This window comes from Ursus americanus, chromosome 29 (assembly GCF_024610735.1).
Source record: "Ursus americanus isolate L20-20 chromosome 29, mUrsAme1.1.p, whole genome shotgun sequence".
Lineage (NCBI taxonomy): Eukaryota > Metazoa > Chordata > Mammalia > Carnivora > Ursidae > Ursus > Ursus americanus.
Genome location: NC_142155.1, coordinates 21,790,343 through 21,934,521, shown reverse-complemented (window position 1 = coordinate 21,934,521; position 144,179 = coordinate 21,790,343). Strand labels below are relative to the sequence as shown.

The 144,179-nt window shown below is 36.2% G+C and overlaps 1 protein-coding gene across 2 annotated transcripts; it reads right to left on the bottom strand.

The window, feature by feature from the left end:
• Positions 1-24,004: 24,004 nt before the first annotated feature.
• BMP5 (bone morphogenetic protein 5) lies at positions 24,005-137,785 on the bottom strand. 2 transcript variants are annotated; one of them, XM_045802747.2, is made up of 8 exons: positions 136,590-137,785; positions 79,647-79,839; positions 61,244-61,392; positions 40,688-40,882; positions 30,750-30,826; positions 29,306-29,416; positions 27,078-27,131; positions 24,005-25,939 (listed from the first exon to the last, which is right to left on the bottom strand). In XM_045802747.2, exons 1-8 carry the CDS (start codon positions 137,077-137,079, stop codon positions 25,790-25,792), a joined length of 1,419 nt encoding a protein of 472 aa, XP_045658703.2. In that variant the 5' UTR covers positions 137,080-137,785; the 3' UTR covers positions 24,005-25,789. The 2 variants fall into 2 exon arrangements, with proteins under 2 accessions (XP_045658703.2, XP_045658713.2); XM_045802757.2 differs by lacking the exon at positions 27,078-27,131 and having other exon boundaries at positions 24,008-25,939.
• Between the last annotated feature and the right edge of the window lie 6,394 nt (positions 137,786-144,179).

The window sequence follows — 144,179 nt, the reverse complement described above, 5'->3', positions numbered from 1 at the left end:
TAGATCTATAATGTTTTAGAATCTTGTGCTCCTGATTGGGACTGAGTCCAAATATGTTAACATAAATTCTGCAAACTCTTAACCCTTTACCCCCATTCAATATTATGGAGGAAGGAAGTAATTTTTATTTTTTGTATATCTTATTTTGTTCCTTGAAAGACGAGATCAAAGGAAGAAATCTACTTCCATTCAAAGAAGCATCACCACCAAGGAGGATATCTCTAATAATGGGCAATTACATTTTCCACCCCTTCAATGTGATTAAATTACATGAAATCAATACAAGTGTGACATATGAATGACTATGAAATCACTAAGGGTGAGGAAGAAGTACCAGGCACTCTTTCACCCTTGAACTATCTCTGTGGAACTCTGTAATATAAGAAAAAGGAAAATGGGGAAAAGAGATGGGACAAGAAAGTAAAATAACTCTGATTGTACAGATTTTTTTCACCATACACTTTTGCTTTTGAAAACTGCTTTCCACACAGCCTTCTTTCCTGAGCATGTGTTATTAATAATACATTTATGTTATTAATATAATATATACTGGGACTAGAGTAGGATATTTAGCAAAGTGAAGAATATGAGTGAGGAAAGGGAAAGTTAAAGTTATTTCTAAAAACTAGGAGATGCAATGTTCTTTTCAAACAGCGGAGTCACACACATTTATTTTCATGCTTAGTTTGTTCACTTTTTTAAATTATTTATTAATGGCATTTACTCTAGTTTTTAATAAAATCCATAACTACTTCCTATTTCTATATACACAGCATCATCATTGTGAAAATTTCAATAATTTATTGATTTTGGCTTAAGTCAAATTAGTTTTACATTTTTAAATTTAGAAGACTGATGTCTTGAAATCACACACAAAGTCATTGTTACACATTTATACACAGTCACAGTACTAAAATGTAGACATGCCTATATGTCTGCCAAAATAGAATGCCCTGAGGTGTATACTGCAGTGTCTGTGACCTATACAGTATGACCTATTTAAAAAATGCCAGTTGCACAAAGGAAAACATAACCTGCCTGAGAAATATTCTATTGACTTAAAATCTCATTCTATCTTCTAACCTTTCCTGATTTTAATAATGTTGGCTATAATTATAGAAGTGAAGCTTTAATCAAACTTGGTGCATTGACCAAATATTCAGACTTGGGTGAGGCGTGGGGTAGTTTATCGGATCCCAGAAGACAGGCAGAGAGAGTAAATATTTACCAAAAGTTGTGGGAGATACTGATATAAGAGAAGCTTAGAGACTCAAGAATTGAGCTGGAAGCCGAGTTTTGTTATCTTTAGAAGTCAGTTAACATCAGAGGACTAGAAGACACATTAGTATGTAGAAGCGTAGAAACCAGAGTGGAAATAGAAGAAGCAAGGCAGAGAGAGGTTGTGAATGGTCATCTAAAGTAGGTATTATTGTCCAAGGCTGGTTATAAGGAACTTATTGAGGGGGTAACCTAGAGAAAGTCTGGCATCTAAAGGACTGTTTCTTTCAGCTACCTTATTTGACACTTTTTTTTTTCAGATGTACAGATGGTTTCTTTCCAGCAAACTAAGTTGTAAACAATTTGAGTGACAAGACTGTTCTAATTTTTGTCCATTTCAAGGAGAACAAAAGGCGGTATCAGAAGAACTTGACTCCAGTTTTAGTTTTTTATTTCCTATTATTGCCAGAACAAATTACCACAAAGTTAGACACAGTACACATTTATTTATGATCTTCGAGTTCCGTAAGTCAGAAGTCTCAATTTACTCACCTGGTTTCTCTGAGTTTCCTAGGCTGTTCTTTGTAGTGTGGTAGGACTGATTTCCTTGCTGGCTATCAGTTGGTGACTATGCTAAGCTTCTAGAGGCCACCCATATTCTCTGCCTCGTGCCCGCTTGTTCCGTCTTCAAAGTCAGCAACATTGGGCACGGCCTTCTCACACTTTATCTCCCCTCCTGCCTCATCTCTCCAAGCTATCCCTATCTGCTACATCCTTCTGTCTGGTTATTCTGTCTTCTTTTTCTGCCTTTGAGAGTTTCTGTAATTAGACGGGACCCACCAAGATGGTTCAGGATGATCTCCCTATTTTAAAGTAACCTGACTAGCAACCTTAATTCCATCTGCAAAGTCCCTCAACAGTAGTGCCTTAGGGTTTCATTAAAATAAATAAATAAATAAAAATAAATAAAAAGTCCCTCAACAGTAGTGGATTAGGGTTTCATTAAATAACCCAGGGAAAAGAAGCTGGAATGGACACCTTGAGAGTTCTGCCCATAACAGTTTTACTACCAAAAAACTGTAGTTCCTGGACATAATAGGCATCTTTCCTTAGATATAGTTTCCCGTTATAAAAATTAAGAAACCAGACCAAATAAATGTTAACTTTCTTTTCAGCTTTTTGTCAATACCTAGAATCTCCTGATCTTAGCACATGAGAAGCCAGTAGTGCCCAATGAATATTTATTGTTAGAGATGAAATAAATGGCCATAATTGTTGAATACTGACCTTATTTCAATTTTTTGTTTCATTTTATAAAACTGTTATAAAAGTTTATAAAATGTATTATATTCTATTATATATCTAAATTAAAAATTGATATAATTTTAAAATTATATTTTTTTATTTAGTAAATAAATAATACTGTAGACTGGCAGTTTAAAAAAAAAAAACAAAACCCTATGCCCCATTCCCTACTCCCAGATACTCTCCCAGAACTAGCAAATCCTGCTGTTTACATCATCTTGCTACAGTTATGATTTTAAATAATATACTCTTCTATTTTGATGTGAAATGTAACTATTGCTTAGCCACTATAAAAGATGAAGAATTTATCAAAACTGCACTCCATTACCCTCTTCCGTTACATCCCAAGGGCATTGGGAATCATGGCAGATTGTATTTTCCAAGGTAAGATCTCCCACCCCTCATCTTATAATGTGATGTTGACTCTCCTATCACTAACATGTGGGATACTTGTTCTCTCCCCTTGAATCATCACATGCTTGGGAAAAGAGCAGAAATAATGCTACTTGATCTCAAAGAGTAGGTCATGAAAGACAACATAGCTTTTTCATTGTTCTCTTGGTATATTCGTTCTTGGATACCAGCCACCATGCTCTGAAGAAATCCAGATTGCAAGGCTATCTGTGGGTGTTCCAGCCAAAAGGGCCAGCTGAGGTACTAGTTGGCAGTCAGGACGAACCACCAGACATGGGAGGAAGTCTTGGAAATGATGCTAGTCCTAGCCACCATCTGACTGTAGTCACAGAGTAGTTGAGCCAAGTCAGTCTTCCAAATCATTAAGAGATAACATGATTATTATTGTTTTAAGCTGCTAGGTTTCAGGTCAGCAATGGGTAACTCAAACAGTTACATCTAAACTTTATTGTCTTGGCATTCTGGTCAAAACACAACAGTTTTGTCTCTGATTTGATAAATGGCTCATTTTAACACCTAAAGAATAAAAACAACATGTGAAGATGTGAGGATACCAATGTAAATTAATGCAGAATTAAGAAATGAGATTAAACTCCTAGAGAAGAATATGCATTCCTACCTTACTAAGTCAGGAGAATGTGTCAACCACCATGGTCCAATATATTTCCTACTAAGGTTTTCGCCTTTTGTTTTCACGGCCATAATCAGCTCTCACTCTTACCTAAAGATATCCTTTTCACATAGTTCTCTTTTTTAATTTTCTTGAGTCATTTTATCTTCATTAGGGGCACATGAGCAGGAAATATTCTGAGTTATTATAAATTTTTGAATGTATTTTGCTCTTCTACTTTCTTTATAATGTAGCTTGGTATAGAATTCTAAGTTGGAAATATTTTTTGAAAGTAATTGAAGGCATTGCTCTATTGTTTCCTAGTGTCCAATGTTATCTTTGAGTCACTGAAACATCTTTAACTCATTTGTATGTAATCTATTTCTTGTGTTTCATCTATTTATCTAAAAGATTTCAGAATTTTTTTCCCTCTTCATTGGTATTTTGATCTTTCACCAGGAGGCATTCATATATAGGCCTTTCTTAGTTCATCCCTTTGGACCATTATAGGTCCTTGCAGTTTGAAAAACTGTCTTGCTGTAGCTTGGGAAAATTTTAATATTTTTTTGATCAGTTTCTTCCATCTTTTCATTCTTTCCCTCTCTTCTGTACATGTTTTTAAGTATCTTCTAGATATGCCTCCCATGACTCTCACGTTGTTTTCACATTTGTCTTTAGCTCTGCATTATGGGAGAGCTCCTTGTTATATTATAAATCCTTAATTTGTTTTTTTCCCTTGAGCCATTTTATTCTTTGTCCCATTCATTTGTTTCCATTTTTGGAAAAAAATACTTGTTTATTATAATTTGTTTTGATTTCTAATTGTTCATTCTTTAGAAACAATCTATTCTTTATTTATATAGTGGTCTCTCAAATCTCTCTGAATAAACCTAGTGTTTCTCAAGTGAATTAGCCTTCAAAAGGACATTTTGCAACAGCTAGAGATAATTTGCTTATCACAGTTATGACAGTTGCTACTGAGACCTAGTGGGTGTAGGTCAGGGATGTTGCTAAATATCCTACAATTCACAGGAAAGCACCCTAGAAAAATTATCTGGTTCAAAGTGTCAGTAGTACCAAACTTGAGAAACCTGGAAATATACCTGTTAGAAATTTTTAAATTCTCTTTGTTCCATATATCACTTTTGATTCCTCAGGAGTTAGTGAATATGTTTCCTTCTATTTATTGTGTGTGTGTTCCAAAGATGTGTTGATCTTAGTTCCGAACTCACATTTACACAAAAAGTACAGAGTTGTTTCATGGATGTTCTCTTTGATTGTGTGTCTATTTTCTCAAGAGTTTCACCTTTGAATTGGTTTCCGTTAGACAGTGTGGTCTTGTCAACAGATCAATACCATTGTAGAGTGCTTGGAAATAGAGCAGTGCTAGGAAATAGGTAGAGATTCCCTTAATTATTGAATTAAAGAGACTTATACCCTGGGGATAAAGTCATTTACTGTAATTCACTACCAGATGAAAATTTCTTTTTCTTCTTCTCTCTCTCTTTTCTCTGTGTCTGATATAAAGGTCTGGAGCTATTTCAAATCCTTCTCTACTTCTCTCAGAGGCCAAACTCATTCTAGAATACCTCCCTAGATAGGTGTTAGGTTCTAGCCCGGAGGCAAATGCTATCACTGTCAGTCATATCATCTGTGTATATAGCAGAGGAGGAGGGAGAGAGATAGCTCTCCAGGCCTAGCTATTACTAAAGCATTTTAATTAATTAATTTCCCTGATGATTCCCATAACCATCTCCTAGTCTTTGTATTGTCACTGATCTTAGAGTTTCTCATGGGCTCCATTAGGATTGATTGCTCTCACTTCTGGAATCTTGGCTTGGATTCTTCTGCTCTGTTTTCTCCATTAATTCCACCCCACCTGTTTTTTAGCTTCCAGGGTTTGTTTAAACTTTCTGGTCCACTGGTAGCTCTATTTCCTGTTTTCCAACACTATTATGTTTTGATTCTTTATTTAAAATGTTGGTCCCAATCATTTCAATGAAACCATGGGTAGAAAGAAAGGTAAACATGTAAACCAGAAGCTTTCCCGAATCAATTACAGACCTTAGTTTTAATAGATATTTGTCAATTCTTAAATTGTCAAATGCTCTGTAATTTGCTCATGTTTCCCAGAAACATATCCTTAGACAAGGATTCCTGTGTAAGTGATTTATTGAGGAAATACTTCTAGGGGAAACTACTATAGTAGGCGGTGGAGAGCAAGGGAGAATGCTAAGTGTGATAGGCAGAATAATGCTTCCCCCCCCCCCAACAACCACAACAAAACCCAAACATGTCACATTCTAAACTCTGGAACCTATGAATCTGTTATCTTTATAGCAGAAGTAACCTTACTGCTGTGATTATGTTAAGGATCTTGAGATATATTATCCTGGATTATCCAGGTAGGCCTAATCATAAGAACCCTTGAAAATGAAGAGGGAGGAAGGAATGTCAGAGACTGAGATTTGAAAATGCTACCCCACTGTCTTTAAAGATGAAAGAAGAGCCTACAAGTCAAGAAATGAAGACAGCTTTTAGAATCTAGAAAAGACAAAGTAATAATTCTCCCTTAGAGCCTTCAGAAGGACTCAGCACTATCAACACTTCATTAGCCCAAAGGAAACAATTTTGGACTTCTGAATTTTCAGTTTGTGTACTTTTAAGCCACTGAGTTTGTGGTAATTTGTTTCAGCTGGGGAAACTAATACATCAAGCACGAGTGAAATCTCAGGCAAAATCTGTCTAAGAGCCTCTTTGGCCTGACCCCACAGGAGCACTATCAAGTGAAGAACTAACCCCAAGTTGCCCCACATGAGGCAAGGGGCCTGAAGCTTGGATACTACCATACCCGTTCCTCTTCATTGTTACGGTGAAGTTCCTAGAAACGATTCTCTGTGCCTTGACAATTCTAGTTTTTTTGGTTTGGTTTGGTTTGATTGATTGATTTTTATTGATTGATTGATTGATTTTTTATTATTTTTTAATCTAGAGAAGTCCTTTTTTGACTAAATATAGTTATTCCACTTCTTGCAACATAAGGTTTGAACACCATAGCAAATGGGTTACAGGAAAGAACTTTCAGGAAAAATCTGAGGAATTTAGTATTGGTCATCTGACTAAAATAGGGTAGAAGGCAGGGAAAGTCTCAATATTCCAAGATAGGAATCGAACAGCTCTTAACATGAAGTGATAGCACCTGATAAAATGTATTATCTAAGGTCATTAATAATCAAGTGCCCTTTGGAGGCAAAGACCTAGAGTACTGTGAGTGTGGTACTAAGGAACAGTATAAATGGTATAAAGAAATCCAAGACTCAGAGATGAGTAGTTCTGGATTTGGAAAATTCATAGAAAAAAAAAAAACACAAAAGTCTAAGTAAGTACTGAATAATAAGCTCAAGAAATAATTCCATAACACACATCTGCCCTTTACCTGGTAAGTGATAAAACCTAAATGGTATTGTTTAATTCTTTCATCTACTCATTTATATATTTTTTTAAGATTTTACTTATTTATTTGTCAGAGAGAGAGCACGCAGGCACAAGCAGGGGAAGCAACAGGCAGAGGGAGAAGCAGGCTCCCCACTGAGCAAGAAGCCTGATGCGGGACTTGATTCCAGGACCCCGGGATCATGACTTGAGCTGAAGGCAGACGCCTAACCAACTGAGCCATCCAGGCACCCCTACTCATTGTATTTGAGCAATGTCTATAATATATTGGCACTTGGATAGTTGCTAGAAATAACAAAGATAAGCTACACACATATACAAACAACTTTTGCCTTCAGGAAGCTTACAGTCTCATACCATAGGACAGATATAGACTCCTAAATTTAAGATACACATCCATTTAATAATATAAAATATTTAATACATTAAATATATTAATTAAATTCCTTGACCCTCATTAGGCAAAACCTGACAAAAACACAATTCTGGCAATTAGATCATTAAGGATTAACTGGCTCTAGAGATACTGTGTTTGGTTAAATAATTACCTTGATAATATGGCACAGTCAAAATATCCAGTGTAGATAAGTAATTCCTTTCCACCAACACTCTCTTCCTGATTCCACAAAAAAAAGTTTCCATCAGCTTTTGTGGAAAAAATATATTATATATCTTCTTCACCATGTGAAAAAGTAATTGCCTATTTCATCAGATCAATGTGGTAGTTAAACCTGTAAAGATTTAACCAGCTGTTTATAATTTCACCTATCCTTTATTTAACTCATATTAACTTAATATGGAACTTGGGTAATTGCATGATGGGAATTCAAAACTCTTATTATTACAGGAGATGAGTTTAAAATTGATATTTCATGTTGACATTTTATACAATCTTAGAATTATTGATTCTAAAATGAAGATCCCATTGATAAAATACAACTATTTCTCTACCCTATAACTATACTCACTTATACTCCAACTAAAAAACAACCTCAAGTTCTATCTATTAAGTATGACTGAGTAATTTAAAGTTACACTTCTTTGACTGCAAAAATATCCCTTAAATATATCCAAAGTGAAACCTTTAATCCAAAGCACTTATATTTAATTTTCCTGGAACTAAAATTGTATTCAAAGATTTTAGGGTAAAGTTGAGTTTTATATGTGCTAACAAAATGTTTATAAATCATTTCTAGAGCTCTGGCTTGTTAATTCAGTTAGATATGCTGAAATCCAGGTGAGAGAAATTGTGGTTACATTAGATTGATCCCTTTTATAAGCCACAACTACTCCATTCAAAATTCTAAAATCTTAATATATTATTTGTAAAAGATACTTATCTAAATTAAACTACTGACTGAGATGCTTGATAAAGTAGATATGGACTAATTATCAATATCTTACTACTCTTCTTGTATTGCTTTTAATACTCTTTAGAATATACAGTATTTTCTGCTAATATAAAGGCTGCTAAGACATTTTTTTATTGAACTCCCTTTTCATTAGTTTAACCTGTCATACAGAATTTTCAAAAAGATCTTATTTATTTATTTACTTGGAAGAGAGAGAGAGTAGTGGGGATGGGCAGGGAGAAGGACAAACAGACTCTGGTGAGCACAAGGCCGAATACAGGGCTCCATCACAGTACCCTGAGATCATGACCTGAGCCAAATCAAGAATCAGACACCTAACCGACTGAGCCACCCAGGTGCCCCTGACATACAGAATTTTTAACCAAGTTTCAATAGTTTGTCATTGCTGCTGCTATGTGAGGGGTTATTGTTATTGTTGCCACTAATGTTGTTCCTATCATAGAAAGTGCCATTAAAAATGTCATTTCTTTTCTAAATTTTTTTATGTTGTTAGCCAACATTTAGTAAGTAAGTAAATAAATAAATAAAATTATAAACAAATAAATAAAAATGCCATTTCTTGGACTCCTGTGACGGACAATGTAGCCAGGGGGTCCAAGGCCAATGTTACAGAGAATTAAGTTCTTGAAAGTTGAGCTCTGGACAAGGAAACCACCAAATGACCCACTTATACAAAAGTATCTTTCTCACCAAGTTGTTTAATCCCTGTTGTCCAACTATTCCCTTTCAGATTATAATTACAGTTTGTACCTACAAATTTAATCTTTAATCTACTGAACCTGAAATATATTACTTGAGCTAGGGTGGGACATTAATCTAGTGATACCACCATTTGACTTCCCAAGCATAAATATAATAAGAGTAGAACCAAACAAAAATGGTACCCAGTAGTATATGGCATTTGGTTGCTTAAGTAGAGCAGGTAGGAGGCAAAAGGAGTTTCTGGCATTAGGGACCCATACAGACATGTCTATGCTGGACTCGAAGTATATGAGCCTTCCAGATAGCTTGGAGAGAAGTAACCAGAATTGGAATGATATTCTAAGAAGGAAATATTCAGGAAGAGGGATGGGGACAGGTAAAGAGTAATGTAGTTTTTCTACTCTATCATATTTTCCAAGATAGGCCCTTGAAGAACATACACAGCAAATTCTTTTCTAACATAATTCATTCACCAGAGTATGCTCCTTTGGAAAAGTTTCCAGTTATGATTTGTAAAATGATTTTTTTTATCCTATCTTCCACTAGAAAATAAATAATTAACTATTTTGTCAAAAAATAACCTCATGTTAATTAGGGCACAGAAGGAATGATGGCCAACAGCTATATAGAAACTATATCAGCTGATAGGTGGCAATATGTAAGTATCAGGATCCTCCTACAATGTAATTAAACTATAAACTTTCTTTTTAAAAGAATGTCACTAAGTAATTATTCTCTGGACACAAAATAAGGGGGAAATTTTTTATTATTCTTGGTAAATAACTTGACCTTCCCAGAGTGACAATTTGGGAACTTCCAACTGAAATGCACCAGTAGTTCTTAGGTGCCATGAGAAATAATGGGGAATAAAGTAGGTGATACCGTATTTTATATTCACTGTCTGCAAAATTAAAGGAAAAAAATTGTAAAATAATTCCAACTATTGGGGCGCCTGGGTGGCACAGCGGTTAAGCGTCTGCCTTCGGCTCAGGGCGTGATCCCGGCATTATGGGATCGAGCCCCACATCAGGCTCCTCTGCTAGGAGCCTGCTTCTTCCTCTCCCACTCCCCCTGCTTGTGTTCCCTCTCTCGCTGGCTGTCTCTATCTCTGTCAAATAAATAAATAAAATCTTTAAAAAATAATAATAATAATTCCAACTATAAGTGAGTGCTATTTGTTTAAAGAATATAATATTACCTTTATTATCTGATAACCAAATTGAAAATTTTTTGATATGTACAGCAAAAACTGACTTTGATTTCATTCTCTTTTATCATAATGTAAGATGGGATGTGATACAAAGAGTGAATCTTGAGTTTAATTCCCATGAAAAAATAATAAACAAATGAGAGATATTGTACATTGCTATGCATTTTAGATAAGCTGTAAAAATCAAATCTATGCACTTGCCAAAAACTAACATTTTGAGAAACCAGAGAGAGCATAATGATACCCACATTCAGGGCTTTTGTTATATAAATGAAGCATCTTTCACCACTGAAAATAAGAGAGCCCTTGGAACAAAATTCGATTTTATGTTTGTATCTATGTATCAGCCAGCTAAGTCCACAACAATGCTATGTAACGCTAAGGTAACAACCAATCACAAAAATCTCAACAGCATACAGGAATAAGCATTTATTTACTCAGGTTATCTCTGGGTCATCTAATCTAAGTGGGGCCAGGCTTGGAAGCCCTGTTGAGCTTGACTGGGTTCTTGCATGTGTTTATGGGTCTTTACCTCCAAGACTTTCTCATCCTTCTCCTGAAATAACAGGATAACCTAAACATATCCTCATAGTGTTGCTAGTGATGCAATAGAGAAAGCCCAATCATGCAAGTGCTTTTCCACACTTTTTTCATTTCACACCCACCAATCTTCCATTAGACATAGTAAGTTATGTTGTCAAATTCAAAGGCAAGGAATGGAGATACACAATTCACCTTTTTAGTGAAAGGAACTTTAAGTCCAACAACAAAGGACATGGATACAGGAAAGGCTGAATAACTGGGTCTATTAATAGAGTCTACCGTAACTCTGTCTATAGCACATAAGATTCTACTCCAGCTTCTCTGATGGCTCCCTTCTCTAACTCCATGGGTCCCAAGAGCTACCAACATTTGTAATTGGTAGTTTTCATTTGCTTTTAAACATATATAGTAAACCTCTCTTGATCCATAAAGATACAATTCAGAAAATACCTCTTCCAAACCACCTGTTTAGGGAAGTCATTTAGAGGAATGTGTCTAAGGTTCACTCTTTCGAGAAAGTTTGGTGCCACAGGCCACATAGGCCAGTACTTGAGCTCCTCTTTTAGGGAGGGGCTCTAGAAGACACTAATGCACAACAGCGTAAATGTGCTAACCAAATAGCAAAGAATAACAAAGAGTGTGGAGAATGGACATTCTGCCCCCCATCCCACCCCCCAGCTTCCATACTGCCTCCCAACCATTCTCTAAATTGCAGCTAAGGTAATCCTGTTTAATCTTTTCTTGCTAAATTGTTCTTTTTATTGCATCACCCCATTTGTTTTTAAATTCTTTGTTACGAGCCATATATACATCTGATGTGACAGAAGGTAAACAATGAAGATGAACAAATCTCAACAGTTTTAGCAATTACTTTTAGTTTGAAAAATTGTGGATATTTATCCACAATTATCTAAATAACAAGTCCTTCTTCCTGAAATTTAGATTCCAATATCAGAGTTTTTATAGTCCATTTATAACTTTCACAAGGATCCTAATAATCACCATGAATAAAATTACAGTATCAGGCTTTTCTGATTTCCTACCATTTCATATATCATTGTGAGCAATGTTTGGCGAAGCACATATTCTGTGTCTTTAAACAATGTTTATTTCTCAAAGATCAGGTAGGTTCATTTTAAGGAAATAAAGAACCATATTCACGTTCTTTTGACTGGCCTGTTTAACATGTATGTGGGCTCTTAGGAACCCAGGAAGAAAGTTCTAAGGACATGTTCAGGATACAGGAGAAAGACTTAAGAGTATCATTGTATCCTGACAAATGCAGAAACTCAGAAAACCTGATCAGATTCTTAATTCAGAAATCATCTTAAAGATACTGTGCTATTTAAAATAGGTTTTATTTTATTGTCTGTGATGACAATAGCTCTCTAGAAAGCCAGCTTGTATGCAGAAAACTGTGAGCTAATCTGTTTACCTTTCTAACTTACTTCCTACAGTCATACCCCATGGTAATTTTTGATGGAGTTTGCTCAGGACGCTCTTGCCACAAGAATTACAGCAACCACTTACTAATTTTTCTCTTTGTGCCAAGAACTATACTATGTGAGTTGAAAATATTATTACCAATATTCATAAGAACAATTAGAGAGTTATTGTTATTATTCCCAATTAAACATGAGGAAACGTTTTGTATGCATGTTACAGACCTAGGATATTATTCTACAGGAGATGGAGAGTAATTGAATGGTTTTAAGCAAGGGAAAGACATGATCAGAGTTATATTTTGGAGAATTTACCTAATCCTTAGCTGATTTGCCACAGACAAGAGTGGAAAGAGGCTTGCTAGGAGGTAATCATAGTGGGACTGCTGAGAAATAAGGGCCAGAACTAAGGCAGTGGCAGTGTTAATGAACTTCAGCCCCATCCTTTCTTTTTTTTAAACCATGTATAAACTCAACCTAAGACCTTTCTCGACAAATAATCTTCCAGGCAGCCTTTACCAATATATGAGAAACAATAGGAATATAAAATCCTTTTTGGTATTCTTTCTTGCCAAATTTTTGTATTAACCTTCTAGGCCACCATACTTTCTTTCATACTGCTGTCTTTTAGCTTATATTAATTATAACAATGGCTGACTTCTGTAAGTGAGAGAACTCAAAATAAAGTCTCCCCTCTCTATGGAATCTGGTGTAAAAATCCCACATTCCAACATTCCAGTTCAAGGGTAGGGAAGAAGAGAGAGTCCAGACCAATCAATTTCCTTGATTCAAGTGAGGAAAATGTTGCACCCATCACTTCCCCTCCTATTTCTTGGTGAGAACTTTGTTATGAGGATAAAACTAGTCTCACGTTGGTCTGGGAAATATGGTTTCCAGTTGGACAGTCAGTTATGTGTCTATGATGAATAGGAAGGGGGACTGGGAGGAGAGACAAAATTCTTCCTTAAGTTTTTTGTTTTTTTAAATGTCATTCCCTCAATTATTTTTTCACACAACATGTAAGTTTCACACCCTTCGTCCTACAATTCAAGTCCCTGTGTCACCTAATGCCTTCCTATAGGTAGAGTTTTATATTTCCAACTACTGTAATTTAAACCTATTGTTTCAATAAAAACTAAACAATAAACAAATCCCCCTTCAGCCATTCCTTTTCTTGCTTCAACGTTATTGTTAGACTGTAACACATTCTCACTACCCCAAACCCTACACCTGTGTATTTATCAAGTCTCATATCAAATGCTGCTTCTACTATTGAGCCTGACTTGAATGCTTCAACCACAATAACCCTTCCTCCATTAAGCATCCTGAACTCTTTACCTATATCCCTCTCTAGGTGCTAGTCATTTTCTTTTTTTTTTATTTAAGACTTTTATGATACAATATTGAATATATGCAAAGTAATATGAAATGTGAAAATGAATGTGATAGATTGTTACAGTAATAACAGTAATTACAGTAATAACCCCCCATTTGTTCATGCCTATCCATATTCATGATCTTATGTAATTTCCTCCCACATGGACTCTGGGCTTGGTTCACATGACTTGCTTTGGCTTACAGGATAATAGAAAATGTAACACAAGACCCTGAATGGACTTGCACATCAGACTGTGCTTTCTACCTTCTTCTAGGAATTCTGTAATGACTAGCATGGAAATAAGCCTCCTGGAGACATGTGGCCTAGCCACCCCTATCACTCCTAGCTGAAACAGCACCAACCAACAGCCTACACCAACTGCCAGACATGAATAATGCTATCCTAAGGCCATCCAGCCCCAGCAAATGCAAAAACTGACTACAGCTTCAGAAGTGAGTCCAGATAAGATCAGTAGAACAAGGATAGCTGAGTCTAGTCCAAGTTGCTGATCCACCGAATTGTGAGCTAGTAAATCATTGCTGTAACTCAAGATGTAAAGGTATTATTTTATATGCAAAAGCTGAGACATAACATATATATACATTTTTAAAAATACTAATAAACTCACCTATTTATACTACCATTTGTACTAAGAAATAGCATTACACTAATGAATCATCGAGCCTTACATCGGAAACCGGGGATGTACTGTATGGTGACTAACATAATATAATAAAAAATCATTTAAAAAAAAAAAAAAAGAAATAGCATTACAAATAGCTCCATCCTCGATTAAAATTACTTTCCCATCTCTTTGGGCCAACTATTATCTTAAATTTTGATTTTTTTTTATCATTCCCTTGCTATTTTTTAATGTATACTTACATATATATGCCTACAGATGTATTATTTAGTTTTGCTTTATTTTGAGATTTATAAAAATTACATCATACCATATATAATCTTCTATGATGTACTTAATTTTTCTAATATTATGCTTGTAAGATTTACCCACAGAGTTGTGGTTTACTCATTTCACCGCTGTATTATATGACATATTTGTCCATTTTTTGCAGATGAACATCTGTGTCATGTCTGGCTTTTTATTTGTAACATACATGTATTTGTTGTTGTTTTTTATTGTTTCCTCAGATGAACACTTTTGTCATTAACCTTCTTGTATAATTTTCCAGTTCAGATCTTCAGAAGTATTTCCATTGGTGAATATTTAGAAGAGGAATCATTAGGTGGCAAAGTCTGCGAATATTCTTTATAGGATTACAGTAAATTGTTTTTAAAATTATTTTACCAATTTATACTCCCATTAGCAGCATAATCATTCAAATTCTCTCCAAGGGTCAATATTAAAACTTTTTAAATAGAATACAATTTACCATTCTAGTGTGAAATGCTATCTCGGTGTGGTCTTGACTTGCCTTTTTATAAATGTTAGTGACGCTGAACATTGTTCATGTATTACTTGGCCATTATTTCCTTCTTTGGGAAATGCCTGCTCAAATTTTTACTCATTTTTCTACTGGATTGTTCCCATACCTTTCCTCATTCATTGTTTTAATTTTTTTTGTCTTCTCATCTTAAAGTATGCCTCGTGTATATTTAGCTAATAAGTAGGAATTCAAACTCTTCACCAAGGAAAGCTAGACAACAGAGATTTACATGCGTGTCAATTTACACAGCTTTTTTTCTGACAAGCCTTTTTCTTATTTTACTTTCTTTTTCACAGATAATATTACAGTAAACTGGTTTAGTACACTTATTTTGAAACAGATTAAGCATCTGTCTTCCTGATTTGATTGTTTGGCACTCTCTACATCCTTGTGAGGAGATGCTTGAAAAGAAAAGTAAGAAAACAGACTTCTTCAAAATGTTCATCGTGGTTAAACATGCAACAGACTTGGCTAAGCCCTTCTAAATCAACTCCCAGAACACCATCTAGCAAACAGCACTCCCTCAGAGAGCTGTTAGAAGCCTTGAATAATAAAACAAATAAAATACAGAGCATACTTTAAAAGACTTCTTCAGGCTCTAGAGACAAAATTTGAGGCACTGATCTTTAAAGCTAGTAAAATTAAAATAAGATCAAGCAGCACAGATTAAAGAAAGGTATCGGCAAAAAATTAACCTCATATTCAATTTTTGTAATTAGCATGAACTCATGACACGTGATTATGTCTAACGGCAAGTAAAATATCTTAACCCCTTAATAATATTGTGCATCTATAAAACAGTGACACTGATACTACACATCTAGAAAATTTTGGACTCATATTCATATTGTTTCCTTGTGATATAAATTCTTCTGTATCAGTAGACACAGTTCTCCTGAAAACAAACTTTCTTACTCACTAGCTCCTAATGCAAAAAAAAAAAAAAAAGTTTCAGTTTTACAAACAGAAAATAGCTCTAATTTTAACTCAAAATAAAGCTGTGTACATGAAAGCAGTTTTAATAATATGCCAGGGAACTTGCAATTAAAAGTTTCAAGATGGGGGTGCCTCCGTGGCTCAGTTGGTTAAGCGACCGCCTTCAGCTCAGGTCATGATCCAGGAGTCCCAGGATCGCGTCCATGGCATCAGGCTCCCTGCAAAGCAGGGAGTCTGCTTCTCCCTCTGATCCTCCCCTTCTTGTGCTCTCATTCTCTGTCTCTCAAATAAATAAATAAAAATCTTTTAAAAAAAATAAAATTTAAAAAAAAGTTTCAAGGTGGAATTGGCCCTTGTCAATGCTGAGAGATAGGCATTACCAACAAGCTACATATCGATGAAGGGGTTTACAGTCTCTGCTTGAAGAGCCATTTTAATGTTCAGTAAAATTTCGAAATAGAGACACCTTCATTATGTCTCTCCTGAGCCTTTATATGCTACCTTTAAATTTCTTTGTCCCCCTTATTACATGTATAGAATTGATGGAAAATAATGTATTACTTTTTATTATGTTTTTCATTAAGAACCATATGCATATAACATTTATGTCAATGACATTTTCCAAAAGTTCCCAGATATTTAGCGTCATTCTTTTTCCTGCCACCTTCACTCTCCCAAAACTCCTTCAACTCACTTAAATGTGCAGCAAGCATTATTATTACAAAATGATAGAAAGTTATTTAGTAAACTAATACCTCAATTTTATTTTCTACGATACCTATAGGAAGTTCCAATTGAGCTTTCTCAATAAACAGAGACAACCAGATTCACAAAGCCCTGTGGCAGACAGGAGACAACTAAGTTGATTTTCGTCATGTCAATGTCTGTTTCCCAGAGGTAGTCCCTGGATATGATCAAGCAGTGGGTAATAAAAGCCGGAGAAGTGTTCTCACTTAACGGCTGTACTACTTGCAGCAGTGATCTCATTGGTTGTTTGGCTTTATGTATCACCTATATACTAATAATTTACAGATTTATATCTTTGCCCAGGACCTCTCCTGTAATCTTCGGTCTCATATTTCTAACCACTTTTTGGAACTTTTACTCAGAAGTGAACATACCCCAAATCAAACTCTCAACTCCTTGGGGCAATCCCTCCCTCTTCAATGCTGGAACTCAGTAAATGATTCTTCCTCCATTTACTTAGGCCATATTAATGGGAGTCACCTTTAACTCACTCTTCTGTCACATCCATTAGCAAATCCTATCTACTCTACCTGTGAAATATTTCTGGATTCTAATGACTTCTCACCACTTCTACAGTTTACCACACTGGTCCAAGTCACCATACTCTCTAAAACTGGATGATTTCGAAATCCCCTAAAGTATCTTTCTGCATCTGTTTTTACTGTCTTGCCCAGGGCTCTCCTCACAACAGCCAACGTTCCTTTTAAAACACAAGTCATGACCTCTTCTACTCAAATACTCTGAACATCTTTTGATTTCAGTGTAAAAATTCAAAGTCCTGGTGGTGGGCTTTAAGACTACACCATCTGACTCCCTTCCATCTCCCTGAATTCATGTCTTTCCTCTAGCCTGAACACTCACTCCACTCTACCACGGCCACACTAGCTTCCTTGCTTCTCAGAAGTGCCAAGCACACTTGTTGCTACCTCAGCCTGGAATGTTCTTCCCACAGATGACTACATAAATAACTCTTTTCCTCTCTATGTTCAGTTCGGTGTCACCACTACATGAATGACGTCGCACTTTCTACTTTCTGGAGGCCTTTTTTTTCCGTTTGTAATTTAGAAGTACTAAATCATCTTGTGGGCTCCATATTTGTGCTCCTTGTTTTAGGTCGATTAGAATACCCTCGAGGATCCGGTTTGGCAACATTAGGAAGATGGCAACATAGGAAGATCCTGAATTTACCTCCTCCCATGGGCATATGGAATCTACAGCTATAAATGGGACAATTTTCTCTTTAAAAAACTGGCAAAGCAACCCCTTCAAATTGGGCAAACAAGACGGAAAGCACAATGAAGCGAGGAGGAAAGTTCCAGACACAATCTCGTCGTAAACCCCACCCCCCAGCAGAGACCCACCATCAGGAAGCAGCGGAGCAAAGGGTTTGTTCCTCACATTAGGCACGCCACGTTTTAAGACCAGTGATGAGCCCACGAAACACCTGACTTTGAAGACCAGCTGTGCTTGTGCCTGTGAGAGCTGCGGGACTGGGGTGACCCGAGAAAAACCACATAAAGTGCTCACTTGCAAACTCACCCGTCCCGGGGTCCGGTGCAGAACAGCCCTTTGAAAAGCGCCCAAATTTTACGTGGAGGAGACTCATTTGCTAATTTCGAAGCATTGGTCTGAGGAGCTGGAGCCTGCTGCGATACGCTCCGCGGTTGGAGACTGGTGGGCGCCATCTTGATAAAACCTCTCCCCCTGCCTTTTTAAAGCCAGCGGGCACCGTCTCTCTTTTCTCCCTCCCCTGGTTCCTCCGTAGCTCGGTCCTTCTCTCCCTCCCTCCCTCCCTCCTTCCTTCCCTCCTTCCCTTCATCCCTCCCTTTTTTCCTCTTTCTTTTCTCATTTTTTTCTTTCTTTTTTCTTTTTTTTTTTCTCTTAAGCAGGTGCAATCTTTTCACCTCTCCCTGCCTTGCTCCAGCCAGTGGGAGCAGTCTTTGCACTCTCCAGAATGCAAGTATCTCCTAGAGGGGAGCTTCTACATATGTCTGGTGCCCTGATTTTTATGTCTGACGACCCAGTTTTTGCAGCTGCCACCCAGGGGACACCCCCTTGGTTTCCTGACTCTGGAGGCCAGGGATACTTGGGTTCCTAGGTCCCATAGGATTGTAACAATCAAGAGACGGTGCTTGGCAGGCTACCATACACAGTGCACTGCACAGATAAGAGATTGAAACGCCCACAGCTTTTCTGTGAAAGAGGCCTCCTTTGGAGATTTGGAGCTTTGGCCTTAGAAGTAGGCTTCAGGTTTGGCATACATCTAGAAGCTACAGAGATGCTCTCAGGGAGCATAGAGGAGGATGCCATTTTTGCACTCTCCCTCTATCTTGCTCCAGGTCATGGGTATCTCCTGAAAGAGAGCTTATACACTCATCTGGAGCCCTGATTTTTGCTACTGCCTCTCAGGAAAGACCTCCCGATTACCTCATGGTGATGACCAGCAGGGCTTCAGCTGTGGTCCCAAAGGACTGGATATATTTGCATATTTTAAAAGCTGCTTCCTGAGGGTGTGGCTTCCATTCACCCTGAATCTAGAGGTTGACTGAGATCTTCCCTTGGTCAGTCAGTCACTGACTGGTCTTGGCACACCCTCAACTACTGGGAGCTATTAAAAATAGCTAGGCTGTTTGTCTCACAGAGATTTGAAAGCAACCAAGATCTAGGGAAAGGTGAAATGCTAAGGTTCAGCAACTACACAAGGCTACTCCTTCGATACTGGGAGAGGTGGCTGTTTCATCTTATGCATAGAAACCAACTCTGAGCCAAGCAAAATGAAGAAGCAGAAGAATATGTTCCAAGCAAAAGAACAAGATAAAACCTGAGAGAAAAAGAAAAAAGAAACCTAATGAAATGCAGATTAGAATGCCCTAAAAGTGAAAGATACGTTGCTAGGGGATGTTTGTTTTAAAATCAAGACTTGAGATCCCTCATTCAGCTTTGACGGTATTCCTTTTATGTTTGCTCTTTATTTTCCATTAAAATAATAAACTAAGCCACCTTCCAATCATTTCCAAATTATTTATAGAGCATCAACTATGAGAATATCTTTATGACAATATTTAGGGAATTAATAAATGAGTGAATACTGTAGGACTTCTTCATCTTACCATGTAGAAGAAATATAAGATTTTCCAAATAACTGTAATAGCCGGCATAATGTGATGCGTGTCTGAGAAGCAGGAGGGCTGCAGTGGTTTATTAGAGGGATTAAAGACATCTGGTTTGGTGTATTAGGTCTTTTTGAAGGGAATAGCAAATGAGAAGTCACTCCAGGAATCAGTAGAATATCAGCAGGCAGAATTTAGGGAGGGCATTCCTGGTGAACGGAAAAATGTTATCAAGGCCCAGAAGCTGTATTAGTGTATTGGGGATACAGGAAATACTTCACTTCCATTTAATAATAGCCCTAGGAGGTTGGTGTGAAAGGAGATTCATTGGACCCATTATGTTCGATAGCCAAGATTTTTTCAAATATTCTTTCTTCTCATCATAACATCTTTGGAGAAGTGCTTGTTCTCTCATTTAGGCTTTATTTCATTTTCTAAGTGGAATCACCTTAGAGAGTCTCACTGACATCAACATGCATTACTGACTACAATACCGTGAACTTTCGTCATAAAGACAAGTAATTTTCATTCTTTTCTTTTTAAGATTTTATTTATTTATTTGAGAGAGTCAGAGATAGTGAAAGAGAACATGAGCGGGAAAGAGGGGGAGAAGCAGACTCCCCACTGAGCAGGGAGCCTGATGCAGGGCTCGATCCTAAGACCCCGGGATCATGACCCTAGCCAAAGGCAGATGCTTAACCAACTGAGCCACCCAGACGCCCCAAGACAAGTAATTTTCAAATCACCAGAGTCTTGGAGCACCTGGGTGGCTCGGTTAGTTGAGCATCTGACTCCCGATTTCAGCTCAGGTCCTGATTTCAGGGTTGTGAGATCGAGTTCCATCCTGGGCTCCATGCTGAGCATGGAGCCTGCTTAAGATTCTCTCTCTCTCTCCCTCTGCCCCTTTCCCACCCCACCCTCCATCACATGGACTTGCACTCGCTCTCTCTCGCGCTCTCTCTCGCTCTCTCTCTCATAAATAAGTAAATAAATAAGTTCAAATCACCAGTCTTAATAACCTTAAGAGAATAACATTGTATGCCAAAATAAGATCCTTTTTTAATTTTAAACATGTAATTTAAAAAACTACTCTAGAAACAATTTTATGAGAAGATATGCTGAAAGTCAATAGGCAACTGTATGTCCTTATATTCTAAACAGTAATGGCTGGTTTAATACTAAAGTGTAAATATACTTTACTAACATAATTAACCCAGTTTTCCTGTGGTGGGTATTGTCCAGGTATGTATTTCACCTTCCTTTTACCTTCAACCTTCCTGTGTTTTAAAGTTTTAGGTGTACTTCTTTTGAACAGAACGTTACTAGCTGCTGAAGTTATCTCAAATCCAATCCAGCAGTAGTGATCTTTTCAGTCCGTTTACATGTAATATTATGTGACTGTGTATGGATTTACTTCTATCATTTTATTATATGCAATATTTCCCCTTTGCTATGTTTTTTAAAATCCTTTTCTTCTTTCTTATCTTTTTGAATTGATTGTATGTTACCACATTGCAATTATCCCTTCTACTGGTTTAGAACAAGGGCCAGCAAAGTACCAACTGTGAGCCAAACCTCACCCACCATGTTTTTTTTAAGTAAAATCTTATTGGAATACTTGCTCTCACAGCAGAGTTGAGTAGTTGGAACAGAAAAAAACATATTTATCATATCGTTTATAGAAAAATGCTGTCAGTCCTGATTTAAAATATACACACTACGTTGTGTTCTGAAGTTAATGAGTTTAATCGTCGTTAAGTAAAATGCAAAGCCTATTATTTCCAACCATCCACCTTCCATTATATGTTCTATAGCTGTACTATAGTTTGCTCTATTCAACCTAATTTGATACTGTTAATTCTCTTGATTTTTAAAACCACAATGTGAGACATTATTATTTATTTTAGGCTAGCCCTGTGTCTCTCATCTTCTTGCTCATCATTATTGTATATATTTCCTTTGGGGGTTGTCTTTCTTCCTGAGGTAAAACCTTTAGCAGTGCCTTTGTTGTTGATGATAAATTCTCTCAGTTTTACTTGCCTAAGAATGTTTTTATTTTGCCCTAATGTTTAAAATAGTTTTTGTTAGGTATGGAATTCCATGTGACAGTTATTTTTCCTTAGCAGTCTGAAGATAGCCATTACCTGTTGACTGACTTCCAAGCTGAGGAACCAGCTCTGATAAAGAGGTCAGCTGTTAGCCCAAAAGTTGTCTCCCATTTTCTGGAATACTGATTAAATGCAAGTTAGAACTCCCTTTGATCCTCACATACTTTAAGTTTTCTCAGATTTCCCATTGTATTATATTTGTCTTTCCCCAAAGTCCTATTGGTGCACTTAAAATATTTTGTATTCGTGTTTTTATTCTCTCTTCTTTAAAACATATAAAAATACACTTATTTATAAGTGTGTATATGTATGTGGGTGTATGTGAATTATTGAAGAAAGTATAAACATACATAATTTAAGACATCTTACTGGCCTTGTGGCTCAAGGTAGAAAATTATTTCCCTAGTTCGATAGGCATCTGCAAGAAAATAAACACAGTCCAGCTTTTTGAGTATGTTCTATTATATTTCACCGCCTAGTAGTAGCCACATGAATTGGGGAAAAAATATTGCTCACCTCACTAACCCCTCAGCTTAGGTTCTGTTTCCAAACTGGCTGGGTCCAGGGGTTATTTATGCAGTATTTTGTCTCTCACCCTTCTATATATAACCTCCAGAATTTGAAGTCGTGGCGCATCTACCCATTCTCTCTCCACCGTGTAGATACGTTGACGTTTGAGGAATGATGGGAGACTAGCTGCCTCTGCAAAGTTGAAACTGAGATGCAAAGGTTAAGATGGATGTTTTAAAATTTCTGAAATTTCTTTGTTATTTTTAAAGGCTATATCTGTTCCAGGTTCTTCTGTCTTTGAAAGGCCCATGTTTCAAACAGGCTTTAACAAATATTACAACAGACGCTGAGGTAATTTTGCAGAACCAACAAATATTACAACAGACGTTGAGATAATTTTGCAGAACTTTTGCTCTTTTTAAATTGCTAACTTGGATATAGTGTCACTTTTCCGTCTAAACAAGAATAAATACTGGCATTGTTACTTTTCCTACTTTCTCCTCAATTATGATCTTAACCAAACTTGATAAAATACAGATGTATATATGTATACTTAGCAATGTATATGTTTTATCAGCAAAGGCATCTTCACTTCTAACTTTAAGAAGTTCCAGGCTGAAAAAATTAAATACAAATACAAATAAAATAAAATGCAAAAGAGAAAACCTAGAACTGCAGGTAATCTGGAATGGAAATTGGATGATAGATTGAGCACTTGACTGAGTAGTTATGAGACAGTGACTTGTGTTTGGGAAAGAGGATTTCTTCTGTCTTGAATGGAACCGCATCAAAAACATTACTCATTGTAAATTTCTTGGGAGATGATATTTGCCAGACTCTATAGTAGCCAGTAGACTCTGGCTCAGAGTCGATGATGGTGATATAGGGATTATAAAATAACAGTTCTTGAGGAAAAAGTAATTTTGGATTTTCTTTCTTGTGTTTTTCTTATTTCTTTAGTTCACTGTAGACGATTTATTTTTGCCTTAGTTTTAAAGAACTTGAATATTTGTGATATATGCCCTCTACTTTCAAAAAGAATTAGGGCCACTTTACAAAGCAAACTCCATATAAAGGAGGAAATTTAAAAACAAACACACACAAAAAAGCCAATACCTAACCAGCTAAAAAGCCCTGAGCTGTTTGGATCCTATTAAAATAGGCTAAATTATTCTGGTTTCTGATAGTAGCTTAAGTATTACCAAGGTAATACTACAAATTTACTATAATAGCTATTTGGGAATAACTTAACTGAGCATATGTGCATTTATGTATATATATTCATATATCTAATCTGAAAAATTATGAAAATACTGATGCCAATTATCTCCTCTCGTGAAAAAGAACAAGTGAGGTATTTTTCCATCCCTATCATTTTTGCTATTTTAAAAATTTCTTTGTTGTTTGAGCAGATTGAGAAGATATTTAATTCATGGATTCTTGCTTTGTCCATTTAAGAGTGAATTATTTATTAAAAATACAAAAACTAGTTTTGGCAATTAAAAACAACATAAGGAATCATGTACTCCACCATTTTACATCTGATGTTCTTAGAGTCTCAGCTCATGACATACTTACATTTTTGTATCCCTCTTAAATAAAGAACCACATCAGTAGAAACTAGCATCACCAGTTTAATATATTTTAAAACATAGAAATATATTTAAACAGCACATTTAAAGAATAATAGAATAGACTTCCGTTTCTTATTCTTACAATGGTACACTATTTAAAAATATATTACTTAATGCATCCCCCAATAGAGTTATTATCAATTTTTACTTAAGATAAACTGTGTTTTAAAACAACATTGTAATATACCTGAATTACAAACGAACCCATAGCATTTTGGAAGCTATTTCTGATAGAAGTTTTATTTGAAAGGTCCAAAAAGGCAATTAATAAATGGTGCTTTATGAATATTTTAGATGAGCTGTAAATGAGCCTAACCACGGAGTCACCATAAATAGCAAGTAATCCATTTAAATGTCATTCTTCCGAAAGTTAGTGTGTGTTAAAGAAAAGCCTTAGAAGGCAAAGAAAGAAAATAAATTAATTTCAAGGGGAAGAATACACATGCACATACACACAACAGAACCTTCCCATTTGGAATTATTTGTGCTTGGAGGAAGGTTTACAAAATCCCCTTACAAAATAAGGTTTTCATTGAGCTCATTCTCAAAGATATGAAAAATGGATTTCAGCTGTTCTTTAGAAACGGCAATTCTGTCAAAGCCATTCTGGGATTTTTGGTAATTTCCTTCAGTTTAGTTTCAGTGCTTTTACCCTAAATAAAATCCCTTGCATCACATCAATCAGCAAACTCAGTTATAAAGGAGAGTTAAGGAAAATGGCTCTGTCGGCATCTTTGCTCCAGTATGTTTTATGTATGCAGTGACTCTTGTCTGTGGGGAAGGAAGTGGAGCACATGTAACTGTTTCTTTATTTTGGACTGTTTTTAAATCTGAAAAAAATCTGCAGCAGTAGTGTTCTAGATAATAGGCAGACATGATTTATTTGAGGTAAGAAGGTTGTACTACAATTTTTTAGTGTTAACTTGGAAAGTTATGGACACAGGCTCAAGCCTGTCTCCACAGAATTCCTGAAGCTTTGAGCGCTTTGCAAAATCTACAATCCACAAGCCAAGAAGGAGTGTGCTCCTCCAGTTACACCAATTCTGTTAAAGCAAACAGTTACAACAATTATGTGTAATCTTTCAGCTTCTATGTTCTGCCTACCGCTTATTTATTCAAATCCAGTTCAACATTTCACTTTATCTAATGAAGCAGAAACTCTGAAAGTAAAATTGTGTTTGTCCAAGCATTTTTGCTTGGGTTGTTTTTGTTTTTAGTTTTATTTCTAAATAAATATCCTATCCATTTTCACTGGCACAACACAACCAAAGGCATTCAATTTCCTTTAGCAGTGGTTAACATGCAAAGGAGTTCGGTCTAATTTCAGAAAATTACATAAAAACCGTATTAGAAAAAAAATGTTGAAATGGAATTGAATTGGACTTAGCATATCCCATTGAAAGTTACACTGGGCTATCTATTGTGTAATAGACCTATAAAATAGATTTTATTGATAAGGCATCCACAAAGGAGAATATATACCTTTAAATAAATAAAAGTGACTATATACACAATATCGTACAAAGGTACAGAGATGAAGTGAGCCGGACTAATTTCATGAAATTCCCTTCTCGTCTGAAAGCATACTTTTTATTATAGTCATGAACCTTAATACAGATCTTTTTCTTATTACCATTATTATTTAAAACTAGTGGCAGCCGCATGAGCGCACTACCATATTTCTGTATTTTTTCAAAATGACATTGGAACTGTCATCAAAGTATAGCACAGAAATGGCATTTAATTTGGTTGGAGCACAACAAGGCTTTGGTACGTGGTCAGGAAACATCAGATGAACCTGGAAAAGAAAAACATGTTTTGTTTTTTTAAAAAACAAGATAGACATTTTGTCTACACCTTTCAAATAATATTCTCGTTTTGTCACACAATCGGGCACACCCTTAAGCTATCAGTCTTCTATTCACATTCAATGGCTGGAGTGGGGGTTGGGGACTGGTAGTGAAGGATGTATTTTTAAGCATTAACACCTAGAGCAACTCACCAGTTCTAATTATGTGTTGGGGCCTTGAAAAATATTCTACCAAGTAAAGAAAACTCCTTCTATGTAATATTCAGCGGAAATTTTCCTGGGGGAAAGAACACGGCAACTAGCACTGAGTTGCTTTTGGTTAGAACGACTACTTCTATCTACTTCATGAGAAATACAGAAGTTATAAATGCAAGTCAATGAAGGGACCCAATTAGACTGCAGAAAGATTTGAATCTAAGAATTCTTTTTCAAAGGACAGTTAAACAACAAATCGTAAAAGTTATGCCAACTCTTCATTTTCCACAGTAGAGGAAGCATAAAAATCACAGCAAAGTGAACTCCAGGTATAATCCAAAACTTGTTTTAAAGTAATGATTTCAACTCTTGTCTACAGAATTTTTTACCAGACTGGCTGGAGTTTAATATCCTTTTACTTTCCTTCTCTCCTAGACAAGTGCCAAAAAGCACGTTCAGCTAAATCAGAAACAAGGAGCCTAGATATTTTAAAAATTGAATATCGCTCTTCTCCAAAAGCCTCCAAAGGTAGCTGTACACCGAAAGTGAAATACTTAAGCAAAGGGTTTATCCTCATTTTGGTAAGACTGGCAGTCTGCCTATGATTTGCAGTCATTGAGCAAGGAGCCCCCTTTCCCACCCACCTACTCTGGCCCTTCCCCCAAAGGAGTTTATGGGAAGTCCCACTGATGAGTCCTAAAGGATCCACAAAAAAGCAAATACAGCCTCTTAGAGTTTTGGCTGCACAATGTCCTGGCTGAAATGATATAGGAGCCCTGCATGTGGACAGAAACAGCAGGAAAAATGAAGTGATCTGACATGAACTTGAAATTTCCTAAGACCTCACAAAACTGAAAGTTGGATAGTTTCTACGAATTTCAGATGCAGCTTGTGTCCCTCATCAGCTTGATCTTCCATAACCCACACATACATGATTGATAAGCCCTTGTTTCAATGGCCTTGGCAGCTTCGCAAAGCAATCGTTCTGAAAAAAAAAATGGATTGTTCTTGAATGGTTTCTCAAACATATTAGTCACAAATATGCTTTCCTTTAGCAACAAACATGCCTGTCTTCTTGTTTCATGTCCTTCACCGAACAAACATACAGAGTGCACAATGCCAGGAAAAAAAAAAAAATCAAACTTCCCATGTACGCTGCAAGTTTTGCAATGACTTATGTCCCATATCCCAGGACAGTGAGGCAGAGCAGGGTCTTGTTCCAAGTCCATGTCAGATTTTTTTTTAATGTTTGTTTTTTGACACTGCCTTCTAGACTACAGCCCCAAAAGCTGACAGTACATAGTTATATATTCATAAGAAAAAAGAAAAAGAAAAACGAGAGAGTATTTTGACAGAGTTTTTTCAATAATTAAGCATTGCTTAGCCTGAGGCAGCCTTTGATATATTAGATACATATTTAATGAAACAGAACTCTGCTTTCTGAGTTCTTGAGATGACAGTATAAAGAGGCAAAGAATTTTCTGAGACGTTATCATTCCTCTATAAGCTAATAGTGGCTGTTGCTTTGAGCCTACAGAAAGACAGTGATCATGGCTATTCTTCCAAGGCTTGAAACAGCAGCATTTCTCTCTGTGTGACTGGCTATTGGGTCATCATGAATTCTCATAGGCAAGGATAGAAGGCTAGGGTTCACAGAGATTCTTTTTACCGGAGGAAGTTGGAATACAACACACCCATCCTTGAAGAGCTCCCCATACCCCAGAAATGATATCCAGTATCAAGAAGTACTTCTATTTATAGATACAGCAAAGATGAAATCATAACATATCTTCAAATTTCCCCAGGAATTTACTCTGTACTTTGCATATGGCACAGAAGTAGGCAATCTCATTGGTCAAGAATAAAAAGAAGAACATTTATAAATGACTGCCTTCCAAAATATGTATTTATTTTATCTCTCTGGTTCTCTTTACTCCAAGGTTATTTCCAAAGTTTTTGACAATACCCATGCTCTAGTTGCCATAGACGTGCATCTTTGGTGTCTAACTCTTCTCCAGTACCTATGATGTCCAGACCAGAAAACATCAAGTCATTCAAGGATTTAATATAATGTATATAAACCATTCCTTATTCAAAAGAAAACTGGGATAGTCTTTCCATCAGCTTTAAATTTTAAATTAATTCTGAAAAAAAAAAATAACCTCAAGAGTCAACTCGCAAATTCTAATAGTTCCGTTTTTTTGTTGATCATAAACAAGACTCACCACAAAGACAGATTATTTTTTCCTTATGGCTACTGCTCTCTTACTGTCATCCACTAAAGAGTCACTTCCGTCACTAAGTCTTGAATCTAAAGCAATTTGTCCTCTTCCTCCTATCTTGATGATACATAGTTAAAATGTTCTTATTAACCCAAACATTAATTCAGAATTTTATCACATAGTCTATCGTACCTTCTAGGAGCCTCGCACTTAGTCTTCCAGAGATTGTCCCTCTGCCAAATCAGTAAGTCACACACCATAAGGCAGGTATGTCAGACTCTCAAGAGGTTTCGTGAGCTCATTAGATACGGTACGACCATTTAGAGACCACAAAATCAACATTTCATTATTGTTTTCACAAAAATAAGCCCAGGTTACTAGAGATTAAACCACTGCTAAATTCCTGAGTGAGGAAGGAAAAAATGAAGCTGAAATTCCACCCTAAAGATTATTAAAAAAAATCAGGATCATGAAATAGAAATGAATCTTCTACTTATATTCTACTTAAAGCAGTTTCATAATACCAAAATATGTTGTGGCACATTCTTAAATAATTAGAGTAAAAGCCCTCAGATGAAATTCAGTAAGGCTATTATTCAATGTTTTTGCAATGATTACTAATGAATTGCTAGGTTAGAAGCAGCCCCTGGGAACCTGTGTGGTTCGTCATATTGCATAGTGAAGAAATCAGTGCAGAATGACCACTTCATGTGGTTACTCCAATTTTCCTAGCTGAATCCTTCCCCATTCTGGAATCAGGACCTCTGAAATTCCTGACTATATCCACAATTGTTACTTTGGCTCTAAAAAAGTACCAAGGAAGTTTTAAAGAAAAAATAATGCACTTATAGCTATACACGGGTGCTTTCCTTTAAAATAGCGTTTATATGATCCTTGCATCTTAAACCATTTTCAATTCTACGAAAACAAAGCATACCAGAGTCTGAACTATGGCATGGTTGGTGGCATTCATGTGGGCATTGAGTGGAAAGGAACATTCTCCATCACAATAAAATGCAGCATATCCTTCTGGTGCTATAATCCAATCCTAGAATGCACACACACAAAAAGAAAATGAAAAAAGAGGAAGAAAAAGAATAAAAGAAATCACCAAAATAAAAATAAAGTAATTCTTAAATAATACCCATATTTAGTCTGGCTAGGTTTCTCTTCTTCATCCAACAATTACTCTAACAAGATAGCCACCCTCAAGCCCTTAATTTATTTTTAAGTTGAAGTTTACAACATGAGTATAAATATTTTCACAAGAAATTGCCCTCTGTAATTTCTCCCAAGAGGTTGCTATGTAGGATATTCATAGTATGTATTAATTCATGTATTCATGAATAAAACCATAATCATTAAATAGCATTGTAAATATTGTTTAAACAGGAAATGATGAACTCTCGAAAGTTCAAGTGAACCAGAAAGGAAAAGAAGAATAAACTTAATTGAGATAATTCCCATTACTTCTTAATAACTCATTCCTGGTTTTAGAAGCCTGACAACCCCCGAAAGCTTTAATATTTGTTCCTTTTGCTGTTTTTCTTTCCATTCGTGTGTTAACTTTATAGTCGCTTTAGAAGAAACGAATTGAAGCAAATTCTTGAGAACTACACATGAAATTTTGGGGGAAGCCAAAAAATTGGCATATGGAATGGTTGTCCTGATTTTTTTTTTCCCCAAGAAGTAAAACTTAGTCCAAGTGTAAACTTATTGAATGAATCGTGTTGAAGGTTCAGCATAAACTTGTTAAATGCTTACATTTTAATATTACTTTTCAATGAGATAGCCCAAATTCAATTCTGCGAATCCATTGTAATGGGATATTGTAATCTAAAGACTTCAATTTAAACTACCAATACACAGAGACATTAAAAACTATTTTGGTTAAATCTTCCTCCTCACCCTGTTTGGGAAGCATATGGAAAAGACAGTAATAAAACTTTTAGGTTCAAGGAAAAAAATGTTTTTTCTGTAGCTTTACTTTATGACAGACATTATAGTCAATGATTCTATCTCTTAGCCCTAGAGTTTGAGACCTTGGGGGCAAATCGTGTTGCTCAAGTTAATCTGAAAAATTGGTGTTAAAATTAGAACTTTGGGATATTTAAACAACATCCCTCTTCCCACTTTCTAAATATCGTAAGGTTATGTTTCTTCTTCAGCATAGTTGTTTCTTACTGTAAACCCTAATAATGATGTTTCAATGGTAGAAGGATAGTGGGGAAATAAAAATTATGTGGATAACGCATATACTGAACAGTCATATCAAAAATAATTGGTTAGTGTATTGGAAAAATAACTAACAAAGATTATGAGCAACTCTGGATTTATAATAAAACAGAAAAGAAGCACCTAAGTTGACTGACCATTCTTACCTGCCATCCCAGATCCCGGAAACTCACATAGAGTTCATGCTTCTTACAGGCTTGTTTTTGTTCACTTGTATTATAATCTGAAGATGAAAATTAGATTTTAAACAAATGACAGCTTAACAGGTATCCTAGTATTTCTTTTGTGAGATCAGTGATAAAATTAAAAAGAGGCTGTATTTGATGTTATAAAATATGAGTTTGAATCTTAAAGCTAGAGCCACTTAACTAACCATGTGACCTGTAGGCAAATCACTTGCCCTGAGTTTCTTCTTCTGTAAAATGTAGTCAATTCCATTTACCTTGTGAGGTTCTAATAAGAATTTGGTTAGACTCCCTGTTTCATGGTGCACAATCTGATGCTTGCCATTCATTGAGTACTAGCTGCTCAATGAATGATCATTTATTAATTAATTCACACTATAGTGTGAATACTTAATATACTAATATAGTAATACTTAATATATTAATATACTTGGTATATTAATATACTTAATATATTAATATGTATTAAAAATTCATACAATATTTTTTAACATCTTCCATGAGGCAGACATTGGGAAAGTACCAACTGGGATCTTACAGAGTTGATTATTTTAATAAACATATTAAACTCAGAATACTCAAAGTTGAACTTTGATTTTTTTCCCCCCAAACCTGTCCAACATGTAGACCCTTCCATTTTTGACTGATGGCAGCTTTCCCAGCAAAGACAGAGAAAGAGAGAGAGAGAGTCAAAATACTCTGTTTTTTCCTCTTACTCTCATATCCAATCTGTCAAGAAATCCTACACATTCTACCTTGAAATAGGTCCAAAATCCACCTACTCTTGCCACCTCCATGACTAGGCAAGGTCAAAGCCACCATGATCTTTCATCTGAATCACTGCAATAGTCTCATTGCCCATTCCCCTTGTTTCTGCCCTTGCTCATCTACAACAAAGCAATCAGGTAGATCTTCTAACAAGTAGTCCAAATTATAGCACTCCCCAGCAAGAAGTCCCACTGGATTTCCCTGTATCACTAAGAGTAAAATATCCTCTGTGGTTTACAAGGCCCAGGCTGATTTGACCCCATTACCTCTTTGACTCATTTCCTACTACTCTTCCTCTCCTTCACTCCATTCTGGCCATTCCACCTCCTTGCTGTTTTCCACCCAGGTAGCTTCCTCCCTCCTTAGGGCCTTCACCCTCACTCTTCCCTCTCCCTTGGTCATATACATAGCTAATGCCTATAGCTTCTTCAATTTTTCACTTAAGCATCATCTTGTCAATGAAGCCTTCACTAACTACCCCATTTAAGATTGCACCTCCCACTATGGTATTCCGGATCTCCCTCACCTTGCTTTTATTTTTCTTTTCCCATTTCACTTTCTTTTTAATATGCTATGCCTTTTACTCATTTATGTGCATTGCTTCTTGTCTGTTTCCTCCCCATAAAGGGTCAGCACTACAAGGTCAACACTCTTGTTTGGTTCTGTTTGATTTACTGATATATCCCAAGTTTCAGAAACAGTCCTTGACACACAGTAGGTACTCAATAAGTACTTGAGGAATTAATAAACGAATTCCTCAATGTGTTCCACAAATGACTTGAAGGAAAGGAAATACATTATTTCCTTTAAATATTTTAGAATATAATCTGAAAAACCCATAACCTTTTATAATTGTTTAAAAGAATTAAGGATGGGGTGCCTGGGTGGGACAATGGTTAAGTGCCCAACTCTTGTCTCAGCTCAGGTGGTGATCTCAGGGTCATGAAATTGAGGCCTGCATCAGGTTCTGTGCTGAGTGTGCAGACTGCTTACAATTCTCTCTCTCCCTTTCCCTCTGCCCCTCCCCCACCCACTCATGCTCTTGCTCGCTCTAAAAAAAAAAAAAAAAAAAAAGGATTAATGGAGAGCCTCAATATTGCATCTGGACTAAAGTAATACCAAAGAGACACAGAGCTTTATAGAAAATCTCTGCTGTCTTCTTTGGCATTTGTTCACACTTTATACAAATAGCATTCTAGAAGCTAACCCATTTTTATTATTTCCAATGTGAAATATGAAAGAGGAAAAAATACAGGGTAAGGGAGCCAGCAAAGTAACTTATTTTCAAAGAAGACAGCTAATTTTTTCCTCTAGGAATAACTGCTATGTTCACTCTGACAATCATCTCTATCAAATCAATGTAGTAGTTTACTAGGCAGAGTAGTGTGTCCTAAGATGTCACCTTCCAGTTTAATTATCCTCAACCTCTAATGAAAATGTAGGCACATCAAAAATCCATGAAGCCCATCTTCGCGGGTCTTGTCCTCTACCTTTCACAGTTACTTCAAGTAATTCTTTAATTTCTGCCTAAAAAACAAAATAATGATTAAATATTGAACTCACACTTTTTTACTTCTAGGTCAGAGTTTTTCCTGCCCTGCAACTAGCTTCATTAAAACAAATTAAATATGTAGATAATGACAGAAAATGGAGAAAAGAGAATTTATTTGGAATGCGGCACTCTTATTCTTTGGGTAAACTCTTTCCCTGACCAGAATAGCACAAAGAGTTAATTTTGTCCAGGCAATGAATAAGCATACTGTAACACTGACTACAATAACATGAAATGGATAAGTTCCCTGTATCATTTTTAGGGAAAAGAAATAATTAATCGTCCCTTGCAGTGACTCAACTTTGCCACTGTAGCATGAAAGGAGTTACAGACTTTGTAAGTGGATGGATATGGCTAAATTCCCATAAAACTTTACTTCTGGATGCTAAAATTTGAGTTTCGTATGATTTCTATGGGAAACAAAAAGTTATCCTTCCTCTGAGTCTTTTTCAAACATGTAAAAATCTAAAGACCATTTTTAGCAACTGGGGCATACAAGAACAGGCCACAGGGCCTTGCCTCACGAGCCCCCGCATTAGACAATGATGGGAATATTTATTCATTCATCCTTGTCTTAATTAAAAACACTGAATATGAATAAAGACATTGTAGCCAATAACACATACAAGTATATACGAAAAGCCATAAACTACGTATATGGTTATATGAATTCCATGTTTATAAAAAAAAAAAAGAAAGTAAAACTTAAAAGTCAAAATAGATCTGTTCCATCTATGCAGCTTTTCATACAGGCTAAGTGATGCATATAATGTAACATCACATGAAGGTAACGAGCAATGAAATTTATAACAGAATCTGATTCCAAGAGTCTGATTTCATAGAGCGTTAGGACCATATGCTTATTCTGCCAGAAATAAAAATTACTGGATGAGTGAAGTGAATGTTGTACCCAAACCAGCACAGTCTGCAGTTAGGTCTACTATAAGTGGTTGGCAGAATAAACTAAAGGAGGAAGGGCAAGGAAATTATATCTCTAAAAAATAGTGATCGATCGCCCCTCGAAAATTAAAATGAAATGGACATAATGCTACCTACCATAGATTAACTTGCCTACAAATGAAGAATTCTAACAGAAATTACTAAAATGTTCTGGTGCCACGAGCACACTAGAAAAGCATGCTGTTATTCCTCAACTAAAATGCAGATGTTCCAAATGCAGCATTTCTTTGTTTTGTCTTGTAATGGTAACACTACTGGGAAACCAGGGCCAAAATATTGATAGTATTGCTAAATACTTTATGCGAACTTCTCTATGATCAATTCCTGCAAACAGTGCAAATTTAATCTTTTTCTTAAACTTGTTTAAGAACTTATTTTGTCTTAGAAAAAAAATGTAAAAAAAAATACATAGAGGTTAAAAGTGATTAAAAAAAAAAAAAAAAACAAAAACCCTGAACTCTACATAGGAGTTCAAAGGTCTGTCCACCAGTCTCTGAAAAACAAACAAACAACCAACCAAATAAATGGACATGGGGTAGCTTAGCAATGAAGTGGGGGAAAAAAAGAATTTAAATCCAGACAACTCCATATACCAGTATGGGTTTCATTTTTTACTTTTTAAATCTAGTATTGGCTTCTTTAAGGGATGAAATGTAGATATATCTAGAAAACAAAACAAAACAAAAAATCCAAAATAGAATCTAACATTTAACCATGTCAAAAGCTTAAACAAGCCAACTATGATGAGAGACTGTGTTTCAAAACAAAAGAAGTGCTAGCATTCTCGTGCTCAGTTCCCAGCAGAAAAAGGGGACGAAGGAAGTCAGCACCTAAGCATTGGAATTTTCGCTAATTTACAGAAAATGGAAATGACAAATGAATGAAGGTATAAGAGGTAAAGAAGCAGGAATAATGCTACAATAGACCATTTAATAATGTAAATTGATATGACCCGGGAGGTAGAAAAATTCATGACAAACCCCAAACACATAACAATCCCTTCAAAGATGAGGGATTTAAAAAAATGCTACTACTATTCTATCTTAATCATCATCTTCCATGTCCAGTGAATTCCTTGATTGATTTGTGCACAACCCACTAGGAATTACTATTACTGATTTGTGTAGGAATAACTGTGTTTGTCTCTGTGTAGAAATGTCTGACACAGAACAGAAAACACAAAACAATGACTATCCGGTATGTTCGCTTAACTCTGCTAAGCAAAGGGTCTGCGTGGATGATGCAGCTAATATCTTCACCTTTGAGCTCACTGACAAAAACTGTCCACAAACCTGAGTTTCCAACGGCCCACCAGACATCTCTAAATAAAAGCTTCCTGGATGCCTCCTACTCACTATTTTTACTTTTGGCCTCACACTCTAAAGATGCTCATTACTTTGGCTAACAGGATCACCTGTCATCTGGTGGCCCAAGTAAGAACATTTGGGAAGTTTCTTGACTTTCTTTCTTTCTCCCTCATGTCCTACATTAAATTGGTCCACATAGCCCACTGACTGACCCATTTCTAGTCTAGATAACCGGTTGGAAGCCCTTTGCTCTCTTGGTTACCTCATCCTTCCTCAACATCCTCTCCTGGTAACTTTGTTCACCCCTGCTCTCCCTCCTCCATCTCTGACCATAAGTCTTGGTCTCTTTCATGGAATTGCTTTTTCTCCTTGCCTATACTTAGAGGACTAATACTTCCATGGGAGGCTCCATTCCTGACTTTTTTTATTTTCTATGGCACTGTCAAGTCCTATGCTTCATCGAAGCTCATATCCGTATCTTTTTCCTATACCTTCCACTTATTCTTGACATTCCCAGTCCAGAGTCCTGTCTCAACCCTCCCTGCTCGTCCCATCCCACATGTTTTGGTTTCCATTTCCCCTTTTCCCAATTTATAATTTTCAGTGCTTGGAGTGTTGGATTAGATTCCTAATCACTATTTGGGCTTTCGATTTCCTCCCTTGGCATCCCATCCTTCACTCTGATGCCAAATCTAACTTTTTAAAATGCATATCTGATTACGGCACTCCTTTTTCCAATTGCCTATGTGAAGACACCATAGTTCCTTACTACTGCATACTCTAGCCTTTATAATTTGGTTCCTGCATACTTTTCTAGCTTCTTCCATACCTCATAAAAAGATTATAGATAAATAAATGTACAGATACATAATATAGACACCAAAATTGTTACTTTAGGAGGGATTTCCAAAGTTTTTGTGTGATTCAGGGCACAAATAACAGTTTTTAGTGTTAATTATTATAGAAATCAAGTGGATCAGAAACATTCTCACACGTGCAGCCTTATAAGATTTTCACTGCAGCCTTGATCTTGAGAGCCCCAGTTTGGAAACAACCAAGATGTCTTTTAAGAGTGACAGGACCAAATAAACTCTGATACAAGCACTGTTGACTATATTGTAACCGTTAAAAAGAATGAGGTCACTCAATTTGAAAGATGACTGAGACATACTGTTTTTTGAAAAAATCCATAAAACCAACTCTATTACATTCTGGAAAAGTCAAAACTATGAGGACAATAAAAAGATCAGTGGTTGCTAAGGGGAGGGAGGGATGAATAGCCAGAGGAAGGAAGATTTTGAGGGCGGTGAAAGTACTCTGTATGATACCACAATGATGGATACATGTCATTATACATTTGTCCAAACCCACAGAATGTACAATACCAAAAGTGAATCCTAATGTAAACTATGAACTTTGGACAATTATAGATTCATCCTTGTGATTCATCCTTGGGAAGAAAGGCACCATTCTGATGAGTAATGTTGATAATGGGGGAGGTTAAGCATTGTGGGGCAGGGATATATGGGAAATCTTTGTACCTTCCTCTCAATTTTGTTGTGAACCTAAAATTATTCTAAAAAATAGTCTTTAGAAATACATAAGATATATCATTTATGTAATTAAACACACATAATAAAAATATATTCTCCCAAAGAGATGAATATATAGATGAAAAGATTTGCAAGTATAGGTACCATGTTGATATAAGTGTATCAGAGTAACCTCTCTCAAAAGGATTTAGGTGATCAAGAGAGAACTTTAGTTTTATTGATGATTTGATTATCTTTAAATAATGAACATATATATTAATTATATGATATAGAACATTCTAAAGAAATCATTGTAATCAATTGTTCTTTCTGATTTTGATTAACATCTGTTTGTCCAAGAGGCATGAGTTTACATTGCATATATTAGACAAAAGACACTGCCTATCAGAGTTGAGAATAAGTATAGAATGTTTCCATTTTAATGATTCTGAAAGACTTGGCCCAAGAAATCACCATGGTTTCAGGTAGAGCCACTATGGATTGGATTCACTTTCAACAATCCCTAGTACCCAGGACACAATAAGCAATCTTTGCAAGCAGTTCTGCAGTGAAGCAGGACTTGCCATTTGTCTTATTAATTCTTCCAAATTCTTAATACTCTATTCTTTTCAGCACTCATATAGTTCTTAGAAGACCACCTTGCTCTCAGTAGTTCCTTCAGACCTTATCAACCTAGTACCAAAAGCCTTTTTAAGCTAACTAAAAAATTAGCTATTACCTCCATTTACTTTCCTCCACACCCAAATTCAAATAAACACCCATTATGCTTCCTCCTCGTGAAAGAGGCAATATCTCACACAAAACAAATGTGTTTGCTCAACCTCCTTGCCAAAAATCTGAAGAAGGACAAAGAGGGACAATTTCTGCAGAAAATCTGGGGGCAGTGTTTCTGCATATATTCACCTGAAAGAGGAATTAAGTTTTTTTCCGTTCAGTGTACACATTAATTTAACAAGTTCCTATTCTGTGCCAAGCATTGTTCTAGGCTTCTCCATAGGAGTATAGAAGAACAAAGGATCATTGAGAAGTTGGAAGGCAAGAATCTTTGAAATAGGAAAAGAAGTTGGGTAAAGAAAGCAAGAATGACCTGGGTTTTAATTCTCCTGCACTAACCGAGATTTTTGACATTTGACACATGCTTTGCAGAAAAAAATGCAATCAGGCAAACATCTAATACAACTCTCTTCACCCCCATTGGCTTCTCTCTTAGCCGTGTAGTCTTCAAACAGTATTTTATTGTAAAAGCTTAGTACTATTACAGCATTTATTATTTATATTTGAATAATTTTAAAATTTCACTGGCATTTCAAGTTTCCTAAGTATCAAATTTTGTGTTTATATTAGCATTCCCTTTCCTTAAATCCCTGTCTGTTAGGCCAAATCCTATGAGACTTTTCCCCGTCTGCTTGATTACTACCTATTGAAAGGTTACGTCTCCTAGACACAAACCAGCTACTTTCTTTCTTATTACCAAAATATGAACATGCTCCAAAACTATCTACCACATATTTCACAGACATGCCTGCCAATGACAAACTTTTTAAAAAGAAAATATTGGTCTATATTAGAATAATTTTGTACTCTAAATGGTGTTAGGAAACTGGTGAAAAGTTACATGATTTCTGCTCCATGTGTTTTATTCATCTCTAGTTATAGAAGTACATTTGTTACTTGTGGTCAGAAAGAGAAGATAAATAGAGTTCACGAATAGGGAAAAGGACTTTGATGATTTCAGTCTCTGGAACGCCTCTGCCACAGTCCTTATGAGCTCCAATAATAAGTTTGCGACTTACATTTTTCCCTTTGTAATTTCCTCAGAAATTATTCACTATTCTATTCACGGTTTAACAAACCTTTCCTTAATGCAGTCTGCTACATCAAATTAAAAACATTTCAACCAATTTCAGAACCATTCTACATGAAAAGAAAAATATACAACTTTGACAGGCTAGTATTTACAAGGAAGAAAAGGTCTTAGAAAGTTATTTTTCCCCATCTTTCATATTAAGCAATTATAATTTTTGCCAAACTAAATATCTTGCGAAGATCTTTATAAAATAGCTTTGTAACAAGGCACTAATATCACGTTTTACTTTCAAGTGAAAAATATGGTTAAACTTATTTGTTGGGGAAAATTATTGTAAAACATTACTCTATAGCATGTAATTCAGTATAATGTAATTTCATATAGAAATCTTTCCCATTTCTGTTACTAAATACATCAAATAGACATCTATCTAACACGATTGTCCTGATGCCCATATTTTAGGAAGATTCCAACGAATTCCAGTTTAGTATTTTTGTTGAAAGTCCCAGGCGCAAAAAAAAAAAAAAAAAAAAAAAAGACTATTTTTTCTGGTTTTGTTTATAATAATTCTTACCTAACACTCATACACATTTGAGCAATAAAAAATTTCAGTAGGATTTGTCAGTTTCAAGTGACTGGGGGGAAAAATGAAGATTTCAGGAATAATGGCAAATACTGTCTGAATGTGTCTTTTTGGAAGAGTACAGCATTCTAATTTGCTTGAATCCCATATGCAGGAATCATGTCTGTTTTGTTCACCAGCTCATCCACTGGGCCTGGCAAGTACACTGCATATGGTGGCCATTAACATAGAACACATATTTTTCAAATGAACAAACATATTGTACTAAGTTGGGATGTTCTAGGATAAATTTTCCCCTTCAAGCAGATTTATTTTTTATAGATAAAATTTCTTGGAATAAAATAGCCATCATTTTCATCTAAGAACAGCTTATGAAAATCTGTTTGCAGCCTGGACTAAACAAGACACTTATTGGTATAAATAAAATGATTAAATAACTTCAGATTTTGGCAGATTCATTCAGATCCCCTGTACTTTTATCTCCTTTTCTATCAATTGATAGATCAAATTGCAAGCACATTGGGATCATTTGTGCATCTGTAATATTTTGATACCGGATTTTATACATATGTGTATACATACACACACATAAAGCAGGTTATCTAGATAACAGTCTTCCAAATAATTAATGGAAATGTAAATATTACCTCAGTTTCCATATAATCTTTTTTTTAAAAGATTTTATTTATTTATTCGACAGAGATAGAGACAGCCAGCGAGAGAGGGAACACAAGCAGGGGGAGTGGGAGAGGAAGAAGCAGGCTCCCAGCAGAGGAGCCTGATGTGGGGCTCAATCCCATAACGCCGGGATCACGCCCTGAGCCGAAGGCAGACGCTTAACCGCTGTGCCACCCAGGCGCCCCTCAATTTCCATATAATCTATGCTGCTTTTATTGTCAGAGAAAATGGAAACTGCATGATTCACAGGTATTGCCTTAAGTACTGAAGAAATCTTTTTATGTTGAATTTACCTGGTTGCCCATCCACATCTGAGAGGCCCCGTGGAAGTCAACTCAGCAAGTTGTGTAGATGAGTTTTGGCTAGACTTTGTTGACGTAGCCATTTCATAATCTTATTACTGCCAGCTTGATTTTAATTTGAACCGAGTCTTTCAACATACAAAGGCAAGTCGTACTTATTTTGAAATGTATTACCGAGTGATTCACTGATGAAACATTCTGAGGACGTGTGAAACATTGCTGGGTGATTTAATAGACCAAACAAAGGTATACGCAGAGGGTAAATCTATCGTGGCTACTGGATTTGCGACGTATGACCCCCATAACTCTCTGGGCACAACTCTCTGACCCCATAACTCTCTGGGCACAACTCTCTGACCCCCATAACTCTCTGGGCACAACCATCTTACCTCCAACACTGGACATTCTGGAGGAGTCCTGATGAGAGCCCGGTTTATTGCGGTTATGATTTTTCCGTTTGTTAGCTGCTCTCACAGATCGAAGAAGTACCTCGCTTGCCTTGAAGAAGGCCACCATGAACGGTTGTTTTGACTGAGGCCCATGTCTTCCCACAAGACCGGCGGATTTTACATTGATACTGCGTCCTAAAACAGAAAGCACAAGCACTTGGTTTATAAGAAAGAAAGTTTACCTGACGTGAATGAATTCTGAGGGTGCTTTGAACAAGTAACATCACTTTTAAAAACATTATCAGAATGTTTTCCTTGCAGGCCAAAGATTTTTATAAACATTGAAAGTTTGCCGTTACAATTATCCATGCTTGGTTTTATATTTTGCATCATTCTTCACCACAGAACGCCCTCCGGCTGCCTTCACTAACTGATCCTTCTCAGACCTGGAAGTCAGCAATATTTTAAATGGAAAGGCTTGACTACCATCAGCCTGGAAATGTCCATATTAAATAACAATTTCAAAAATATTAGCTATGGGCCCTTCTGCATTAAATGCCCTATAATTTTCCTCTAAGTGATAAAAGCTGAATGGCTGCCTGGGTGTTTCTACTTTCTCCAGCTTTTTCAAACCTTTCAAGTGTTAATTAGTGCTGATAGCCTTCCCCCTTCACCTCTGGCCTGTGCCCAGCAAACTGCACAAAGCTATGCTCTCCTTAAAGCTCTTCACAGGTCATTCTAGAAGCCCCTGCTGGAGATGGAGTTTTGCTTTAAATTCCAGTTCTTTCTCAACGCAAAGTATTTTGAAGTAATCGTGGCACTTGCGGAGTTCCTCCCGCTCTGAGTTTGGACACACCTGGATGTTTACTGAAAGGATTTCCAAACTTGTTACCCAAGCCTGGAGACTCTAAGAAAGAAAAGTTCAGGGGAGTTTGGAGACTCACTCTTGTCTCTAAACCAGTCTGCATCCCAGACCCTTTGGAGCCTGTTGGTGTGGTTGTGTATCAGGGAATGATAGCAACCAGAGCTTGTGTAGGAATGCGTTAGAGGTCAAAGTGTCCTAGAGACTAGAAGTAGATGTTGATAAAGAGCCTCCCCACTGGGTAGTAATAATAATACTTAAAGGTATTTGGAGCACCTGCTATGTATGTGCTAGGTATTTTTCTAAGTGTTTTCCATGCAATATTTAATGTGATTCTACAAATACTCTAGGAGTTAGGCATTACTATATCTCCCTTTCTACAGTTCACTCTTGTTATGCTCTTGTAATTAAAAAAAAAATCACTGAAAATTATATATATAGACTATATATTTATTGTTTTATATATATAATATATATAATCATTGGCTGATATCTAGTTTGATGAAAATCACCCAAGGAGGATGAACTATTTAACCTTAGCTTGTAAATTTAGTTGAGAATTACTAAAAACTCAAGCAAAGTTTCTACTCTAGATACAGAAGTTACCGATCTTTTAAGAGTAATATATAATGTGGCTTGAAATATGTGCATGATTGACTCTGCCTTGCCCCCTGAGAGATGTGCATGTTTTCTTAAAATATTTATTCAGTAAAGACTGTGGAGTAACCTTAGTCCATTATAAGACCTGACCCATCTTAGAAGAAAGAACAGGAAAACAAGTCCTTGAAACGGCATCAATGGCATTTTAGCAAATAAACTCTTGCTCTTAACAAAATTTATTTTGGCAGCATAAACACTTTTGTGTATACTTGTATTGTGCAGAGACCTTCTACCGTCAGAAAACGAGACTGTGTCATGTGAGGCTCTGCAGCTGTTGGGAGGGACACAGAGGTCCTTTAAATGTGGAGGTATTGGTTAAAAAAAGAAGAAAAAAAAAAAAGCGTGTGCGCTAATCCACGCAGCGTCCGTGGCCTCATCAATTGTTCTACAACGTATCGGGAAAATCCGTTCCGTTCCCACAATTATTAAAACGGTATCTGGCTCACAAACACCACTACGCTCAGTCCTACCGAAGAAAGAACTTACAAATAATCAAGGCAGTAAACCTTAAACAAATAAGCATATAGGTTTCTCTTTTAAATGCAAACTTACAGTGGCTCTCTGCCAGAGTCTATATTTCTTAGAAAAACTCTATCACTGGCACAAATGAAAGAGGCAGTTTGATTTGTGGTCAGAGCAGTTTCCATTCTACTTCCACTGTAACAAATGTATTAATTCAGCTCAGACTTCCTCCTTCTGGCAGCCCTTTTGCTGTAAAAAGAGAAATTAGAAGTTCCAGCCAAATACCATACCTTGAACTGACCCACTTCAATACATAAACACTTTTACAACATGTTTATTCAGGTGTACCACTTGAAATTGGTTTAAGATGTTTCCAGTGACAGAGCTCAGCGAAAGAAAAAAAAAAAAAGAACTGAGAAACTTGACTGTTATAGAATAGAATAACTGGCGATCTGTTCTTCAAAAAAATTTTTTTCTCTCTTAGAGTACAACATAAAATGTATTTGTTGAGCTTTTATTTTGATTTTTTAATGAAGTGTTAATTTAACAGGAACTAAATTTTTACTTGTATACATCGATGACTGCAGGAATCATTTCTAATATATGATCTCTCTAATACTAAAATAGGTTGCCACAAGATGCTCACAAATGGAATGGAGGTAAAATCGGTTTTCCATTCATTACAACACACACTGCCCCTTTTATGGTGAAATAAGCACTTAACACAAAATTCCAAGTTTCCTTGGGTTTGCAAGAGAGTCTCTTTTATTATCATTCTAAAGACTTTCTATATTGTAATTTTTATCTGTGGAGAAATAATACTGCTCTAAAGATTTATGTTCTGAAAACTGTAAAGATGTGTGTATGTTACAAATATGGGTTACTTGGGCTTTACAAAGGTGGATATTGTGTGTGAAGCAAAGTAGTCTTCAAACCAACGTGAACTCCCTTTAAAATAACTTTTGATATTATTAAGTTTCCTCTTGGTTTCCTTTTTACTTCAGCAACGAGGTGACTATTAAGATTCCATAAGTTAATGCTTGCTGAGTTACTCTTGGTCTCGAGCTCCACCAATAGAACATTAACTATGTGACCTGTTCAGATACAATATACCTGTACTGACTATGTGGACCAAACCTTTTGAATGGCTGAGCAGTCGTTTTTGCTAAAAGTGTTAATAGGAACCCAGACTATATGGCATGTATTGAAAATAGTGTGTCTTCTAGAAAATTGATTCGAATATGTTGAATTTTATTATTAGATGTACAGTATGCTTTAGATATTGCAAATGTATAAAAAAGCCTTACCTCAACCATTTCGATATAGGAAAATGATAGGTAGGTGTGTATCACCATGGTTTTATTTTTCAAAGGTGATTCTTATATTTGATTTCTAGTTAAAATCTATAGATATATAAGGATTAAGGATTGAATATACGGTGAAAGTGGAAATGGGGTCGAGTAATGAAAAGAACATTAAATAGAAGGGTGATGAGCTTGAGTCCAGGCTTCACCCCCTTAGGATTTAGACATGCCTAGGTATAGCTAGGACACTGCTATGTTTAATGCACCAAGCACAGAGTACAGAACAGCATCATGGGATGGGGCCCCTGGGTGGCTCAGTCCTTAAGCGTCTGCCTTTGGCTCAGGGCGTGATCCCAGGTCCTGGGATCGAGCCCCGCTGGGAACCTGCTTCTTCCTCTCCCACTCCCCCTGCTTGTGTTCCCTCTCTCGCTGGCTGTCTCTCTCTCTGTCAAATAAATAAATAAAATCTAAAAAAAAAAAAAAAGAAAGAAAGAAAAAGAACAGCATCATGGGAAAGAACTCATCCTAAGAAAAAGGTGAACCCCGAAAGTATAAATGCAGAATAATGACCCAGGGTGTATCGTGAAAAGAAACAATTTGAGCAGCAAATATATGGGTATATTATTTCTCAGTTTGTTTAACTACAGAGTGAGTAAAGATTGGCTTAGGATGATACCTTCTGAAGAAATGATTACTCTTTTCACACAAAAATCAAAAGGGAAATACCTGAGGCTCTAACCTGCTCAATTTTGCCATAAATGAAGCTGGAGATTCGAGATTCTCGAGACTTCCAGGCCTGCCACTCTGACCCTCATTCATGCCTTTGTATAAACACGTGGGGGGGCGGGGGGAGTCAGGATATTGTATTCACATGTGCCTAAGGGCACAACTAACTGAAATTTACAGTCACGAGAAGGTAGAGTGGCAAACAAAAGATTTATCCCAAACCTACTACTTGTGTATTTCAAACCATTCTTTTAGGAAAATGTGACTTTCAAAATGTTTATTTCTTTAGAAAGAGGGTTATTAAAGGAGGCTCTGACATAAAACAGCTCTTCAGAGGCATGTTGATATTATAAGGATAAGTGGTTCCAAATATGAGCATTTAGTTTCCCTGCAGAATACACAGTTTGAAAAACATTCATTTGAGGATTTATCAGTCTAAACGTTGATATTGCTGTAAGATGTTTGCATAAATTCCAGTTTGTTTTTTTCTCCTATAAACCCACAGTAATTGACTGCTTAACCCAAACACCTGGGATGGAACTTGTGCCTAAATTACCTTTCCCTCATTTTGAAAAAGGCTTTCGCAGCACCCTTTACAGACTATTTCATAGAAGACAAACCAGCGCATTGTTTCTCATCCACATATCTTCCTGATCTGCATTTATTTTCAATCTGTGATTAAATTTGATTCTGGTGCTCCTAAATTATAGTTTCTGTGACTCTAAATTATACTGGAATTTTACCCTTTTTAGAAACAGATGATTTAAAATGTGCAGAATTCTCTACCCAGTATACAGGCTAAATCATCTTTATATCAGATTTTAAGGAATGTGGGGAAGACAGAATTTTGTCTATTTAAATTCCATATACATTTTAACTCAAATCAACTTAAATTAAGCATGTTGTAATCTAGCTATAAATTTCAACTGTCACAATTTGATAACATTTCCATAGTTTCTAGTTTTATAGTAAAAACACTGGCCTATTGCCAAATAGAAGCACATGGATTTGAAGTATCACAAACGGAATTTTACGTTTGTGTTCAAAACTTTCTTATTTTCAAGATGGTTTACATTGCCTTAAAATCTCAAACAAAAGCAAGGAAAAGCTGGGAATTTAAACTATTTCAGTGATACTGGAAATTCACAGTTAAGAGGTTTCTGGAAAAGCTTTTGAACTTTAGAATGCAAGTAGTAAGATCTTTGATTCTTCAAAGTAATTTTGGGACTGTATTTAACAAGCTGGGATCTTCATGCAATGCCTTTGTTAGATGTCTCCATTCTCTTCTCTATACTGACATTTAAAAGAGTAAATTAGAAATAACCACTTTATTTTATATTAAATATTATACATTTATAATTATATATTCATTATGAGAAGGTGTGAAAAACAAAAGAAAGGACAAATGTCATAATATATGTGAATAGGATAGGAGTCTGTGGCTGATAGTAAAAAAGAAAAGACACATCAGAGGTCTGAAATCCACAGAGGGCAATTGGGAACCGTGGCCTGACACAGTGACATAAACTAGGAGTTGAGAATTACCTTCAGACAAGAAATGCGGTTACAATTCCTGGTAACCCAGCTAGAAGAGTTCCATTTTCCTTTATGACTGGGGTGTGTAAAGGAGGAAGATATTTTTTAAAAAGTTGAAATTTGGGGGGCGCCTAGGTGGCTCAGTCAGTTAAGCCTCCAACTTGTTTCAGCTCAGGTCACGATCTTAGGGTCATGAGATCAAGCCCTACATCAGGCTCCACGCTGGGCATGGAGTCTGCTTGATTCTCCGTCTCCCTCTGCCCCACCCCCCTACCCTGCTCCCTTTCTTAAAAAAAAAATAATAATCTTTTAAAGACTTGAAATTTTTTCTAAAAATTTGGTTGATGGCACTGTAATGCCCCATAGTTTGAGAAAGTGGTGGGGATTGGAAGAAAAAAAATAGAGTGTTTGGTCAGAAGCATTGGCACAATGAGTCAAGGAGTAATGGGTGGGGGTGGGGATGCAAAAAGTTGAGAACTGCAGCTCATGAGACTCCAGGAAGGAGAGCCTGGGGAAAGAAAGGCTGAGAACCATAAAGGATCAGGGCCAGGTTTGTGCCTAGTTGTGGAAGCTGTCCAGAACACTCAAGTGTTTTATTGCACCAAGGGTGGGACTGAGGTGATGGAAACGATCGGTCTCCTTCCATGGGACATCACTCTGAGATGAGGAGGCTTACTGTCTCAGGCTTGACAAGCCCAACGTATGTCTTTGACTCGGGCCTTCTTTTCAGCTGATGGAAATATGAATCTCAAACTAGGAACTGCAGTTTACCTTCACATAAGCACTTACTTTTTAATAGCTCTTTGCTTTATATATAGCGCCTTTCCCCTGAGACCCTACAAGCTTTACAGACATCATCTGTCACATGCTCCCAAAAGATTGGTTAGCAGTTGGTCTTACAGTCCTCATTTATTTTAAGAAAGCAGAAACATTCTTTTCACAAAACCATGAAAAGAGTGAATTATTTTTAGCCCTTTTTCCAGTTATTATGTGACTTTTTAAAATAAAAAAGTGCACACACACATTTCTCTCCTTTAAAATCATAGATTTAAGTAAAACTATAACAAAGCAGAGTTTCAGCAGAAATCAACCCAAAAGTCTTTAAAAACTTTTTTGATGTGTTAAGATATCAGTGAAAAAAGCTTTTCAGATTCAAGCTCATTTTAGTTTGTTTAATAGCAGTGAAATTAATTTAATTTCACACTTCATTTTATCTCTAGTAGGTGAAAGTGGTCTTTGAAATGAACTTAATGCATTTACTTGGGAAACTGATGAGTGTCTAAAGGAAACATTCTTTTTTACCAGCTTATATGATATATGATTCAAAAGAATTGTTATCATACAGAAAAGCATGGCTCGTTAAATGTTTGATCTTTCTTTTCAGTTTGATAAATGAACATGTGAAATGATCACAGGCCACTTCCAGAATCTTTAGACTAGTCCTTACCACTAAAATGAAAGAGAACTTTATTTTGACACCTAATAAAAGAGAGCAAAGAGTGTAAAAGGTATTTTCCAAAATCTGCAATGAAGAGCTGATACTGAGATTCCTAATGCATATACCATGATCAGTGTCTACTTTTGGGGGGAAAAGAGTTAAGACATTTGGGATTTAATTCTTTCCTTCACATATGAAGGTTGGATCACAAAACAAACGTTTGAGTGAAAAAAAAAGCAGAACTTTTCTTTACCAGTTTCTCATTTCTCTGGCTCTGGCAAGAATATAAACTGGCTTACCTCAAAGAAAGGACCAGTCAGCCCACCATGATGCCATGATGTTTCCCAGAGCAAAAGCATCCTTCTGAGCTGTCTGGCCATACAAAATAATAGCTGGGTCCCAACAGTGGTAACTTTTGGTCATCCTCAGAAGCAGTATCTGATTTCATAGTCTAAGTGGCATTTTCATATTTCTATCAGCTATATTACTTCAGAGAGAAATCATGTGAGCACCTCCACATATCAATATAACTGGTACCCAAAAGTAGTAATAAGCATGCCCTCCCAAAGGATCAAGAAAATTGGGAATTGAGAAGCTTAGCTCAGTCAATACTTTTAACGACAAAACAGCTTCCATCTATTGAAGTAGATTCATATGCCTCATATTTACTCCGTACAATAAGACAAGAGTTCCATTTTTTAAATGAATAAAATAAAACTCAGAGAAGGATCAGATTTTTAACTCAGCCCTGTGAACCCTAACGTAGTATGCGATTCCTTTAAGTACACAGTGTTCCCCTTTGTTAAGGATTGGTTGGGGCTGTTGCTTTGTCTTGAGTCTCTGCTTTTCACCTTGAGAAGACGGGAGGAAAACCATCCGTCTCAGATCTGTCAGTGACACACACATGGTGTCTGGAAGAACAGTGTTATAGCTGCTGCTTTTGTTAAGTTCAAGGTCAGACTTTCCTTAGTAAGCAGGAAAATAAGGATTCAACACTCCTTGCCAGCCATGAAAGGGCAGGTGGTTTCCTCAGTTTCTATTCCACTCAGATTGAAACTTATTACACTACAGAGAAATTAGCATGCCTTTTTAAGGAGCTGGGATATGCAACTTCCCTATCGAAGTATTTTCTCTCAACTTACAAATTTTGATCACCTCTGGTGACACAATTATGTGTTCTGGTTGTCATGTTGTCATACGCTTTTGTTTCTCTTTTGGTTTTCCTTTCTCGCACCTGAGCTCACACCACGTGCCAAAGTTGAATTCTCAGCACACAGAACATGGTGACTGCTCATATGCCTTATAGAGACTAAAGCTTCTCTTTTCTTCCCATTGTGTTCTCTGCTCATGATGCAAAACCAACCCTGCTGTTATTTTTGTATATGTCTTTAAGAAATACGGATCAGCGATAAGTTAAACTCACAATGGAAAGAACAATGGGAAAGACAGAGTTAACGCTCGTGTATGGTGAGAGTAAGGAGAATCTCATATTCTTCATGGCCCTAAATCAATATCACCATGAAAACATTTACCCCTCAGATCATTAGTTAAACCAGAGTTAGAGTCTAGAATCGGGACTATAACAAACAACAAAAACTGTCATATGTCCCTGACATTGGCATTTGTTTGGCAAGATTGGTGATCCATGGTTACTGTTCTGAATTAGGGAAAATCAAAAACAGAAGTACAGACGTAGCCAAACACTTCCATATCCCTTTTCATTAAGGGAAATCTAAAAAATGGTAAAATACATCTTTCACCAGATAATGAAACAAGACTAACTAACTCCTATTTGTCTCTGCTTACTTTAAATTATTGATTTCAAAACTTTTTCACGTACGTTTTTGAGTTATGATGCTAAAATTTGGATAAGCAAACTATGTTTACCACGTGTCTCTCATTGAAATATATACATACAGTAAATTAAAACAAAGAAAACTGTTATTAAAACCTAGTTTTAAAACATTATGTATATATATACATATAATGAACATGGTAAAATAGCATATTCAAGGTTTTCCATTTATTACTGAATATATTCCATAATCAACATCTATTTATAAAGGAAAATTATTTTCTCCTTACGAATCATAATACAAGACTAAATTAAGCTATGAGAGGCCCATTCAGGGTACTGATCAGAGAAAAAAATATAATATAGATATCAAAAAAAGATGTAGCTATTTTAAAAGATAACAGAATCGTGATTCTTCATTTCCGGCAGAATGAAAAGATCTATAAATTACATTCTAATCATTTTGTTCAAAATACAAGGTTTTTAGAAAAGCAGTTCACCCAATTAAACTCTGCTTATAGGGAAAAAAACAAAAGCAACCCAACGAACAATTAAAAACATGTTTCATTGCCAGGGGATTTTTTTTTTTTTCAAATTTTTTAGGAAAGAATTACCCTACTGTGTTGCTCCCAAAACAAAATTCAGGTAGTCCAAGATCTCTTGAGGGTTGAAACAATACCAACTCACCATCAGCTTTGATGCTGGAAGGTGGGAAGCTGGGAAGGTGAGGTGGGAGAAAGGATTAACTTCACACTGACTTCTTATAAAATAATAAATTAATAAAATTTGGAAACGGCATGCTTGACTGGCCTCAGGACGAGTCTGCTGTACCCCGGCTTCAACCACAAACCTGAACACCAGTTGACACTTAAAAGGGCAGTGAGGGAGGCAGATATGAGGATTCCATGATGGGGAATATGGATTAAGGGAGAGAAAACGGGAGGAGAACCTATCAAAATACATTAGTGAGAGACATAGTACGCAAGGGAAAGCGATGTTCATTATTAAATTCAAAATAAAGAAATTAAATTTAGCTAAATTTAATTACATGTTGAAGTGAATCACTGGCAGAGGGAAAGTTACCTTCTTCTCAATTTATGAATTTATCAAATTAGCTATAATCGTGTAAGGGGCTGAAAGAAATGCTGAAGTAGTTAGATTTAGAAAACAAAAAATATGGTTAAAATGCTGTTAGCTTTTGTAGGCCAGGTCACAGTTCAATTCCAGACAGAAAATACAAAAAGCCAAAGGTAATTCCCAACAGATCCAACATAAAGTTCAATTTTGTCCCATAACAATCATTATTAATAGCATTTTTCATTTGGAAATTCTAAAAATACATTTATTTTTCTACAAAAATTCATATAATTTGTGAGAGTCATAGTATATTAGAGCTGGCTCTGAAAATAAATCATCATTAGATTCATGGGCAAAATTCTTGAGCTTTCTAAGGCTGAGCTTCCTCATGTACAAAATAGGATAATCATGAAATAAAGTAGACATTCCATTTAAAGAGCTAGCAAAATGCCTAGCATTTAGTAAGCTCTCAGTAAATGTTAGTTTCCGTTAGTTATTAATATTATTGCAATTGACCATCACAGCAAACGCATGGTTTGAATATTTATTTAGAGTGAACTAAAGATGTATCTAGGAAGTGAAACTTGGACTAATCATAAAGAACTAAAAAAATATGAAATATTAGCATGGAAGAATAATTGATGTTGGTAAAAAACGCTGTGAAAATCAGGGTATCAAAAAAGCAGATCTTTATAAAGACAGAAAGTAAATTTTGATAAATAGAGTGAGTTGGAAAATACATGAAGTATAGTTTATGAAAACTGTATGTGACTAATAAGAGAATTAATAACTTCTTGGGTTGAACGAAGTACAAATTACCAGTGCTCCAATATTTGTGTTTAGTTATTCTAGCCATGAAAGGCATATTGATGATTTTGCTCATTTTTATGCAGTGGGAAAATAGCAAAAATCTAAAGCATACAGGAAAGATTTATGTGCTCTGATGTGCTTTAAGACATTACACAAGTTAGAAAACCCATGGGTCACAGCTTACATGGGTTTGGAAAATTAGCAATACTGATTTTAAACCCCAAGGGAACTCTTTGTCATATTTATTTTCAGTAGCCATCTAGTCATTTTTACCATAAAGATACAGGAATTCTTCTCAATGGAAACTTTTCTGAATCATTCGCATAAAATGACCAATGCGGTTGTTTCTTTTAGCCATCTTATAAATATCTGTCCATGGCTTGATTCATACAAAGAATGATTTTTAAAAACTAATACATTGCCATAGATTGATTTATGGTTAATGTTTTTGAAATTCTATAGAAATATGGTAGAAACGGAAGCCACTTTAAAGAAAACATTCTAGAAAAATTTAGATTAAGTTTTATGTTTTGTTACAATACTGAAAATGTTGCTGTGGCCCTTATAGTAAAAGAAGGCGAAATTCTTCTAAATGCTGTCACGAGAACACTCTAGAAACTAATAATTCTAGATTATCAACTATGAACTTATATCTGATTCCTCCCATCACTCCTTGAGAATGTGTGTATGACTGAATATTTTCCCTACACACACATGCACACACGCGCGCACCTTCACACATATGTGCACACATGCACTTACCCCAAAAGAAAGTCCATGAGATGGCTAACATGGCTTGCTTCTCTTACCAGTTTTTCCATCTCTGATTTTATATATCTTGAGTTTTGGTTTGAATGTAACTATATAATACCACAAGCTCCTTTAAGATGGTATATTTCTGTTCACTGCACCCTCTCTGAATAAATATTTATGTACGTATAAGGCTTAAAGTATAAATTTATGCCCATAAATTACAATTACCTGATAAATCATCTCATGCAATATAATGGGGCCTGGAGAAAATGTCAAATAAATGGTGAATTCTTCCAGTCACATGTAACTCATTCCCTCACAGTACAAACAATTCCATAACCATTAACTTCCATTTATCAGGCACTTTTTTCCTTGTACCTAAATCTTTTTTTTCCTTTCCACATTGATTTAATTTCTGGACTGTGGGGCAAAAGTTCAATTTTACTTATTTATTTATTTAAGTATTTGAAGTTAACTATTCTTCAACTATCTTCCTCATTTATTCTTAAATATTCATCTAAAAGTCAAGCAAGTATGCTCTAATTATCCTTAACATTAAACAGTACATAAAGAACTGCTTCATTTATACTAATATTTACCTAGAACAAATCATAGGGGTATATGTTCCTCCTTATTTTCAGAACATTTAGCAAGATATGTGATTCTTACAGTTTCTTGGATGTGAAGACTCTCTCATTTATTTATTTGAAACCAATTGTCATCATCATAAATTCAGCAAAAGGGAGCCATATGGTTTTATGAACAAAAATGACTTAATTGCTTTATAAGATAAAGTTCAGATAAGGGAAGAGAATATTATCAAATCTCAAAATGTTTAAAAGATCCTCTGATAAGTGGACATAATTCAACTTTTTGAACTTAGATAAATAATGGGAAACTGTAGTCAAAACAGCAGGACAAAAAGAAAAATATCACCCTTGATCTCTGAATTTCTTCTGCTACTTATTAGCACTATGTCAGCTGATATGCAGATTAACTAGCCACATAGATCATCTGACCCTTGACACAGACAAATAGTCATCTGACAACACAGGGGCTTAATTTGGAGATTTTTCCCCTGAGGTAAAAATGACTGTCTTAGGAATCCTAAGGGTAACACAACAAACTTATTTAACCAAATACTTCCATTTAAAAATAGCAGATTCCAGGACATTAAATTTAAGCAGATATTACATTAAGAACTCTTCATCTGTCTCACATAAACATACTCGCATTCAATAAAGGTAAGCGGGTCTCAAGTTAGTACCTTGTACGTTTGTTTAATATATAGTGACATGAGGACTGGGATATATTTTTCTAATGAGGAATATATATTCTGGATGGAACTAGAAGGTATTATGCTAAGTGAAGTAAGTCAATCAGAGAAAGACAATTATCATATGATCTCACTCATGTGGTAATTAAGAAACAAAACAGAGGATCAAAAATAAAACAAAACGAAATCAGAGAGGGAAACAAACCATAAGAGACTCTTAACTATAGGAAACAAACTGAGGGTTGCTGGGGGAGAGGGAGGTGGGAGAGGATGGAGTAACTGGGTGATGGACATTAAGGAGGGCATGTGATGTGATGAGCACTGGGTGTTATATAAGACTGATGAATCACTGATCTCTACCTTGGAAACCAATAATACATTATATGTTAATTAATTGAATTTAAATTTAAAAAATTACAAAATTAAAAGTTTGAACAGCAAAAAAAAAAGGAATATATATTCTGTAATTCAAAAGATGCCATGGAATTTTTGAAAAATCCAATTTTTTAACACGGCATATTTAAAAGAAATTGCAGGATACTGCAATTTTGAAGACAATTTTTATCAGTATGTTAAATTACTCTGCACCTACTAAGGAAAATTAGCAATTAACACACACCTCGAGGCTACAAAAAAAAAATTACTAATTCCATTCCTTATTTTTAATGTAGATGGAACAGCTGTCAGTTTCCAGCAGTGAACAACAACAAAAAACCTACCAGTTAGAACCTGGGTAATAAAAGCTCAAAAATACCCACTTTCAATCTAATAGTGCTGATAACTACAGTCGATGTGTTTTCTTAAGTTTGCACAATAACGTTGGTGAAAATAATACAAAATTAAATTGTGCATTTAGAAAAGCTCTGGTATGTGTAATTTCTAAAAATAGAACAGAGAAAACACTTGTGTACTAACAAGCAGAAAAAATGCTCTAACTTTGCCCCTTTACAATGTCTGGGAAATACAGCTGCTGACCAGGATGGGTTGTAATCTGAGAAGAGGCAACAGTTACAATGGTTTCTTTCCTTGACATTTCGGGAAGATCTTCTCTGATGTTCTTCCAATGAATTCATAAGATATGTTCCATCTTCCGATTATTTTATAGAAAATGGCATTTATATAGTGGGGATTTTATGCAATGTGCTATAAATACCAGCATAATATATTTAGGAAGGACTCTTTAGCAAAGACTACCAATATTTCTTTAGCCACGTGTTCTACAAACATTAAGATACTGCTTATAATTCTACATTCTTTGTAAGAACCCATCTTGATGCTAATAGGTTTATGAAACTAAATAATAGTAATTTATACTGAAGCATCTTTGGGTTGGAAATTTTTCTTTTTTTTTTTTTTAAAGATTTATTTATTTATTAGACAGAGAGAGACAGCCAGCAAGAGAGGAAGAGGGGGAGTGGGAGAGGAAGAAGCAGGCTCCCAGTGGAGGAGCCTGATGCGGGGCTCGATCCTGGAACGCCAGGATCACGCCCTGAGCCGAAGGCAGACACTTAAGGACTGCGCCACCCAGGCGCCCCGTCTTTTTCTTTTTTTAAAGATTTTTTTTTTAGAGAGAGAGAGTGAGTGCATGAGCCAGGGGGAGGGGCAAGGGGGGAGGGAGAGAGAGAATCTCAAGCATACTCAGCACCAAGTGCAGAGCCGGAGGCAGGACTCAATCTCAGGACCCTGAGATCATGACCTGAGCTGAAATCAAGAGTCGGACCCTCAACCTACTGAGTCACCCAGGCGCCCGTGGAAATGTTTTCTTATGGTCATATAGGCCAGCCTTTAATCAGTTATCCCTCTATGTAAAAGCCTATCAAATGACAAATAGCTTGTTTCCCTTATTTTCACTGATGCAATTAGTTATCCCCCAAATATCTATATTTTCTATGAATAAGATGATTGGGACTCAAGAAAGCTATCATGTTAAGTACTAATAATTTGATAATCTCTGGCACCTACAAATATCTAACCAATACAAGCAATCAATCAGTCATGATGCATATCTCTGAGTGTGTACTTCTATTGACTTCATACCCCAGACTGGAATATATGTAAAAGTTTCCTCCAATAATCACTTTATCAGCCAGTCATTAGACATGAGCATAATAACATAGCTATCTATACACTGTGCTGCCAACTCAAAGTTTAAGAACATATCAATAATCTTGCCTTTTTCCAGTGGACTATCATTTGCAAATTTATCTAAAACTCCCTTAAATCATCTAATCATCTGTACAACCTCCTTAACAAAAACAAAAACAAAAAAGAAAGAGAAAAGAAAAGAAAAGAAAAGAAAAGAAAAGAAAAGAAAAGAAAAAAAAAATCAATCCTAAATTGAATGAGTGCCCCCTGGAGTAAGTGCAAAGTCTCTGTGCATTCTCTTGTCCTGATACTCAGCATAAAGACCTTCTATTCCTATCTTACCACGTTCCAGGTACTATCACGTAATACAGCCTCACACTGTGCTTGGAAGTAATTACTATTACACTCATTTTATTAATGCTATAGCTAAAATATGAGCTACTTTGTCAGAGCCAAGATTTGAATCTAGTTTTCCTAATGATTTCTTCTTAGAATGTATATTTCCAGAATGGAGCTATTTATTCTCTTTATTTATCCTCCTTATTTAAATTAAATATCAAAAAAATAAGAATCAAAACTTCAAATTCTGTTATCTATAGCAATAACTATAAATTTATCTTATATTTAAGCATCAATTACAATGGAATTTAAATGAGCATTTAATAACTCTGAAATCTGTTTTCTTGATTTTTCACTACAAAATTTAGTGAAACTTTGAAATCTCTATTTATAAATCTGACTTTTTACCTTGATACACTTGGAGATTATGCCACAACTTCATTTGAAGAAAAATGGATATTAGAGTATTATTTTTAAAACTTTATAATGTTTCTTGGTCATTAAACAATACTCTGACAAAACAACATTTTGATGACTTGAATACAAATGAATCAGAAACATACGGATTGAATTTTCTTTGACGTATAAGTGGGTTTGAATAGAAAGGAAAAAAAGTCATTGGCAAAATTCATTCTGAGTATTGCCAAACCTAAAATGTCTGAAAACATAGGATTTTTTAAAAGACATTCTAATGAACCCAAAAATACTCTCTTTGTTTTTCCATCTCTAAATTATTCTATAAACCCAAGTTTGAAAAAAGAATTAATTTACTTGGAAGGTTTAAACTATATAAAGCATCAAGCAGTGGGAAATTATAGTGTTTGGAGGGAAATTCTAAGTCTTAAAAGCTCAGTTAAATTGCTATCTGTGTAATAAACTGTGTATGTATATATGTATAAAGGACAATGATACCATAGACTCTACAATCTTAACAAAGACCTAATAAGTCAAATAATTAATGTATCTTTTTATAATTTGGTGGGCTGAAAATCTTACAATAAATTATAAAACAGATCTAAGCCTACTCATTTGCTATTATAAAAAGAGTACCTATCTTATCACAGAGATTTATTAACCACTGTGAGAGAATGCTTGAGAACTTTGAAACTGATTTTGCACAAGTGGGTCCAACCACTTCTTTGGAGTCTCTAGATTTGCCCATTGAGAAGCAGCAATGTTTCTTTTTTGTTAGCCTGCTCATACGTTTGCTTTATTTTGCTGAAACAAACATGTGGAGTTCGGATAATTGTTTTGTATGAAAAAAAATATCAGTAGAATATCCTTAAACTCTCCTGCCAAATCCACAGCAGTTCATTTGTCAAATTTCTAAAAAGAGTATTTCATAAACTGACATATTTTTCACACTTCCTCTGAGGAGTCATAATACTACTTTTGATTTCAGCAATCTTTGGATTTCCAAAATATATACTTCAGCCTCTTTATTTTTTTTTTTTTTTGCAGGAGCAGGATAATCAAAATTTAATAATATACATCATTGATTTTCTCACCTTATGACTGAAACCATTTTAACTACTGTACTGTGAGCTGGGTACAAAATTCTGCCCCTGTGTTACACCAAACTGATTTGGTTAATAATCACCCAAAAATTACAGTTTGGAATGTCTTCTTAGGAGTAATGTGCTCAGTGGCAGGTGGCGTATAAAAGTCTTTTAAATCGAAAACGCATTCAGTGATCAGTCAAGACATGTTTTTAATACCTACCCACAACCTTCATTGTACCAAGCACAGAGGGCGCAACTGTGAAGGAGCAATACACATCCTATGAGCTCATGAAACTGACATTCATTCAAACATGTAATCACGATGGTGTTGCTGTGATTGATTAAAGCAGCAGGCCTGGTTCTTTTATGACGTGTGATCAAGCAACAAGAATATATTATACATAAGTGAGATTTCATTTTCCCTCCATGATTGGCCTCCAAATCACTTTCCTAATAGCATCTGCAGTCATATTTTAGACATGAATGTTGTTCTAGCCGACTGTGAACTATTGACTTTTTCCAGACTATACCATGCCATTTTGCCATTCTGTACATTTACCTACATTGTTTCGTCATCTAGGAATGAATTCTCTCTCCCTGTTCTTACCACCACTCCACATGCTCCCACAGCTCCCTCTCTTCTCATCTCCATTTCTTGAAATCTTTTTTTTTTTTTTTTCATTTCTTGAAATCTTATTCAACTGACCTGGCTTAAAAGTTACTGGAACCACAGACCTTTTGGCTCTGTCCTATTTGGAATTAACCCTCTCTCTTCCATTTTCCTGGAGGGTCTTCATGGTACCACTATTTTTAGCATTTAGGGCACTTTACTTTTTCTAAAATTAGCTCTCTGTGTCTGTCTCCCAGATTATATTGCCCTTTAACATGTTGTCTTCCCTGTCTAGGTACTCAATAATTTTATGTCAAACAAATGGGTAAGTGGATAATCAACAAATGAATTTGAAAGCAAACTTTCCTGAGTATCATCCAGTCATGACTACCAATTACTTTTGCGGAGAAGTAAATGTATGCAGAATCCATTATTGCAAATTAAAGATGGACTGTCTGCTCTGTTTGAAGCAATATTGCAATATCATGTTGCGAACAACAGCAGTAGTAATGAAGGAAGCAACAATAAGCTGAAGCATCTGGTTATCCATATTTATAGAGAAATGTCACAAGTAGATTCTCCATGAGGTTGCAGTTAATAAAACTAAGGTGCCGGGGGGTCACATTATTTCTCAAGGCCAAATATGCTCCAGCTCTGGTGAAAATCTGTTTTAAGTATTTCTTAAATACACAAAGCCAACTTGCCTAGCACATTTAACCATTTTAATATTTTCATATTAGACAATATTAAAGACATAAAAGCAACAAGGGCTATAGATAATCTAACTCTTAAATAAAGGATTGGGAAGGCTTTGAAAAAAGTGAAATATTTATTTTAGGTTCAAAAGCAAACACAATGCCCCCCCTAAATAACACTACAATAATTTAAAGTCAAATTAATATGTAAGAGAAATATATCAAGGAGAGGGGGGAAAACTCCAAAATATAAAATATTCTTGGGAAGAGATTTTCTGTTCCCAAGAACTAGTCAACTATAAATTGAAAGCAAGACAGAAGCCAAATTACATAGATAGTAAAGCAAAGAGAACCAGTACAGAAGAAGGAGTGGAAAAAAACAAAAGAGAGAAATTTCAGAATTTTCAAGTGGGGTGTGAGTGGGTAGGGAATGAAAAGGCTGATCATATTTCACAGATCTCTTGAGTTGTTTAGTTAGACATTTCAAGCATCTCCCCAAGGAGAAGACTGGGAGAAGCACATACCACTAATTTAATTTTTCTTATTTGGGCCACATACCAGGGAAGAAACAACTGCTCACCCCCACAGTGCTGATGTCCCAGTCACATTTCTGACCATAAATGTACAGTAGTTTAACATTGTAAGAATTTTTACAAGATTATTTAAGTATGTGTTTTTCTCTGCCTACATTTATAATGCTTGTACTCTGAAAATCCTTAATGGTAATCTCAAAGCCATAATTGGAAAATAGCCCATAATTCAAATTATTTGAATTGTTCATAAAGAAAATCTAAAATTCAGCATTGTAATTAAAATCTATGGAAAAATCTAGATTTAGTGGGAAAATGTCTGAAACTCATCAATAACACTAAGAACTCTTTTTCTAGATCAGTATCTGAAGCATGAAACCTTCACTAGATGAACTCTGTGATAATTACAATTTGATTTGTATCTGTCAACCTCATTTCATATATGCAATCCTTGGAGTGCCAACGTTAGTTTTAGTATTATTCTTGAGCTGTAAATCTGGTTATATAGGTAAAACAATGCCCCTGTGAGTCCTATCGCTTATAGCAATGAACCCCCTTGCAGGAGACCCAAGTCAGACCCAACTTCTACTTAACTGTGTATTTTTTAAGCAAGGCTTTAGTGCAATATAGCGCTGAGGACTGAGGAAGGCAAACTGTAGGGCTAATGTGTCTATCGCCTGAGCCCGCAAAATACTAAAGGCAGTAAAGCTTTAAAAAGGCACAGCCTCTAATAATCATCCCTTTATAAATGACCCTCCCTGGGCGTGGCCTCACATTTGCATGGTGTGGGACAAGAGCGCAACGTAAGGCCGCTTGGTCTACTTCTAAGTACGTAAAAAGTACTAACAAATCATTAAATTAATTATGTTTTATCCTCTTATCATGACAATTATAATTTTAAATGACTTGAACGTCCAGATTTGAATTTAAAATTTTTGGACACTTTGAGTGATCAAAGGATGACAAGGTTCTGAATAAATTGGCCTTGGCTTCCCTGGTCTCCTGCTGGAATGTGCAAAGACCCCTTTCACCACAGTCTTTGTCAATTCTGTTCCATCTGTCTGAAATACCTGCCCCTGACTTTTCCCCCTAATCATGTCTTCCTGATCTTTAAGGCTAGTTCGGACTCACTCACTGTTCTGTACTTGTAAATCCACTGGGCTCTTCTCAGCGTGCAGTATCACACATTCACTAATATTACTATGTGATCACTACCTGAGCCTTACTCACCTGCAAGCCTCACGAGGCCAGTTCTTGCTTACCAATTTCTCTCCAGCATCTAGCCAAGCACACCACTCACAGGTGCTCAATGAATACTTGTGAGCGTTAAGAATAATTTCCGGAGTTTCTTCAAAATGAAGATTTCCTAGAGATCCTCCCACCCAACAGGTGATTCTGGAGCTGTTGTCTTTGACCAAATATTGGAATATGTTAAGACTTAACAGTGTTATTTTCTGCAGTACTTTGTGCCTCTTTGGTTCTATCACCATCTTCCCTTCTCCCCTTGTATTATTAGGAGCTCCTTTGCCTGTTTCCCTAGCACCACTGTGTGTGTGTGTGTGTGTGTGTGTGTGTGTGTGTATATATATATATATATATATATATATATATATATATATATATATTTGTTATTTTTCATCATTTTGAGATATCTTTTACATATAATATTTATTTCAATGTACAGTATATACATTCTTACAATCTATATAGTTGTATAACTACCATCATAATCAAGACATAGATTCAAAACACTTCGTATATAGCTTTCTTTTGGAGTTATTATATTACAGTAGAGCTACTTGTTTGCATACAGGTCTTTAATACTAGATTAAAAACTCCTTGAGAGCCAGAAACAATATCTAATTCTTCTTTATCCCTCCATCCCCACTACAGAGCCTTAAGAGAAATGTGTGTTGGGAAAATACATTTATAAATAGATGACCTAATTAATATATTGCACTATCCAATGGCAGGTGCTACCTAGCACATGGTAAGTATAAAACAGTCTATTCTATCTTGGTTTAATTGTATAGAAAGCTGTAACTTCCAATGTGCAAAACTAGCGCCACAAAAAATATTTGAAATTCATTGCTTACCATCTCCTGTTTCTGCACAGAGTTGTAAACCCAAATTATTCTGTGGATTAATTACCCAATGATTGCTGGTCACAGTGATATCAAAGACAAGCCAACCCACATCTAAAGCTTGGGCCTTTCTTGTGTCTAACAGGAACAGATCTGCATCCCTAAGGAGAAAAAGAACAACAACAAAAAAGTTAAAAGTGTGAGTGAAGAGCATCATTTCCCATACTTAAGTGAAAACATTCCAAAGGCACTCTTTAAAATAACAAAAGTTAAAAAAAAAATAACAAAAGTTAATTAAAGAACTAGGGGAACAAGTGACTCAAGTGATGGGTAATAAGATACAGAACCTTTCATTGTTGGGCCCCAACCCAAATCTGGTGCAGATTAGTAATATCTGAAAGTAATTTCCATTTTCCTGCTCTTCACTGGCCTTTACAAACTGACTTAGTGGTCTAGATTTGGGCTCTGATAATCAGCTTTCCCTAAACCCCTGTCTGTAAGTAGCCTTCACTGGCAAGTTCACCAGCAAGGGGTAAACTGGGTAGAAATGGAAGGGAAAGTAGCTACTCTAATTTGGATGAATGTGGGTTGTCAAAGCGACAACGGAACAGGCATGGGCAGGATGTGATGCAAGCATCTGCTTTAGAGATTGTTCTCCCTTATTTTTCATGTTCATTATACTTCTTTTCCCATTATATAATACACATTTTTATTTTTTATTTCATTTTCCATTTTGATTATATGATTATTTTATGGATACCAAAGGCCAAGAGAGGCTCTCAGACGGCACCATTGCATTAAAGGATGAATCCCACCAATGGCGCAGCAGACGACCCCCGACTTCCTCTAACACCCTCCGCGTGCGTAAGACCCCCGGAGACAGTAACAGCTATGATTATGAACGTGTACGTTTTAGAATAGTCTCCACCGTGTCACCGTGATTCACATTTATCAATCTTCACTTTAGCATTAAATTTCCAAATGAATGAACATTTGTTGAATTATAGTGAACTGCTTTATTTATTATTTCCTTACTACAGGCAGCCTCGGCTCTAGAAGTTACACGTGTCCAACATTTCATCCTTACCACAGCTCTTCAAAGCAGCATAGAAATATACTTGACCTTTGATCAAAATGACCTTTGATCCTGTGCTGAATCTGTTTAAGGACATATTATTTAGATGAGGAAAGGCAAAGCTATGTCATAATCAGCTATGTTAAATACTGTTCTGCATTTGCCATCAAGCCGCATCACACAAGTCACTTCAAAGGTGGCTTACAAACTATAAAAAGCAAATTTTGAGTAAAACCAAATGGTGTGTGTGTGTGTGTGTGTGTGTGTGTGTGTGTATGCTTTCTTAAGAAAAATACTCTGTTATCATTGAAAATTTAACTGTTTTTAAGAGAAGTGGATTCTCAATGTTTTAGGAGCTGCATCTCCATTTCTTTATTTCAACTTGATTTATTTCGTTCTTTCACTAACCTAGAGAAGTTACAATAAAGGCATAAAGCATTATGATTATTTAAATCATCCAGCTACCCCTAGTCCCAATGATGCAACTGTCATTCTCCTTCACAATTGTAATCATAATGTTTACCAAAGGAGGGGTGCAGACACCTTTTCATATCTAATCCCGGACTCAGTTTGAGATACCAAAGACATATATGGCAAGCATATGCTATAATGCAATGAAAACATTCCATTAGTTTTCACTTGAATTTTAAGGACCCATTATATTCACAGTGTGATGGGGTATTAATCAAATTCTCCCTCTTCTTCCTAACTCGGAAAACTCATCAAGTAAACAAAACCTGAGAAAATACAAATTATCCTTAAATTCTTGAGATAATTGGTAAGTACCTTTGAAACTATAATATTGGAATAATTTAGTCACATTATCGGCTTGTGAAACAGAAGGAGTCATCCTGTAGCTTGCAAAATACTCAAGTGCTACCCTGCTGTCAAGCCTGCTTTCAATTTGAAATATGGCATAAATGTACTACTAAACTCCACAGAGTTTATGATGCCACCCCTTGGCATGAAATAAACAAACACTTGGGGGCGCCTGGGTGGCGCAGTCGTTAAGTGTCTGCCTGCGGCTCAGGGCGTGATCCCGGCGTTCTGGGATCGAGCCCCACATTGGGCTCCTCCACTATGAGCCTGCTTCTTCCTCTCCCACTCCCCCTGCTTGTGTTCCCTCTCTCGCTGGCTGTATCCAACTCCGTCAAATAATAAATAAAATCTTCATTTAAAAAAAAATAATAAACACTTGAACGAAAAAGAACAAAGAGGTAAAATTTGAGAACAATTTCCACTAAGTAATAAATATCTTTAGGTAGTTATCCAGGTAATATTTTCTATTATTTTTAAATTATGCTGTTTTTCCAGAAAAAAAAAAAAAGTCCCCAAACTATCCACATCCAAGTACCCAAACTTTCAAGCATGCCTGTGAAGAAAATGATTTCAGTTTTAATGGCTATATTTAGAAAAAGCATCAGCCAGAGGAGTCAAGCAAACCCTAAATATATGAATTTCAGAGATGCAACTTGCAATTCATCGGAAGGTACATCTAGGCAGATAGTATGGTTTGAAAAATCCAAACATTCTAACCCCCCCTCTGAAAGGTTGTGAAGTTTTGGCTGCTTTCATAAGCTCATGGTTCATGATTTCTGAGCAAAGCTATTTTATTTTTTGACTGATAAATTCTGTTCTTTAATTTTTCCTCTCTCCTTTTCTAGAAGCTCTTCTGTATTACCTACAGACAACAGAGTACACTTTGGAAGGATCAAGTCTGTTATTAATCAACACAATAGTAACAGTTCTGTAATTTTCACTCATGTAGTACCTTTCATAGCAGTCTCTTAAAAATCAATCCCTACCCTAATTTTCTGTAGAAAATTAGATGTGATTTCTTTTGAAGTACAAAATTACTCCACTAAAAATGGAACTTACATCACTGGAAATAGTAGAAATACTGTGTCCTATGAACAGTATAAAATAAACCTGTTAAAGTTGCCTCATCTTATTGTTTTTACCTGATGTCTTTATAGAAATTCTTGAAATATCTAATAAAAGATATTTTAAAATATTAACTCATTTAAGAGGAATGAAGTAGGAAATATATACATAGCAAAATATATTTATTTGTAGCAGAAAAATATCCATAATATAATTTCTATATATTGTTTACAATCATAATAATGAAACTAAAATTAAAATCTGCCTTCTAGCAAAGGCAATAAAGTCCATTTACATGGAAGCGTATAAGCAAATATTTCACAGTGGTATTGTGTTCATTTTCTAAGGCCGCCATAACAAAGTACCATGGACTGAGTGGCTTAAACAACAGAAATGTTTGTCTCACAGTTCTGGGGCCTGGAAGTCCAAATCAAGGTGTCAGAAGGGCTGGTTCCTTTGAGAGCTGTGAGGCAAGTATCTGTTCCAGGCCTGTCTCCTCTTGTAGTTGGTCATCTTTCCTTGTGTCTTCATATCATCTTCCCTCTGTGTGTGTCTCTGTGCCCAAATTTCCCGTTTTATAAGGACACCCTAATTGCCTCATTTTAATTAATTCTCTCTTTAGAGACCCCATATCCAAATAAGGTCACATGCTGAGGTCCTGGAGGCTCTGACTTCAGTATATGAATTGGGGGAGAGAGGGGAGTACAATTCAACCCATAACACTATTTTAAAATATTTTTTTACAGGCAGAAATTATCCTGGGTGTGAATGTTCTGTGCTGGTTTACATTATAGCAATTACCAACATTGAAATGTTTTCAAAAACAGCTATGTGAAAGTAAACTTATATGGATCAAAATAATTCATAATCACTAAAATTTGTATTTTGTTTTTCAGAAAGAATTTGAGTATTTGTCTAGACTATGATATAAATCAGCATAATTTTTATACAGCTTAATGAAGTCATCATGCTGTTGTTAAATACAGAGTTATATTTAACAGATAAAGGATTCATAGCATGCATATAGACTTCTTGCATGTGAAATACATAAATATATGAAAAATAGTTACTCGAAAGTGAATAATACGTATATATGTAGATACATTTACAGTTTGGTACAAACATATTTGCGCAGATCTTACTTTAATCATGACCAGGGGCTTAAACATGTCCAGTCATAGGAAACTGGTGGGCTGTAGATACTGATTTGCAAGGTTACTTTTCCTTTTACTGAGAAAGGCAAGAGTTTTGCATATGTGTCTTAGGAGTCTCAAAATACTAGAACGGTAGGAAGCATAGGTACTTCACTAAGGACTAAACAGCAGGAGCCAACATTCAGCAAACTTTGAATTGTCATCATACTTACAACCCATCCAAAAATATAGATTGATGGAATGAGAAAACTGAGGTTATATATTTAAGAATATGACAACAGAAGAGCTAAAATTTATCTTACTATCATCATGTAAATATCAGTGACTGTAATGATAAAAAGGATTTGGGGATCAGACAGAGCTTGAACATTTAAGGGATTCCTCAGTCTATTTCCACAATGTTTAAAATATAGTACGGTAACCCGTGCCTTAAAAGATTTGTAAAGGCCAAATGCAATATAATCTGAATATCTATCTAAATGAGAGGCAAATTATAAGTGAATTTTTACATGGTGTGTCACAACACAGGTGGCTTTAAATTGCTTAATTTTGGCCTGTGAAGTTTGGGAAAGTATTATTTGGGGAGGCACATTACCGTCAAATGACCTGAGTCAAGGTTATTTGGGGATGCTTAGAGATGTTAGCAATAGAATTGGTTACAACTTGGGGCGCCTGGGTGGCACAGCGGTTAGGCGTCTGCCTTCGGCTTAGGGTGTGATCCCGGCGTTATGGGATCGAGCCCCACATCAGGCTCCTCCACTATGAGCCTGCTTCTTCCTCTCCCACTCCCCCTGCTTGTGTTCCCTCTCTCGCTGGCTGTCTCTGTCTCTGTCGAATAAATAAATAAAATCTTTAAAAAAAAAAAAAAAGAATTGGTTACAACTAAAGGATCAGGAGGAAGAGAAAAAGAAGACACTCAAGGAAATTCAGTAACTCTTCCTGGGGGTGTTGTCTTGAAAAATACAATAATTGGCAGTCTTTGTAAGTCGCTGTCTTAAAAATCACTTATAGAGTCAGAAGTTGCACTGTGGCTATAACATTTATCCATCTAGAAAAGCCTAAAAACAAACAATAACAAAAAAATGTGTACGTACTGGTGCTTTTGATAATGTAATATTTCCAATGACAGCATCATACACAGATTGAAAAAATACTATTTTTCAGACAACATAGATGGACCTAAAGATGATGGGGTTTGTAGTATTGTGATATATGACTCAAAATACAGTGACAGACATGATGTCACACACGCATGTAAAGTTTGTAAGCTTTCACGTATTTTGAGAATATAAAATATAAACATTTTATATGACATGATTAAAATATATACACATAATTATATGAGTAAACTTTTTTGTATTATTTAACTGCATTCATTATACAGCTGTGTTTACAAACAAATACATTACATAAATACTCAATTTCTCCCTCTAATTTCTTGGATCTTTTACTTAGGTAAAACAGACATCATTTTTATATGATCATATCATGATTACATGTTCTCTGTATAATCAGGAATATACGGTATGCAAACATGCCCAATATGCATTGGAAATGTTAACATTCTCTACTGTCTAAATAGCTGACCAAAGGGAGTATTCTCATTTTAAAACTACGTAAAAACTATGACGAAAAATATCTGATATGAAATTAGCTAGTCTGGGATTCTACCTCTGAAAATGACTAAAATTGATCAAAGAATACTAAAACTAAGTGGGATATAAATTACTTAGTCAAACTGTTATTTTATTGATGAGAAAATTTAAAGAGAGATCAAATTATGTCTTACGGTTACTCAGCCAATTGGGAGACCAGTCCCAGTTCCCCATATTTCATTTTCAGAACATTTTCTCTTTTATCATGGCAACTCCCTTTAGTCCCAAACTATATTTTGACTTTTCTCCTTATACCAAAAGATCACTCATTTTTGGATTGGAATACCAAAATGTCAAGCTGAGCCACCAGCCTAAAACAAAATGGTAGAATTGGAGCCAAGGAGTGACCTGAGACATTTTGTAAATCCATTCATCCATCCATTCATTTATTCACTCTTTTGATTTAACATTTGTTGACTCCCAGTGTGGGTTTTATATTATATCAATTTAAGTAAACTGGAACTACCCTGTAAGGTTCTGGAGCAGGGTTGGCCACAAAAGAAATTTGGGTAAGATTTGGAAAGTGAAAGTGAAGCGGTAGCCATATTTGTATATTTGTGCTTAGAAGACTTCCATATATTCAAGCGTTATTACAGTTTAGGCATACCGTTGAGATCTGCTGGTTCACCTATTTAGTGTGGGGCAGCAGCTGAGCCTGCAGCTCCTTCAGATCCCACTAAATCTCCTGCTCACTTTCTCTGAATCCAGGGTCAGGCATGTGGACACATCTATGAGGAAAGATTCGGTAGCAAGTAAATCATCTGCATCATTGAAATTGGAGGCTTGGAGATAGGTTCCAGTTTATCCTCATGGCTTCCAGATCATCCTCGCAGGTTCTACGTTGTCCTTCTTTTCCCCAACTCACCCCTTTTCTTCCAGTCTTCTCTGAACACCTTAAGCCCAGCATCAAAGGCAGAGCAAAGCCTTACACGGACTGTTTAACTACCTTCCACCATCGCGTAGTGTCAAATCCCTATAATGAATCTTTATGATATCATTCCCCAGAGGGATTAGACAGCTCCTTTGTATTTGGTCAATTATTCCGAGCCACTTACATCATAGAAGGGCAGTACTTGTTCTCACTGGAATAGGTACTATATGGATATGAATTTTCCTTCTCTGCCCCTAAGGTTTCTGCCAAAATCACTATCCATGAAATTATAGGATGCCTTATTTCTATCATGGAATTTTAATGCTGCTTCTGATCAAAAAGCTCATTTAACAGCAAATGAAATGCAGAATGGACTCGTGCTCATGGAAATTCTTCTGTCTCACCATGTTACCCATCACCCTGCAGCAGATGGCCTGATAGGACAGGGGAAAGGCCTCTTTCAGGACTCAGTTATGCCACCAGTTGGTTGTCAGTATCTTGTGCAAATGGACTAATATCCTCAGGAAGCTTTATATGCTCTATATCAGCAACCAGTATAGGACTCTCTCTCTCTCGTCCTCTCTCATGAGTCTAGGAATCAAGGGGTGGAAACAGGACTGGCTCCTCTACTCACTCTTCCTGATCCAACTAACAAAATTTGTGCTGCTTGGCCCCAAAATGTTGGGCTCTGTTGGTCCAGAGCTCTTAGTTCCCAATAGTAGAATGGTACCATTAGTACCATTAGTACCATTACCATTACTACCCTTAGCAGTGATTCCATGTAGTTAGAAATGGAGACATCCACACGGTCACTTTGGGCTCCTCAGGCTAGTGAATCAACAAGCTGATAAAGGGCTGCTATAGTATACGGGTTGATCAATCCTAAGTATCAAGAGGAAACTAGGTTGATTCTACCACAGTATGGGAAAGGAGGTTATCTGAAATGTAAGATACCACCTGGAACACACCTTAGAACTCCCATGTCCTATGATAAAAGTCAGGGGGAAACCACAGCTCAAAGCAGTCATTACTGCTAATGGCCCAGACGCTTCAAGAATTAATATTTCATTTACCTCACCAGGTAAAGACCAATGACTGGCAGTAGTGCTTGGTGAAAACAAAAAGGATATGGACTGCATAGCAGAAGAAGGAAGCTATAAATACCAGCTACAACCATGTGACCAGTTACAGAAGTGAGGGTTATAAGTTATGAGTGTTACTTTCTTATTTTGATATTAATGTATTTGTACCCCTATGAACCAATTCTTTTTTTCACTTCCCCATCTGCCTACCACCTCGTATAAGTAGTTTTGATGGAAGCTAATCTCATATTTCATATTGAAGGGACAGGATATCAAAGGAGCAATATGACCCAGCTAGAAAAGGAATGAACAACATCCAAAGATGGATAAAAAATCGGAGAATGGTTTTCCTACTATATTTTTTGGAAAGTATGAATGGTAATAAAATGTATGTGCTAGTGTCAGTTTGACAAAGATGGACTGCTGTGGCTTTATACTTTGTCAAATCAGCTAAACTGAAACCCAAACTCCCAGAATTCTCTTCCCTGCTTGGTTCTGTGTTAAGGTTAGCCATACAAGAAATTTGTGCAGGAGCTGAAGTGAAGCAGCAGCCAAGTTTATGCTTGGAAGATCGGTAAAGTGCCAGGTTTTCCTTCTGCTCACACGCATTCCTGCTGATCTCCCTGCCCACCTTATTGTGGGGGAACAGCTGGGTCAGCTGCTCTTCCAGCTTCTACTGGATCTCCATAACATCAGTTTCTCCAAATCCTGGCCCACAGTTCCTCCTGCCAGGTCTTCGCCTTCCCCTTCTCCACACCCTAAGCAAGGGGCATGTGGAGCTCATGGGGAAGTTCACCAGCTTACCCCGTCGGTCATTCACATCATTGAAGTTGGGACTTGCTGAGAAGTAGAATGGTTTCCAATATGTCCTTGAAGTTCCAGCCTATCCTCCCAGGTGTTAGTTCTCCTCATGCTCTCCTACTCCACACCCATTTCCCTTCCCAGTCGCCTGTGCTCCAAACTTCAGACCCATCACCAGAAGCAGAAGCAACGGTCTTACATGAACTCTTTAACCAGGTCCCGCAATGGCAGACAGACAAATCACTGTAATAAGTCCTTTATTCCTTATCACTCATATGCTTCTATTTCTCTTATCTAACACTAACTGACATACTCCCTGGTATGCATTGAATTGTGTCCTTCAAAATGATATGTTGAAATCATAATCCCGGGCACCTATAAATGTGATCTTATTTGAAAATAGGGTCTTTTACAGTGTAATCAAGTTGAGATTTGGTCATTAGGGTGGGGCCAATCCAGTATGGATGCTCTCCTTATAAGAGACATAGACAGACACATTCGGAAGGAAGATAGCTGTATGAAGGCAAAAGCAGAGATGAAAATTATGTTGACACAAGCCAGGGAATATCTGGGGCTTCCAGGAAAGGATATTCTCTTAGAGGTTTTGGAAGGAATGTGGCCCTAGCAGAAGCTTGACTTTGGACTTCTGGCCTCCAAAACTGTTAGAAAACAAATTTCTGTTGTATTAAGCCGTTCAAATTTTGGTAAATTACAGCAGCTTTTGCAAACTAATACAGTTCTCTAGTTGGACTATTTCGCATATTAAGTAGGAGGTGGGAGGCAGTATCAAAGAATGAAAAAGTGTCCATAAGATTTGGTAACAAGGAGGCTGTTGGTGGATGACATTGGTGGACGATCAGTAGAATGGAATTATGAGAATCAAATTGCAGGAGTTGAGGGGTGAATAAATATAAGAAAGTGAGAGGATTTAAAGCAAAATTATAATGATCTTCATTATAAGTCTACCTTTATAAAGCAAAAAGTCACTGTTGTAGGTGGAATTGGTATCTGCTTAATTTCAACAATGACTTGCTACACATTGGCTTTGCTTAGAATAATTATGCCCTTTAAGTTATCTTTCTGAACTTGTTTTTTCTTAAGATTAAAATAATATCTACCTCAAAAATATATTGCAGGGATGAAAGGATACATAAATGAAAAAAAATGTTATGCAAACTACATTGTTATTTTCTTTTTTTTCTTCTGCATTTTCTATTTTATTAAACTTATAGTTCCGCCCCATCATCTATCTTTTAACTAAGAAATACTCCTTCACAATGCATGACAACCACATAGATTTTCCCAGCTTTGAAAGTCATGTAACCTATGCTTAGAGATTTGTCCAAATTTGCAAATGTGCCGGTGTTGACATCCCAATGTATTCCTCTGTGTGGTGACTGGCAAGGTGGTTGTTATTTTCAGCACTGGTTATAAAATGCATTCCTATTACTTTTTTTTAAAGTTTTTTATTTTAATTCCAGTATAGTTAATGTACAGTAGTTACGTTGCTATTTTTCTTTTTACAATTGCTATTTTCTTACCAAAACACATTTATTGCATGTAAGTACGTATATAAGAAGTTGTAGGGGCGCCTGGGTGGCACAGCGGTTAAGCATCTGCCTTTGGCTCAGGGCGTGATCCCGGCGTTATGGGATCGAGCCCCACATCAGGCTCTTCCGCTATGAGCCTGCTTCTTCCTCTCCCACTCCCCCTGCTTGTGTTCCCTCTCTCGCTGGCTGTCTCTATCTCTGTCGAATAAATAAATAAAAAATCTTTAAAAAAAAAAGTTGTATGTATTATGCTTGATGGCATAATTAGGATCAGAAGTTATATATGCAATTATTACAGCAGAAGTTCTTTAATAACCTGTACTTATAAATTTTGGATATAGGTATTCATTCATTCTCTTTAACTTTAGTAACACTTATTGATACATCTGTAATCCGTAAATGAATCTTTGTCCCTAAGTCAGTTAGAGGGAAAAAATTAAGTTGAAAACTTTATCAAAAAGAAGTAAAATTATTTATATAATCAACAATAAGAGATAATGAAAGAGAAATCTTCTTCAGATCGTTATGGTTTCAGTTATATTTATTTATGCCTGTGTGTGTGTGTATATACATACATTATATGTTATATAATAGGGAGCAGGAAAAAATAGTTAACCAAGAGTGTAATCATTCTATAATCTAACCACCAAGCACTAAACCTGGTCACGAAAAGCATTCAGAAATTGTCTGGAAGATACACCAATAAACTTTGGAGGAAAAGTGGCATTACTCTATTTCCATAAGACATGTACTTTACAGACCACAGGACTTCTCCAGTCTTTCCAATTTCTACTATTATAAGTATTTTACCTCCTTCCATCACCCTCTGCCTTTGAATAGCTTATCGAGTCTAATAAAATGGTAATGATGGCCACCCAAGGAATGAGCATATATCTTTCTCTGGGCATTTGACATTAATACCACAACACAATTTATGGAACCTAATGTTCAACTCTAGTATGGAACACATTAACAAGGGACAACAAATTAATAAATTATATTCTCTGGAATTTTTGTCAAAAATTTCTCTCAGGAGCAGCATTAGCTTGAAAGTGTTAGAATTTGACTGTTAGCTGACTGATATTTTCAACTGATTTTTTTCAACCAAAACAAATGTAAAATAATAAAATTCTATGAACTCACGGAGCATCAATTTTCAGAATACCTAATTCAATGCTGTATTTACATATCAAGGGTAAAGATGCAAATTGGTAAAATAATAATACTAGACGAAATTGAATGACAAGCATGCGAAAATAGAAAAACAAGTTGAATTCTCACTATGAAAATTCAGTTTTCTCTCTGCAGAGTTTTTTTTTTAATTGCCAAGATATTGTTATGTTTTACAGGTTTCCTGGCATTACATCATCCCCCATTTTTCCCCTGCAGAGAGTCTAAACATGTGCTACTGGATATAAATACACACAGGAGGCCCCCTCATTCAACGAGAAACAAAGAAGTAAGACTATTACACAGATAGTCCAACCACTTTTAATCCTTCCTAATCAATGAGCCATGCACCCAGAGCTCTTAGGAGTTGAAAAGCTCTTCTGTGCTATGACTCTTAGGACCCAAAATAGGAAATCAGTCAAAGAAAAATTGACTGACCGGCACTTTATACCCATTTTTAAATTTATAACTTAAACGTTAAATGGACCAGGATTTCTCAACCTCAGCATTATGTACATGAAGGTCATTCTTTATTGCGTGGAGGAGCTGTCCTGTCCATTGTACAAGGTTTGATCGCATCTCCCACTACCCCAGCATTTCTACCCCCTAGACTCCACTAGCACTCCATCCTCCCACCCTCACCAACTGCGACAGTCAAAAATGTCTCCAGACATTGCGAAATGTTCCCTGGGGCCCAAATGCCCTAGTTGAGAACCACAGAAAGGGAGCACGAATCCCTGAACTCTGAAGAGACCCAAGCTAGGCTCGCGTGCTATCCTGCACAGAGAAAACGGAGTCCACCACGAGCGCCCTGCTCTGCTATACTGCTCTCAAGAGCCCAGGAAATCTTCCTGAGTGGAAGTTGTCAATGTACATTCTGAAGTATGTCCGCAGAAGAATCACAAATCTTAGCAAAGCAGGACGGGGGAGATGATGTAAATATGAAGCTGACTGTGAACTGGAATGATGACAGCTTAACTAAATATATCTAAGTAGTGAAGGTGGCTAATGACATCGAGCAGGCTAGCTTCAAATGTTTTTACAATGGAGTACAAAAATTTATATTCATTGCAGAATGTTAGGAAAAGGTTGAATTCTGCATAGCACATTTATACATATATTTGTACATACATGTACATGTGCGTGTACATGTGCACATACATGCATATACATGTGCATATGTGTGTGTATATATGTGGAAAATTAATTCAAGTACAGCACTCAGCACAGTGCCAGACACATGGTGAGCGCCCATTAAATGGGTAAGTGCTGGCTGCTATTCTTAGTAATAGTAATATTGGCATTGATAGTTTTACCTATAATATTTAATTCTTTGTACATTTAAACATTTTAATACCCAGGAATATTTCTTCTAAGACACACCCCTCTCTCTGTTTCTCTCTCTCTCTCTCTCTCCTCTCTCTCTCCTCTCCTCCCTCTCAGTATCTCTCTGCCTCTGGCTGTAGGAAATTCCTCATCTTGAAAGGCCCAGCTCAAGGGTGCACACCTCTCGGTGGCTTCCCTGAAGGTCCCTCACCTTCCCACATGAAGAATTAATTTCCCCTGCATTTGTGTTTCCACAACACTTAGTGCATACTTACATCATAGTGCTTAGCACATTGTATTATAGTTATTAAAGTCTGTGTGCGGCAGGCCCACCACAGCCCCTAGCCCTCGGGCTATGAGCTTTTGAGATTTTATTTACTCGGCCTTATGTCCCTTGTGCTTGCTACATGGTAGGCGCTCAGCAAAAGCATGCCGACCTCAGCTGAATTATCTGGAAAATTCAATCATGTGGAAACCTCATTTCCCAATAATGCCAGATATACGAGGTGTGACTGAAGAGCAATGCCTTCTATATAGAATTTGGGGCTGTCAGCCTTATATGAAAAGATTAAATAAGTGAAATGATGCAAAGTGTGTTAACTTTTTACCAAGAAAAATAAAAATCTGGATAAATATCAGAACACTCCTTTAAATTGCACACATTTAAATATGAGTAGGAATAAACGGGGGAGGAGGGAGATGGTGGAACTAGAACATATTATTTTAAGACTTTTAAGTCTTGCGAAGATAAATATGTGTGATAGACATGACATAATGGGTCTTTTAAAAATTTTTCATTGCCTAACACTGTCAAAAAATTCATATACTAGATGGTTAATAGATTAGACAATGTCTTGAATATAAAACATATCTATAAAACACCAGTCTGAGTTAGAATCCCCACCACAGCTCTCCTCAATAATAACGTTAGGGAAAGTGAGCTTTATGTATTGAAATATGTATATACATATACACACACATTGTTGAATGCACTGTATTAAAGCACACAGTCTGCACTGACATTTCAATTGTTTCTGAGTTTAATTCAAAACACTCAGTAAAATAAGACCCACAAGTCTGAAGACAGAGTTTTACAAAGAAATTTCAAGAGGTGATCCTAGCTTTGAAAATGGCCAGAAGTGCTAGTTTCTTTTCCTACTTCCACTTTAGTTCTTGATTTGAGAAATACATGAAGCCATAGATAATCAATACTAAACAAAATATAATCATAATTGGATTTCAAAAGCACCTTTTTTTTTTAGTTTTTATTTAGATTGTAGCTAGTTAACATATAGTGTAATATTGGTTTCAGGAGTAGAATTTAGTGATTCATCATTTACCTATAACACCCAATTCAAAAGTACTTTTTAAAATTGAAATTCTTTTTGTTTTAACTGTGGTTACATGATATATAAATGAAGTATTTTTAATCTCTTCCTCCTCACTTTCAGAGAATTAAAGTGAAGGCTCCCAGTTGGCAGAATAACTTCTCATAGTATAAAAGGAAAGAGATATATTTATTTATCTATCTTCATTTTCTGTGGGGGAAAAATGCCTTCTATGTCTTAATTAAAAATAAGAGCCACTTATTCTAAATGCTAGTGTTTTGTTTAGTTTCTTGCCCGCCTCTACCTCGAGAAGTTGGGAAGGCTATTTTGTAAACATGTAGCATGAAGTTGTTTCATTATTGTCTCTGTCTCAACTATAATTACACTTGTTTCTGATTATAAAAATAATGTTGGCTACAAAAATTTAGGAAGTACACAAAGGGGTAAGAATTAAAATTTCAGACCCACAAGCCTGCAATAAACACTTAGTGCTTCCTTCCGATCTGTTTTCCACATGAATTTATTTAAAATTAGTATAATTATGCCTCATACTTCAGTCAATTAATGTTATAGTCTGAGAACCTTCAGGTGTTATCAAATATTTTTAAAACACAATTTCTACTTGTTATATATAGTATCTCCATTTTCCATAAAATAAAGTGTGATTTTTTATCTTCTGTTTAACACTGAAATGTCCTCAATTTATGTGATTGCAAATAATAATACTGTAATAAACATTTATATGTGAATCTTTGTCCAATTTGTCTGCATCTCTGATGTTTCTGTATAATTCATAAAACACTAGCCTCCCATCTCCATCACTCTTCAACTGTATTTCAAGGAAGGGTTTGATTATTTATTTGACATTTGCTTTCAGGGACAAGTTCAGAGACAGCTTCCATGGTGTTGCTATTAAGTTGGGTGATACTCATTTCATTACTAAACTTAAAGATGTACCAATTCCTTTTTTATGAATCAAAGATCAGGTGATTTTTTATTAAGTAAAGGCATCTGGCCTCATATTACTTACTTTATCTTTACATAAAAATAGGTATCAGTAAATGGTAGCTATTGTTACTATAACAACCACCTACTTTTGGTTCCCCTATGCATACAATCCTCTAAACCCTAGCAAAATAGATGCCCCTACTGAGCTATATGAGTATATTTTAACCAATATATTTATAAAGTATCAACTATGGTCTTTGTACAGTGATAAGCACCAGGTCTTCCCAAATCATCTGAAATACTTTTATTGTTCTGAAATACTTATTATTCCTTTCATTCGTTTCATATTTGTAAACTGAAATCCTAAGATATACAGCAATTTCCCCATAGGGAAATTCCAAGTCCATGCTGTTATGGCTATACATCACTATTTTCTATGGTGGCTGAAATCCTACAAAGAAACCTGAAATATTCTAAGAGGCACATGTACTGTTTCTATGTTGTCCATCCCTTAAGTATATTTATATACTTCTTTGGAACAAAAAGTGGAGTGCAAAAAGTGAATCCTGGATGTATAGACAAAGACAGGGCTGCTTCTTACACTACAGATTAACGAACCTCTAGTAATGGATGAATGCCTATTTCGAAGACAAGGAAAGCATTCTGCCAGAGATTCTCTCAGCTGATCAATAGTATATAAAATTGAAATGTAGGGTATAGATGCATGAGAGTGCATGTTTCAGAGATTGAAAAACTGGGAAAAAAGCCTATACACATTAGCAAAAACAAAACCCACAGAAAGGAATAAGTATAGCATAAACCTACAGGATGAGTCAGCAACAATACGTGATAGATTTCAAGAATGTCAATTTAAGAGAATTGAATTGATATGGAATTTACTGAATTGAACTTTTATAAATACTATTCATAAATTGGATAGCAACTTATGCAATCTATACCATCCTAGAGTTCAGAATGGCAAGCCAACAGAGTATCAATCAAATATGTACATGTATTTTTGATTTTAGAAATCATTTCTCAAAGATTTAGGGAAAATATTAAGGATATTAGGAAATCTTGGATCTTAGAATAGATCTAAACCCATGTTAAAATAAGCAAAGACTTAGCCAAATTATACTCAGGAGTACTGAAAAAACATGCAGATGTAGTTGTAGAAACACTGAGAGTAATATTTTTCAAATCGGGTATAATTAGAGAAATAGCAAAGCTTCAAGAGACACAAATGTCCCATTTTCTGAAGAAACTGAAATTCTCAAAACTGTGAAATCTGATAAGCTAAGCGTCAACACCCATAAATATCCCAAGTGTATTATTCATAAAAATCAGCATGGGTTCACCAGGAATGAGTCTATAAATTATTATCAATAGTCTTTTCTAGCAGTCCTTTATTTTCATCATGTTTATTATGTCTTAAATTATGCAGTTCCCATACTTAGAGAATAGAGGTGAAAGAAAGTGAAACGGATGGCTAGTTTAGTGGATAACATTTAAAAATGTCCGGAGCATATACAACAATAGACTTAAATAAAAGTTAGGATTTTAAATTGTGATCAATGTAAAGTCTGTATTTAGACTCAAACAATCAGTAAGTATAGCCCAGAGGATAAAGACCTGGTGTACCAATGGTTCCTGTAAAAAACACTTGGGATATGAAATAACCAACTACAAATTCTGTATGAAAAATATTGTGAATGACTAAAAATGGAGATAATTCAAGTATTTTAAGATATATTAATGGAGTATTACTCCAATCTTGGGTAATAATAATTTCAAAATTTTAATTTCTATCAAGCAAATTAGTGCTGAGGATTAAAAAAAATTATTTAAGACACTATCCTTTCTTTAAGGAACTCACAGTCCAAGTGTGGAAACAAACAAAAAATTATAATTAAAATATTGGTTAGTTATGGCAATATAATTAACTAATATTTGGAGTATAATTTTTAATTCTCATCACATAATCTTATTTTTTTAAATTTTATCTATTTATTTGAGAGAGCACGAGCAGGGGGAGGGGCAGAAGGAGAGGGAGTAGCAGACTCCTTGCTCAGAACCTGACTACCTAGGGCTCGATCCCAGGACCTGCAGGCAGACGCTCAACAGACTGAGCTACCCAGGCACCCCCCTCATCACTTAATTTTAAAAGACACCATCATTATTTAGTATTAAAAAAATAATGTAGTATGCCAGGCTCTGTCTCTGACAAAAACAAACAAACAAAACCCAAAAACTTAGTATGAATGAAACCACTGGATTGAGATTTAAACAAACAAACAAAAATCCACCCATAGACAAATAGCTGGGAAATGTTTGAGCTGAGAAAGGAACACAGACTTTTCTGCCTTGGAATTACTGCTCTTAAAATAAGACGAGCACTTATTAAAGTACGTCCGGCTGAAACAGTATTTCACGGGTATTAAGTATTACACACCCAAAGGAAAAGATTTCATAGTCAAATAATTTTGAGGAAGACTAGGTTTCTTTTCTCTAAAGCCTTTCTAAGACTTTAATATTCTGATGTGCATTGTGACTCTCCTAGAGAATGGTCTAACAGTTGGGATTTTCACATGCATTTGACCTCAGAAGATTTTTATTCTTTTTTCTTCATTGAGTATTATGAGGGGCTATTGTCCTGTTGAGCACCCACTGGGAACTCTGATACTCTTGAGAACCAAGACAAATCTAAATGTCAAAGACTGGAAATAGTCGGCAAGGTGAGGGAGGAGCCTTGGAGGGGACAAGATAGCTGTCTTTAAATATCTGTCTCATCAAAGAAAGACATACCATTTCACCAAAGGGAAGATCTAGATCTAATGAATGGAAGCTACTGGAGACAGATTTCATCTCAACATGACATATCAACTAAGAGTTTAAAAAAACAACAACAGAAGAGCTGTCCAACAAAGGTGGCATATCACCTATAGAGGTGTTACCCAAGAGACTTCACTGGGGGAAAGGTCAGAGAATTCCACCAAGTTTTCTTTTCAACTCTTCTATTTGAAGGTTCATTGCAGTAATTATCAACTGATAATATATTTAGTATTTCAGGTTATCTGTCCATTTTTGCACCATTTTGAATTAACCATTTTACAGACAGAAGACATACAGGTTAATAGTCAGAACCTGTTGCAAATGTAATGCCTTATATCAAAATACACATAACAGCACACATGCAATTTACGTTTATGCCAGGGAGAAATAAAGCTGCTCTTCTCTAACTTACAAAACTCTAACTTACAAAACACTAAGTTATTTAAATCATTTTAATTATTGATTTTATGCATGTGTACTAAAATGGAAGTTTTCTCATTTACAAAACGAGACAAGTGGCCTGGGAGCATGAGACCATCTAGTATACAGATTGGTGTCAGGAGGGAGGGAAAGCTAGGAAGGCACTTTTCAGATCAATTACTCTTACTTTCAATGGGTCTATACCTGGCTTTCAATGTCATTACATCCAAAGAAAACATGATTTGATCACACGAGTTAGCAATGGATTTTACCACAATTAACCTTTGTTTGCATCGTAAGTTAGATATAAAGTCATTACCTATTTGTGTATTCCTTGATGATCTGATATATGCTAATCTTAATTGTTTCATTTTCAAATCGGCTATTGCTCTGGTCCTTGTATATTCGGAATTCAGCTGCTGTCACTGCTTCCCCATGAGGAATTTGAGTCAGATCAAACCGGAATTCTTTGTAATGCCTTCGCTGGTGAGAAAAATCCTTGTCTCTTTCAACTGAAGAAGAAAAAAAAAAAAGGAAGGAAGGAAAAAAGTTAGTCCTTTATAAAATATGGAAATTAATGGTAAATTCTCCAGCTTTGAAAATGAAAACAAACAAGTAGGATATTATAAAACTGGGAAAACACTAGAACCACAGACCCATACACGTTTCCAGTGGAAGGAAATTCCACAAACCAGCAACCTTTAGTTCAAAAGCAATATAACCTCTGTGGTTTCATACAAATTCCTGGATCTTAAATAGAAGGGCTATCCAAAAATGTTTTAAAAAGCAAAGGTTGTAAAATGATTACTAGTATGTATCAGGTACCAGAACACAGAAGTGTCCATACAGGAATAGGAATACGTTATGGAAACCCCCAGCGTTCCAGGTGAAGCCAATGATGAGATTTAGTGCACCTGAGGGAGGAAAATAGGAAGGACTGAGAAATTGCAGGCACATAAGAACGATAATGTTTATGACATTATAAAGGTCAAGTAAATAAAACAAATTCATGTTCACAAGAAAGATTACTTCAAAAATGCCCTCCCCAAAAGAATTTTTTCTCCTTTTAGAAATGAAATGTTCTTTTATTAAAAAAAAATAATAACACTTTTATTACTTCATACAGATTGTTTAGTACAATCTCCCTACCCATGGTGCAGCATAAAGCCTTCCAAAGACCTCTGTCTGTTCTTACTCAAAATAGAGAGGGAAACATATTTTCCCCCTTCAACAACCTTCCTGCTAAATGAAGTCAGAAAACTTTTCCTCTTGGGAACATTATGGAATGTTAAAGAATTCAGGACAGTAAGTGTCAGGCATATTATTATATAACTTGGCTTTGTAAAATAGAATTTTATTTCATACAGTCTTTATCCACTGGACACCAAACACCTTCTTAAGGAATTACCTATTCAAAGGACTCGTTTCTAGTAATGCACTATCATTTGATGGAGTTATGTTTCTCAGTAATGGTAGCTTTCTTAAATTCTCAGTTATCTAGGATACTGTAGGACAGGATCTCACTGCAAAGCACTGTGCACAAGGCATCTCATAATTGCATCCTATAATAACACTTGTGCATGTTTCCAGTGATGTGTTTCATTGCCAAAATTTTGTTACAAGAAGATAAAAAATGTATAAATTGTATAAATGAATTCACAAGTTGAAAGAGTTGCATGAAGATATGAAAATATCTTGAGGTGGTTCATTGAAATCATGTCAACTCTGCTATAAATATCTGAAACTTGGGGTCCTAAACTAGAGGAAGAAGCAAGATAGGAGGAGAGAAGAGGGTCATGACCATCCAGGAATGACTGTGGAAGCCAAGGTTACCAGAACTCTGTGTTCCATGGCCAGATGGGTTCCATGTCTGTGACGAAGCTCAGGACAGAGGAATGCATAATTCCCTGCCTTCATCCTTCAAAACAATCTTTGGTTTGTTTTCCCCAGAAGTAGGAGGTGGTTTAGGAGAGCGAGGAGCTCATCTCCACTTCTATCTCCCATACCTAAGCCAGCAAAGAAGAATATAAGCTACACCTGGGGGCATTTCTGTCCTGTGGAGCTTGGCAAGGATGGTGCTCTTGGACTGCCTGGCTCACGCTGACACCACCTCATCTGACACATATATATATATATATATATATATATATATATATATATATATATATATATATATATATATATTTTTAAATATCACTATCTTGGTCCTAAGAGAGGTCTACTCCTGGGGAGATCATTCATCAACTTTTCCCTAAATAATAAGGTAATTTCATTTTTAGGATGCTATTGTGGTCAATAATTTAAACCACTTTTCTGACTACACTTCTACTGGCAATAGCATAGACTGGTATGAACACATTTCCTGTGACTCTGTTTGCCCGTTCTCCCCACTCAGCCATGTGAGAGGGAAAGCATAAAGGTAGAAAATGCCTACAAACTGGATATCTAATAATGAAAAGGCCTTAAAACTTGCCATGTTAAAACTTGCCATAACTTTTGTTTACAGGGAACTAAACTTAATTCACTGCAAACCTGTTCTTTTCTGATCCCAATTTAAATGAAGTAGATGATATTATAAAACAGTATGTAAATAGCACTCATCATATCCTGGTACTATTCTAAGCACTGTATTAATATTAACATATTATACTTTGTAACAACCAGTGAGGTAGGTTCCACTATTATCCTCACATTGAAGATGAAATAACTGAGGAGGCAGAGAGAATAAATACCCAAGAATTTGAATCAAGCATTTGAGGCCACCAAGCTATGAAATCTGAAATCTCAGATACACAAGTCCAAAATCGACAAAGCTCTGAAAACTGAATGTTTGGCTTCAAGTTAATTTGGCAGAAGAACTGGAAATTAGTAGATTTGAGGCAACTTAAAGTCTCTATTTATCCCACTTTATATAAATATTTATTGCTTTGCTGCAGAAACGTTCATGTGTTTGACTAGGTTGTACTGTTCCAGACTCTGCTTGAAGAGCTCCGTATTTTATGATAAATGCACCAACCAGCCATTCACGCCAGTTAGAATGGCAAAAATTAACAAAACAGGAAACAACAAATGTTGGCGAGGATGTGGAGAAAGGGAAACCCTCTTACACTGCTGGTGGGAATGCAAGCTGGTACAGCCATTCTGGAAACAGTATGGAGGTTCCTCAAGATGTTAAAAATAGAGCTACCCTATGACCCAGCAACTGCACTACTAGGTATTTACCCCAAAGATACAGATGTAGTGAAAAGAAGGGCCACATGAACCCCAATGTTCATAGCAGCAATGTCCACAATAGCCAAACTGCAAGAGCCAAGATACCCTTCAACAGACGAATGGATAAAGAAGATGTGGTCCATATATATAATGGAATATTATTCAGCCATCGGAAAGGATGAATACCCACCATTTGCATCCACATGGATGGAACTGGAAGGGATTATGCTAAGTGAAGTAAGTCAAGCAGAGAATGACAATTATCATATGGCTTCACTCATATGTGGAACAAAAGGAATAGCACAGAGGACCATAGGGGAAGGAAGGGTAATCTGAAGGGGAGAAATCAGAGACAGAGATGAACCATGAGAGACTATAGACCCCAGGAAATAGACTGGGGGTTTCAAAGGAGGTGGGGGAGGGGGTAACAGGGTGATGGGTATTAAGGAGGACACGTATTGTGATGAGCACTGGGTGTTATATGCAACTAATGAATCATTGAACACTACATCAAAAACTAATGATGCACTATACAGTGGCTAACTGAACATAATAAAAAAAACCCAAAAAACAAAAATGTATTTTTCTATTCTGAAAGTCCATATGTAAAATTCTAAATAACAAGCATCATACAATTTTTCATTAACAATCCATTTTATATTTGAAACTTAGACCAAAAAAAGAAAACCTATAGTCCTCAAAATAAGGCCTGAGACATGAGTTTGTTAGGAGCCAATCTAAAGCATGCACCTGCGTGATGCAAATAAGTATTGAATTCATATTATGTAAAGTCATCTACTGTTCTGGAATCCCCTGTGAGATGTTAGTATAATAAAGTGGAAAGCTAGAATTTCAGCTGTTATTATAAAATTTCAGTTTTCTAATCCAGGCTATTTAACCTAACCCCTTAAGGGGGCAAATTTTCAAAGAGTTTAATAAAATTTTATATTAAATATACCACACAAAATAAAGTTGCAGTGCAGATTTGTCTAGTTACTCAAATTCCTATATCCTACTGCTTTGAATTATACTTGCACTAGAAAATTCCATGGGACATGTTGGAGTGAATAATGGAATGAAATTTATATTTATACAACCTTGCACTCCTAACGACGCTCACAAATATTCACAAGGTAATCTCAGTTACCTCCAAGAGCAAGGTTAGGGAGGTGTCAAATACTAATACCCCTCATTTAAGAATAAGAAATTGGGTGATGACAGCTAGGCGGTAACAGATGTCTGTCTTCTAAAGCTCATTATAAATCTTTGCTCAATGTCCATACCACCTACGTAAATACATCCTACAGTTCTGTACTTAGAAACTAGTTCATAGCTAGTATATTTATACGATGTTTCTCCGAAGTACGCAAAAAGGTGGAGAATAGGCTAGAGAATCAAGGGCTTGATCAACAATGGTCAGTTAGCATCTAACACAAACAATGCTTGATCCAAAGAAGTCTTCTAATAAATACTGAACGAAAGACTGTATGAATGGATGAAAATCTCACTCTTATCTCTTCACTAAGTATCATCCTGCTGCATTACCTGTTGAGGAAAGGCATGATAATTTCTTTAACTCTCATTTGTTTGGCACATAATTCGTTTAATCCTCATACCTTATTTATTTCTCTAAGTTTCTATAACTTGCCCAAAACCCACTACGAATAATCGGGAGAGAACAAATTTCATTCCACGGTCAAGAATTCAATTCCTGGGGTGCCCGGGTGGTTCAGTCACTTAAGCATCTGCCTTGGGCTCAGGTCATGATCCCAGGGTCCTGGGAAGGAGCCCTGCATCAGGCTCCCTGCTCAGCGGGAAGCCTGCTTCTCCCTCTGCCTCTGCTGCTCCCCCTGCTTGTGTGTGTGCCCTCTCTCTCTGTCAAATAAATGAAATCTTAAAAAAAAAAAAAATTCAATTCCCAAGCCCTCAACAACACAACACTGTGTTTGTTTGTTTTTCCTGGATGTGGTTTTGTTTTATCTCATTATCACTCAGCAAAGCTGATCTTTCCATGCTTTCATTCTCCTCTCTGATGCTGCTACCCTGTAGACGATGCCATGCTTTCTGGACTCTGCTCATTCTTCTAGAATTCAGTCCCTCCAATCTTTATCTTAGCAAATGTCATGTTATAGTCACTTATTTAATATTGATGCCATTTCTTATCCAAGGAAATTTTTATGAATAAACAAGTGATTATATTCATAATATGAATTAATATTATGTAACATCTGTATTAGTATGCAAGGTCATCCTTTTACTACAACCATATTTTAAAATAATTGTAACTGACCAGCTGGATCTTTCCATATTCCAACCTTTTCTCCACCAGCCCACCAAAACTACCCTCCCAAAACCTATGAAAAAGAACGTATGGACATGCTTTATATTCTTTAAATGTAAGATTTTTTACAGGAGATATCCCTGCCGTGTTTACATTCAACGATTTAGGTACATATTAAGCCTTGTTTCACCACGTATGACAGTGTACTATAACCCACTGCAGCTATAAATGGCTTGGAAAGCTTAAAAGATAAACAAATAAGAAAATAATCCGAAAAATATGCACGATTTTTGTTTTTTAATTCATATTGCATTAAATATTTGGTCCTTTCAATTCACTCTTTAATTAGAATGTTAAATCAACTAAATACCATGAGATTCTTCAATCATCTTTATTATCATTTCTAATAAAATCTGTATTGACAGATTAAAATATGTAAGACTCCATAAAATCATAATTACATTCCTACTGGGTGGAAGAAAAGACTCTCTTAATCACTGGGTAAACAAAAAGCAAACAAAGAAACAAAAATGAAGGCAGGAGGCATAGCTCATTGAAAGCAGATCCAGATTTGTCAAGGGGATAGAATGACACATGTTAAAACATACTGAGGTCAGGAGGTTGACACTTTTCTCCATTGAAGACCATCCTTTATCCCATACCACAGACGTCATTTCTGTGCTATGAAGTGGAAAAGAGAGTTTGGGAACACACATACCTAGATTTAAAACACACATCTGTATCAATCAATTCACCTATGAAAATTGCATTTAAAAAGAGAACACAGTGGCCTGCCCAGACTCTTATTTTCATATCTGCTTGCATATCTAACAAGGTTCATAGACTATATTTTGCCAACGACCATATATACAGTAATACACGAATGCCACACACTCTTCTCCCACTGTCATTAGGAGACAGGATTGTTTTGAAGATCGATAGGTGTAAGCCAATGAATATCACCATAAAGTTTAAATAAATCCATCAACATAGGATTGTTTACTTATCTGAGATGACGGTTGCCAATAGCGCTCTCTGCAAAAATTAAAAACAGTTGCTTTCCTGCATATATATATATATATATTTATATTTATATTTATATTTATACACACACAAACTCAGAGAAAATAAACCACCAAAAATTCAGCAAAATGTATACAGTTTACCACTCAAAACACAATCATAATGATGGTGGTGAATATTCGCTTCCAGGAAGCCGGTTTTTTGTCTATTCCAAACATTTGCATCTATGTGAACTACCTGGAGCTAAAGAAAGCTCACGTGTGCCGGCAGAACCAGAGAACTTATTAATTATTATTATTTGGTTTTAAAAAGGCGCAACATCAAAGCATCCAAGAGGTAAAACACCAATCAAAAGATTCACATTCCACGATTAACGGGCTGACAGTTAAAAGAAACAGAAGCAGCCAACTACATTCTAAATGCTCTAAATTGCCAACGTTTCGCAAAGATTAAGCTTCTCGTGTTTAAAGTCAGACACTGGAACCTTTTATTGCCGAGGTATAACTTAACAGAAGTTAATGACTGATTGCAGTCCCTCTCTCTCCCAAACAGACACCTCTCTGAATGTCTTTATCATTAATAGAAATGGGATAGAAATGTCCCGATTAAAGATTTTCACGTCTACCATATCTGAAGAGTAGGATTAATTGACAGAAGATTGCGGTTTTATCTACGTAGTGATTTATCCACAGTCTTCAGGAGATGCTTTCAAGGGCAATCAGTCTTAATCTCCCACACAAGGGCTATAACTCGGAAGACACAAATAGAATCAGTAGCTGCGAGGCGAAGATAGCGTTCTCCCAGGAGCCCAGCCAGCTGTTGAAAGAGTACAGATCATTGTTTGCTGCTGAGTGCAAAAAATCATTAAGCGATTACTCATAGAATTATTACTTATCTGTGTTGCATTTTAAAGAAGAAGAGGGGAAAAAAGCAAAGATAACATGTGACTACCAAGATGTATCACTTCACAAGACATCCTTCACAGACTGGTCCTGGGAGAAACATAAACTGGTCCTATAAAGGCCTATTCATTGATTGGTGAGCGCACACGCAATGCTCCTTTGAATGGATAACCATTCCAGGGAGTGTGGTAAACTCCAGATTCCAGAAACCCTAAGAGCCTCTTAACACCACAGTAATGTTTGACCTGAAGGAGGGAAACTGTCCCCCTGAATGTATTGTTTCAAAGAACGATCTCAATTGGCTTTCGAATGTTCTGTAGTTAAAGTACTTTTACTTGTACTCATAAATGCTTTCTGAATTCAGCTTTAGAGAGAAGGAAATCTCAAAAGGAAGGTGAGACGGTTAAATACTTTAAATATTTTAACGAAATGGCTAAACAAATTGGTGTCCTGAATCAATTTCAAATACATGTAATTTTGAAATTTACAGAATTTAATTAATGGCCCAATATCTAAATGTTATTTTGCTTTAACAAATATAAGCGACTTAGGAACACAAAGAATTCAGTCTTGTACGAAGAGAGCTTGGAACTGGGATGAAGATGATGCCATGTTTTACTTGCCCTCAGACTGGATGAGCCCAGCTCTCAGCCCTCAGTAGTTACTTAGATTACTATAATGATAACAACTTTACAGATTAAGCATTGGCATGAAAATGGATATATTTCCTTATAATAAACAATAATAACAGTAAGTTAAGTAATTTTTTATTTGATAAAATTAATATATTTCAATTTTTTTTTTCCATCTCCCTTATTGGATGCAGTCCATCTCCTGGCTGTCAGACAGCTGCTTTTCTTTTTCTCATCTTCCACATCTATTCATCTTGATTATCCTAAAAATAGCTACTATGCTCCTTTTCCATTTATTCAATCCCAAAATATTTATTGGATAACTGCTCTGGGCCAAATTCTAAAAGCTAAGGAGATATACAAAGAAAAGAGATGGGAGCTCAGGATGAGAAAGAAAGACGCGGAAAAGTACGATTGTGATACAATTGTGTTGAGGCTACCGGGGATATGTGTAATAAAAGGCAGAATTTAAAAAGGAAGGAACAACACATTATATATAGGAGGCTGCAGGAGGAGATCATTTTGAGCTTGGTCTTAAAGAAGTTTCATCGGGTAAAGGGTTCATATCGATGGAAAGAGATTTACAGGCTATGGCCGAAGTTGCGAATAAAAAAATAGTTCATTGTCATTGCACAATATGAAGTCTGGAAGGTCAGCAGTGGAATCAGAAACAGTAAGAGTTTCCTGGGAACAGATCAATGTTTTCCACTCTTCGCATCCCATTGGTGCATTATGTATTCTAATAATTAAAGAAAGGAACTTATATTTTTGTAATCAATATCACAGGCAAGTATATAGTCAACACTCAATTTTGAAAGAAAGCTGGATGAATTAATGATTCCCTAATAATCCCCTCCCTTTCTTGACTTGATGTTTTTCCTCACCCTGTCCTCTAACCAAGATGCTTTCCCCATTTTCAGAACTCCAAATCCTACCTCTACTTAACATCTCCAGTTCCAGGGATGCCTGGGTGGCTCAGTCGGTTAAGTAACTGCCTTCGGCTCAGGTCACGATCCCAGGGTCCTGGGATCGAGCCCTGCATCCTTGTCAGGCTCTCTGCTCACTGGGGAGCCTGCTTCTCCCTCTGCCGCTCCCCTGTTAGTGTTCTCTTACTCTCAAACAAATAAATAAAATCTTAAAAAAAAAAAAATCTCCAGTTCCAGTGCCACAAACACTACTTTGAAAATTCCTGTCCACGTGAAGTTCTCCTGCTGGGGACCCCATAGCACTTTCTCTGTACTTCCCTTTAGATAATGGACATGACATAAGTAAGAGTGCTGGATGTGAAGAAAAACTTGAATTCAATCTTATTTACCTAACTTATTAAAGAGAGTGATATTAGGAAAGCAATTTGACATCCCTATGTCTTTATCTACCCATCTTTAAAATGAAGGTTGAAGATAAAAGGCCCACTCCAGTGTGTTGTAGAGGTTAAATGGTATTTGAGAGAGTCCTAGTATACGTGCCTGGAACACAGCAAGTTCCGAAAAGCAGTAGCTATCCTATTAATCACTTTCCACTTGCATCATAATTATTATGCCGCCCTATGGGTAAGACACTTTAGAAAAATATCCATGTTTTCTTCTTGTTTTGTTTCTTATCTTTATATTCCTGCATAAACCCCAAACAGGACTTTTTATATGGGAGATGGTCGATAAAAGTTTAATTATAGAAAATTGCTACCTGTCCTCAAACATAGCCATTTTGATCATCAAACTGTCACTTTGTTTATCTGGAATATGGGTATATCAATAAAAGGGATTAATATTATTGTTCTTTTTAATTCATTATAGTGGAGTTAAAAACCTTCAGGCTAGAGTTAGATTTTTACACGAGTGGATAGAAAATAATTGTATTTACTTGATACCCTGCTTGGATATTTCACATGTGCAAGGTAGAAACACAGTTGCACAAACTTTGACGTTTACGTATTACCTATCAATCTAATCCAATTTACTGGTTCTGACACATCTCTTTAAGGGAGTCTGAGAGTCACTTAGTTATTTTTACCCTTGAGGACAACAATGCATCATAAAGCACAGAAAATATTTTGTTATTGTTTTTATCATACGTATTTTATACAAGAAATTATAAGTTGGAATTTAAAACAAATGTTCATCTTCTGTGGGTTGAATATTAATATTAAACTTGAGAAATTAGCTTAAAGTAAATACAGAATACCTGACTAATTCACTTTGTGTAATAAGAAATGATTATTTAATGATGAGTGAGTATATTTAGTATATAAATAATGGATTGCAATCACACTGTGTACAAATATTTGAGAAAAGTTTGTGTTTGCCTGTAAGAAGTCAACATAAAAGCACAGCTGTCTGATAATCACCTCTTGGTAAATATTTAGTTCTCATGTTTTCTTTAGTAGAAAAATCTGTGGGTTTTATGGATTGCCTGGCAGCTAGAGGTCAACCATTCTAATCTCACCAGATTTCCCTGAATGACCTCGTGAATTCTTCTGTTCCATCAGTAAAATAAAACAGCCCATTTTTAACCACCTGAAGGTGATAGAGGTTACAGTAAGTCGGTATATGGCAAAGAACCTTTCTTTACATCTTGAATACAGTGCAATGATCGTTTATCTACAGTGAATATTTGTGGTTATCTGACAAAAACAGGTCAAAGGTTTTGTGAGTTTTCCTCTGAAATTGCTCAGTGCCTTCTCTAATGACTGATAATTGAAAACAGAGTCTGGAACTATACAATGTGGTGGGTGACAGATAAGCAGTAGATTAATGCCAATACTTGGTTAGGAGACACTAAAAGGTCAGGAGTCACAGGAATTAGCTATTGTGCTACTGTGACAAGACAGACATCAAAAGTCTATTATCCCTTCAACAGCCCTTCCCCAAGCCTGAAATCTGTTCTCACTTCCTGTGGTTATAATTAAGAGGTAATTTTGATGTCATTGTACAGATGATGTCAGACTGAAGGCACTCACCCTAAGTGTACCAATAGTCAGGGTTTGCATGTTTTTATTTGTGTAATAAAGATTTTTTTCATATCACATTTTGAATGTATTCAGTGCTTCTTTGGAGAGTTTTAGAAACCTTGAATCCAGCAAAAGATAATTCTATTTAACGGGAAGAAAGAAAAATGAGAATAAATTTGTTCGGAATTTCTCTATGGGGGTAAAATGAAGAAGGGTAAAGCAGAGTTTGCATAGTATGTAGGACATGAGACTTTTTGTAGCTGAACATATAAATGTCTTTCTCAAATTTAGTGCTTTAAATATTAAATTGGTACGATACCTTTTATAGAGTTCATTCAAGTTCAATCTGCAGTTCAGTCTGTCATTTTGGAACAAAAGCAAACTATGAATTACTTCCACCAAATGTGTTGCATCAGTGAACTTTGGTAGCTGGAAGGAGGTCACAGAAAAATGTGATTGTATTTAATGACATACAGAGTTATTAGAGACATAATGACATAGTTTTATAGGTTTTTAAGAAGAGGAATAGAATGATATCTAAGAATATATTACACATATATTCTATTATAACTAATATAAGGGCAGCCGATCTGTCTGCTTGGCAAGGACCATAAGTAGCCTTTGGTGGCCTGTGTTCGTTTTCTAAGAAGTGTTTATTTGCTGTCTGTCTCCCCCACTAGATTTTGAGCTTGACAACAGCAATGCTTTTGCTTGGCTCATTGCTGTACACTCAGCTCCTACCTCAATCTCTGGCACACGGTATGTGTTTAATGTACATGTGGAATGAATGAATATAGGAATATATGTCAGCTTCTGGTTCTCTTTTTGGTTGGTTGGTTGTTTCAGGAGGGAGAGTATGTAGACCCTGTTATTCCAACTTAGCCAAAAGTGGAATCCTTCAAACATTTATTCTTAAATGAACCCTGCCCATATTACAAGATAGTATTATTCCTAATGATATATTCCTTTTTTCCCTTCTTCTTTGAAAGGAATTCAAATAAACAATGATAACTTAGAATCTTAATGTCATATATTTATTTTCTGTTTCCACTAGCTATATTAAACTTAAAAAATACATGACTAATAGACTCTCTATGATTCTTAAATGGACATATGATTCTTGGGGAAGGAGGAAAAGGTAATTGGAAAATAAATAACATTGCTCTCATTTTATGGTTATTAATAAAATTATATTGCAAATAATTTCCAGAATTAATCATGTGTTATAGAAGGTAATAATTATGCAGTTTTCAAATATAATTCATATATTCTCATTGATTTTTCTCCATTTATATAGAAATGCTTAAGAATATCACTCTTCCATATATATAATTATATATTATATATATAATTATATATTATATAATTATATAATTATATATATAATATATAATTATATATATAATATATAATTATATATATAATTATATATATAATATATAATTATATATATAATTATATATATAATATATAATTATATATATAATTATATATATATAATATATAATATATATATAAAATATATAGCCAAGTCTTTGGTAACATGTTCATAATTTTTTTATCTTTTCCCTAAATTATTGAAAATAGTTGCTCCCTTCGAAAATACGTTTTGTTTTTGTTAGTTACTAAAAAAATATTATAACTGCTTTATTTGGTATGTTTTTCTAACATTCTCCTTGAAAGTAAAAGTTTGTTCCATCAATTTGTATGTTTACAGATAGTACATGACTTGCTTAACATTTCTTTATAGCACATTATTAAAATGGTGTTAGATGAATCTATACATTGTATTAAAAGATGTTTTCTGTAATTGGAGGCCTACTTCAGAACATGTGTTAGATTTAATAAAGATGTAACAGGTGCCAAAATCAATAACGAAATCATACGGTCTTCCCACATTTATTGAATGAGACCACACAGTAATTAGAGTCAAGGGATCCTTAGTGGTCTCAGGTCACAGGGTATTCATATGAACAGTCTCATATTTTGGTTGATCTGGTTTCACACTCCAGGGCTTTTCCTTTGTATTGGGATTTTGGGTCAACCACAAAACTCAGAGCAAAATTCATCACTGAGCAGTATCTGGTTTTGAGTTCAAACTATACAAATCCTCCAAGTTTCTTAAGATGCACACCTGGAAGGAACAATAAGTCTTCTGAGATCCAAGTCAGACTGTCTCATTTTAGATTCAAATTTAACAACTTCCTGAGTCTCCAATCCAATTTTATATCAATTATCAGATGGCCTGTTTCCTAATATTTTTTGTTGCTGGAAGTTTGACGTGTTCATCATATTATTTAATAATCCATCCAAATAACCCATATGTACTGTTACATAAAGAACCAAATTCAGCAATAGGGAAAACTAAGGACCAACCTTATTTAAACCACATATTACTCAAAAAGGTCAGGAACTGATAATATCTAGTACCTCCAGAAATGAGTATGATGAGTTTGGGGTTAAAATAAGGCTACCTGAGTGCTAGATGTTTAAGAAGGAGGTGAACTCTTAGGTTACTCTCGACATCAGTGCTGCTCAGTGACTGTTTTTTCCCCACTGAGTCTCAGTTTGGAAATTTTCTGGAGAGAGGAAATGGTGTCATCAGCAGACACAGTGAGGGTGTGGTAGTATACTGAAAACAGAAAAACTAGACCAACTTATGCATACTGAATGCAGTATCCCAGGCCTCTTTCCCATATTTGGTTCCCATAAGGTTTGAAAGCCAGGCTTGTACCTTGAAGACAAGAGAATGAAAGAGTCCTCTCATTGAAATCTGACCATTCCAGAAGAAGGACTAAGTCTCCACAAAATGGCAAAGCAAGAATATCTTAAAGAGAAAATGATACTGACAAGTTCCACCCATACGTGAAAAGTTTATCAGCTTTTTAATCTCTCACTATTATCTAAGAGCAGAGAAACAAAAAGATCACTAGATATCTGAGAAAATTCTCTACCTTCAAATATAGAGACAAAGTAGCTTTTTAAAAGAGGAATTTAAAGGAACTTAAAAAATAAAAAAGCAAACTACTAAAAAACTACCATAATACCCTTTGAGAGCTAAGAGAAGATACTGCATTCATGAAACAAGAAGAAGACGCTGTAAAACAAGCATATTCATTGCTAAACATCTCTTGTAAATAGAGCTAAACTTAATCTCAGTTTGAAATATTAAGTTGAGAATTCTTCAGAAAGGAGAGCAATTAGTCAAAGTCAAAGGAGTACAAAACAGAACAGGAGAGGAAGACTAAACAAAAAAAGAAGGAAAAAGAGAAGGAAGAGTCCAGAATTGGCCCCAGTAGTCATGATTCCATAAAGAGAGATGGGGGGAAGGGAGGAAATTATCAAAGACTTAATTCAGTTCACTGATCAAAAGTGTAATAGTTTCAGGACTGAAAATGTCTGCTTTGTGGACAAAGATTCCCCGGGCTTCCAGAAACAAATACAAATCACATACGTAGGGACCCATGAATCAAAACAGACGCCAACTACTCAAAAACAACAGTGCAATCTAGAAGACAAAGGGACAAATGCCTTCAAAATCATGATGAAAAATTATTTGCACCCTAGAATTCCAGACTCAATTAGCCATCAAATACGAAGGTATAATAAGAATACTTTAAGACATGGAAGGTGTGAAAAATCTGATTCCCAAAAGCATTTCTTAGGAATTTCCTACGCAAGTTGCTCCACCAAAACAAAGAAGTAAGCCAGAAAGAAAATGAAAGCATGGGCCACAGGGAAAGGGAGCTTTAACACAAGAGAAGCAAAGATAATTCCCAGAATGATTTTGAAGGGCGATCTCAGGATGACAGCTGTGCTCCAGGCACTAGGCAAACAGTCCATCTTGGATATGACTCAATGGAAAGATAGGCGAAGACTAACATCACAAAGACAGCATTTCCCATTCATACTGCTCTCTGAACCTGACGAAGTCTAGGTGAGCCCTAACCTATAACCTAGGACCTCTAAGTAGCTTTCTTGACATGTATTTATAAAGCTCCTGCTCTCTCCTGAAAGTTCCACTGCCTGGGTCCTCCAAGAATAGTCAGTTCCTCCCACGGTAATGTTTTTTTGTTTTTTTGTCTTTTGTTTTCTTTTTTGACTTATTCCTCAGAGCTGGATGCTGACTGTGGCGAGCCTAGAAGCTGAAACTATGGAAAAGCTCATACCTTCTCAATGTGTTTCGGTTGACCTGGCCCTGTTACACTCCACTGCCCCCCCCCCCGCCCAAATTCCCAGGGTACTATCTCCTCAGGAAAGGGCCTTTAAAAACTGTCAAGCAAACTAAACCACCATTTAATTCAGAGGCTATGTTTAGCTCATCTTCTGGAAATATTTACCTAAACACTTTTACTTAAATATCTAGCTTGGTGCTTTGTATTACGTTTAATAGCAACTGACTTTATATTTACTTATATGTGAAATACAGCTGATAAAATAAATAATATATGTAATCAAGAAAACAATAATGTATCCAAGATCATGTATATAGTAGTAATCCACGGAGCATAGTTTCAAATGGAAAGCTGCCCCCATCAGTACCTCTTAGGAAACATTCCAAGAAGCTACAAAATTTCTTTCTGAACTTTTTTGGATTTTTGTTTTTATTATGTTAGTCACCATACAGTACTTCATTAGTTTTTGATGCAGTGTTCCATGATGCATTGTTTGTGTATAACACCCAGTGCTCATTGCAAAACGTGCCCTCCTTAATACCCATCGTTGGGCTGGCCCATCCCCCCACCCCCTTCCCCTCTAAAACCCTCAGATTGTTTCCCAGAGTCAGGAGTCTCTCATGGTTCCTCTCCCCTTCCGACTTCCCCAGCCTTCATTTTCCCCTTCCTTCTCCTAATGTTCTTTTTGAACTTTTACATTTATGCTCTGCCTCAGTGTTTATACTAATTCCAAAAATCTACTGTCTCACTTTCCCTGTGGATGTCTTTCCTTTACAAATAAATCACAGAGTGATTTGGAATATTTAACACTAGGGAGCATTTTCAGTAATCCTCAAGGCATTGATTACCACATGGGAGGTTTAGACTCTGCAAAACGCAAGTGTTAGTTCTACAATCATATCTAAGTATACCACGCCTTGCTCTTGTACAGACACAGAAAATACACTTAAATTTCTATTTTATTTTCTCACCCCTTGATACGTGATCACAAGGGCAAATCAGACGTAACCCTGAAAGCATATAGACATCACTAAGCAGTCTCCTCCACATTGCTCTTAACACAGAGTGACAATAAAAGTCACCTCATAGAGAAGATATGGTTTGCCTATTTCCAGTTATAACTAGCTTTCTTCTTTTTTGCTTTTGAAGGAAACCGGCTAAAGCTGAAAATAGTGATGTGAATCCTCATTAAACAGGCAAGAGCTGACAATGATAATGGAGACGGTAAGGGGACTCATTTGAAAAAGACACTGAATGCATCTGAGAGAGTAAGGGATTAGCAAACTCATTAATATTCATTTCCTAATAAATCAAGCAAGGGATGTTACAGACATGTAGGCAGAACAGCAACCTCCGAAGGATAAAGTCAAGTCCGTGGCGTTAACTCTATTCATGATGGCGTAGAAATCAGAAGCTGTAGTGTCTCCTTTCTTCTTAGTCAAAGTCATACAGGATAGTCTGTATTTAGTCATAAAATCCTAATGAATTTATGAAGCTTAGATAGATATTTAATAGCTTTATAATGTTCGGGGAATCAATGATAATCGTGATTCTAAAAATTATAATAACTAATGTTTAGGAGACATTATGTGACATTCTGCTAAAAGCACATCATCTTATCTGATATAATATGTATTTTGTGAAAGAAGAAAGAGAAATTCAGCTAGCATTTATTGAATGCTTATTATCCAGCCACCACTTTAGGTAGAGAAGAGTGGTGGGAACAGAGGGGAGAGAGGGGAGGTAGAGAAAGTTATTTTCCTAGAGGCAATTAATTGGCTAATTGCTCTACGAGGTGGTTAGATTCTAGAAAAAAGTAAAGATCGCAGAAAGTAACATGAAATTAGTGTTAATTAAATTAGAGCATTTTTTCCATCGATGATTAATGTCTTGCTTGTTAAAATATGCAATTGTCGGTTCTCTTAAAGCTATTTAAGGTTAGATTTCAAGAACAGGTACTTCCTTTCCTCTCTCCTTGAATCCTGCCTTTCAGTCACTCCTAGTTATATTCTGAGAAAAGAATTAAATAAAAGTAAATGTTATCTACAGCAGCTTGATAAGTAAAATGACATACTCAGGTGTTTAACATCACTTGTCTCTTGTCTCTAACATAGAAGGCTGTCTTTATCTTTTAAGATTCTGAATTATCTCAAAGGAAAATTTGCACTCAGCTGGTCCATGTATTTCTTTTCTTTCAGGTTTATACTCCATCCACTGAGATTATAGCTATAAAAATTCAATCAACTATCGTGTTGTTGAACCTTTACATGTGGCAGATAGTATACTGTGTGTTATGGGGAATACAACCCTCCAAAAAAAGTAAAATTCATGATTTATATACCCTCCTTGATATAGTTTTAAAAACAAATAAAAGAACATGTTGAAATTGACAGCACAGATGGGACGTCAGAAACAAATTCTATATGTACTCAGAATATACCAAGCGAATGGTACAAAATTCGGGATGCAGTTAGTTTGAGGTAACTTTTTTGTGAATAGAAGTCCTTATTTCATATTTTTGACACAACTCCATTTACAGGGAAACTTTTACTTTATACTTAACATACCATCTAAAAAATAATTGCATGAGAATCAATACCCTGTCCCCATATCCCCCCCACCAAATTCCCAACAGTGAAAAGATAAGAAAATTCAAGATTTCATTGAAACTTCACAAAAGCAAGTAACATGGATGGGACAAAACTTCCTAACTAAGCAGGGATCACCTTTAGATTCAAAATGCACATGGACAGGGAAACATTGACTTGGTTAAGCAGTGCTGCTCTAACTTTTGCACGACATACTATCTTGGAAATAAACTCAAATTGCAAATCTCAGTCCTTTCACACTTAGCAGCATCTATGTTGTACAAGGTGGTCAGCTTGAAATTGTGAAAGGGGAACAGAATACATATCGTAGACACTCTTTTTGTGCTTAAGACTAAACTACATTGTTCAGGGCTCAGGGTTATACAGTTCTATTTTTCCATCTCTCTGTCTGAGGCTTGGATTCTGTCCAACTTCCAGTAACCCATTGTTCCTCTCTAGAACGCCAACTGTAGCCTTCATTGTGTTCAAGAGGAAAGGCAACAGATAGAGCAGACTTGCAACACTTGAAAAACACTTCAGTGGCAAGGGCCTAAGAAAGGAATTTTCTGTCAGAAACTATTTGGGGGAAAGTGTTACAAACATTTTCAATTTAAATTTAAAACCAAAGTGAGAGACCAATTTAAAGTTAAACAGCACTCATTGAGAACTAAAGAATAGGCATATAACTTACACTACTGTTGGTATTTTCTGCTATGTTTTAGCACAATTAAATACTTAATTTGTCCTTTCTTTCTTAAATATTAAATGAATCATAAGACCATATCGTTACCTACTGAAGTGTAGGATACACAGCTTAATTTCAAAACAAAATAAAATAAAATTATTACATGGGTGAAGTTGATCAAGATTCTAAAACTACTCATAAAAATAGCAGAGAATAAACAATTATTAAATAAATAATTACAAGTGGTGTTTATTGAGCTTTTATTTTTTTTTTAAAGATTTTATTTATTTATTTGACAGAGAGAGACAGCCAGCGAGAGAGGGAACACAGCAGGGGGAGTGGGAGAGGAAGAAGCAGGCTCATAGCAGAGGAGCCCAATGTGGGACTCGATCCTGGTACACCGGGATCACGCCCTGAGCCGAAGGCAGACGCTTTAACGACTGCACTACCCAGGCGCCCTATTGAGCTTTTAAAGTTTGCCATGCAATAAATTAAGGGTTATAAATGCATTTTTAAATTCAATACTATATAAAGTCCATGACTGAAATTCAAAATAATCTTAAAAGTGACTATTACTGAATTTTTGCAACAAAATTATTAACATTAAGAAGGAGTAAACATTAACCAAATCCTGGAACACGTACACACAGAGAATTATTTTGCAAAGAATAGAGAGCCTATTTCAAAAGCAAAAACAAACAAAAACCTTCCCCATCACCCTAAAGGGATTTAGGTCTAGAAGTAATAGTTTCATTGTCCCACATAAAAATTTGACTTTATCAGTCTTGGTGAATCTAGTTTGTGATGAATCAGTAATAAGAATGAGATTTTTGTCAACTGACTTTGTAGACTCCCTGTTGATCGCCTCTAGGCTGCAGAGAACTTAATCCCCCTTCACACACACACACACACACACACACACACACACACACACCGGGAGACCTCCCAGATTATCTAGTTTGCCCTCCCACCCCCCAATTGGTGCCAACTAACACATTCCAGAGAGTGCTGACAATTTTGGACTCACCCAGCTGTACTTTTGTAATTTTTTGGTCCAGTGTGAAACATCAATGTTAGGAAGTTCATAGATGTATCTTAAATACCTACTCACACTACAGTTTAAACACATTTCTTATATTGAACTTGCAGGATATAAAAATTCAAATCAGAAGAAATATTGTGGAAGACTAAAATTAACTAATTATAAACAAAGTTCTTCACATTTCTAAGGTGTAATTCTATCTGATGTGTTCTTTTTTGTTGTTGTTGTTGTTGAAACTATAGGAAGAACTCCTGAAAATTACTACAAGTGTTAAAATAATCCTTTGTTATCTTACAAAATATAACTATTTTAGATAGATGATGGATGGATAGAGAGAGCGAGAGAGATTTAATTAAGGCTAAATTATTCCAGTCTTTTTAAGTTGTCTCATTAAAAGCTACTTTAAAAACGTCTGTGGGTGTTCTCCAGATCTGGGCCATCTCCAGGTTATTTATAACTTTTAAAAAAATATTTTGTGTCCTATCATTACCCCACAGAACCTCTGTAAAGTCACATATTTCATGGTGCTTTGCTGTTACATCTCTGTCAAACTGTATAAGTTATGAATATATAAATATTCCTCTTAATCCTTTTTCCTTCTAATTGCATTTTGGAATTTCACACAACTCAAAATAAGCTTTAACAATAGGTATATAGAAACCACAGAAAGGGCAAATATTAACGTGCTATTATACTGAACTATTTTGAAAAAAAGTGCACCAATAGATGAAGTGTCAGGAATCTTTCTCTAGTAGTAGATCTTATTAATATCATGGTATTTATAGCAATAATTTGAATTTTCCCAGTATGATCTGTTCACCAGAGATACTTTAATAATTATTACTTCATCTGATTTTTAAACTTATTTTCTAAATTAGACTGTTTAAAATATTTTCTAAAACAAATAATATGGAAAATATTAAACCATGGAGATAAACCATTTGTCTTCATACTTAATCACTGATATACATTCAATTTTCTGTCTAACTCCTAGATGACTTTTAGGACACATTGAGTATCCTACATCGTGTAAGGGGTTTCTTCATGTTTTAAATTTCTTGTGGCAGTTTTCTAAGTATCTTTCTAACACTTCATAATCAACTGAAATGTTGGCGGAGGTCAAGAAAAGGAGAGAGAACAAGGAGTGATATTGGGTAAAGTTTGCTAATATTCCAGCAGGCTCAGAATATAGTAAAATGACAACCTCCTAAAGGCTACTATGGGCCATCCACACCCCAAAAATACTGCCTCCCTTTTTCCTTTGTCTTCCCCTCCCCCCCCCCCGCCATGCAGAGCAGGCTCACGTTCTATGGTATCATGTTCCCTGAAATTTGTACATATTGGAATGTGTCCTTACTTTGTCTTATTCTGTCATGGTCTCAGATGTCACAGAAGCCAGAAGGTTGCAAAGCAAGGACACAGTTGATATGCACAAATGTCAGTTAACACAGCACTTTGCAAAAGCAAGGATCATCTGTGTGTGTGTGCACATGCACGTACACATATATACTACACACACACCCACATGCATGAAGTGTACTCTGGCACAGTGTGCCTATACCAACGTATTTTACAATAAGAAGGTTATTTTCACATTGATGTAAAAAATGTGTTGTTAATTGCCTAAATTCATATATTTAAGTTTCTTTTAATGGAACTGTTCCTTTTTTTGAGAAAGAGAGAGAGAGAACGAGTGAGCACGTGCATGCACCACACACACACACACACACACACACAAAAGTGTGGGGCAGAGGGGCAGAGGGAAAGAATCCTAAGCAGACTCCACTGAGCACAGAGCCCCATGTGGGGCTCAATCTCATGACCCTGAGATCATGACCTGAGCTGAAATCAAGAGTCAGATACTTAATCAACATAGCCACCTAGATGCCCCAATGGAACTGTTGTTAAATGAGATACAATTACTATACAGTGAGATGCACAGATCTTAAGGTCTGCAATTGTGTCATTTAATGAATCTGGACAAATGAACACACTCACATAGCCAACATTCCAATCAAGATATAATTTACCTCACTTCGGACAGTTCCCTCATGTCCCTTTCCAGTCAATCCCAATCACCATAAAGAACTAGATCTATTTCTATCTTAAAAGCTTAGTTTTGCTTAAATTTCTGGCTTCTTTCACTCAACAAAATGTTTTGGAGAGTCATTCATGATTTGTATCTATGTTTTGTATCTGTTCATTCTCTAAGTATACTAAGTATTATTCAATTTTGTGAATATATCATAACATACTTAGAATGGATAAATGTATTGATGGACAAATACTTGGGTCATTTCAAATTCTAAGGTATTATGAATAAAGCTCCTATATATATTCTAGTGAAAGTCTTTTTGTGAACATAGTTTTTTTTAAGATTTTTATTTACTTGTTTGTCAGAGAGAGAAAGAGAGAGGGCAGACGCAGGGGGAGTGACAGGCAGAGGGAGAAGCAGGCTTCTTGCTGAGCAGGGAGCCAGACACAAGGCTCCATCCCAGGACCCTGGGATCATGACCTGAGCTGAAGGCAGATGCTTAACAGAATGAGCCACCCAGGTGTCCTTGTGGACATAGATCTTTTAATGTCTCTTGAATAAATACCTAGAAGCACAGTTGCTGGATCTTACATGTATTTTTAGTTTTCTGAAAAACTGACAGAGAGTGCACCAGAGTAGTTGCGGCATTTTGTACCCCCACTAGCAGTTCATGGGTGTCCTCACTTCTCTTCATCTTTACCAACATCAGGTGCTGTTTTTAAATTTTGCTATTTTAGTCAGTGTATATTTTGTATACATTTCCTTAATAGCAAGTGATATTCTATACTTTTTCATATGTTTTTGCCATTTATATACATTTTCATAAATGTTTCTTATACATTCATATTCATGGTTTTTGCCATTCACTGTTGGCGAAGTGCCTATGCAGTCTTCTCGTCGATATACCACTAGATGGTTTGGCTTATTATTAATTGTTTGTAGGAACACAATATTCATTTTACATGCAAGTCCTTGCCTGGATGTGTATACTGATAATGTTTTCTCTGAGGCATGACTGTACTTTTCATTTTCTTAATGGTGTGCTATGAACAGAAGTTTTTCACATTGATGAAATTCAATTTAACTATTTATCTAGAGAGAGAGAAAGGGAGGGAGAGAGAGTTACAAGTTACTTGGTTCTTTCAGGGTCATGAAGATATTGTCCTATTTTTGTGTAAAAGCATTATAATTTTTCATTTAATTCTATGATCCGTCTCTATGGATTCTATGAATTTGTTCCCACTCTGAATCCATACGATGACTCACGGGTTACATGTTGAGTGTGAGGTAGGAGTTGAGGTTCATTGTTTCAGCACATTTATCCGGCTGTTTCAGCACCATATTTTGGGAAGACTTTCCTTTTCCATTGAATTTCCTTTCCTCCTTGGCACTTCAGCCAAAAATTCTTTGAATGTAATTCTGCAGGTTTATGTCAGCACTCTGTATACTCTTCCATTGCTCTACCTGCCTCTTCTTACTCTAATACCACATTGTCTTGATCACCATAACTTTATACTAAATCCTGAAATTAGATAGTACAAGTCTTCTATCTTTGCTCTTCTTTTTTCCAAGATTATTTTGGTCATTTCAGGTCTTTTTCATTTCCATATGCATTTTAAAGGCAGTTTATCAATGTAGATCTTTTAAAAAGATGGTTGGTATTTCAACTGTCATGACATTAAATGTATAAATCAAGTTGGGGAAGATTGTCATCTTAGCAATACTGAGCTTTCCAAATCATGAAGTCAATCTATCCCTCATTTATTTAAATCTCTTTAATTTATTCCAGCTATGTTTTATAGTTTTTAGTATGAAGGTCTTATATATATATTGTTGAATTTATTTTTGATACTCTAGTAAACAGTGCTTTAAATTTTTATTTTCTAATCATTTGATGCCAGGATATAAAAATTCAATTATTATTTTATATTGACCTTGTATGCTGCGACTTTGCTAAATCCACTAATTTTTGTTAGTGATTGTGTAGAATTTTTTAAAGGATTTGTACATGTACATGTTGTCTGCAAATAAAGTGTTTTACTTCTCCTTTTTAAATCTTTGCATCTTTTATTTCTCCTGACTAAATTTACTGGCTAAGAACTCTAATACTCTAATACCCCAAAGTAAGCATAGATATTCTTATCTTATTCTTTTGTTTTCTTTTCAAAGATTTTATTTTTAAGTAATCTCTTCATCTAACATGGGGCTTAAACCCACAACCCAGAGATTAAGAGTTGCAAATGAGGCAGCCAGGCACCCCTACTTTTCTCTTTATCTCAGAGTGAAACCAGTCAATATTTCATCTTCCAGTATAATGTTAACTGCAAATTTTATGTAGATGTCCTTTGCAATATGGATATCATTTGCTTGACCCTGAAGATTGAAGATTTTCTTCTAGAATTTCTTAGAATGCAAGTTGCCTTGCTTTGAAATATCTGCACTTTCATTCATCTAGAATACATCATTATTTTAGCCGTGATTATAAATGATATATTGTAGAGTTCATACATTTTCATTCTTTAAAATCTGTTGAGATTTGTTTTGAGAGACAATTCCATTTCTGATTAATCCTTTTAATCCTGTCAGTCTTCATTAGTATAAAACTATTTTTTAAGATTTTTATTTATTTATTTATCAACTTTAGAATGATTTTTCCTCACTCATCTAATTTTTGCTGTGAGACTAAAAAGAAATGAATTGCTTACTTGCAACGAAGACAATCTCCTAAGAATTGGCATCATTAAATCTATTTCCTGCCTATTGACATTGATTCTTATGAAAACTTTAAGGCCAAAAATAAAATAAAAATAGGAAAAAAAAAGTAAGAGTTGCCCAAATGTTCTTTTTTCATAGGCCTATCAAATAAAAAACACGTAATATCCATGGCTACATTCCACCATGCAAAAACACTGTATTTTCTACGTATCACCGGTTAGGATAAATGATTTTTAGCCTTACTGATAAATGTTTAGCTTTTAAAGCAGTCTGGCTGGTTCATTAGATTGCTTGATACAGGTATAAATTTAAAAACAGTTTCCATCAAGTATTTAAGCATTTGGAGCAAAAATGTCAAAAACTTGCATATTGTCTTAACCATTTGATAATGTTTGATTTAATGTTTTTTTCTCCAAATTCAGTTATATTTTTTGTGTGCAATGCCCTAACATATAGGCCCTTGGTTCTTCTGCAAGCACAATCATTTAGGAATAGTGAAAGCCAACTAAGCTGTAAGTATGTTTAGATAAAAGGATCTGTAATAAGTTAAGTTACTACCTAAAGGTAATTTGAGCACATTGATGAATTTGTTATATTTGTTTTTCGGGTTTTATTATTTCAATTTTAATAACTAAAAACTGAAATAAATAATAGACTAGATTCTACATTGGGGGAATTTTTTTCCTCTAATGATAAGAAAATTAGGTACTAGCTTTGACCCGAAGCTTTATATAATCATTTTATGTAAAAGAACGGAGGAATTATTACGCTGTACAGCGGAGTAGTCTGATAATCAAAAAAGAGTTAACTAATCTGAAACAGCAGAAATTATTTATCTGCCATACTATCATATCAAATGCAATCTCTGGCCCGTGGTATTCACTTAATAAATGGGTGTTGCATGAGTTAACCAAGCTTTCTGCTACAGTCCGAGCCAAGAATCAAATTCAGGTTTGCTTGACTCCGGAATTGGTTCTCTTCATATCCTGCCCTGAATAATATCCTTAATATCCTGCAAAGAAACTTGAATTCTCTGAATAATTTTAAAATTCAGATTACGGCAATTTTGTTTAACTACAAAGGAATCGTCCTGAAATTTTAAATAAGTCTCAGTCATGGGGTTCTCATCAAAAGTCAAGTGTGACCATAAATAGCTCCCTTCACATCTCTACCAACATGTACACCTTGGGAAAGGGACTGAGGGAGAAGCCCACCTATCAATCAGTTTTGATGCTACAGGATAAGTTGCCTTGAGTTTAATGAAGCCTCTACCACCTTTTGGATAAAGCCCAGTAGTATTATACGAACACGGCAGGAGCCTAGGAGTTGACTGTTCCATCCTCTCCATTAAGCCATTTCCCCCAGAAAGACTTTGCAGTCAGAAGAGGAAAAGCAGGCAGAATTTGGAGATGGCCCACTGGTAATTTATCAGTTCTTTTAACTGTGCTGCTGTCGTCGTGCCTCATTAATCAAATTTTGATTTGGAAAATTGAATAAAAACATTGTCAGGTTTTCTTTCCTGTAATATCGATCTAAAGAGAGTAAGGGTGTTTTTTTTTAATTAAAAATAAAAACTATCAGCAGAGGGAAGATACAGGATCGTGAAGTTATACAATGTGATAGCTATAACAGATTATGCGTATTCATTAACTCACTTTTAATGTCATGTATTTAAACTGGAAGTAATTTCCTTTTTACAATAGACTTTTTCCTTGGGAGTTAGCGGATTACACTATTTTCACCCCCAAACTTCAGACTCCAAAATAGGTCACAGCAGATTGCTAACATTCAACATGTATTCGATAAATAGAACACCAATGTTTTTCTTAATAACTTTATAAATTACACAATCTACTGAAAATTTGTTTCCTTGCCCTTTAAAATCTTGTAAACGTACAGTTTAACTCTTGCTATAAGTAATTTTGAAATTCTACAGAAAAGTACTTATGATTTCATAGCAAATGAAATATTCAAGACATAAGACTTATGTAAAAAAAAAGTAACAATGCTGTTTAACACCTACCAAAATATTTTCTAAAAGACTTAGATGTTTAGCTGAAAAATGTACATTTTGAAATATTGATTTTGACACATTAAATTCATTTTAAGTTCTTTTCAAAAGCAAAAAACTGACACCTTGTATATATCATATAGCTTCAGTTTAATTCACCATGTACATGACTGTCAGTTGTATTTATTATTTCCTATACACATGAAAAACCATAAACAAATGCTATTCTGCAAGTTATTTAAAACATACTAAAATTTGAAATCCCCTAGAGGACATTCACCAAATTTTATGGCTAATATCTTTACACTGCACATGCACATAATAAGAAACAGAGCTGTCATATTTACTTCAATGGATATTTATAATGAGATTTATATTTTTGCCAAGAAACTTGAGTTTCACAACAAATCAGATATGCCGAGACAATAAAAAATAAACATGGAAATTTATGAATTATTCCAAGTTATGGTTTTACCATGCAAATTACTTGACATCTGCAAGCCACTAAATCACTTTGTAGCAAATTCACCTTAAACCTAAAATGGGTCTGTGGAGCAACTCTTGAAACAAAATTAGGGTCTGGAAGCTTTGATAGAGTGATATAATCGGAAGGTGGTGAGACTTCCATGGAATGTGTGAATATAAAACACTTCATCTACTGTAAAGACGAGTGTCTCCTACTAGCTTTAAGATGTTTTTTATTTACTAGGCAGATCTATAGGTGATAGTAATAGCGTTCTTTAAAATTACCTAAATAGCCAATATATTTACCTGGATTAAAATATGAGGTTGAACTATTATAAAACCACAGCAAGAAGACTTTCAGAGAAATGCAGGGAGGCAAGAACTGGTTTTCTGTCATTCAGAGAGCTAGGCGTGGTGCTTCTATCCCTCCCTGACTTGGAAGATAAGCTATGAACACTTTAGGCTCAGTTTATCAAAGTTCCCCATGTCAGTCTTCTTGGAAAACATATATAGTACTATTAGAAGCTGCTATTTTAATTCCTCATGCCCTTACTTTTATAGAACAAGTATTTGGGAGGAAGGACACCAAATCCAATTCCCTCTCCTCCCCAACCCCATCCCTCATTCCCAATGTTCTAAGGTACAGAAAATCTCAGAGGAAGCAAGGCTGTCCCCAGAGAGAGTTTGAGAAATTTACAGAGCTTAGACATTTAGCAGAAAGAGCAACTCGAGAGTTTCTCACAGGGAAGAGTTTTCTCAGGCCCCACGTTGCCTTTGAATGGCCACCAAACTAAGTCTTCGTAAATATAAAGTGGCCATTCTTTAGTACATAATAATACTAAAAGTTTTCACAAGAATTTACATGGAAATATCAATAATTCAACAAAAGTTCAACATAGAGAGGGAAGCATAAGTGGGATAAAGGCGCCGACTTGAAATTACTGAATTATTGACTTGACACTCTATCCTGTGGCCAGTGTATAATTTAAATGTGATATGTCCATAGTAAACAAAACGGGAAGGGAAATACTAGTACTGATCGGATAACTTTCATTTGTTAATAGTTTGCTGAATGTTACCAAAGACACATGGTAGTTGTTTGGGATGGTCCTCATTATATTATTAGAGAAAAATTCTGCCCAAAGTAGGATTAGAAAAGATGGCAATCTGAAAGGCTCATGATAGCATTATTATACTCTCATTTATTACGTTCATTACTTATGCTGACACAAGTTTATATGCTCAGATTCCCCTGAATGTCTCCTCTCTCATTTTGGTATGTTTTTTTGAATGCAATGGCTTCTGATATTTCATTCCTAGTAGGTGCCAGCATCTATTTTATTGTTTCACCTACTGAAGTAAGACCCAAGTTGTTACATATTTAAATATATAATATTTAAGAATCAATTATTTTGTAATCAATTATTTTGTATTCTTCCTCTATATCACATTAAACCTTAGCCGATATTATAATTAGGTATAGGTAGATTATATTGTTATGGTAGTGCTCGTGTCAGGAAAGTAAATATTAGTGGTTAAGAGGTAGTTCCAAGGTGAAATCCCTTCCCTAAAGCAGGGAAAGGAAAAGTTACCACCAGAGCCTAACTCTGGACCAGATCCATCCCAAACACCGTAGAGCTACAATTCCCCTTTGTCACATAATGGGAATCGAAGTTCCTATTTTATAGATGTGGACTATGAGGTCCCAAGAGATTTACTTGCCCAAGTTTACACAGCAAGAAAATACGGGAACTGGGTTCAGTTAACGCATTCTAAAATGCACCGAACCCCCGTAGTCGTCATCTGTACGAGGCCCAGGATTAATGTGCATGACTGCCCAGGGAGACCCAACACTTCATTTCGTGCTAAATATCTTGTCATGTGTCCTTTTCTATCTTGAACTAAAACTCTCAGATATTGTATCCCGCCTTCATAGTTTCTAAAACATCAATATAAAATCAATACTACAAAGTAACTGACCCGTTCGGTAGAAACAGTCAGCAGTGCCGGTCACCAGGCACGCAACAGCCCCAGGTATAGTTGCACTGCCATCAGCCTGGTGTTTATCAAAATGGAACATGGTGCTTCTTAAAATCCCCAACAAAGACAAGCAAGTACAATCATCCTTTGATATAAAAAATAAATACATTAATGGAGAAACCAATCTATATAAAAATATTTTGTATTTTGATGTTAAATGGGTTTAGAATCTAGGTTTGAGATTTTTATCCATAGGACATGTCCATTAGGGGATTCGAAATTTGTGTAAGAAGCAAAAAATTCTTCATTGTATGAAATTTTTATTATTATTGAGAGTCTCACATTCCACTTACAAAATATCAGTGATACATCTCAATATTGTGAAAGTATGGGGCGCCTGGGTGGCTCAGTCAGTTAAGCAGCTGCCTTCAGCTCAGGTCATGATCCCAGGGTCCTGGGATCGAGTCCCGCATCGGGCTCCCTGCTCAGCACAGAGCCTGCTTCTCCCTCTGCTTGCTGCTCCCCCTGCTTGTGCTCTCTCTGACAAATAAATAAATAAATAAAACCTTTGGAAAAAATAGGTATTATGAATGTAAAGACTGCACTGCAAAATTTGAAAAGGACTCTTAGGGCAAATCACATCACTCCTATGGTGTTTTCATAGAGATCATTAATATTCCCAGTGAAGAGTGCTTTTAATTAAATTCCGGTTAAGCTTTTTTATAAGGATAAATGATTCGAACATATCCAGTTTGACTCTTAAGCCATTATTTTTAAAACAACTTTCTAAAGGCTCCTATTCACTTTCTTCGTCAAAACTGCTACATTTAGACATCCCTGTGTAAGGCCAAAAGTTTCTACTTTCAACCAGAATGCTTCTTTGTGTATATTTCTATAACACTGCTTGTAAAACGTTCTGTTTGTTGTTCTGTTTCCTGGAAGACCACCCTAATGTATGAATAAATATCCTGCAAAAATTCGGCTGACTCCTGGTTTCTGGTTGACCAATTGCTGTCACTTTGGTATAATCATTCAAAGGCCAAAAGAATGCGAATTTGTAAACAGAGAAAGCCCTGCATCCCAGTCACTACATTTTATCCTCTATCTTTGTCACTTAGAAATACACAAAGTTTAGCTGATTTGCACACTACTCATGATCCAATATATTCATACTGTTCACACAGTCAATATATACACACATACATTTATACACATACACGGAAGTGTAGCTACCAGATGATGGACTGCATCACAGTGAGAAGAAAGTCCTTGTTTATCTCATTTCCTGCTATAACCCCAGAGTTGAAAACAGTGCCTGGTATGTAGTTGGAGCTTAATAAATATTTTGCTGATGACTGGGGAGCTGGGACTTTATGCTGTGGTCTGTGGATGACCACAGAGGGCTTGATGCAGGGGGATAATGTCATTTCCTAGTTTTCAACTCATTTTCTATAAGATCTCCAGTGTCTGTCAGCCCCAGAATGTTATGATTCTAAATATGGGCCACACATCAAGTGGGACCAAAGATGCTGGAGTCATTTTTCTCTTCTTTTCTGGTCATAAAAGAATGTGGAGTTAAACCTGCTCTAAAAGTGCTTCTGGTCTGCGCACGATCCTGTCTAGATTTTAACTAAGAAATTATGTAGCCGCTACTTGAGTACCTTTGGTAAGAGGGAACGGACACGACCTGTAAGAGCCTATTTTACCTTCGCACAGTTGGGACAATTACAAAATGCTTCCTCATCTTGAGCTCAAATGTAATAACCGATTAATTCAGGGCTATTCCCGCTTATGTCTAACCACACTTCTATGCAAACCCAGTTCAAATATGTAACGATAATAATTAGCCTCACTGCATTTTCCCTTCTCCAGGCTAATTGGTCATCGTTTATTCCCCTCAATTTATTGTGAGCCTACTATGTGCCAGGCACAGTTCTGGGGATTGGGTATATGGCAATGAACAAAACTGACAAAGCTCCTATCTTTATGGAGTTTATATTCTAGTGGTGAAAACTGTGATAACAATGACTAGAAGTGATGGATGAATAATAATGTCAGGTGTAAGTACCATGTTATATAATGTACATGTGTACTCACATGCATACATGCATGCATACATTCATAGCAGCATAAGAGGATATGGATGCTATTTTGGTTGAGGAAGGGCTCTCTGAGAAAGTGGAAATTTAAAAAAGTGAGAGTAAGCCACATATATATACTTTGGGAAAGAACATTTAGGTAGTGTGGGTAGCAGGTACAAAGGCCCTGAGGCAGGATAGTATTAGCTTGTTTAAGGACAAGCAAGATGAGCTGACCAGAGTCAACTGAGCTGCCGGAAGAGTTAGGGAAAAAAAAAAAAAATACTGTAGGAGAACTAGCCAGAAACTGGATTGCTTGGAACCTTGCAGGACAGAATAAGGAGTTCAGATTTGATTCTGTGTGATGGAAAGCTTATAGATTTCCTTCAAGTGCTCCTGAACTAAATAAATGATTTAGAACATCCTCACAACCTATATTCCCTTCACATGGACTTACTGAATTTTCTCTACCTGTTTTTTAAGTCATGGGGACTAGAAGTTAACGCAAACAATCCTAGATTGATCTGATCAACGATAAAAATAGAACTTTTTCCATTCTACTTTATAAAAAAAAAATTATTTTAGAGAGAAAGAGAAAGAGCAAGCAGGGGGAGGGGCAGAAGGAAAGGGAGAGAGAATCTTAAGCCAACTCCAAGCTCAGCCTGGAGCCCGACGCAGGGCTTGATCCCAGGACCCTGAGATCATGACCAGAGCCAAAATCAAGCGCTGGCCGCTTAAATGACTGAGGCACCCAGACACCCCCACCCTGCTTTTGAAAATCTATTAATAAAGTTTAAACTTGAAATACATTTTCTGATGGGCCTATCAACTTGTTTCCTTCTGAACTTAGGGTCAAAGAACATTTTGGAGTCTTTCAGAGTATACACGGTAATTGTCAAAATCTGCTGGTGCTGTATTTTTCCTCTAGATTTTGACCTAGAGCAAAACTTCAAGTTTATCTCTAATACACCACCTTGTTTTGGATGACCTGGATTTAAATCCCATCTGCCCTTTACAACCTTGGCCAATTACTTAACTTTTGTATATTTTATTTTATTTATTCATAAAATGGGATTAATAATAGTACTTATACCATAAGTATTTTTTGTTAAAGATTAAATGAGATAATAGATATAAATTGCTTAGAACATGCCCGATGAATGGCAAGCAGTATATAAAAGGTAAGTATTTCACATAACATAATCGGAAATTCAACTAAGAGAGTTAATGCCTATAAGGGAAAAAAAATATTTGGTTGTTCACAGATAAAAGATGTTTGTTAAAAACAAAAAATAAAATGTTCATTTACGGCAAAAAAAAGTTAACTGTCTTCACTTTACACGAAATACACACACACGCATATACATTCATGCATACATATATTCATTTATAGATTATATATATGCATTACTGACTTTGTATATGCATATCCAACATTCTCCCTCATAACTCTGTAACCAGACATGCTGGACCCAATCATACGTGCATGCTCCTATATCCTCACACTACTCAAGCCATTACTCTATGCCACAGACATCTGCAGTCCCCCATTTTTTTTTTTTTAAGATTTTATTTATTTGATAGAGATAGAGATAGCCAGCGAGAGAGGGAACACAAGCAGGGGGAGTGGGAGAGGAAGAAGCAGGCTCATAGCGGAGGAGCCCGATGTGGGGCTCGATCCCATTACACCGGGATCACGCCCTGAGCCGAAGGCAGATGCTTAACCGCTGTGCCACCCAGGCGCCCCTGCAGTCCCAAATTCTAACCAATGTAAACCTTATCCAGTATAAGCCTTGTTCTGTGCACGTTTTCCACCATCCTTTGTCTCTCTGCTCACAGTAATCGTGCTCTTTTCCAACAAAAGTCCTCACCACAATAATTTATTTTTTGACTGCGGCACTGCCATATAAGCTATATATCTGTTATCATAAATTCTTCCATTTAATATTTACTTAGCATCTACTAGATGTGTATCTGGAAGCAGTCTGACATGGTGGTTGGTAGAATAAGCTCCAGCTTCATCTTCATATTAGTTGTGTGACTTCGCACGTGTATTTCGCCTCTCCAAGCCCCAGCTTCCTCATCTGCAGATGGGGGGTAATAAACGGGACTCATGTCACAGGGTGTGGAGCGGTTTCAATGATAAAATGTACATGCAGCATCCGGCATGTCGTGGAATGCAAAGCTGGTACCTGGTAATAGGTGGTTATTAGCAAAGTTATTGTTTTAATCTTTCTAACAGACTCTCAGCTCCTTAAAGAGGTTTGTGCCCCATCCTTGTGTATGTGCTGTGGAGCGCACAGGGGCACGAACCGTTAGCGTGGTGGTTTGTTGCATCTTTGACTGTTTTAATAGAGTAAGGAAAAAGAAAGCTGTTTATAATTTTCTTCTCTTAATTTTCCTTTGTCCGTTCCAAACAGCCAGATAGGTCTTTGTGCTATCTTTTCTTGCAGGGGAGGATTATGTTCTATGATAGAAAACAGAGGTGGCCTGTAGGCAACCTCCCTTCCTGGTGTTTTGTTTTGTTTTGTTTTGTTTTGTTTTGTTTTGTTTTGTTTTGTTTTTACGCCTGTAGCTTAATGTCATTGAGGGGATTATGCTAAGTATGTCAGAGATGAAGAGAGAGGGTAACCCTTTTGAGGGGAAATAGGTGGGAGCAGCAAGACAGAACAGAAAGATTTTCCAAGACCGTGGAGGGGGTCCGAAACCAGTTCCTTCTAGGAGGTAGGGGGTGGTAATACTTCAGGAAGGGGTATGGAAAGCAGGCTTCCAAGCCCAGGGAATATTATTGGAATATTTCTGGAGAGGAGTATGGGTAACAGAGTCACCAAACTTAAAAGGAATCTGTGGGCTTGGAACATAGAGAGTACTTCTTATTTTTCTTAACAAATCTTCATGTCATGATTTAAAACATATGCATGTATAATTTTGATAAAAATAAAAATCAACCTAAAAGGATCAAGTATTACAAAAAGTATTTGTTAATTTTAAACACTAGTCATGGCTGTCCTTACTCTGATCAGATGTCATAGAAAGCATCTGATAAGAAGAATTCTACCTGTTCCCTCTAGTAAATCATAGGAAATAGGCCTTAAAAAGTATGAAGAGCCTTCTTTTAAGTTTGGGCTATATCAGATCCTTAAGAAGTATATTTCATTGCAAAAATATCTTGAGCATATGAGTCTACAAAACAGTTGATGATTCTATTAATTTTCCACTAAATTCAGAAAAAAAAAGGCATTGACCCAGATTTTCATACCTCCCACTACCAAAAAAAATTTTAAGGATAAACTTTTTTGATGTACCAAGCACTTCACAATAAGAAAATTCAGAAAATTTTTCTGCTTATTTATCTACCCTCACTCTAGTGAAATTGATCCAATTCAGGAAGCGTGCTGTATGAAAATCTTGATCTGTAAATAATAGGTGCTCAGTAAGAAAGAGTGGAAGGCATGCAGAGAAGTGTGGAACTCACATGAAGTACAGAAAGTAAAGAAATTTTGGTGTAGGTATTTTAATAAGACTTACTTATTTCTGCTGATAAAAATACATAATCAGTATATACCACTTTGAAAAATAGTAACAGATATTTAAAAAACTAGAAAATCACTACAGATGTAATTCCCAGAGATTCAGCTCTCTGGAGGAAGTTGGTCATTTCCTCTTGGGCATTTTGTGATAGATTTTCAAAACATATGCATAAGTAGTTGTTTATTCCCTAACGGTAGTTTGATCTGTATCTCTATTGTATTCCCTGCTCTTTTATTTATTAGAGCCCTGTGCTTATGCTAATGTATATAGGCTCATTATACATTTAATTTGTAACATTTATATTTTGTTTATTGTTCATTACAAAATTTTTAACCAGTTGATATTGGTCTTCTAATTCTATTCTTCTTTTCTCAGGTGGAAAAATGCTAATTTGTGATATAGTGAAAACTAGCTATCTTTTTCCAAGAATTTTTCCATTTCCATTAATAGAACTTTTTCTCCTAACGAATGCTTCAAAATAAACATTAACCTGCACATGATGACTGTAGTTGCAGCACTGTATTGTATATTTAAAACTTGCTAAGAGAGTAGATCTTAAAAACTCTCATCACACACACACAAATGTGTAACTCTGTGGCGGTAGAGGCTAAGTGTGCTATGGCAATCACTCTACAATAGTTACATATATGAACATCATGCTGTACAACTGAAATGGACACAGTGTCATATGTGGAAATAAAATTAATTACCTAATAAATATTAATGCCATTTTTATTTGTAAGTATGCATTTATTGTATACTAAATTATCGTGCATGGTAGCGTTTCTTTCTTAGCTATTCTGTTACACGGATATATACCTTGCCATATACAAATACTACATTGCTTCTACTATTACCTCATTATAACACGTTATAGTACTTGATAAGGTCTTACAATGTATATTTAGATTTCATGGGAAGATTCCTGAACTTCTTGTTAAACTAGATCTTAGCCAATCTGCATTTCAAGATGAATTTGAGTATATTTTGTCAAGATCCAAGAAAGATTCAGTGAAGAGTTTTAATTGGAGTAATAATAAATCCATATTCATTTACAAAGACAACATTTCCCACCTCTCTTCTCACTTGGGAAATGGTTTGCCTCTGAATTTGTTTATAATTTTTTTATTTATGTAAAGTTTTAGTCATAAAGCTGTACATGTTCTGGCTAAGGGTTCCAATTAAATTTTCATGTCTTTATGTGAGTGTTCGATTTTACTTTTCTACTGTCATTGGGATGTAATTTTCTCATCAGAGTTTTTAACTGGTTGTTTATATTTAAGAAATCTGTGTGTTTTAGTTTTAGTTTTACGTATGCTCATTTAGCCAAACCGGTCCATTTTAGTACATTTTCAGTTGGTTCCCGAAGTAAACAATAAGGTTAACTATATGTAGTTGGACTTGTTGCATTTTTCAGAACTTCCAGACCTGTTAATTATTGATGGCAATGCTGTCGTTTTGTTGTTTAATCTGTATTTTTTTTAATAGACAGGTCTTTACTGTTAAAGTTTAGTTTGCTATCAATTTGTGATAGATTTTGCCATATGAGTAAAGTATCTTTCCAGTCCCAGCGTTCTCTCTCCAACAGAATGAAGGATTGACTTTTTATCGTGTGCCATTAACTTTCTGGTGTACCAAGACTGGGCTTTTGAAGCAATCCACACCAGGGCCAGGATAGAAAGGGATGCGTTAAAGACAATAACACGACCAACTCTAAGTCATTCTGCTTTTTAGTATCATCAGACCTCAGCAATTCTAAACAGTGTGAGCAATATTCCTCCCAGAAATACTTTTGTGTTGATCAAATTTCAAAAAAAAAAATCGCTATTGTTACTATATTTTCATAATATATATGTAAGCTTCAAATTAGCACATTTTTATTATTTATCCCTTAATAAACCCTGTATATGTGGAGGTTAATATGGAGAACTGTTGGTTAGATAGTCAACCCCTATACACATGGGTAAGAATTTAAGTTCAGTTGTATTTTTCCTTTTCAATCACTGTGCTTCCATTATTTATACCTAACCTGTTTAAATGCAGAACTATGTAGTGCCACGTGACTTGGTGACACAAAGAGCACCCAGAGAAGCTCAAACAATTCTGAACCATTATCACCTTCAGAAGTTTTTACCAAATACAACAGAATTGTACTGTGAATTTTCTGGTGAAGATATTTCAGCAGAAAAATTTCAAACATGACATTTGAAAGCCAAAGAAGTAATTCAAGGAAACACAGACAAAATAGAGTTGCAATTTGTAGAAATGTGAAATAGGATTTTTGTGAATCTCAAATAGATTTAACCATATATTTACGACTTTTCTTAAGTATTTGCTTATCTGTTGCTGTACGAAATGGAACTTAAAATTTATAAAAATTATTCTTTGATCAAGTAGTAGTGAAAACAAATTGACAAAAATAACTATACTGCTGCCGAACATAAGTATAGCTTTTAACAAAATCATTTGCAGAAGGCTTGAAAACAAACTCTAATGCTATTTTTTACGTCTTTGAACAATATATTTTTTTAAAGATTTTATTTATTTATTTAACGGAGAGGCAGCCAGCGAGAGAGGGAACACAAGCAGGGGGAGTGGGAGAGGAAGAAGCAGGCTTCCAGTGGAGGAGCCTGATGTGGGGCTCGATCCCAGATCGCCAGGATCACGCCCTGAGCCGAAGGCAGACGCTTAACGACTGCGTCACACAGGTGCCCCCCCAATACGTTGATATTGGTCAGAATTTTTCTTTATTTTCATTTCAAAAAATGCATTAATATGATTTACAAATGTTAATTTAGTACCTTTTTCCTTATACTGTTATTTTAAAATTATTTTATTGGCAAATGTACATATATATGAATATGTGTATATATATATATGTCATTCAATTAAAAAAAAGTTTTACTGTACTTTTGTAGTCTTATTTTCCTGGATTCATTTCATGATTATTATTGAAAATAAATTGTCACATAGAGAAGCAAGATGTTCAAATGAACTATTTTCAGTGTCTAGCATTCTAGGTATGTCATTAACCAAGATTATGTGATTTATTGAATTCACAGATTCCGATACTAAATCATCCTTTCATTTCTAGGATCAAGCTAAACCGGTAAAGATCAATGACTATTTGAAATTACACTGAATTTCATGTTGCAAGTATTTTAATTCAGATTTTGCCACAGGATTTTTTAATTTGATTTGCAAGTAATTTTAATTAAGATTTCTGCCATGCAATAAGCTCTCTTTTTCCTATTTTCTTATTCAAGTGTACTAATTTATTATAAATTTCATAGGTACCCATGTTTTTAGCATTCTAGGCCAGTTTATGCCACATTTACTTTGTTTCATTTTTTTCACCCCTCCACAAATGACAAAGCTTCAAACCTTTCAAAAAATGTTTTGATCAAACTTTTAATAAGTACCCATGCTGTTTACTTATTCATATTTCTCAGTTGCTGAGGTATCTCATTTAGATTTTCAACTTAATAGCATCGAGTTAATGTAGTAATCTACAAAGTGTTAAATCAATATTTATAATTATATATTTCTCTTATTTTTTTCTTACTATTTTGCTAATATTTGCCAGAAGCTTGGTGATTATTTGGTCTTCTGAATTAACAGCTCTTAGATGAATTACTTCTACAGTTTGTTTTCTCATTCAGTAAATTTTGTTTTTATCTCTAAATGTCACCCTTTTAGGATTTATGGGGTATATTGAATAGAATGCCTAATTTTTTTTTTAGATTTTATTTATTTATTTATTTGAGAGTGAGCAAGAGAGAGATCAGGGGGAGGGGCAGAGGAAGAGGGAGAAGCAGACTCCCCAGTGAGCAGGGAGCCCAACATGGGGCTCAATCTCAGGACCCTGGGATCATGACCTGAGCCGAAGGCAGATGCTTAACCAACTAAGCCAAGCAGGTTCCCCTAGAATGCTTAACTTATTTATCTATATTTAGTTCCATTTTTTCTTTTAGGACACAAGTTCTGAAATCATGAATTTATCATAGAGTTTAGCTTTGGCAACCACTGTTATGTTTTGATAAATTTTCATTTGTTATGGTATTTTCTAAATCTTATTCCTTAAGCATTTGGCTTCTCTCTTAATTTAGCCAAAAGATTTGTTTTTTAAAAAGTTTATTTTATATTTTATGAATATTTAATTATAAATATGACATATGAAATGCCTACCTCTTTGTAATTTTTTTTTAAGTAAGCTCTACACCCAACATGGGGCTTGAACTCAGGACCCTGAGATCAAGAGTTGCATGCTCTACAGACCGAGCCAGCCAGGTGCCACCTGTAATTTACTTTTACAAATGAAACATGCTAGTAGGTCTATGGTTTTTGGCAAATGCAGAGTTCTGTGACCGCCACCACAATCAAAATATAGAATGGTTCCATCACTGCCTTGCAGCTCCATTAATAGTCAATTCCTTGCCTACCTTTAATCCATGGCATACAGGCATCTGTTCCCCATCTCTAGAGTTTTGCTTTATCCAGAATTTCATACAAGGAAATCATGCAATAGGTAGCCTTCTGGGTCCGATATGTCTCACTTAGCAAAATGTATTTTAGATGTATCTGTTTTAGCACGTATCAATAGATCTCTCCTTTTTATTGTTGAGAATTTCGTTGAATGGATATACCACTATTTGTTTAACTATTCAGCTAGTGAAGGACAATTAATTCTTTCTACTTTGGGGTAATTATGAATAGAACTTCTATAAGCATTTATATACAGGTTTTTGTGTGACCTAAGATAATTACTCTAGGGTAAATATCTAGAAGTGAGATTTCTGGGTCACAATGGCAAGTATATGTGTAATATACAAAAAACTCACAATTTTTTTAAAGTGGCTGTATCATTTTGCATTCCTACCAACAATTTATGGGAGCTCTATATCCTTGCCAGCACTGGTCGGTGCTTTGCGTTTTTATTTTTTATTTTTTTCCTTTTTCCACCTTAGCCATTTCTATGACATGTAGTAGCATCTTACTGCAGTTTTAATTAGCATTTCCCTAATGACTGATGATGCTGAACATGGTTTTATGTCTTCTGGCTACCCATAACTTTTATATTTTAAAATTCATGTAGCATGTGATTAGTGATTTAGCTAAACATTCTATGGACTCTCAAAAAAGTGTATCTTTATATCATCTGACATATGTCAATATATTTCAAAGTGCAATCCTTGAGATGTGTCAATTAATTCGATTTTATTAATTATTCAGGTATATCATTACTTTACATTTGTATGTGCTCTACTATGCAGATTTAAATGTGTGGTAAGAGTTCATATTAGAATTTTGTTTCTACCAACTTTTACTCGTACTTCCAGAATTTGATGTTTTATGCATTTTGGTTTCTCCCTTTCCATATAAACAACAGTGCTGAAGCTTTGCTGAGTTTTATATCGTTTATGATCATAGTGACTGGTTCTGTTCCATGTCATTCATTTTCCCTGGAATTCTAGACTTGCTCTCATAAGATTCTGGCCCCTGCTTTCTTCTACTTGCACAGCCCTCACTTTATTCCCTGATTCAGAACTTATCTAATTATTTGATTGTCACTTCAGTCAAGTTATAATTGCAGGCAGCACACTAACATATCTAAATTTGGATCTCTGTTTCTGAAACATCTTTTAAAAACTACACCATGTTACAGTATCAAAACGCAAAATGTTACCATGTATGATTGGAAACTTTCAAAGCTAAGAGAGGTTGATAAAATGATGAACATGTATAATGAAGAAACATGACTTAGAGGCCAGATTTAGCTCTACCAAATATGCAGTTGTACCCTGGGACTTTTCCATAATCTCAGATGTTGCTCTCAACCCAGAAGGTGCAAAAGAGGTCAGGGTGATAAAATTGGGTTGTGAATATTCCACAATTATTGAGATCATTTAAATAACTGTAGATGACCAAAAAAGTGATCCTGGAATATTTTGGGCTTCTTCTAAGCAAAGAAGGCTTAGATTCAAAAATCAAACTTGGATACTAAACCAGAGGGATGTAATTTGTGGCCAAATGTTGGCAATTGCCAGTGCATTAAAACATAATATGTGCATGCACTTGGTATTTCTTCCCTCCAATCCCAAAATGGGCCTTTAAAGTAATATAATCAATGAGATACTTAGGACACTTCAGCATTCCAATTGTTCTTAGATCATATGTGTCTGCATGTTTTATAATTAAATTACAGAGCATTTGGGCATAAGTTCATTTAGATCAAATCCATTTGCTCAGCTGATTTTAATTCTCAAACTGTGTCTCCTCGAAGACCATGAATTCCCCATTCTTCTTAATTCCTATTTCAGTAATCTGCCACGGCATGCCTTCGAGCAAGTCTTTCTAAAATGGGAATGTGGGAGATATATTTTACAAACTCTTAAGTATTTGAAAATGTTTTTATGTGACTGTTGCATGCAAATGACAAGTTAGGGGGAAAGTAAGAAATCAAGCATAAAAATGGGGAAAAGGTGAGTAATTATTAAATATCTAGTCATGGAGGTATTTCTAAGCCTAAGCAACCATGAAATAAGGCAAATTAAAAAATGAACAAAAATAGCATAGAACTTCCCAAAGAGAAAATATGTAAGTGGCTAATAGACATATAAAAAAATCAATCTCCGAAGAAACACAAATTTAAAGAAATGTAAGTTTTAGATTATTAAGAATATATCATTTTATTTAGGTTTCAGTCTGATAAAATAGCATTAACATTTGCTTGCTGGTGTACATATAAAAGAAACAAATTCACTAAAATGCGATTTAGTAATATATTTCAGGAGATTTAAAAAATAATATCTTTCATTTGAAAAATTCACTTTCTAAGAGCATATTTTAAGGAAATGGTCAGAAAGTGTTCGCAATGTTTACAAAACTTACATATACAGATAAATATTGTAACAGAGTATATGACAGTAAAAACTGGAAAAATTGCATGGTCTACAAAAGAATGTTTATATAAATGGTGAATTTTTCAGGTGAAATAATATTTGTCAGTACAAACGTGCTCATAAAGAGCAAATGAACAAATGAGAAAAATCATATACTAAAAAAATCAAGAATAAACTAAGGGCCCAGAAATAAATCCATGCTTAATTGGTCAGTTAATCTATGACAAAGGAGGCAAGAATATAAAATGTGAAAAAGACAGTCTGTGCAATAAATGGCACTGGGAGAACTGGACGGCTACATGCAAAGGAATGAAACCGGACAGCTTTCTTACACCGCACACAAAAATCAACTCAAAATGAATTAAAGACCTAAAATGTGAGACCTGAAACCATAAAACTCCTAAAAGAAAACATACGCAGTAGTCTCTTGGACATCGGCCTTAGCAACGTATTTATGAATATGTTTCCTCAGGCAAGGGAAACAAAACCAAAAATAAACTATTGGGACCTCACCAAAATAAAAAGCTTTTACACAGCTATGGAAACCATCCAGAAAACGAAAAGTCAACCTACAAAATGAGGGAAGAGATTTGCAAATGATTTATACAATAAGAGGTTAACATCTAAAATATGCAACTGAACATCATAAAAAAATAAAATTTGTAAAGAATACAACTCAACACCGAAAAAAACCCAAATAATACAAATAAAAATGGGCAGATGACCTGCACAGACATTTTTCCAAAGAAGACCTACAGATGGCCAACAGACACGTGAAGAGACGCTCAACATCACTTATCATCAGGGAAATAAAAATCAAAACCACAATGAGGTATCACTACATACCTGTCAGAATGGTTAGCATCGAAAAGACAAGGAAAAGTACCTGTTGGTGAGGATGTGAAGAAAAGGGAACCCTGGTGCACTATTGGTGGGAACGTAAATTGGTGTAACTATTATGGAAAACAGTGTGGAGATTCCCCAAAATATTAAAAATGAAAACACCACATGATCCAATAATTCCACACTGGGTACTTACCCAAAGAAAATGCAAACACTAATTCAAAAAGATATATGCACCCCTATGTTCATTGCAGCATTAGTTACAATAGCCAAGATATGGAAGCAACCTAAGTGTCCATTGACAGTGACTGGAGAAAGATGTGGTACGTTGCTCAGCCACACAGAAGAATGAGATCTTGCTATTTCTGACAACACGAATAGGCCTAGAGGGTATTAGGCTAAGTGAAATAAGACAGAGAAAGACAAATACCATATGATTTCACTTATATGTGGAATCCAAAAAAACAAAACAGATTCTGAAATATAGAAAAGGGGAGAGGTGTGGGGAATAGGTGAAACAGGTGAAGGGGATTAAGAGGTACAAGCTACCAGTTATAAAATAACTAAGTCAACAGAGATGAAAAATATAGCATAGGGAACAGAGTCAATAACATTGTAATAACTGTGTATGTTGACAGAGAGTAACTGCATTTATTGTAGTGAGCATTGCATAACGTACAGAATTGTCAGTCACCGTATTGTGTGCCTGAAACTAATATAACATTGTATAGTTTATAGGAAATAGTAAAAAATAGTAGTAAATGGTAAAAAAAAATTTAAATAAAGTGTACAACACATTATATAAACACTGTTCAACCTGATGAAAAAGGTGTATTTTTAAAGTATAGAAGGAAGTATGTTAAGAGCATAAACAATGGTTGGTTCTAGACAGCGGAATTAAAATGGTTTCCTTGCTTCTTTTCAATTTGTATATAAAGTAACCACAGTGTCAACAAATTATATGATCTTACTGCTCTGCTTGCCGTATTTCCAAAATGGCTTTTACAAACTAGTATTTCCACATGGGAGAGTATTTCTCCGAGTGAGTTCCCCGTAACACTAGGCACCCACGGTACTCTGTTAGGTGAGTCCCAGAGTGCAATGTGCACGTGAAACCATCTGATCATATCCTCCTTTCAGAGATTCACAATGCTCATCAGCATAATAAAGATACTGAGAAGTCTCCTCTTGGAAATATCAAAATCAATTTAATTACTGTTTCCCACCATAGTCCAAACTCGCTCGGCTATAAAATTTCAGATAACAACCTTAAGGAGATGTAGCAATGCTTTCAATGGTGACTCAGGCAGCTAAGCTGCAGACTCTTGATTTTGGCTCAGGTCATGATCTCATGGGTGGTGAGATCCAGCCCTGCATGGGGCTCAGGGCACAGCAGCAAGTCTGCTTGAGGATTCTCTCCCTCTGTCCCTCCCCCCCCCCGACTCGCTCACGGGCGCGCGCACACTCTCTGTCTCTCCCTCTCTCTTAAATAAATCTTTAAAAAAAAATAGTACACTTCAGGAAATACTGACGAAGAATTCTGATTGTGATTGAAGTGCCCAAGAGATTTAAATAATTATGAGTCAGCATGTGCTTTAGTTATTATGTGTCAATGAAGATACTTGAATTAAAATTAGATTTTTGACCTATTCATAAGCAATAATTTTATCATATGTCTTCCTAAGCACATCTCAGTCTAAATAACTACAAATCAAATTCTGAGACCATTGATACTTCTTATCTTACGATCTGTAGATTGTGTGGGTGTGGTTAGGTAAAGGCAAATAGAGAAGGAGATCAAGAAAGAGAACTGTTACAGAGTAGCAGGTGACATCCTAAACGTTCTTTACTCTGCAGCTACCTCTTGGCTTGCTTTGCAAAGCAGACATTAATGCTCAGGAGTTTAGGTACAGGTTGATATGTTAGCTATGATACCTGCTTTTTGCGATTCCTCTTGACTTCCTGCCTTAGACTGAGCGCTGAGGAGAGCTGACAATGACTTGTCTTCATGAACTTTATCATTTTGCTTTGAGAAATGTTGTCAACCCAAAAATATTTCCTTTTGGGGAAAAAATTAATTATCCCAAGGCCTGAGCCTCTAATTCGTAAGACACCCAATGAGTGGAAAGAATATATCTAGTACAGGGGAAATGAGTGAGCTCTGTGCAAGGAGCTCACTTTCCACATGCAAGAGATAGGGTTGTAGCCGGCACGGATGTAGAGATAGGCGTTAGATGCGGAAGGTTCAGTGTTGTCCAGAACACAGAGGACAGGCCAACCATGACCAGTAGGATGAAGCAGAGGCTATCTGCCCCTTTCTATCTACAGCAAGAGGCATTTCCTAATCTCGAGGTTGGAGAGGGTCCTGCAGCCCAAACTTCCACTTTAGCAGGCGTCTCATGAGATTCTCTGGCCAACCCAGGCATGGGTCAGAAAAGGTAGGCCAAGGACACTCACATGAGGCCGCAGGACGGCGTGCTTGAGGGGCCTCGGACTGGCCAGCGGCTGGTTGTTGTCCAGCGTCCAAATGAACCCACTACTGGTTTGCTCCAATCTCTAACCTCGGCTTTTGAGGCCTTTACTATTTATGACTTTGACATTCTGCCTCTCTTTCATTTTGCTAAACGTTGCTCCTCTCCATGCCAAGTCTATCTTCTGAAGTTGGGAATCCACACAGATCACCTTTCCTTCCCTCGGTTGGGGGCAGGGCACCGGGGTCAGTACTGTTGGTGTCTGCAAAGTGCTTCCCGCCTCTCTGCCTGTGAGTATTGAGAATATACTCCTTCAAAAGGCTACAGCCTCCCAGTTCAGAAGAAGGCCTACAAGAGCCCAGCTCCTGAGATAAGACTCTTGGTAAGCTCACTATTTAGTGATTTTTCCCTAAAATATAAAGCATTACTAATGAAGTGAAAATATTCCAATACATGAAGTGCTGGCGAAATATACAGAACTTTACAAAGAAGTTAAACAATGTCCCAATGACAGCCTTCCCAGCTGCATATTCACAAAGGCAACGCAGCAGAGCAGTGAAGAGTTTGGACTCTGAAGCCAGTTCCTCCTCTTACGAGATGTAGGACTTGGGACAAAAATGACTTAACGTTGTTGGGTCTCACTTTCCTCATCTCTGAAAGGGGTCATTTTGTGAGAATTTAATGAGTGAACACTTGAAATGCTGTTAGCGCCCTGGCCTGGCCTCCCGAGCACTGGGTACACGCTACCTGTGGGAGACGGCGAATTTCCAGGAGAGCAGAAACCATGGCCCATCTGGAGTGCTACTGCTCTTAGGGTTTCCCTTGGAGAATCCGGAGTTTTGTTGATACGAACTGATAACTGTGATGGCGGCCCAGCAGACCGGGGTCTGCCCTTTCCGGCAATATTTATTCCACCGGCACGGCAGCCTGACGGCGAAGAGTAACCCACTAGTAAAATATTAGTCCATTTTCCCCCACAATCACTTCAAACGTGAAGTAATAATTGCCTAATGCCTAATATCCTGAGTAAATTCAAAGCAATGTACTCAAAGAGGTCTTTATACCAATTCTGGGAACTCTCTACCGGTTTCTACTTTATAAAATGTCTCCAGCTACTCGGAGTATCGCTCGAATCCACATCGTGTTGTGTGTACAGTAACAAAGTAAACACTGGACACAACCTTGTTAGCCCACAAATGACGAAGTAAGGTAAGGTCAGGGGTCAAGATTTAGGCAAGACCAAACAACTTCATTTTGAAAAACTGTATGACATTTTACCCTTCTTTCCTCAGTACAACACAAATAAACAACGAGAGTTTAAGCCAGACTTAGGCTCTGGAATGTGCAATAAGCAAACAGTGCTTTTAGATATTACCTTTAAAATCAATGAATAAAAAACCCCGCAGCTACACACACAGGTTTCTGAAAGAGCCCCTAAGCTTTGCAGAAGCTTGGTTCTACTTTTGTTCTATGCCTTTTGGACTAAAAGTCTTCCTAAGGTTCTGTTGGCTGGTAGCAGGCTTGTATTTATTTATTTTAAATTCATTTGAAGGAATTGAGATTTGAAAGTAATTTTCCCTGTACCCAGAAGGTTCATTGTACCTGGTTATTTAAGTAACAAAACACATTCTTGCAAATAATGTTGGTGAGTGCTTTTAATTGTATGTGGTGCTGGAATTTCTGTGCGGATTTTTTCAAAGTATGTGACATTGAGCAAAAAAATCCTGGCACAAGAACCAGGGATTCTGGGCCTAGACCTCGCTCCTCTTGCCTTGTGATGTTGGCAGTAAAACAGGCACAGTCTTTCGCACAGTGCCTGGCCCCATAGTAGGTAATCAGCTTCTATTTGTCAAACGACTGAATGAATGACCTTTCAGAGCTCTGCTTTCCAGAGCTGTAGACTGTGGGATCATATCTACATCCGCGAGTGCTAGACGTCGAAGCGATGCAGGTAAAACCACATAAGGCACATAAAGGTGCTTTCCAGAAGTATAAACCATTACCATCATTGCAATTAAAAATTACACATTTCTCAAAAGTAGGTTACCAAGCTAAGACAGATCATGGTTCCAGTAAGGATTCTGCCATTTACCAGTTGGGTGATCTTTGCAAGTTATTGCATCTCTGATCACGTCTCAATTTTTCACATCAACAAACTAGGAGAAGAAAAATATTTATGCCTACGACGGAGATGCAAATTAATTGACATAATGTATGCAAATCACTCAGTCCAGTTTCCAGCATAGAAATTATATTTGTTGTTGTTTTCCTTGCTTTAATTACTACTGCTACAACTACACTATAATTTAAATGATATGGATGTGACAGTGTCCTATACTTTAAATGTACCACATGCACACATACCAGAATGATAATGGTTTGCTTAATTTGGATAAATTCTTCCTCAAAGTAATTGATAACAGTAGAATGATAACTGTTTTGACGCAGCAGTGTGGAAGAGAAAAATCTTACATGCTGACTTGAATAGGTCAATATGGATATAGTTGGAATCCATATTTTATTTTGAGAACTTTACTCACCACAGTGAGATATTTAGCCAAGATCATCTTTCAGCATGCTATCAAATAATGAAAAAAAAACCCCAGCAAATTCATATTTTCCCACTCAATGTATTATAAAATACCAAAAGTCAATGTGATGACTTTACAATATGGACACTGTAAACATGTATGCCTTTTGTTCAACTTTTCAGATCAAACCCGTAAGATCCCATCCTGCTTCAAAATATTATAACAGAAAGCAAGTCAAGAAAAGCAATAAAAAGACGTGACTGTTGTCTGAAAACAAAAACAAAAAAATAGCCCAGTCTAGGAAAGTCAAAATACTTAAGGCTAAACAGTATTAAATAGAAACAAGATTATAATAATAATACAAATAGCAATAAGAACTGCCACAAATTAGAAAAACATAAATCCAAACACGATTTGAGTTACATACAATACAAAAATTTCCTGGATTGAGTGATCATTTGAACAGAGTGTCTTTTCTATTTAGAGTTCAGGAGTTTATTCACCATGATTTTCATCATAAATCAACTTTTTAAAAAATTAAAACTAAAAAAACAAGCTGACTTATGAAAATAAGCATTAAAACTCCTCAAGACTTTTTCCTTCTTTCAAAGGGTCTTTTAGAGGGTGCCCTTGCCTTCGCAACCAAGTTATTTTCTAATCGTATATTATTACTTGGGCCTGCAATCAATTTCCCCTTCCCCATAATAAACAAGGAAATAGAACAGGTAATATCTGGAACTAGAGTAGAACCATGCGTTCATTCCAAGAACCTGACCAAAGCACCGCTCAGCAGTACATCCCAGAAACTGCTGTCATTGGGTGCTCAAAGGGAAGCCCCGCAGTTACCTACAGGCTCTGTCGAGGACTGGCCTTTTTTTCCAGGACACCCTGATGAGGGAATATAATTGATCAACAGTCCAACTCCAAGACAGAGTCAGGGAAATTCAAGGGTTCATTTTCTTTGGGATAGAGGAAAAGTCATGTGCATAGCATCCCGCAGTTCCAGCAAGGCATGAATTTGTCAAAGTCTGACAGGCCGGGTGTCGATGCCCTCTGACACCAGAACACTGTAGGTTCGCCTCTAGTAGAAGTAGTTGTAGTAGGGGCAGGGGCTGTGAATTGAGTACTTCTCTCACGGAGGTTTACAGGCCTGTAACCTTACCTTACTCCGTACAATTCTGTATTAGGATCTCCACTCGACGGAGGAGGAAAGAGTTCTAGTAAAGTGACACAGCTTGCTCAAGGATATGCAGCAGTCTGCAAAGCTGATATCCAAACCCCCTACACTTGCACCCTCCTGAGATAGCTGAAGAACTAAATAATCCCTCTTGCCCCCGAGCAAAGAAAACGTCTGTGAGACATGAACCATAAAGCCTATTTAATCGATGACTCCTTTTTTCCTTCTTTCAAAGGGTCTTTTAGAGGGTGGCCGTGCCTTTGCAACAGAGTATTTTCTAATTGTGTATTATTACTTGGGCCTGCAATCAGTTTCCTCTTCCCCATAATAAACAAGGAAATAGAACAGATAATATCTGGAACTAGAGTAGAACCATGCTTTCATTCCAAGATCCCGACCAAGCACCTCTCCTTCTTCCCACTAAGTAAGTCCTCGGTGCCTGCGTCAAGGTTATTTGTAGAGGGAACTACACTATTTCCAAGCTGAACCCTCTCTTCCGCTGCCCGTGATAATTACACATGTAAAATCGGGTTAAAATGATCACTTAGAAGGGGAACATAGACGATACTGGAAAGGGGCCTTTCTCCTGTGCGCTTGTGTGTGATTCAAGGGCAGGGAGCATGGCTCTGGGCTCCAAGGCTTAGCGGTTGGTTATTTATGACAAGTAAACAGCACTTATACCTGCTCCTCCAGTAAATTCTGCCTCCGTGAGTCACAGGAGCACCGCCGGAGGAGAGTAAGGGTAGCAAAGGACAACAGTAATCCCAATTGGCCTCACCCTCACACCATTTCTGCCTGCCACATTAACCGCGGAGGAGATCGTCTGATTCCACTCAGAATTCAAAACGCTTTAACACATAGTCATGGGTCATTTCAGGAAGAAAGACGTAGGACTGAGAACAAGCAGACCTACGGACTGAAAAAAGAGACTGCTCTGGGTATTGGCTCTGCATATTTGCATGTGGGAGTGCTTTCTACACTGAGTTTTCTGGTTGGCAATGGTAGCCCACTGTTTGTCGTGGGATCTTGCAGTGCTGCTTCTCCCGGGATTTTTGGGTTTTGTTTTTAATTTCAGTGTGCTCTAAAATAGTTTTAATATGTCACATGAAATTACTTATCCATATACAATTTAAGAATTTTTTCAACACGTCATGCTTCTTTTGCCACTTCACCAACTTGTGAAGTTAATAATTCCCACACTAAATCATGATTATCTCTTGAATTTTATAATAAATTAGTACGACAAAGGTTAACATGTGTGTGTACATACATATACACACACAGACATAATTAACTTGCCCTGAAATTGAAGTACTTCCGGAACTTCCATTGACTAAACACCTAATACTCATTTACCCATCTGTGCCAAATGTCTTCCGTTTGTGCCTCAAGATCCACTCTCCACATTTCTCTCCTCTGCTCTCTGCACCAGGAAGCTGACTTTCATCAGCTCCACAGGTAGGTTCCCTGTGGCTTTCGGTACCGAAGGGAACATGGCAGAAAAGTAGGGGCTGAGTATTTAGTCCTTGGTTTCCCTCCCTGCTGAGTATTTAGGGCTTGGCTACATGGCATCTCTCCCACAAAGGCCATAGTTCCTGTCAGGATACCTTCCCCACACAGCTCTCCTCTGAGTTTTCTGTTTCTGCTCCCAGCCCAGAAGTGCTGAAGGAAGTCTCCTCTGCTGTTCTGGGTGCTGCCTTATGCCCTGTTTTGCCAGAAAGCTCTGCCCACAACATGACAAACATTACAACATTAGGTAAACTCTCCTCAGATGATTCAGTTCGTACATGCTGTCTCTTTCCTCCTGGGACGCTGATACACTCCTGGGGATCAAAAAAGGACAAATAGGGCATGGTTCCTGCCGTCACGACATGTAATCAAATATGCAGGGCTGGCTGCTCTGGCGTGTGACCTGTGCAGTTGCACGGGCCCCGCACTCAGACGGACCTCTTGCTTGAGCTTAGACTCTGCTTCCACAAGGTTCGAATTCTTGATAACATTTGAACCAGAGGCCCCACATTTTTATTTTGCACCGGGCTCCACAAACTAGTTGGCCAGTCTTGCAGATGCTGCACAGGCTTTGGATAAGGGCAATGCTAGTAACAGTAACACTCTATTTACTGCGGGCTCAGCTATGTCCCAACTGCTCTTCTTAAAATTATAAGCCTATTCACTCATTTCATCCTCTCCACACCCAACGAGGAAGGCATGGTTATTATTGGCATTGTTTAGATAAGGAACCAAGGGCACAGAGAGAATTTAAGTAACTTGCCCGAGGTCACACTGCTAGAAAGTGTAGAATATGGGATTCCGATCCAGGCATTCTGGCTTCTTCTAGGCTACTCTCCTTCTGCGGTGGAAACACGGAAAGAAGCACAATCAAGTTTAATCTGTAATTAAACCTGAAAGCCACTTGAGCAGTAATACGCCATGGACTGAAGACTGGCTGTAACAGGGTCTCCTACAGAGGAAGGCTAATCACAAAGCTACGACAGGGACAGAAAATCTGTGCAAAGCAAATAAAATTGAATTTCTCATATCATACAGTGTCAGAATAGCTGCAGGGGTTTGTACATGTTAATAAATTTTTTGATTTTGACCTCTTAGTTCCGAATAAAATCTGAATGAGGCTTACATCTGTTTACGTTGACTTTCTGAAACTATTTTCTTTATTCCTAACAACTCCAGGAGAGCTGGTAAACAATAAGAACAATACAAGTTATTTACTTCCAGAAAGAAGTGGAGTAAACACAGTACCTAAGAGATAATTTAATTAGATTCAGTTGTTTCTAAACTACAGCATTGTTCCTTCTACCGCAAGCACCAATACTTGGCTGCTTACAGAAAGAAAAATGAAAGACCGTATCATCACGAAGACAGGGATCTTCACCGTCTTAGAAATTATAAAACAGCACATACCCTACTTTAGTCTCTATACCGATCAAATTACTTGAAATCATACCAGGTCTTGGTTTTTACGTTTTATGTAATGTTTACGCAACTCACTGCCTTCCTCTCCTTGGTTAGGGAGGGTTGTTGTCATTTTCCTTTCTCCCAAAACCGCTAGCGATCCTTCTGACTAATCAGAGGTGGCTTTTTTCCTTCATTTTAAACACTGCACACTTTAATAGATTTTGTTTCCACTTTCTTAGGTTATAATTTTACCACGATCATTAGACAAGACTCCTACGAGGGAGGGGTGACCACCTGATTACACAGACTCTTACAGATGTCCCTGAGAAAGGCAGGTAAATACCTCAGTTATTATTTTTATCTCACTGTCACGACTTTAAGATGTACAACTGGATCTTACACGTTCCCAATCTGACATCAAAAATCATAACAGATCCCCCTTTCCCCAAATAAATGAGCCATTTGTCAGGGCTGACCGGTGCATTTTAAAGGATATCTCAGCCAAGGGTATTATTTTAAGAGATGAGCAAATGGGGAAACCCCACAGCCCAGCCATAAAATATGAACTTAAGGTGCAAAGCAGCACTCATAAATATGACTTCGAACAAGGGATTCATTGTTTGGCTCCAACCCTTTCAGTGGCTCCTCTGATCTCAGCCCCTCTCTGTGCGTCAGGGAAGCCTCTTCCTTTAACCTGTGGTTTTTTCAAGCTGAGCCACTCCATTATTTATGACTGTAAATGTGAGCAGCCCGTCTGTACGCTCCTTGTACATACACACTCACACATACACGGAGCCCCCTCCCTATTCCCCACTTTGGTATTTTAGCGGGGAAGGATGAAAGGGCTTCCCCCCGGAGCTGCTGTGGTTGGGATGTGGCGTTGGCTGCTGTGTCAGTAGGAGGTAGACTGAGGGTTTCCCAACGCACCGTCCACCTGCACACCCCAGACCAGCCTCTGATGACTCATTCCATTCATTCGCTTTCTTCTGAGGGCTTTTTTGAAAAATATATTTGATTTCTTTCTCTGTCTCATCCTCATTGCTCTCTGCTTTTCATCTTCTCATCCTCCCTCATCCTCTCTTCTCAACTTAAAAAAAGGAAATAATCTCTTCACAGATGTGACATGGGTGTGAAACAAAAATAATGTAAGCCAAAGCATTTTATCAACTAACTGAGAATTGCATTTTTTCTTAGTGTGATTTTTGTTCAATGTTGCAGTTCTTTCTTTTTTTTTTCTTACTCTCCCTTAAATTTCCCCCTTTTAAATTTTAATTATGTAATAAAACAGGGAAGGCAAAAACAATTAAGTTCTGTCAATGGGATCCTCAGGGAGAGGTGAGGAGGCAAAGAAGAATGGGATCGTGGAGAAACAATTCCAGGGGATGGCAACAGCCAGAGTAGTTCTGATGCCCTGGGGAGCTTTTCTCCTGATGGGTGGAGGCTGCAATTGGCACATCATAACCTTTTCCTTCTCAACTCCAGAGAAACAGGAGACTGTACCTAAATGATCAAGCTGTAACTAATTGATTTTCAGCTAATCTCAGCCTCCAGCTATGAAGAAACAAGGACCAAAGGCGGACCCCAGGAAGGGGTTGGGGGCAGTAAGGAGAGGGGTGCCAAGAAAGCCTCGAGGTAGAGAGACCATCGAACTAAAGAGGAAAGGCCAAGTAATGTGAGGGGGGTGGGGGGTGGGAGAGAGAGGCAATAATGAAAAAATGGAAGAATGAAAGGAGGGAACTGGAGGTAGTGGGTGAGGCAGCCCCAAGCCTACTGAGTTTGTTACCATACCTTCACAGTTCCAGCCCTTACTTCTGAGTAAACTTTTACAACTGGTTATTGGTGAATGACCATTAAGATGAGCAAAAAGCTTTCAATTAAACTATACGATTATACCTACCGCAGCAGCCATGCCCATCATTTGACAGTAAGGCGGCTTTAAAGAACAAGAACCCCTTGGGTCACATTCATGAATGCCAAGGGTTGTTGAAGAAGAGAACAAAAAGATTTCCACCCTCAGCAACTTTTTTTTTCTTCAAAAGTTACAGGTGTTAAAGAATTATTGTTTCACCCAATATTTGCATTTGCTATTCCAGACATATCCATGAATATGTACTGTAATGGTTTTAGATCATCTTGTCTCCCTTCCCATCACTGCCCCCCCCCCAAAATCTTGCATGTGTTTATAGGTAAGTTTATGTTACACGAGTGTTAATAACCCTGTTGGAGAGACTACACAGATAGGCATCTTTAGGTAGATTCTGTGTATAAATTCCTCTCCACTGGGCACTTGAGTCAGCCAACAGCAACAATAAATATCAATGATGTCTTTCAAACCTGTCAACCGAGAACAGAAGCATTTTTTTTCTTCCAGTACCAGGAGAGTTTAATGATTTGGGGAAGTAAGGGGAGAAGGGTTTAATTTAAAGTCTTGAAAGTACTTTTTTTCTATTTTATATCTTTACATGCTAAATATGTTATAAAATAGGAAAAAAATCTAGGCACACATCCATGTACTTTCGAGCTTTAGAATGAATACGTGTTCTTGAAATATACCTAAGACGTTTTTGACTCCAAGCCAACTGATCAGAAACCATTAAAAAAAAAACCCGAAGTTCATCTTTTTCAGAGAAATACACATAGACAGGGAATACTATGAAAGTAAATTTCCTGTGTTCACTGTTTTTTTTGTACTTTCCTCCAAAACATCTACAATGTTGTATCATTTTAATTGTACTATCGCCAAGTAATCAAACAAAATTGATTTCTAACTAAAAGATCTTAGAAATACACTACGTGTTTATCTTAATGTAAACAGAAGATTTACTTCAAAATTGCAAGCAATTTTATTTGCATAGATATCTGATATATAAACTAACCCTTAACATTTTTAAAAAGATGGTCAAAAAAGAAAAGATTTACCAGAAAGATATTTTTGTTCTCAACAAAATAACGTGGTATTGACTGAGCAAAGACGCCTGGGATGGTCAACAATCACAGGGACAAAGCAGAAGAGTCAACCTGTAAAAAGCTGGATGCCAGGAGACTGACAAAAATTGACCTAAAATAATGAATCCAATAGAGTGGAAAGCTTCTCTTCACACAATAATTAATATTTGTCTCTTCAAAATGCATGAATCACTAAAACAACTTAAGGGTCAAAATAAGGTGTTTGTTTTCGTGTTTAGTGGTTTACATTGGCCTGAAGGCAATTTCTTCACGTTTTATTTTTTCTTTTAGGAAATTCTCATCTATTTTTCATTTATGAACAAAAAAATTAATCTCGTCTGAAATGTTTTAAAATAGATATTTTATTAAATGATTCCGAGTTTAAATTAATTGTTCTTGATGAGCAAAGCTAATGTTAGAAAAAATGTCTTTCTGAATGACAAGATAAGTATAGAAAACCCATCACTTGACTTGAAAATGACACATATTTGCATTACTATAAAGGACACTATTACATCCTTTTAATGTAATTCAGCTTATTATAGGAACTGTCAACAGATTCTTTTCACATATTTAAATATCCAGGTGACTCCCTCAATACAAATCCCTTGCCTATTGCTAATTTGATCATTTGCCCTTAGTCCCTACTATATGCATATCTTTTAAGATACTAAAATAAATAAATGAAATCCGCCTGAGTCTTATAAGAACATAAACAAATACTATTTGTTAATGAATGTTACACTAAGAACCACTGAAATTCCTAGTGCAGTTAATCACGATATTACACTTTTACCTTTTCTAAGTCTGCTTTGACCTATTTTATTATGGAAGAAATACAGAAGTTAAAGCCTTTTACTAAGTAGTGATTGGTTGTTAGCTTTGGTTATATTAGAAGGCACGGTCTAAGGATAAAGTAAAATTGTGGTTCAATTTTCCTCAGAGACTACTAGGAAAAACTCAGTACCAGAATCAACTTGTCAGTAATTTCACATGAGACATTTAGTTTGGAATTATTAAATAAAGTAAAAAAAAATACAATTCATTATTGAGGATAAATCACTATTCAGCAGTTCAAGCATGATAAAAATTAGTATCTTCTGAAGCTTATATCTGATATTGTTTCTCTACAGTAAAATGAATAATTGTGTTTCATGATACAGTTAGTGAACTGCTTCATTGGTATAAGCCAAACAATACAACCAAAATTTCATTGATTTAAAAATATAAGTATTCTTTAATGATAAAAACGGTCCTAGAAGTCACTGAATAAAACTGTTTATTATTGTTTTTGGCTTTCTTATTGTGTGTAAATGTATAAAAAGGAATGGCACGCAGATTCAAAAATCATACTTCCTGTCTAAAACAAATACATTTCTTCTGTGAATGATCAAAATATTTGATTTCAAGAAAATATATATTTTAGAACAGATTCATGACTGAGCTATTGTTTTTTAAAGTGCATCACACGTTCTGCCCTGTCAGATTTTAGGTGACCTGAACTAATTTTTTCAGTGATCTATTTTATGCATATGTAAATCCTGCCACTTTGAGATTCTTCTGCTAGAATGCTAAAAGTCCTTTAAATTATTGAAGAACGCTTTCAAAATTACAACAAAGTAAAATATGCCATGAGCCACATTGCATACCACTTATACTAGGAAAAAGCAATCAAACTAATTTAGAATTAAGCCATATTTTAAGGGCTTGAAAGTTCCAAATGAAACCTGTTAATTATATGTAGAAGAAAAGGCCTCCAGGACACCTGATTAGGGCAACCAATGATGACTTACTAAAACTTAATAATGAGAGCTTTGTCTCTAGCAACATGAAACATGATTTATTAAGCACCTTATCCTTCATGCTAGGATTGCTAAGAGCAAATGAGCAGAGCATATTAAGCAACATGTTTCATAAAAGCATTCATGTATTTGAATTTGTTGCTATCTGACTTTTCAAAGACTATTTTCTTTGAGATATTATATAAGGAAGTTTTTAATTAAGTATAATAAAACATGTCAATTTTAAGTCAAAGCAGATTGTAGTTTTCAAACAAAGTTTTGGACGTTCTTACATTAAAATGTTTCTAATTCTTTCAAGTTGATTAAATCTGTACATAAAATTTTGTCTTCAAAACTAACTACATACTATGTTACTTTTTGAATGTCTGGAGATAGTGAATTTTCATCTTTAGCCTCTACTAAAACATTTTTAAAAAACACAGCCCTTGTGAAATCACTTTAAATTGGTAACTCCTTAATATTTTTAAGAGATGAAATATTGGACACTAATTTACCATTTGATATTGTCAATATTTTAAAACTACCATGAAAGTACCAGCATTGAGTAAAACAGAATTTTAAAAAATTATTCTCTAATAATGCTGCTAATCAAAGAATTTTTCAATTTATTTTTTACCTTACAGGAAAAGGAAAATTTTGCATAAGTAAAGACCATCATAGCATGCTTTATATTTCTCTTGCTTCTGGAAACAATCAAATGGGTATGATATCGTTTCATCATTAAGAAGTTAAGAAATGTTTGAAGCTTCTTTTCCAAAATATCTTTCACAGAGTTTCAGAATCTCTCCCTGAAAATCTCTGATAGTAATCTTTTACAGTATTATTTGATCTTCGTTAATCGCACATTGATATTTTCACAGTAGCTGACTCGCCCAAATGAGAGTTTTTAGGTGGCATCTAAATGTATACTTACATGTTTGTTCAACTGCTAACAAAAAAACTTTTCAGAAAGTCACTTTAGTTTTCGGTCTGCAAATGCTTGTTTCTTTCTTATTTGTATTGTGATGTTTTTGCCTATAGCACAGCTATCCTCATAAATTTTCCTTTTTTGTAGACTATTGCCTGTTTATTCAGACATTAAAGCAAACCTGAAATTTTAACAAGATCTAAAAGGACCCAAATCTCCCCAACCGTAAGTGTTTAATTTTAGCTTTTCATATTTAAAAAATTAAATACATGTACGTGTGTGTATGACTTTGTTGCCTAAAGCAAAATCTTACATTGTATCAATGAAAGAAAGGAAACAGAAGCTGGAGAAGAGAGTTACAGAAAATGACTTTATATAAACACGACCACCTACCAGGCAGCTACTTTACTATTAGAAAAACTTCCATTTAGTAATAACATAGTTTAACAAATAAAAGAACAACGTACCTAAATTGACAAAGCTCATGACCATGTCAGCATCATTCAGAAAGTTGGTATCATGTAGGCTGGCTAGAGGTGGGCTCTGGGTGGTCAGAGGAGTCGTTCGAGATAACTGTATGCGACGAGGGTACCCATTGGGAGAGGCTGGGTATCCTTTTCTTGCTCCTCTGGTCTCTCCTGCCAGGGAAGCCCTCACCGAGTATTCCGACTCTTCAGGATTTTCTTCATTGGCCATAGCATTGTATAGGTCCAGCATAAAGAGAGGTGCAGAGGAAGCTTGTTTTCCAGGTGAAAATGGTCTGGGTCTATGAGGCAAACCCAAGATAGAGAGAATTTCCCTCTGTATTTCCCGTCTTTCGTGGTTCCGTAGTCTTCTATAAATAAAACTGGAGTGAACATGATTGTCTCCCAAGCCTCCTTTTGCATAACCCACTAGAACCCAGCAGCTCCAGAGGAAACCCACAATACTCCTAAGTAGAAATACAGTCAGATGCATTTTTGTCCAAAAGCAAAAGTTGATATTTTTAGTCCTTCTTGTCCTCTTAAAAAAAAAAAAAAAAATCTAAGTTCCTAGGAGGTACGCTTTCCCAGTAGCTGAAAAAACAAATTTACCTATTCTTCATGACAGTGACATTTCTGAACACCCTCACTGATTTTCCTGTCCTATTTCAAATATTTTGGAATATGTCAAGAGTAGTTATTTCTAAGAAAGCTGAAACTTGGATTTCCAATTATCCACAGTTGTTAAGAGTTTTTGCTGCATTGATGTAGCAGAAGACGGCTAATATTATTTGATCGGATGACCTATGCATTCCTATATGAATTTATGGTAATCAGGCCTTTGGTATTTGAATCAACGAAAGTTGATCTTCTGATAAACTGTAGTTCCCAAAGTTATCTTCACTTGCTCTTGAGTTCTTCTCAACCCTTGAGCTCTTTCCAAGACAAATCCTGATTTCTGAATCACAGATCTATGCTGGTCTGCACCTTGGTGTTGGAATATATATTTGTCCGGCAGCTTGGTGATAACTTTAACATCTTTTGTGTCGTCTTAGTGTAAAATAAGACTCAAGGTTGTACTATTCAAGTAAATGTGTTTCCCTGAATTTACTTGAAAACCTTCCTGTAAGTCCATTCAATCCCTTTCTCCTTCTAACTGTTAATTCCACCTCCAGCAGGCACAAATATACCAGCCCTCTTCAAGGGAGATCTAAAGAGTAATGTAAGCACAACCCTGCTGGGAAAGAAGAGGCTTCTCATTGTAATTTGAAACTGGTAAAGCAAAAAGAACTTAACCCTTTTGCTACCAGAAAAGCCTTCATTTTCACAATTTTATAGCCACGCATCTAACATAGCACAGTGATACATGGGGCATAGAAGTCCTGGGGGGTGGGGGGGGAGCCAGTTTGCAAGCAGCACACTGAAAATTTTGCCACCAGTTTTATAGAGTACTCTTTTAGATCTTTCTTTTCATAGTACACATTTAATACACTTCTATATTAAGTCTCAGGTTGTGGCTAAATTAACATACATCTCAGTTCTATATTTGGGGTTATTTCCAGCTTTTATGAGTTATTAAAATTTACTTCTTAAAAAATAAAAGGAAGAGTTGTAAATGGAGGTGAATTTGTTGTTTCTTAATGACAGCCAGATCTTTTTAGAATAAAATACAGTAGAGAAGTAATCACCAGTAAATATATTCTAGCTCCCAAAGCAGTAGTTAGAGTAATTTAATAATGGTGATGAGATAGCCCAGCTTTAATGATCTTTAAATACAAAAATTTTAAACAGAAAAATATATTTATATTTCTCTTAAGTCAGTTACGGTTGAAAGACAAATACCCTAAGATAGTGTCATGATTCTTCCCTTTTAAGTCACTTCAGTTGAAATGTAAACAGACTTACAAATTAGATTTTTCCCATAAGTTATACTCGGTACTTTGGTTTGTTTTAACCCATGCAAATAAACACAAGTCAAATATTCACTATGACTACAAGCACATTGAAATTTGCATTTTTAAAATTTGATGGGTATAATGGGGAAAGTGCACACCTTTCTAAAATACCACACTTAATCCAAGGAAATGAGCAAAGTATGTGTTTATCCTTAATGTTTAATGCCTTTAAAATTTGGAAGTCTACAATGTTTTTGTGCAGCTGTAACTTTCCTTACAAGCTCTCACTTAACCTTAGGGCTTACAGTGCTTTCATTGTCTGGGATATTATTCTGATACCAGTGTAGATTTATCGAGCAAATTCTAGAACTATTATGAAATTTTAATGTTTTTCTTTACCTAAAGGCGCCTGGTTTCTTGTTTAATTTCTTTTTAAATATCTCCTCTGAGTGTCCAAAGCAAAGCCATATTTTTCACAAGTCTTCAGTTTATTGGTGGAGGCAAGATACTGAAAGGGCTTGCAGAATCTTATTGTGTGCCTCATTTTTCTTATACAGACTCACTGCCCTAAAACTTGATAATGCTGTTTCATATTTTCCCTACCGAAGCTTCTTCATCAGCAGTCATGTAGGCTGCACAGCGGCAGACCCAGTACTCACATACACGGCACACCTCTATAAAAGAGATACCACAGGAATAGCCACAGTGCTGTTAGTAATTGAAGGAACACCATTTCAATAAGAAATGGCTGAAGCCACTAAAATTCTTCAAGTTGTTTGTTTCATATCCAAACCAAACTCAAGAATTTTTTGGTCATTGCTGTGGATTCAAATCAAGCACTTTGAGACAAAAACAAAAACAAACAAACAAAAAAAACAAGGGGCGCCTGGGTGGCACAGCAGTTAAGCGTCTGCCTTCGGCTCAGGGCATGATCCCGGCGTTACGGGATCGAGCCCCACGTCAGGCTCCTCCACTATGAGCCTGCTTCTTCCTCTCCCACTCCCCCTGCTTGTGTTCCCTCTCTCGCTGGCTGTCTCTATCTCTGTCAAATAAATAAATAAATAAAAATCTTAAAAAAAAAAACAACAAAAAAAAAACCCTGTTCTCTGCATTTATAAAACCAATCCCAACTAGAGCCTACTACAGTTTTTCTCTACATTTTTAAATAAATTATCAAGGTTCTGAATATGCTTCATGTCTCTAGAGTACAGCATAAAGTTACAAGTAAAAGTTGGCCATACTAGAGGAAGAAACAACGTTTATTATCTTCCACACGTGCTAACTTTTTTTTCTTAAGATACAAGTGAAAAATAAAAATGAGTCTAGGTGTCACAAGCCTCAAAAACTCATTTTCCCAAGGCATGATTTATAATATCAATCAGTGTCATTGTAATTTAAACTGCTTCACCAGGCATATAGCTTACCTCTATGTTGGAAATCAGTTGCCAATATCCCTGGTCAGAAGTTTTAGTATCCACCCTCCCCCCACCTTCCCTTCCAACTCAGACTAGATTTGGCAAACATTCATTTTTCAAAAGGATCAACATGTGCAATGAGAGAAAGAAAATAAAGAAGAAAAAAACTTGCCAGGAATAAAGGGGAAATGCTAACCACCAAATGAAAAGTCAGATTCATTTTCAATTAAGTGTATTTTACTACATGATTTGGATTCCCAGGTAGACTTGTATTTCTATACACGAGAGCGATTTGAAAGATGAAGTATCTGCAACTGCAAAGTATAAACATTCCAAATTTCAGAGCATGTATTTAAAAGTTGTAGAAGTCATTGAACATACCGAATAAATATATGCTGGGAAAGAAGTTGGGACCGGAGAAACACCCAGAGCATCTCAAGAATTGTTCCTAAGGATAATTACATTTCAAGAAGAGAAGCCTGCATAAAAACCTACCTCTCATAACGTAAGATTTGCCTGGGCAAATACTAATTTCTAATGGAAGTGACCTTCTGGTGGGGTACAGAGACAATTGAATCCATTAAGAGGTACTTCTCCACTGTCATTCTTTCTGTTTTCTCTTTCCTTCACTAAAATTTGACACATTTAGTCCACGAACATGTAAACCAACTACATCCAAAAGGCAGCCTTTCAAAAGAAACTTGCTCAAAAGAAATTTGAAACATTTGTAAATCTGTTTTGTCTGGAAGGGTCTTTGTATTTCACTTCTGGTTTCATTGCTGGTTTCTCCTTGAGACAAAAGTTCCTCAGTGAAAGACGTGACTGCAGTGAAAGACAGATACCTAATATACATGGTATCTGCATTCCTAAATTATCTCTCAAGTTTGGAAAATAGTCCAAAACAGTGTTAATGCGATCATAAAATTCTTAAGCAGAAGCTATCTTGGATCGTATTGGAGGGAGTAAGGGGAAAGGGTGGAAAGGAGATCAGTGAGGAGATTGGGAAGACTGGCAGCAATGGGAGAATTCGGGGAAAACATCCCCTTCTAGAATCTTCTTGGTGAATACACACACACGTGCAGAACAGAGCAGCTTCTGTGATATTAAACTGCCTTCAGCTCTTTTTGAGTCAAAAACATGGCACATATAAAAGAGAGAATACGGTGTGCAGAGCAGTAGTCCACAGGAAGGCTGAGCGGTGCTACACCACCCCCATCTGCCTTAGATTGGCCTGCAGTATCCTGAAAGGGGTTCCAATCGTGGGCAGCCTACACTTTTTTGTCTAAGGAATATCTTTTAAGGAAAACTTGGAAATTAAGAATAAAATACAGGGGTGCCTGGGAGGCACAGCGGTTAAGCGTCTGCCTTCGGCTCAGGGCGTGATCCCGGCGTTAATGGGATCGAGCCCCACATCAGGCTCCTCCGCTATGAGCCTGTTTCATCCTCTCCCGCTCCCCCTGCTTGTGTTCCCTCTCTTGCTGGCTGTCTCTATCTCTGTCGAATAAATAAAAATCTTAAAAAAAAAAAAAAGAATAAAATACAATCACCAAAAACTTTTAACGTTTGATTTTTTTTTAATGAATGGTGACAGTAGTGAGTATTTTGAAGCGAAAAGGGGATTTTTCAGTATGCTTTGTATTATTAGACATTCCTAAGGTTGTTTTGTACCATTTCATGAGAGTAAGTTTCCTAATAGTTACTTAAGGGAGAACAAACCACCATCTAACCATTATGGATCAAACACTACTGAGGAAATGCCGAAGGACCGTATCTGACAAATAAACTCCAACTCACTGACTTGAGAACAATTAGTCGAAGTATCAGGTTAGATGTTTTATCCATCAACCAAATGACAGAATATTTTAAATAGTTAGGCAGGTGACCATTAAGCAGTTACGCAGTTAACCACTAAAGGATGTCTTCATTGGTAGAGCAATTTATAATTTTAAAAGCTGAATCACAATAAGCTACCAATTGGAATTATTTATTCATCTGATGAATATTTATTAAATATTATGTGATATTAAATAATATTCATTATATTAAATATTATGAATATTTATTAAGTACTATGTGACTCCTATGTGCTATATCTTTAGATATATTAAAAACTTCTAACAAGGTTCTTGTCCCCACAGAGTTTATAATCATATATTATCATTTCAATTGATTTAATAGAATAAAATTATTTAAATATGGTTATTAATCCAGCTATTTCTACTTTTTTTTTGAGAGATTAGCTTGAATGAAAGCTGCATAAAAGTAGGGGCTTAGTTTATTTTGTTCACCAATGTCAAACCGTACATACTAGCAGCTCAATTAATACTGGTCACACAACATATTTTTTAACAAAGATGAACAATATTCCAGAGTTTGTTTTTTTTTTAAAGACAGTGCTCTCTGGAACAGTGCTCAGGAATAAGGATTCATCAGGCACATTAGTTGACCAATCACTGTATCTCTTAGTAGGTGGGCTCACCTAACATACTAAAGGTTACTACTTCCATGAAGAAATGTGCTTCTTACATGCCTCCTCGCAGTTACAAATTGAAGTGCAAGCTTCTGTCAATACCAGACGATCATAATGACTTAGAAAGAAAATCATCATGCAATGAATTACATTAGCAATTGCAAAATACCTTGGTCTGTCATTACAGGGAGAGCTGGTTGGGTTATGCCTATGGAATTAATGTGGTCCTTGACGCAAAAGAGCAGCTTCTGTCCCTGGCAATTAATACCTCATTCTTTTGAATTGTAATGGCTTATTTGTTTTGTTTTGGGGGGGGGGGGTTGGTGCTGTTTTTATGGCCTATATTACAATGCAAGAGGCCCTGAAAGCGACCATTAACAATGAACACTACCCCTGCTAAGCTCAAGCAGGTATATACAGAGTTGAGATAGCCAGGCGACACTGGGATGAGGTGAGATCCGAAAATGCCTGGACATGGAGAAAGGTACGGGATAAGACAAGTCGGGGAGTACCAAAGTAAAAGTTTCTAAATTCACACTTTCCATAGTTTACCCTTTTGCAGATGAAAAGCTTGACCAACATTACTGACCAATGCAAAATCTGTAGGAGTGTTCAAGTTCAAGGAAGAGCACAGCTGCTAACTTACCCCAGTAATTCCCATGAAGAGCAAATGACCCCTCGGTGGAAAGTAAAATGTATAAATGGCTCTAGTCATGATATGTTCAAATAAGACAATCTGAAAGAAATTTAAAAATTACCTAATGCAAAATTGCCTCGATAGCATATTTACTATTATCCGTAACGCTTTTAAGTAAATGGCTCTACTTTTCCATAACATCTTTTTCCCCCACAGAACAGACAGTATTTCACAAAATCCCCATCAAAAGGTTTAGGATAAATTTAAAGCCTAATAAATTAACCCCAACTATCTCACAAAAATTGCCCATTAGCAACAGAAAAAAATGTGTGCATCTGTTACCTGAAACCCGTTAATATTCTGTAGCATGAGAGAACATGAACTCTTTTTCCTAAGACATAACATGCGGAGGAAATACAACTAATAATGAGGATGATAGAGAATCGTTATCAATATTCAAGTTATAAACATATAAAATTCCTCTAACACAAAGGGTCTCAAATCAAATTGCACATTACAATCACAAAGGGGAGCAGGTAGAATTTTTAAGAAATGCTAATGGCCGGGCCACGCCAAAGACTAATTAAATCATAACTCTTGGGGACAGTCCCAGCCGCCAGTATTTTTTAATAGTGATTAATATGTAGCCAAAGTTAAGAACTGCTAACAAATAGACTTAGAAACATCTAAAACGTTACACACATAATAAGAGTATGTTTCAGTGTCATAATAGTGTTTCCACATTAGAACACGGCCTTTGATTTTTCTTTGATTGCTGCTAAGCTTCCATGGTAATAAACTCCTTAAACAAATACACAATGCTTGCATCCACAAAAACATTTGTACCCATTATACACTAAATACAGATTGTTCAGCACCTACTACAACAATAATAAAACACCAATCCCTGCTCTTTCCAATTTAGAGGTCAGTTGTCTCCAGAACAATTTCCTTGGATATTTGTATTTGAGCACCGAGCTTAAAATTCAATTTCTAATACAGAAAATGCTATTGTATTATAGAAGGAGTAAGAATATATTCTTCAAAGTGACATCTGTGATCACAGGGTCCTCTTTGCTCTTCTATGCATTCAGCTCTTTCTTGGATTATAATATAACGTGAACAAGATAACTCTTTAAATTCAACTAAAACAGTCACCTGAACTCACACAACAGGTGC

What these genes read in the sequence shown, in the direction of transcription:
- BMP5 (XM_045802747.2), bottom strand. Translation starts at nt 137,079, where the DNA reads ATGCATCTGACTGTATTTCTACTTAGGAGTATTGTGGGTTTCCTCTGG. An exon ending in ATGCCATAGTTCAGACTCTG is followed by an intron (nt 27,132 to 29,305) that starts GTATGCTTTGTT and finishes TTTTTTTTTCAG; the next exon opens with AACGATTGCTTTGCGAAGCT. An exon ending in AACAAGGGCTTATCAATCAT is followed by an intron (nt 25,940 to 27,077) that starts GTATGTGTGGGT and finishes TTTCTTTTCCAG; the next exon opens with GTTCATCTGATGTTTCCTGA.